At 37.2% G+C, this 142712-nt stretch overlaps 5 protein-coding genes, 1 non-coding gene and 2 pseudogenes across 6 annotated transcripts; 4 read left to right on the top strand and 4 right to left on the bottom strand.

The window, feature by feature from the left end:
• Positions 1-49430: 49430 nt before the first annotated feature.
• LOC143634933 (thiamine phosphate phosphatase-like protein) lies at positions 49431-53476 on the top strand. The gene is made up of 4 exons (XM_077102888.1): positions 49431-49604; positions 50788-50909; positions 52443-52644; positions 53222-53476. Exons 1-4 carry the CDS (start codon positions 49431-49433, stop codon positions 53474-53476), a joined length of 753 nt encoding a protein of 250 aa, XP_076959003.1.
• Positions 53477-57733: 4257 nt separating this feature from the next.
• LOC143634932 (glucosamine 6-phosphate N-acetyltransferase-like) lies at positions 57734-58311 on the top strand. The gene has a single exon (XM_077102887.1). It carries the CDS (start codon positions 57787-57789, stop codon positions 58258-58260), a length of 474 nt encoding a protein of 157 aa, XP_076959002.1. The 5' UTR covers positions 57734-57786; the 3' UTR covers positions 58261-58311.
• A 1059-nt stretch (positions 58312-59370) lies between these two features.
• Positions 59371-78860, bottom strand: LOC143634940 (K(+) efflux antiporter 4-like; annotated as a pseudogene).
• A 6509-nt stretch (positions 78861-85369) lies between these two features.
• On the top strand, positions 85370-87784 carry LOC143634931 (1-aminocyclopropane-1-carboxylate oxidase 1-like). Its single transcript, XM_077102886.1, has 3 exons — positions 85370-85511; positions 86088-86311; positions 87194-87784. Exons 1-3 carry the CDS (start codon positions 85410-85412, stop codon positions 87771-87773), a joined length of 906 nt encoding a protein of 301 aa, XP_076959001.1. The 5' UTR covers positions 85370-85409; the 3' UTR covers positions 87774-87784.
• A 3927-nt stretch (positions 87785-91711) lies between these two features.
• Positions 91712-94305, bottom strand: LOC143634938 (uncharacterized). The gene is made up of 3 exons (XM_077102890.1): positions 94115-94305; positions 93977-94006; positions 91712-93035 (listed from the first exon to the last, which is right to left on the bottom strand). The coding sequence occupies exons 1-3, from the start codon at positions 94303-94305 to the stop codon at positions 91712-91714; spliced, it is 1545 nt and encodes a 514-aa protein (XP_076959005.1).
• Positions 94306-113485: 19180 nt separating this feature from the next.
• Positions 113486-114942, top strand: LOC143634937 (uncharacterized; annotated as a pseudogene).
• Positions 114943-116328: 1386 nt separating this feature from the next.
• TRNAL-AAG (transfer RNA leucine (anticodon AAG)) lies at positions 116329-116409 on the bottom strand. Its single transcript has one exon. It is a non-coding gene; the product is annotated as a tRNA-Leu (tRNA).
• An 11388-nt stretch (positions 116410-127797) lies between these two features.
• On the bottom strand, positions 127798-129325 carry LOC143634930 (uncharacterized). The gene is made up of 3 exons (XM_077102885.1): positions 128955-129325; positions 128326-128715; positions 127798-128196 (listed from the first exon to the last, which is right to left on the bottom strand). Exons 1-3 carry the CDS (start codon positions 129183-129185, stop codon positions 127834-127836), a joined length of 984 nt encoding a protein of 327 aa, XP_076959000.1. The 5' UTR covers positions 129186-129325; the 3' UTR covers positions 127798-127833.
• Between the last annotated feature and the right edge of the window lie 13387 nt (positions 129326-142712).

Raw genomic sequence — 142712 nt, 5'->3', positions numbered from 1 at the left:
AATATTCTCCCTGGTTAATTTACAACTGAAATTTAGGGGATTCTAGCATAGGTAGTTATCTCATCATCATCTGAATTAAGTCCAAATTCTAAGTTTAGGTCGTCGTTAGTTTTATTAATTAGTTTAATTTTAGTTTTTAGTAAACCTCCTTTTAAGAAATAATAATAAATAAATAGTCATGTTTGTAGTTGAGTCTAATTTAACTAGTTAACGTAATTAAAAGGGTCTCGTGGGTTCGATATCCGGACTTACTTAGCTGTACTAGAGTCGACCGGTTCACTTGTCGGTTAGTAGTTTAGTTAAGTTTAACAGTCTAAAATTTATTAATTAGTGTCTAGATTAGCATAATTTTAATTAATAAATATTAAGGCTACTTTTAGCACATCACACATTTTTACTAAATTATTTAGTTTGCATAAAAGGTTTTTTTGTTTCTTTTTTTATAATCCTTTTGGATGTATGAAATTAGGAAAAACAACATAGTGAAGAAATTGTCACTGTCGTAATTTTGAGGATCTTGTTGGGAGTTTTGGGTATAGGTGCGCGAATGAATTTCTTAAATATAAAGGTGGTAAAAGGTTATCCCATATCAGTGTGGGAACAAAATGAGTAGTTGCTTATAAGGAAAAACTTTTAATACTACATTCAAGCTTTATAACATGTTTTACCACAAGTACTACCTGCGCTTTTGAGGGGTGCAAAATTGGGTTTCCTGACTCGAATTTCTTTGAACTCGTGCGATGCAGCTCTGAAAACCCGGGCCCGCGTGAGGCAATTTTTGCACATGTTTTTTAGAATACTAGGTGGCATTTTAAAAAATGTTATTCTTTAGATTACTATCTGATGCATTTTAAAAATTGTTAATCAATGATTATTATTTTTGGTTTAAACTGCTGCACTAATGACCATTATTCAATTTTATTACACACTAGGATAGAGTCCGTGTGATACACGGGTGGTTAAAAAAGCAAAAAAGTTACCTTTAATAATATACATAATAGCATATCTTAAGAATATATACCAATTAAGAAAAAAGATAAGGTTAATATCATTAATTGTAGTTGAGTTGGTAAGCTACAAGGATTTTATAAACAAGGTAGTGAGTTCGATTCCCACCAATAACATATTTTTATTTTATCATTTATGAAGTGAAAATTGTAAAAATGGAAACTTGTGTGTAAATTTTAATTTTGAAAACTTAATTAAAAGCCATGTGGATATGTATTACTTTAATATAGTAGTTAGATTAATTGTCATTATTTAGTAATGGTTTCTATTATGGTTTTATGGCTATAAAATCAGAACCAATGCATCAGTTCAACACACACCAAATACCACATCTCTCTAAGAGCATTCTCATCCAATCCCTTATATTATGTGAGGGGTGTTTTTATAATTTAGAGAGTGATTCAGGGTGTTGAGTGAAAAGTTTTTATATTTTAGAAAAAGTAGTGATTTTTCTGTATATTTGAAAAGTTACTGTTCATCCCCTGTAATTTTTCAATATATTTTGAAAGTGGTTGTGAGTTAATGAAAGAAAAAAGGTAATGATAAAAGGTATGGAAAGTATTATTTAATTGAAATAAAGAGAAAATAAAGTGAGTTTTAGTGTAATTTTTAGTTTGGAGATAGAGGTGGGATGAGAATGCTCTAACTCTCTGCTGCAACAACATTATTCAGTTTTCGATTCAGGCAAGTGATCAAGTCCGACAATACACTGCTGCTGCTTCGAACCAGTGTACCCTGATAACATACCACGAATCTGTTTAAGGGAATTGTGTTTAAGGGAATTATGTCAAACAAAAGTCCGGCTCATTGTTACCGTTTCTTTCTTTATTTGTTTTATGTTTCACATTTTATGCAGGATTTCTAACAAATCTTTTATATGAATATAAGGTAGAACGTATAGCCGATAACTATGGAGATAAAATAAATATAACATATAATTGTTTGGATAAGAACTATCACACCTTGACTTAGGGCCTAGAAGTGTGACCATCAGTTGGTACCTGTTTTGTAAATATATCATAGATGCGAGTTATTTAGCGAAAGGCTTTATTTATAATAAAATATTTATTTATTTGAAAACTTCTCAGATCTTTAAATACCCCGAGTGTTTGCTCTACAACTTCTGCTTAATATGTTTATAATATTAAAATCCGAGCCATATCCAGAAAGCGAACATCTAACTCCATGAGTGATTCTAATTCCTTGTTACATGTCACACCCCGCCTTCGGGCCTACGCGTGGCGACCAATAATTGGTACCATTTGTGTCAATTTATCAAAGTTTGCAGCGAAAAATGTTAATTTAAAATATTTACTTTTATAACATAGGGAATTAAATACCCTTGTTTGTTTTACAAAATTACTTGTTTAAAAACAAGTTTTACATATGCATCGTTACAAAATTAGTTGAGCCACCAGCTGTATTATATGCCTAGGAATCTTCTATCTCCACTGACATATTCACCACTATACATTACTCCTGATTACTTGAAAACAGTTTTAAAATACATCAGCTATATATTGGTGAACACGCTGACTCAATAAAAGGTTTTCACAATTCGTTATGACACAACACCAATAGCATTCAACGACTCAGTGGGTCTCAATCCCATCTCATCGGAACTAAACATACGCATAAACCACATAATCGGACTTCACTCGCTCTAGAGACAGTCACTTGCCTCATGGTTAGTATGTCTGTAGTGTGCCCACTAGTATATGTAAGGATCCAGGCAGGCAGGCACATGTGTATTTTAGTCTAAGTGTTTAGTACTACTTTGTATTAAAACATTTTAGAGGATTTGAACCAATCCTTATGTAAATACTTTCGTAACTCTTTTACATATGGATAACAGTCCATAGTTTAAAGAGTAAATATCTTTAAAAAGATAACACATTTAGATGTATTTACGTCGTAAAACACACTCATAAAAAGGTGGATGTATTCACCTTTTGCTATATTCAATGTATCTCACTTGATATATTCTTGATCTTTATCTCAGACCTATAGTACGAGAATAACATCTTATAAATAACTAGATCTATAATCTAGCTTTAGACCTTTAGTCTATTTGCATAACCTTTACCTTGATATTCATTTCTTTTATAAAACATATATATACTATGTTTCTTCATCATGAAGAAAGGTATGTATCCAATTTCTTCTTTCATAAGAGATATCTTTATATAAAATAAAGAATAATATTTCATCTATAATCTTATCTTATGAAAGCTATATTTTACTTGCTTATCTGATCAAGGTATAGACTATACCTCCGACTAGGGTCTAAGCCATATATAATAAAATAATCGGGCAGAATCCCTACCTAGTATGGCTTGTCTATACGGAATGCTTAAACTTTACATGGGCAGCACTTCTACTTGCACGTACTTCAAGACAACTAATGTGTCAGAAATGACGAAAATATGGCACAAAGTTCGAGGTTAAGTGTGTGTGATGTGATTTGAGACTTCATTCTATAGCTGCCTATTTATAGGCAGAAACAGTGCATCTTCGCGTCGCGCGAAGGTTTCTTTGCGTCGCGCAAAGGACAAACTTAGCCGCCATTATTGTTTTATTCTTTCGCGTCGCGCGAAGTTGACTATTAGGGTTGCTACTAGACCTGCCACATGTTGACACATGTCAACACCGGATACAGTTACTTCACAGCTACTTCACGTCACGCGAAGTTTCCTTACCTGTTTTCTTCGTGTCACACGAAGGAGCTAAATTTTCATTTTCAGTCCCTGGTCTTTGGTTGCTCGTCATGTCTTGATCTCTCTTCCATAGTTCAAAAATCCTAAAGCGGCCCTTATGCAGCCCACGGCGATGCGAGCATGTGAAGTGCGCCATCAAAACGCCACATTACGCCCGAGTCCGAGTCCGTGCGCGTGCGCGTGCGCGTCGGGTGCTTCGCACCCTCCGCTAGGACTAGTGAGAGTGGTTAGTCACACAAGAACATTACAATGAAAAATTCCTTCCTTATAAAGTGCTTTCATTTCTTTCCCACTTTTCATGCGGGATGGAAGTTTTCCTTATTCCCTTAACATAATATGCTCTTTTTTCTTTTATCTAATTTGTTCCCATTTCTTATCCTAAGAATATTTTTGGTCTTTCAACTTTATAAATTTGACAAATTTCGACCGAAATTTTTGTGGACACTTGCCAAAATCAGAATCGTCCCAATCATAAGTAAATTAATTAAAAAACTAAAATATTATTATTATTTTTTTTTTTTGCAACATGCTTTTAAATGATCTTAGGTTAATCGCTTACGATAACGTCAGCATGGAGTTTCGGGGAATTCAATTATTATTTAAATAGAAATATCAAGGTATTAGGTTACAGTTTTGTTGTAGGTGACGGTCTTTACCCGTCCATAATGCATTTTAACGCAAGCTTAATGCCGAAATTCAACTTTAGTTGTTTTTGTTAGCCTTTAATAAATAAAAGTATAACACAAGGTGTAATAAGGCCACCAACCTAAATTCAATTAAATTATTATGTTTATTTCAGTGAATGTGATAAATACTAACTATTAAAAGTTTAAAGTATATTGTTTAGATATTTCTATTGGAGTTATGAATTTTAGATATTTCTATTGTTTAGATATAAGTCAATATTACGCCCGAGTCCGAGTCCGTGCGCGTGCGCGTGCGCGTCGGGTGCTTCGCACCCTCCGCTAGGACTAGTGAGAGTGGTTAGTCACACAAGAACATTACAATGAAAAATTCCTTCCTTATAAAGTGCTTTCATTTCTTTCCCACTTTTCATGCGGGATGGAAGTTTTCCTTATTCCCTTAACATAATATGCTCTTTTTTCTTTTATCTAATTTGTTCCCATTTCTTATCCTAAGAATATTTTTGGTCTTTCAACTTTATAAATTTGACAAATTTCGACCGAAATTTTTGTGGACACTTGCCAAAATCAGAATCGTCCCAATCATAAGTAAATTAATTAAAAAACTAAAATATTATTATTTTTTTTTTTTTTTTGCAACATGCTTTTAAATGATCTTAGGTTAATCGCTTACGATAACGTCAGCATGGAGTTTCGGGGAATTCAATTATTATTTAAATAGAAATATCAAGGTATTAGGTTACAGTTTTGTTGTAGGTGAGGGTCTTTACCCGTCCATAATGCATTTTAACGCAAGCTTAATGCCGAAATTCAACTTTAGTTGTTTTTGTTAGCCTTTAATAAATAAAAGTATAACACAAGGTGTAATAAGGCCACCAACCTAAATTCAATTAAATTATTATGTTTATTTCAGTGAATGTGATAAATACTAACTATTAAAAGTTTAAAGTATATTGTTTAGATATTTCTATTGGAGTTATGAATTTTAGAAATATATTATTTTCTACAAATTTTAACACTGCCTTTAGTTTACTTTCCTCGGTACAATCGATAACATCTTTTGGGTCCATTATAAATACTTAGCCAACTCGCCTAAATCCAATTACATTATAATTTCATCAAGTACATGTATCTTTATCTATTAACCAATTTCTAAAAGCTCTGCTAAGTGTTCCAGTCGGTGAAGCGACTGGAAATTTTCAAAGGTTTTCTCTGAAAATTCACTTTGATTCTCTATCAACCACTAATGTGAGATCATTAACATGGTTAAAGCTAAACTGTTTGTCCAGAAAAGTCTGCGATCGAGTAAATAGCTCTACGAAAGAATGGATTGGATCGAGTTGGAAAATGACGCTTTACGCCCAATCATTGCGGATAACGCTTGCATCCTCTGTATTACCGCGCCCCCTTCGCGTAATTCTTCTGAATTTATAATATTTATGTACTTGCTCATGATCTTGGTTTAAATGGATCAATTTGTTGGAACTTATATAGCGTGTACGTATTATTCGACATGATGTTTTGTAAGGAAGACCGACATGATAAGTTTCTGTTATCTTTTTAACAATATAATTTTTTTATGTTAAGTCCTTAAGTTTTATATCATCGGGTCGTTTGGGATTCCTTATTTTGACCTCCTTATAACTTATGGAAAAGTCATAAGTTACAACCTTGTGACTTATGAAACTTTTTCTCTCACATATTAAGCAAACCCAAACATCTTTTTAACTTTTTAATAAGTTATAAGTCAATATTACAATATTTATTACAATATTTATAAGTCAATCTTTTGATATTAAGCAAACCCAAACATCTTTTTAACTTTTAGTTCTATGTGTTTACTGTATTTATTACAATATTTATTTGTGAAATATATATGTTTTTTTTAGGTTTTTCATGTTTCAATGATTTTACATTACATTTGTGTATTTAATTTACGTACGTAGTAAATATCATGTTGTCGTCCCCAAAAATATACTACAAATTATCTTGTTATTTAAAATTATATATGTTTGTTAGACGATTTCTATATTTCCACACGTTTCGTACACGGATCAATAGCCTAGCATATAATAAAAGTGTGAAATGGCATAAATGCATATAGTCATATACCTTCTAACTGCGGAATGAAGCTTATCATAAAATTAAATGTGTATTGATTCACAAACTCTTACACGAACACAGCATTTTCAACCTAAACTTTATTTTATTTTACGTAACTCTAAAGTTACAATGAAAAACAAATACTAAATGGTATAAATGACGATGTTTAATCTTTGAAATGTGTTCATTAGTCCAATCTTTTTTAATTTGACTTAACATAAGATATTTTATCGGTTGTAGTTGTGTGTTTACAATACATGCCATGTGACTCATGTCATATATACTGGGGGTGTGCATTTACTCCTTCACTTTAAGCAGAATGTGCAACGATAAAGTAGCTATGTCTAGCATAATAATTCCAAATTATAATGATAAAAATAGGTTTTCTATGTATAGTGTTGAAGAGGTAGGTCCCAGCAGAGCCCAGTTGGACCCGCAAGACTCACCTTAAACAGGGACGTCTGCGCAGAAACCAACTGGATCCGCAGGACCAACCATGCTCAGAGACGTGACGTCCTTACGCGCAGTACGCAAGCTGGTCCCGCAGGAAATGCCTCCCAATGGTGAAGGACTCCGCCTGTCCCCGCAGCCTCGGATACAAGCCATTAGGGAAGGCCACCCGCGCAGCAAGGCTACACGCACAAGGCACTTAGCTCTCATTCAGTGACCTGAAGGAATGAGCGAAGCCGGGAACAATCCCGCACAAGGGCGGGAGGGGGAATACTCCCGCCCAAATAAGCCAGTCCGTACGATACGGGAAGATCTTCTGTACTGTACCTGACGAGGTATGGGAAAAAGATCTGACTAAAGATACGACAGCTTATGGACAACAGTATGGCGAGCAGCATGCTCCTACACTGTATGTCACTATTAGCCGCTGCCTACTCACCAACTCTTGTCATACCACGTGCGTAGCCGGCAGTTGGTGGAAAAGGAATAGTATACAGCAGGCCTGGTCGCTATCAGCCACTACCTACCCACCAACTACCAGCAGGGCACGTGCGTAGGCTACTGTTGGTGGAACAGGAACACTGTTGCAGCCGGCCATACCTCCTTGGAAACCTACCTTCGGCTATAAATACCACAAATGGTATGACCATCTGATCTTATCACATTATCATAACATCTTATCTTATATCATCATATTATACCTGATATCTGCTCTTGCAATCTCTTAATATACTTTTATATTTAAAGAGCAATCTAGTCTGATTCTCACGCCGGAGGGTGGTCACAAGGAGGAACCCCCCCCCCCCTTCTCAGTGACGAGCTCACGGTGTCTGTTTTGCAGGTTATCAGAAGAACCATCTTCTCAGGGTCCAACCCCTCGTGGGAAACAGCTATCCAACCCCCAGGTTACCAGTAATCTGCCCGGGGTCCGGTTAGTGTCTGTTTTGCAGGTTATCAGAAGAACCATCTTCTCAGGGTCCAACCCCTCGTGGGAAACAGCTATCCAACCCCCAGGTTACCAGTAATCTGCCCGGGGTCCGGTTAGTGTTTCTTCATTGGCGCCATCCGTGCATAAAGCTAGAACTACATTTTTCTCCAGTTTTTTCAAACTTCTACAAAGATGGTTAGAGAAATTCCGGTAACCACAACCCCAGCTACTGGGGGGAATACCGGTAACACAGTTTTTACAAACACTACCTCGGTTACCCAAGCCGGGGCAAGTGAAGTAAATTTTACGAACACTACCCCAGTTACTCATGCTGGGGCAAGTGCTGTAAATGATCGCCTACTGGGATCCACTGATACCCAGGTTGAGAAACGAAGACTCCCCCGCCAAACTATCGATGAAGTTAAAGCATGGGCGGAGGCACGACAAAAGGAATTCCAGGCTGAGTTGGACGAACGCTTGCGTTCCGTACAACAGGCCGACGAATTCGAATACTGGGAGGATGACTCGGAGGAATCCAACTCCGACGCGAACCCTCGCCATAGGGCAAAAGGGAAGCGTAAGGAAATGGAATCCCAACCGAAAAGGCATTTTGGACAAGCCTTCAAACCAAAAAGCACAGGTGGAAGTCCACGAGACTTCTCCAAAACGTTCAGACCAAACGTTGCAAATGCAGGAACGTCCAAATTTGCAAGGGACATTGCGGAAGCAATCGCCCCAAAGAGTGCCAAACAAATGCCTAACATAGGCACATATGACGGTATATCTGATCCAGACGATCATTTGAACAGGTTCATAGCGGGGGCAACCGTCAGCAATTGGACGGAACCCACGTGGTGTTACATGTTCCAGATGACGCTTGTTGGGGCTGCTAGAGCTTGGTTTGATCGTCTACCGGTCAACCACATCTACGACTGGGCAGACTTCCAGCAGAAGTTTAGCCAACACTTCAGCCAGCAACGGAAGTATACCGAGGAGCAATGGACAATCCTCAAATGCATACGAGAAGAAGATGAATCTCTGCCAAACTTCATCACTCGCTTCAACTCAAAGAAGCTAAGTTTGGGCAATATCAGCGAAGATCTTGTTCGCGCTGCCTTCATCCAGGGCGCGCATGACCCAGAGCTCATCCGCACCCTAACGGGTAAAGATGGCATGCCATCCACATGGGATGCCATCATGACAGCAGCAAAACGCTATGCGGAAACGGAGAAGCAACTGGGTAGAGATCTCCCACAGAGCACAAACCTCTACACTCAGAAGACGAGAGAAGACAACGTCCTCACCGCCCGATTAAATAAAAAGCGGAAGCTAGGCATTTGGCAGTCAAGGGTAAACTTTGACACCTCATCCGGCTTGCAACATCGATTGGGCGGAAGGGATAATGTACAGCCGCACCGGAACTCCAGATGGACGCCACTCACCAAAAGCGTCACTGGGATATTCGCCACTGAGACGCTCCCGTGGCCAAAGCCTCCAATAATCCGACATCGTCACGATGCTGATCGGAGCAAATACTGTGACTTTCACAAGACAAAAGGCCACAACACTGAATAATGCATAGACGTAAAAGACATGGTCGAAGCATTTGTCAGAGATGGGACGCTCGCGCACCTCGTGGCGCAATAAAGGCTGAGCAGGCGGGTGCGTGTAGAACCCCAGCTGGGGAAAACACGAATAAAAATTCCAGCTTCAATGTCGAGACTACATGCTGCGTAAAGAACGAGATCCCGAACCAGGTGCGTATCGGCTCGATGGCACTCCCATCCCAACAACATGGAAGGGAGCTCATTTACACAGTTTGCATGTAAATCAATTCCAATTTGTAAAGAAAAGGCCAAGAGCCACTTCTAATGGAAATGATTCTCTTTAGAACATCGAAGCTGATGATTTTACATTTATACTTTTCTGAACACTAATATGCCGGCTTTCACCGCATAATTACGTGAAGAATCGTGGTATGGGGAAGACGGCAAAAGACCGCATAAACCCAAAAAGGACAAAACCTTCACGCAGGTCAGTTGAAGGGGAAAAGTTCAGCACCCAAAAATGAAAGTGCCGGTCTATCCGCACGAATCATAATGAGGAAACTGAACACTAACCTATTGACAACCGCGCGTCGAACGGTCCAAAACAAAATTCTTAAAAGGATGAGGAAAACCTACACGCAGGTCAGATAAGGGTAAAGTTTTGCCATCCTACTAAGTGCAAGTGATGGTTCTACCCGCACAATCACGAAAGAGGAAGCAAAACTTCACACCTATTATCAACCACGTTCAAAGGTTAACTTATCCTCAAAGGATGAGGAAGACCTACACGCAGGTCAGATAAGGGTGAAGTTTTGCCATCCTACTAAGTGCAAGTGACGGTTCTACCCGCACAATCACGAAAGAGGAAGCAAAACTTCACACCTATTATCAACCACGTTGAAAGGTTAACTTATCCTCAAAAGATGAGGAAAACCTACACGCAGGTCAGATGAAGGTTAAAGTTTAGCCATCCTACTAAGTGCAAGTGACGGTTCTACCCGCACAATCACGAAAGAGGAAGCAAAACTTTAACCCATTATCAACCACGTTCAACAGGTTAACTTATTCTACACTTGGAAAATTGCTAATTTAAACTAAGTATGCAAGTCATAAGTTTATAAAGCAAGAAACCCAAAGAAGGAAATAACAATCTTATACGCAAAAAGATTAATATTTCACAAACGAATTATTACAAGAATGGCCGGGTAACTACCCGCCTACGAAAATAAAATAAATACATCTGTACAAGACTATCCTAGCAATGGGAAGGGATCTTCAGGATCAAGCTTCAGGGCCGCTTCCACTTGGACCCGCTCCATCAGAAGAACGGGGCGGTTCGAGGAAAGCTTTAAGGATAGCTAACCCATCATCAGCAGCAGCTACTTGGTTCACCTTCTCCACCACTGGATGCGGGAAGGCGGCGTATTGATTTACTGCTTGGTCATATATGGCTTCAGTATCAACATTGTACAAAGGGAAGTTGGAAGGCGGGAAGCCTTTCTCAACGAACCCTAGACCAAGCAGGAAGCCGACCCGTTCCCCATCCTCGTGAGAAGCGTTGAGGGCTGCGCTCATAGCATCGTCGTAGGATGTCTCTGAGAAGACCCGATGCACAACCTACAAAAGAAAATATACAAGTGTCAAACACCTTTTCTATGTACAAAGGAAAGCGTGAAGACGTAAAGCTAAACATACCTGAGGCAACGCTTCTCGAAGAAGCCATTCCTTGGCAACCAGAGCTTCTTGGAGGGCGGCTTGAGCTTGGGTGCGGGCGCGTTCGGCTTCGCTTTTGTTAAGGTTGGCAAGTAGCACTTCCTTTGCAGCAGCCTCTTCAACGCCCTTAAGCTTCCGCTCGGTGTGATCAAGCACGCCCCTCTGGTCCAGGATCTCTTGGAGCTTCTTGGCATCTTCCATCGCCAAGGCATCATGAGCACGTTGGAGAGCCTCCAATTTGGCCTTGAGCTCCTCGTTCTCCACGCGTAAAGGCTCAGTAACGGCTTCAGCCTTGGTGGCCCTCTCGGTTGCGTTCCTCGCAGTCTCCTTAGCCAGCCGAAGCTGTTCGTTAACAGCTTGGGCAGCCTTGGAGTGGGCCTCGAGTCGCGCTTGAACCTCAACCTCGAGGGCCTTGAAGGCCTTCTCCTTCTCCGCAGCAGCTGCGGCCAACTTTTGGTTCTCCTCCCGAAGAGCCCGCGCTTGAGATACTTCCTTGGCGCGAGCTGCTTTTAACTTGTCGTTTTCACGACAAAGCAGCTCGACGCGCGGCTGCATCCGGGCCTGGAGAACCCGAAGCTCATTGGTAGCCATGGCTTCCCCCAACGCACCATGGGGAGCAGCGTGGCGAGCCCATTCCACACACTCCACAGGGGTACGAAGGGTTGTTCCTCGGCGTATGTTCCATCGCGGAACATACACTTCATTGGAATCCGACACTGCAAAGAAACAAAAAAGCAGTTAGGAAAAAGATGATAAAAAATAAAAGTGAAAAAGGGCCAAAGGAACCCTACGCACCTGTAGGGTCTACAACAGGCCTATAGCCGCCGAACCCATCACCTGAACCCAAAAGAAACCCATCTAAAAGGTCAGGCAGATGGGAAGGTGGCAAAGATTGGCGAGTACTCCCATGCGTATCTGATGGGCCGGCCGTCGGTGCCGGTGGCGGGGGCATGGTGGCAGCCGCCGCAGTCGCTGCCGCAGAATCCGCAGCAATCGTAACCGCCGGCTCGATGAAGGATGCTGTAAAAATCGCACTCACGGCCGGCGGTGACGTCAACTCGGCTGGAACAGTCGGCTCAGAGTGAGCAACTGAACCAGCGGGAGCAGGCGCAGGCGCCTGGGTCGACGCCTCAGGTAGGCTGACCAAGCCTACCGTCATCGGCGGAGAGGTACTCCTCTGCGCTCCACCCTGGAATGCGTCAACATCCACGCCTGCACAAGAAGATAAGTGTTAACAATAAATTTATGAAGTATGATAAATCTACAAAAACAAGGATGTTTGTACTTACGGGTTTTCTTGAGCCTGAACGTACGGACGGGCGGGGACGAGCCCGATGGAGCCGGTCTCTTGATGCCGGTCACCGTCGTCGTCGTTGGTTCTCCGGAGGTAACAGTCGTAGCCTCCGGAGCAGTGGTCTTCTCACCACCGGGGTTCCCCGCCACCTCTTCACTATCTGACTCGGTGTCAGATAGGAGCACCGGATCAGCTGTGGAGGCCACCTTCTCCTTCCCTTTCCCGCCGGCAGCCTTCTTCTTCCGCACCAGCGGAGGACCATCTGCGGATTCCTCAGAAGAAGATAGGATGTCAGGAATTCCAGCAGCGGGTACAGCATTGAGGGGTTGAGGATAGAGTATCGCCTTACCTGGCCGCCGTTGGCTCAGGATCTCGTGGCCCAGCGGATAGACCTCCACAAACCGATCCGCCGTTTGCTCCAGGATGGGCAACTCGTTCTCGTCTAGAGCACGAGTGCCCACCCGCACGGGACCGTCAGCTTCCCGCGGGTACAGGAGCGACTCCAAATCGTTCCTCTCTGAAAGAAAAGAAACGGTTAGAAGACAAACTCATATCAGCAAGAAAGACAAGACATACCATAAGGAATAGAGTTCAAACCGTATTCGAGAAGGATGGGAAACCGAGACGCATCCTTCCATACCCGGCTCATCCCCAGCATCACCATCCCGGACTCCGCAAACCGGTAAACCGGAGATTGGACCCGGGATATCTTCGCGAACCATTCCGCCTCCTGGTAGCTGGAAGCGTGAAGGCTCGGAAGCGCTTGTCCCTTCTTAAACTTCATGGCAATGGGGATGGCGCGGGCAGAAATGTAGAAGAACTCCCGCTTCCACGATCGGAGACTACGCTCGGTCACGCATATCTTCAAACCCTTAATACGGGTTGTCAGGGTGTACCACCCCTGGATGCACCTCCAAGTATAGAAGGTCATCAGGCGGTCCACATAGGGCTCAATACCCAGAATCCGGCACACCCACTCGAAGTGCCGGATCTTGGCAATCGCAATCGGATGCACCTCGGTCAGGTGCACACCGTGCCTCTCCAAGACACGGTACACAAACTTTGTCAATGGGAACCTAAGGTTCCCATAAACAAAGAATGCAGCATATACCCCGATCTTGCCACTGGGGGCATCGTACACAGTCTGGTGGGGTTCAGGAAACTCAGGCTCAAGAGACTCAAGCATGAATTTCCTGACGACATACTGGTACTGATCGACAGGTAGAGCACACTGGCACTCGCCAGCAGTACTCCTATCGTCGGCTATAGCTTTAGCATCATGGGAAGACATATTGCAGAGGAAGAAGAAAACGATTTCGGGAAAATGCTTGCCTGAAAAGGGGAGTATTTGCCGGAAATCGCTAAGAAGAAGAAGAGAAGGGTGAAAGTGTGGATTACAAAGAACCCTCTCCCCCTTTATATAGTAATCGCAATTAATGCGGTGAATTTAATGCGGAGGAGAGAGAAATCGAAGGTGCAATGAAACTATGACACGTGGCAAAAAGCAAGCTGGAAACAGCTGTTGAAAGGACGTGTGCCAGTAATTTCGCGGCCACGCACCCGAAAAATCGCGCCCACGCGCCTGAAAAAGCGTCTGGAATGACCATATAATGTCACGTCACCATAACTTCCTGCACATCCTGACACAGTCAGAAGAAACCGTCGCACGACGTTTCAGAGGTTTGGACTGTTCCTATCTTTCCACCAACCTTTCGAATTTCAAAATTCAAAATTTAAAAATATTAAAAAGTAAGCGGGAAAATATCCCTTACCTTGGCAAACAAGTAACCGTAAGACGGATGCGGGTACAGTGTAAAGGCAAAACCCTTCACATACCTAGCACCCGCAGGGAATTGAAGCCAAGTAAACCTTGGCGAACAAGTAACCGTAAGACGGATGCGGGTACAGTGTAAAGGCAAAACCCTTCACATACCTAGCACCCGCAGGGAATTGAAGCTAACTAAACCTTGGCGAACAAGTAACCGTAAGACGGATGCGGGTACAGTGTAAAGGCAAAACCCTTCACATACCTAGCACCCGCAGGGAATTGAAGCCAAATATTCCTCGGCAACCAAGTAACTATAAGACGGGTGCGGGTACAGTGTAAAGGCAAAACCCTTCACATACCTAGCACCCGCAGGGAATTGACGCCAGGAATACCTCGGAAGTAAAGTAACCGTAAGACGAGCGCTGGTACAGTGTTAAGGCAAAACCCTTCATATACCTAGCGCTCCGCTGGGAAATGAAACCAAGAAGGATCTTCTGGGCAATGTTTGCGGAAACGGAAATAACATCCCCGCATAGCGGGAACGTCGAGAACTACGTTGTTTGAAGCTCCAGGATGGAATTGGTGGTTTTAACATAATTGATCACTATGTTCAAAACTACCAAAACCTCATGGAGAGTCCACACAAGTGGGACTCAACGCTCCTGACTTGCGAGGAGGTTACAGACCTACCCGCATCATACCCAAAGACCAAGCAGGAAACTCGGGAATTTCTGCAAGTGACAAGGACTTCCGCGGGAAGAATACACATGGAAAACCTTAAAAAACCCTTTTCAAAACCCTTCGCTTAAGTCCAAAAGTTCACCTCACTTTATTAAACACGCATGAGAAGAACATTGGACTGGGGGGACTTGAAGAGGTAGGTCCCAGCAGAGCCCAGTTGGACCCGCAAGACTCACCTTAAACAGGGACGTCTGCGCAGAAACCAACTGGATCCGCAGGACCAACCATGCTCAGAGACGTGACGTCCTTAAGCGCAGTACGCAAGCTGGTCCCGCAGGAAATGCCTCCCAATGGTGAAGGACTCCGCCTGTCCCCGCAGCCTCGGATACAAGCCATTAGGGAAGGCCACCCGCGCAGCAAGGCTACACGCACAAGGCACTTAGCTCTCATTCAGTGACCTGAAGGAATGAGCGAAGCCGGGAACAATCCCGCACAAGGGCGGGAGGGGGAATACTCCCGCCCAAATAAGCCAGTCCGTACGATACGGGAAGATCTTCTGTACTGTACCTGACGAGGTATGGGAAAAAGATCTGACTAAAGATACGACAGCTTATGGACAACAGTATGGCGAGCAGCATGCTCCTACACTGTATGTCACTATTAGCCGCTGCCTACTCACCAACTCTTGTCATACCACGTGCGTAGCCGGCAGTTGGTGGAAAAGGAATAGTATACAGCAGGCCTGGTCGCTATCAGCCACTACCTACCCACCAACTACCAGCAGGGCACGTGGGTAGGCTACTGTTGGTGGAACAGGAACACTGTTGCAGCCGGCCATACCTCCTTGGAAACCTACCTTTGGCTATAAATACCATAAATGGTATGACCATCTGATCTTATCACATTATCATAACATCTTATCTTATATCATCATATTATACCTGATATCTGCTCTTGCAATCTCTTAATATACTTTTATATTTAAAGAGCAATCTAGTCTGATTCTCACGCCGGAGGGTGGTCACAAGGAGGAACCCCCCCCCTTCTCAGTGACGAGCTCACGGTGTCTGTTTTGCAGGTTATCAGAAGAACCATCTTCTCAGGGTCCAACCCCTCGTGGGAAACAGCTATCCAACCCCCAGGTTACCAGTAATCTGCCCGGGGTCCGGTTAGTGTCTGTTTTGCAGGTTATCAGAAGAACCATCTTCTCAGGGTCCAACCCCTCGTGGGAAACAGCTATCCAACCCCCAGGTTACCAGTAATCTGCCCGGGGTCCGGTTAGTGTTTCTTCAAGTGTGTTTTGAAAAGGAAAATCTTCTTTAATTATTATATAATACAAACATTTTGGTGGTGTGCATTTACTCCTTCACGTTAAGCAGAACGTGCGGCGATAAAGTAGCTATGTCTAGCATAATAATTCCAAATTAATAATGATAAACATAGGTTTTCTATTTATAGTGTGTTTTGAAAAGAAAAATCTTCTTTAATTATTATATAATGCAAACAAGAAGTTTGGTGGTGTGCATTTACTCCTTCATTTTAAGCAGAATGTGTGACGATAAAGTAGCTATGTCTAGCATAATAATTTTAAATTAATAATGATAAATGTAGGGGTATGATACTAAACCCGGTTTTACGACCCTAAATTTATTATGTTTGGCTTATTTTCTCATACGGACTAATACAATGTTATTGGGCTGAGGGGGTTTTGTGGAGGTAACCCTAACTGGGCTAGGCCCATTAGGGTACCATGATGGTGGCCATGAGGCTCTCTATATAAGGAGGTCTTCACCTCCTTATTAAGGGGGATGCTCAGTAAGAGCTGCCATCATATATTTTTTGTGTCTGTAAACAAGAGATCCTTGAGATTTCTTAGCAGTCACCTCCACACCCCCAAAAAGCCATTGCAGATCTCAAGCAACCGGAGAAGAAGATAAAGGCGTGGTTCGTTCATCTCGAAATCCGTGGAAACATCGTCATGGATCAGGTCAGATTCATTTCATGCTTCGACAATAAAGATAGGTTTTCTATTTATAGTGTGTTTTGAAAAGGAAAATCTTCTTTAATTATTATATAATGCAAACAAGAAGTTTGGTGATGTGCATTTACACCTTCACTTTAAGCGGAACATGTGACGATAAAGTAGCTATGTCTAGCTTAATAATTTCAAATTAATAATGATAAAGATAGGTTTCTATTTATAGTGTGTTTTGAAAGAAAATTTTCTTTAATTATTATATAATACAAACAAGAAGTTTGGTGTCGCATAGTCCTGATTGGGCAACTTTGTGGTATCGCATTGGTCCTTTTTGGTATGTTTAAGTTTCGGTCTGTAACAAACGGAACGAAAACCGATCGAATGTAAATTTTGTTTTGTTTTAGTTCTGATACCGTAACGAACATGATGAAAACTGACCTGAGTAGACTCAACGCGTTTTGTTTTAGTTCTAGTACCGTAACAAACGTAATGAAAATCGATAGAATGCTGATTTTGTTTTTTTTTTTAGTTCCGGTACCGTCACGAATGTGATATAAACCAACCAAATTTGAGTAGACTCATTACCTCAATGCCTAGGATCAACAATGATCGGGTTTTACCAACGCCCGAGTTTTACCGGCTACCCCATTAGTCCACCTCAAATTTTATTATTATTTTTATTTTGGTATTAGTTCTGGTACAATAACACACATAACCGAAACCAACCGAATAGGCGTCCACTTACCGCCTCAACACTTATGACCGATAACGCTTAGGTTTTACTACTGCCCCGATGCAACGCGTCGGGTAAAACACTAGTTGAAAACATTATCAGTTTATCACATGCCAAGATTCTCTACTAGAGGTGTACAAACCGGTTTAAAACTCAAAACCGGATTGGGTTAAAGCCGGTTCGGTTTGGTCAATAAAAGTCAAAACCGGTTTATGATCGGTTTTGGTTCGGGTTGAAATCGGTTTCTTACAATGTTATGATCGGTTTTGGTTCGGGTTTTGATCGGTTTTGGTTTGGTTTTTGCCCGGTTTTGGCCGGTTTCGGTTCGGTTAACCGGTTTGAAACCGGTTTTGGTGAAGAAAATTACAAACCGGGTCCGAATCTACGGTTTCAATCGATTTCAAACCGGTTTCTACATAATCAGTTTCGGTTCAGTTTTCGGGTCAGTTCGGTTAACCGGTTTATTTGCCCACCTCTATTCTCTACAGTGCCTATCTACATATAAAACATTTTCTTTTCCTTTTCTTTATTCTATTCTTTATTTTCTTTTATAAAAACTATATTTTCATAATATATAATTAAATAAAATAACTTCAAAATTCTAGCATTTAATTACTTGTAAACTTGCTTTAGAATATCTTTCCATATTATCATATATATATATATATATATGGGATGGTTCGGTGGAGAAATGAAATTAGAGCGAGAAATGCGAGAAATTAACTACAACCCTTGATCTTGTTTGATCAATGGCCTACATACAAAATGGCAATATTGTAATATTGAGGTGTTTTATTTTAATGGATTTAAAAGCAAAAGGTTATTTAGGTAATTTTTTTTCTTTAAACTGAAATATGAAATGAGTATCTACTAACTGCATTCCATAATTGTTTTTTAGGTCATAATTCACTTCTAAAAAATTCTAAAAATAGAACACACTCTAGAAATAAAATAGCATAGATGTTATATAAAGAAATAAAAAGCTACAGAAACATGGGTAGGCCTAATCCTACACACATTTTTAAACCACAAATAAATGTTTTTTTTCCTACACAAACCATATATTAGTTCTATGATAACTAGACATGGTCATGTTGTAAATTGTAATACTACATTAATCATACACAAATGGATTAAGCCTACACTCACTTGTCAGTTCCTACACTAATATTGGAAGCCTTCACAAAACCAGTATTATTCCGTAAACCCTAAATATACGTGTCAGCCCTACACAACCATTTTTGTTTAAACCCTACATATATATGCCAGCCCTATGCAGACTGTACGTGAAATATTGTGTAGGGTAATTTTTTGGTTTAGTGTTTATGGTGATCGAACCTCTCTATCCTCACGATAATAACCTTGAAATTGTGAATCATAGAATAATTAACAACTTACAATTACAAGAGTACGTATAAAGAAATTAAAAAAAATTACAATTTAAAACTTCCTCAACAAGTTGAATTTGAATTGGATAATATTGAGTAGAATTTGAAAAAAAGAAGATAAATTATAAAAAATAAAAATATAAAACAAATTATGTGCAGTTTTCTTCAAATTGGAGTTACAAAACACTTTCTTGAATAAAAATGAAGATGAGCGGTTTAATTAAAAGAATATAAAAATAAAAATATGTAATTTGAAACTTACTAAACCATTTATTAGTTACCAAAAAAAACAATTAGAGTTTTGACATAAATACCCTTCTGATTAATTAAATGAAAAATAAAAAAGAAAAAGTTTTGATTGGTTAAAAGGACTTCTCCAACTTCTCACACTAATATGATTTCTCAATTTAACTCAACCCTATATATATATACACACACACACACTAGCAAAGAGCCCGCGCGTTACGGCGGGGATACAAACACAGATTCCATTGGTGGGAATTCAGTTCGTTTGGTTCACATATTTGGGGTTCATTTTGCAAACTGTCCAATTTTATTATTGCGTTTTACCGACCCGATGATGATAAATAATTAGGTTGTTTGCAAAACTTAATTCTAACTTTTGACTCATTATAGAACAGCAAACTTTTTGGTGTTTTAGTTTGGCTTTATTTCTAAACCAACAGAACCCCTTTTGACCCGATAAAGAAAGAAAAATTCGTACACACAAAAGACAGAAACGTTGACTTGTTCTAAACAAGCAGACAGGTTGATTTAGGTTCTCCACTAATCTCATGGAAACTCTGACCTAAAAAGAAGAAAATTAACAAAGTTACAAATATCATCATAATCACTTACAAATTAGCATCTCAAGCACGAACTAAAAAATTGAATAGGAATCAAAACTCTAAAATACAGAATTCATACAAATGTGGTAGTGACAAACGCACAATGAATCGGTTTCTTAATAAAACAATTTAGTAGTGACAAACCAATTTCTTCAAAAACTTCAATGAGTTTTGTAAACACGGAGGAGGTGGTATGTCCTTCAAAATATCTGGCTTCATCTCGTGTAACAATTACCAAAAACGGTTACATTATCCGGGTCATGTTCGCGAATTGACGGGTCAAACCCAAAAATGGCGTGCGTATTCAAGGATTGATATAAACTCGACTGAGGGTGTGCAGAAAAACCGAATAGCCTGAAAAGGCAGAACGTATTTGTAATTGGGGAAAACAAACCGATCTGGCTAACTGTGAGTTTTTACTGCATCCAAAAAAAGTATAGTTTAATTAGTTTGTTATAATTGAATAAAGAAACATGCAAAAGTTGGAAAATGGTCAAAAGTGAATACTTCTAGTTAGCTGCAAGCAATTTGACAATGTCATCTGGAAGCATTCCTTATTTTTACAGTGTTTCACCTTCATTAATCCATCCCACTTATTTATTTATATTTTTGGATCGTTTATCTTCCAAACTCGCATATTTTTCCATCATCGTCGTTAGCTTGCATTATCTTCTTGATCCATGCCTGTAAATAATTAGTTTAAATTAAAAACAGGGATCAGAATTCATAAATTAGATCATCTTAAGCTATACCCAAACTGCAACTCAACCCGAACTTTCAAAAATACCCATACGGAACGTTAATGTTCGTTCATTTAGAGACATTCGTTTACCTTCGTTAGTTAACGCTTCGTGACGGGTATGCCTTTTTAAACTAATTTATAAATAAACTAATGTGCCAACTAACAATAACAACTTGCAATGAAAATTAATTATGTTTTCGTAATCAATCAGTAAATTTGAACATATATAACATGTCGGCTAAGAAGCAAAACGAAATGAAACAGCCGGCGATTCACCATTAGGAATTGACAATCCGGTTATAAAAGATTAAGTTTAATGTTTGGTACTGGCTCGTCTAAAATCAATATTTTGAGCTGCACTGATTTGATATATAACATTTGAATCCAAAAAAAAAAGATACTTGGTACCGTATCTCATCTAAATCAAAATATTTGGATTGTTATTGAGACTTCTCTGTTCTCATTTCCAACTGTAAGAAAATCATTATTCACTATACCCATAACCCAACTGTATATTTCTTTAAATGTGTAGGAGTTACTGTATCAACAGTGCATAACTCTAATTTGATATCCAAATAACACTATTTGAATGAATATTTAAACTTTGAAGTGCACTATATAACCAAAGAAAATAGTACATACACGTTATGCAGGTACATGTGATAGATAATAATCTCATCAAAGTTTATTATGATATTAAACATACTACATACAAAAGCAATACAAAACCAACACCTGAAAATGTAACCAGGTTCAAATCCCATAAGTAACGCAAAAAACGAACACTCACCTGAAGATGCTTGCATAAATGACCTTTAATAGGTGTCACGATGCGTATGAGGCTGTATTAGAAAAAGAGACCAGATACAAAAGATAAATAAATAAAGGATCCAAAGAAACCACTAAATTCTATTAGAATGAAATGCTATGAAAGTGAGTTATCTATAAATGCAAGAGAGCAAAAAATTACTAATCAACAGGTCCAATAAACAAGTCAGGTATGTACCTCATGGGACAAGTTAGTGATATGGTAAATGGCCCTTTAGCTAAAACTTTTAAGGGCGTCAAACAAGAAACTTGAATCACTTAACCGGATAAAAAAATCGGTTATATTTTTTCAATTTCGGTTTATTCGGCATAAACAGTAATTTGATTACTGTTATAATCATGACCCAAATAATCGAATAAAAATCAGAATTTGTTTTCTCGATTTCGATTTACACTGCTTATAACCAAATAACAAACACCCCTCTTCTTAATCAATGATTTAATCTCAACAAACTCATAATAGCGATGTTTTATCATCGGTTTAGTCGATTTATTCGGGTTGGCTTATTCGGTTTTATATTTTAATTCATAATAACCAAATTAATTAAACTGATTAAACATTCAACCCAAACTAATTGTACCAAATTACATATCGTAAAAAGAAAACTCAAATTGAGACCAAATCATATGTCTCAAACAAAAAAATTACAAAACCATAATATGATAACAAACCATAATTCTATAAGAATCTTCAATCAACGAAGTAACAAATCGAAGAAGTCTAATACCTGTAATCGAAGAAGCCATAGCCCAGAATTGATATCAGAAGACCAGAACTCAGTTTAAAACTCTAATTGTATGATTAACAAATCAGCGTCAACGCAATCTAAAATCATATTGAAACCAAGAATTAGAGCATGAGAAATCACAATGGCAAATCGAAAACACTTGTATATTGTATTGATGTTACGCAGACTACGAGGGCCGCTTTACCCCTCCCCGTCTAAATTTGGGGATTTAGGGTTTGCTTTGCCACAGTTTTCATGAAGTGTCCATTAAATCATTCAATAGAGATGAATTAATGTCGCATTCAATTTAACCAGAGACTTGAACGGAGTGAAGTACTTAGAATATACATCGGAGTAGTTGAGTCTTTGGTATATTACATACATACATGTACAAAAAGAAAATTAAAGTTAAATGTAAATCAGGTGTTCACGAAACAAAAGTAGACCCATTAGTCAACCTCATTTTGCCCGATTACCTTAAATTTCAAGTTTTTTTGTTTGAGGACTTATTGGTTTTTATCTCTTTTGTGTTTTGGTTTTGTTTAAAAGACATGCGTGTAATCGGGCTTCATTTGGTTCATTTTTATTTATTGAAGTTTATCTCTTTGGGTTCTCTCCAAAGCATATATACTACCGTCGCCGGTTTCAAGTGGTACCAGAGCATGGTTGTTTCGATGGCAGGTAGTGGGAAAGACACTCGTTTTCATCTCTGAAGAGGTAGGTCCCAGCAGGGCCCAGTTGGACCCGCAAGACTCACCTTGAAGAGGGACGTCTGCGCAAAGACCAACTGGATCCGCAGGACCCACCATGCTCAGAGATATGAATACCTTACGCATAGTACGTCAGCTGTTCCCGCTGGAAAAGCCTCCCAATGGTAAAGTACCCCGCCTGTTCCCGCAGCTGCGGATACAAGCCATGAGGGAAGGCTACCCGCACTAATAGTAAGGCTACACGCACAAGGCACTAACTCTTAATAATTCAGTAATGTCACCTGAAGAAGGAATGAGCAAGGCGGGAATACTCCCGCCCAAATGAGTCAGTCCGTACGCTTCTGGAAGATCTTTTGTACTATACCTGCCAAGGTATGGACAAAATAGACAAGATCTGACCAAAGCAGCCCATGAACCAATCACAGGGTGACAGCTCACCGACAACAGTACGAGGAGGAGCATGCTCCAGTACAAAATGTCACTATCAGCCGCTGCCTACCCAACAACCCTCATCGTGGCACGTACATAGCCTGTAGTTGGTGGAAAAGGAATAGTACACAGCCGGCCATGTCACTATCAGCTGCTGCCTACCCACCAACCACCAGCATGGCACGTACGTAGCCTACAGTTGGTGGAAAAGGAATATTATACAGCTGGCTGTACCTGCTTGGAAACCTACCTTCGGCTATAAATACTCCAACACCTTGGAACGGTATCATTATCTTACATTATATCATATCATCTGATATTATCTTATCTTCTCTAGCTATTTCTCTTAATATACACTTATATTCAGAGCAATCTAGTCTGATTCTCACGCCGGAGGGTGGTCATAAGGAGGAACCCCCCCTTCTCAGTGACGAGCTCACGGTGTCTGTTTTGCAGGTCATCAGAAGAATATCCATCTTTGCCGGACCTAACTCTCGTGGGAAACATCTACTTAACCCTAAGATTATCCGTAATCTGCCGGGGTCACTTAGTGTTTCTTCAATCTCCGTAGAGACACCGACAGAGGCAACGAAGATCGTTTTCGAGATCCACGAGACATCGAAGAAATTGAACGTTTGAAAAGTAGGAAAGATGCTCGTTTTCATCTCCGTAGAGACGCCAACACAAACACCGAAGATCGTTTTCAAGATCCACAAGACGTTGAAGAAATTGAACGTTTGCAACAGCGGGTCCGAGACTTAGAGATGCAACATGAAGATCGTTGGGAAGAAACCGATACTGAGTTGTTCATACAGAACTAGCGGAGTGCCGACTATCGGAACCCTTTTGCTCATCGACCTCACAACAGGGAAGTGCAACAACCCGATCCACTTTGAAACTTAGGAATTAAGGTGAAATCCGGAATTCGAGGGGCAATGCCAACCTGATGAATTTATTGAATGGCTTAGCACTGTAGAGCGGGTGTTTGAACTCCGAGACATCCAAGACAATTTGAAGGTAAAACTCGTTGCTATCAAGTTACGTAAATACGCGTCGTTATGGTGGATCATGTTCGAAAGAAACGAACCCAAGAAGGTAAAGCAAAGGTTGAATCTTGGGCGAAGATGAAGAAACTTTTGCAGGCCAAATTCCTATATGTAACCACCTTCAAGATGCTTATCTGAGTATCATAATCTAAGGCACCAGTCCTCATCAGTGGAAGACGTAATTATCGAGTTCGATCGACTTTGAATGAGGTGCGCGGCTGAGGAGAGCGAAGAACAGGTGATTGCTCGATTTCTAGGGGTGTTACGAACAGAAATTTCAGATGTTCTTCAATTACAACCATATTGGAGTTTTGAGGATGTGTGCAGATTAGCCCACCGGGTAGAAAAACAATTAAAGGCCAAACCGAAATCCAATATGGCCCGGTTTTCACCAATGGGTCGAGGCTCGTCAACTAATGCCACACCTAGTAAAACAACCCCAATCAAAACCGACACCACAAGTGGCTCTAACCCACCGAAGATACCAACACCCGGGATAAATAGGTGTTTCAAATGCCATGGATTGGGCCATTTTAAACGAGAGTGTCCTAATAAACAAGTGGTTGCCCTTGTTGATGACACACAACCTATTTAGGACGTCGAAGACGAGACTGAACATAATGATGACATCTCCGAGATAATACACCTGGATAAGGGTGAAGCGTTAATTTCTCAACGTGTCCTTAACGCGTCAGTTGCAAAAACCGAAGATGACATCGCATGGTTACGCAACAATATTTTTAGGACTAAATGCACTACGAAAGGCATGGTATGTACTGTCATTAAAGATGGTGGGAGTTGTGAAAACATGGTTGCTACAACAATGGTGGAAAAACTAGGATTACGCGTAGAAGATCATCCGAGGCCTACCAGCTCACATGGTTAAAAAAGGGAAATTTGGTTAAGGTAACTCATCGTTGCTTGGTGAAATTTTCGATTGGTAATAAGTATTCTGATGAAGTGTGGTGCGAAGTGGTTCCTATGGACGTGTGTCATATATTATTGGGTCGCCCGTGGCAATACAATCGACAAGCCAAACATGACGGGTTTCGTAACACATACACCTTTAAGAAAAGATGGCATAAACATTACCCTTGCACCCCTAGATCCACACGGGACACATACAGTGTAACACCCCGACCAAAGGCGGATTATACATCGGGGCGCCACATATTGTTTCATTACTCGTGACACTATTGGGTGTCAATATTTAATAAATACATTCATTCGCGCACGCGCAAAGCAAACACAAATAATATAAATCAACATAAATCAATATATTATAAATCATAATATCCGAACAGCAATAACTTGTCTTGATACATTTTAATCTAGGTCAAAAATAAAGAAAACTTCCTACGTGTCCACAAGCTCCAAAACAGCTACTGCAAACCTGAACATGTGTTAAAATAAACGTCAAACACTTGCGTGTTGGTGAGAAATCAAGTTTAATACAATACATAGATAACAATAAATCTGCGCGCAACACGTGTATGTCTGGTGTTTAACAAGGGTGCAATCAGATTGTGATCAAGCCTAAATAGATCATAGCTCATAGTTCATAGTTCAATCCGTGCTCCCAATTGAGCACAAAAACGAGAAAACATCTGTGCAAGTGTAAACAAAGAAAACCGTAAACGATAGGTCTCCCGTGTTCATCTAATGGATCCATGAAAACTTCGGAATAGGCCGAACAAAGCGGTTAATGATACACACATACAAATAAACAGCCAAGTAAACGTCCTCAACACATGGGATACTGCGCGACTAAAGTTCATAAACAAGTTTAAGACTCTAAGTTTGTATGAACACATGAACATCCCAAAACATTTAAAAGCAAAAAGGGATTAGGTACGAGATTACTCACTTGATAAAGATGCGATGATAGATAAAGCAAGAACCAAGCAAGTTAACCTATAAGTAAAGATTATTGTTTTAACGATCGGTTTTAAGTCTTGATTATAAGTTAGCATAATTAATAAGTAAATTATTATATATATATATTACCGGAAAAGCAGGGCAGAACAGGGAGGAAGACGGAGGCAAGAGAGGAGGGAGGCGGTTGAAGAACAACGGCAGAGAGCAAAAAGGGAGGAAGAGAATAAGTGTAGTGTGTGAAGTGTTAAGAAAATAGTACTATATATAGGCAAACCCTAGGGGACACAAACCCTAGAAAAGATCTCCAAAAGTAAAAGAAAAGATATCAACAGTAAAAAGTTCTGAAAAGTAAAGATATCAAAAGATATGGTAGCAGGGAAAAAGAGAAAAAGGCTGACAGGATTCAGAAAAAGGCATGGGAGAGGACAGATAAAGTTACTGGTCAAGCATGGCAAAAGCAGATTCTCAAAAGATTATGTCAGTCACTTTATCTGTCAACCAATGGGGTTGGTGCGCATGCTGCGCCGAAAGTAACTTTTTAGACATAAAGCAGATTAGGTCAACAGCTCAAAAGATAAGACAACTCAAAAGCAACGGCTAGATTAAACAGAAGAAAACTCAAAAGGGGTTTAGCGCGAGAAGGCTAAGGCGCGAAGGCAGACACAGAAGGTCAAGAGAGCGCGAGCGCGAAGGCAGACAGAACTAACCTTAACGTGTCGCGGAAAGAACTACATTTCTAAGCGCGCCGCGGGAAGAATTACATTTCTTAGCGCGCCGCGGGAGGAACTAAAATTCCTAGCGCGCCGCGGGAAGAACTATAATTCTTCGCGCGTCGAGGGATGAACTACGATTCTTAGCGCGCTGCGAGAAGAACTACAAATCCTTAGCGCGTCGCGGGAAGAACTACCGTTCTTAGCGCGCTGCGAGAAGAATTACAATTCTTAGCGCGCTGCGAGAAGAGTTCGTCTCGCGAATCGCTGTACAGGTGGTCTTCACGCAGGATTCCTTGTAAGGGAGTCTGGCGCGTGGAGCTGCGCAGACAACCTTAGGCGGGAAGGAACAAAGGACAAGCAAAGAGTTAGAAGAAAAAGAGGGAATCAAGGCGTAAGGGCGGGACGGCGACAAGAGGGAAAAGAAGGCGGAAAGAGAGAAGGAGAGGGACGGGACGGCGGAAAGAAAGAGAGAGAGAGGCGGGAAGGAAAATATATATATTATTATTAAAAATAAAGTATAAGTATAAATAAATACTAAATCATAAAAGAAAGAGATCGGGTCAGAGAAACGGGTACCTGGGTCGGGTCGGATCGGGCAGATGTCACAGTCTCCCCTACTTTAAGAAATTTCGTCCCGAAATTTATCTCGAAGTAGGTTGCGCAGAGAACAGGTGCGGGTACTTGATCTTCATTTGATCTTCCCTTTCCCATGTAAACTCGGCTCCGCGCTTGGACTCCCAGCGAACTTTCACGATAGGGATGCGACTGCGCTTGGTTTGCTTAACCTCGCGATCCATAATCTCAACAGGCTTCTCAACGAAATGCATAGTTTCATCAACTTGAACTTCATCAAGTGGAATGTGAAGGTTCTCGTCAGCTAAACACTTCTTGAGATTGGATACATGGAACGTTGGATGCACATTACTGAGCGCGGGCGGCAGGTCAAGTCTGTAGGCAACTTTTCCCACACGCGCGAGAATCTTGAATGGACCAACATAACGAGGAGCAAGCTTACCCTTCTTCCCAAAGCGGACAACACCTTTCCAAGGCGACACTTTGAGGAGAACAAGATCACTAACTTGAAATTCGAGAGGCTTTCGCCTACGATCTGCGTAACTCTTCTGTCGGCTTCTGGCAGTCAGCAGATGATCACGGATCTTGGCGATTTTATCGGTTGTCTCTTGAACAAGTTCGGGTCCTGTGATTTGAGTTTCACCCACTTCGCTCCAACAAATCGGGGAGCGGCACTTACGACCGTAAAGTGCTTCAAATGGGGCCATACCAATACTGGAATGATAGCTGTTATTATAAGAGAACTCGATCAAAGGCAGGTGTGAATCCCAATTACCTCCAAAATCAAGAACACAAGATCGGAGCATATCCTCAAGAGTTTGAATAGTTCGCTCAGACTGACCGTCAGTCTGAGGATGATATGCCGTACTCATGTCCAAGCGAGTTCCTAGCGCAGATTGGAGAGATTTCCAAAAGCGAGATATAAAACGGCCATCGCGATCGGATATGATGCTCAAAGGAGTACCATGGCGGCAGACAATTTCCTTGACATAAAGCTGCGCGAGTTGCTCAACACGGTAGTTTTCACGAATGGGCAGAAAGTGAGCAGACTTAGTCAATCGATCCACTATTACCCAAATGCTATCATGTTTGCTTGCTGTCAAAGGTAACTTGGTAATAAAGTCCATTGCTACACATTCCCATTTCCACGTAGGAATTTCTGGTTGTTCGAGCAAACCAGATGGGCGTTGGTGTTCAGCTTTTACTTTAGAACAAGTCAGGCATTTAGCTACGAACACAGCAATATCCTTTTTCATACCGGGCCACCAATAAGTTATGCGCAAATCCTTGTACATCTTATCAGCGCCAGGATGAATAGAATACCGAGATTTGTGCGCTTCACTCAGGATATCAGCGCGAAGATTCTCATCACAGGGAATCCAGATGCGATTGAGATAGCAGAGAATTCCACTCAGATTAGGCACAAAATGCGCTTCCGCGCCACACGCTAACTCGGCGCGAAGGTTACCATTACTGATGGATGCGCGCTGCGCGTCACGAATACGCGATTCAAGGTTGCTTTGAATCGGCGCAAAGTGAAGATGCGTGCGCGGCAAAATACAGTTAAGCTGGCAGGGATTTCGGCTGAGCGCATCGGCTACCACATTAGCCTTACCAGGATGATACCGGATCTCACAATCGTAATCGCTGATGAGTTCGTTCCATCGGCGTTGCCTCATGTTAAGTTCCTTTTGATCAAAGATATGCTGAAGGCTTTGATGGTCAGTGTAGAGGATACACTTAGTACCATAAAGGTAGTGTCTCCAGATCTTCAAGGCAAAAACAACTGCACCAAGTTCGAGATCGTGAGTTGTATAATTCTTTTCATGAACCTTGAGTTGCCTTGATGCGTAAGCGATAACCTTGCCTAGTTGCATAAGAACACAACCGAGACCTTGGTTGGATGCATCGCAATACACGACAAAATCTTCATTACCCTCAGGTAGCGTAAGAACAGGAGCTTCACACAACAATCGCTTGAGCGATAGAAAGGCTTCTTCTTGCTTCGAGCCCCAAATATACGGTTTACCTTTGTGCGTTAGAGCTGTTAAAGGCAAAGCGATCTTCGAGAAGTTCGAAATGAAGCGCCGGTAATAACCAGCTAAGCCCAGAAAGGAACGGATCTCAGAAGGAGAGGATGGCGTAAACCAGTTCTTGATTGCTTCAATCTTGGATGGGTCGACATGAATACCCATCTTGTTTACAACATGACCAAGAAACTGTACTTCATCAGACCAAAATTCACACTTGGAAAGCTTAGCATAGAGTTGTTCAGCTCTAAGCTTTTGCAATACCAATCGGAGATGTTGCTCGTGCTCGGCCTTGGTCTTAGAATACACCAGAACATCATCGATAAACACAATCACAAAACGGTCCAAGAAAGGCCTACACACCCGATTCATTAGATCCATGAAAACGGCGGGTGCATTGGTTAAACCGAAGGACATGACCAAGAATTCAAAATGGCCATAACGAGTTCGAAAAGCAGTCTTCGGAACATCTTCATCGCGGGTGCGCAACTGGTGATAACCAGAGCGGAGATCAATCTTCGAGAAACAAGAGGCACCTTGGAGTTGATCAAAGAGGTCGTCAATGCGCGGTAAGGGATACCGGTTTTTAATGGTGAGTTTGTTCAACTCGCGGTAATCAATACACATGCGAAACGATCCATCTTTCTTTTTAACGAACAACACCGGAGCACCCCAGGGCGAAGAGCTAGGGCGAATGAATCCTTTAGCAGTCAACTCTTGAAGTTGGCTTGCCAATTCTTGCATCTCAGCGGGCGCAAGACGGTAAGGAGATTTAGCTACGGGGGAAGCACCAGGGACAAGATCAATACGGAACTCAACTTCACGAGCGGGAGGGATACCAGGAAGATCATCAGGAAAAACTTCAGGGAAATCACGCACAACAGGGATATCGCGAAGCTTCTTCTCTTCAGCAGGTTTGACCACATGGGCTAAGAATGCAACACACTTCTTCCGCATGAGTCTTCGGGCTTCGGCGCAAGACATAAGCTTAAGACCGCGGGAGGGTTTCTCGCCGTAAATATGAAGATCACCATTTTCTCGAGGTATGCGAATCAACTTCTTGGCGCAAATAACTTCGGCGCGATTCTTCGAGAGCCAGTCCATACCAATGATAACATCAAAGCTTCCAAGAGGCATGGGGATGAGGTCAATCAGAAAATCGTTTTCGTTAAGGTTAAGCGTGCAATCTTTAATCACCGAGTTAATTAAAACAGTTTCACCGTTAGCCAATTCAACTGAAAAATTTTCTTTTAAATCGTTGCGCGGTCGCGCAAGCTTCTGCTCGAAGGCGCGAGAGATAAAACTTCGATCGGCGCCAGTATCAAAAAGTACAGAAGCATAAAATCCGTTAAGCAAAAATGTACCATTAACTACGTCATTATTCGCTTGCGCTTGGTGCGCGGTTATGTTAAAAGCTCGTCCACGCGTCACTTGGTTTGAAATCTGGTTCACCGGATTCGCTTGTGTGATTTGCACTTGTAGTCTCGGGCACGCGTTCCGGAAATGACTGGGATCACCGCAGTTAAAGCACGATCTGGGTCGTGGGTTTTGGTATGTTGGTTGTGGATTCTGCGGGTAGACTGGTGGTGTTGGCGCAATTGGGTTGGCGGGAGGGACTCTACAGTATTCGGTTGAGTGACCAATGCGGCCACATCGGTTACATTGTCGACACGGGGTCTGAGTTGGGTGGTGAAGTCTACAGGTTGGGCAAAGGGGGTGGTTTCCTGTGTAAGGTTTCTTAGTTGGTGGGGCAGGGAGTGCTGGATTGGTTAAGGCATAGTTGTGGACTATAGGGGGAGTTGGGTAGGCTGACAGAGGGTTAGGCGTGTAAACTGGAGGTTGGTAGATGGGTTGCTGGACAATGGGCGGGTTGGTAAGCGCATAGGCCTTGCGCCTGCGCTTGAGGTTGTTACGGTTCGAGGGTTCAGGTTTGGTTTCTGTTGGTTCAGTGACAGTCTTGGTGAGTTTGGTCTTTTCTGTTCCCCGCAGGAACAGGGTTCCTGCTCTGACATGGTTGTCGCTGAGCACAGCGGCCAACTCGATGGCGTCAGAGAGGGTTACTGGGTTTCTGGCCCATACAGAATCTTGAATTTCCATGGGGAGACCCCCAAGGAATTTCTCTATGGCTCGGCGGGAAGGGGTAACAAGGTGAGGGACAAGCAGGCTTAGTTCATGGAAGCGCGTCGCGTACTCGCGCGCTTCACCGCTGTACTGCTTAAGATTCCAAAATTCCTCCTCCAGGCGCTTAACTTCGTTGGGAGGGCAGAATTCTCGCGTAAGAATTTCCTTGAATTCCTCCCATGTCATGCTAGAAGCAGCCTCTGCGCCACGCGCATGAGCTACTCCATTCCACCATGTAAGCGCTCTGGATTCCAGGACACTGGAAGCATATAGGGTTCGTCTGTCTGAGGGGCATTGGGTGTGGAGGAAAGTGTTTTCTATTTTCTCAAGCCACTGGAGCATCACGGTGGCTCCTTCAAGACCTGTGAACTTTGGAGGGTTACCCGCGTTAAAGGATTTAATGTTGTAACCAGAGGTGTTGGTATTGTTTTGGCTCAAAGCTTGGGCTATTGCGGCGGCCATTTCCTGGGAACGTTGCTGCGAGCGTCTGCGCGCGGCTTCTTTCTTCTTGAGATGGCGACGAGATAGCGGAGCATTCTATAAAAGTTTTAATTTTAGTTAATATCTTGGTTTTAGCACAAAGTATAACCTCGAAAAGCTTGGTTTCACGGAGTTAGATACTATCAAAAGTTAAAGTAAAATAAATGACCCTAAATGCAGACTTAATAAAGGTAACAAATTCGAATCAAGAATCGACAATTCATGTATCACCATGACTTTCCGAATTCCCAATTTAAAATATACGAGCAAACGAGTATTGGAGATTGACGATTCATGTATCACCATGACTTTTCAATCTTCAATATAAAACATACAAGAAAATGAGTATTGGAGGTTGACAATTCATGTATCACCATGACTTTTCAAGTCTCCAACCTCAGAACATAATCGTAAATGGAAATTGAAAATCAACTATTCATGTATCACCATGACTTTTCGGATTTTCAAATCCAACAAACGAGTATGTAAGTAAAATCAATAAAAATCAAAATTTAACAAAAATCGAAATATCGCGGAATAAAACATAAAATCATATACTGCGCAAGCGCGAGCATATTCATAAATAACGAGTAATTAACAATAAGCGCGCAAACATGAGATTTCTCTCATGCGCGAGAAGGGACTCTTAGGTATTCTAGGCCGTTACGTCTAACCACCTATCCTAAAGTCAACGAGCTCTGATACCAATCTGTAACACCCCGACCAAAGGCGGATTATACATCGGGGCGCCACATATTGTTTCATTACTCGTGACACTATTGGGTGTCAATATTTAATAAATACATTCATTCGCGCACGCGCAAAGCAAACACAAATAATATAAATCAACATAAATCAATATATTATAAATCATAATATCCGAACAGCAATAACTTGTCTTGATACATTTTAATCTAGGTCAAAAATAAAGAAAACTTCCTACGTGTCCACAAGCTCCAAAACAGCTACTGCAAACCTGAACATGTGTTAAAATAAACGTCAAACACTTGCGTGTTGGTGAGAAATCAAGTTTAATACAATACATAGATAACAATAAATCTGCGCGCAACACGTGTATGTCTGGTGTTTAACAAGGGTGCAATCAGATTGTGATCAAGCCTAAATAGATCATAGCTCATAGTTCATAGTTCAATCCGTGCTCCCAATTGAGCACAAAAACGAGAAAACATCTGTGCAAGTGTAAACAAAGAAAACCGTAAACGATAGGTCTCCCGTGTTCATCTAATGGATCCATGAAAACTTCGGAATAGGCCGAACAAAGCGGTTAATGATACACACATACAAATAAACAGCCAAGTAAACGTCCTCAACACATGGGATACTGCGCGACTAAAGTTCATAAACAAGTTTAAGACTCTAAGTTTGTATGAACACATGAACATCCCAAAACATTTAAAAGCAAAAAGGGATTAGGTACGAGATTACTCACTTGATAAAGATGCGATGATAGATAAAGCAAGAACCAAGCAAGTTAACCTATAAGTAAAGATTATTGTTTTAACGATCGGTTTTAAGTCTTGATTATAAGTTAGCATAATTAATAAGTAAATTATTATATATATATATTACCGGAAAAGCAGGGCAGAACAGGGAGGAAGACGGAGGCAAGAGAGGAGGGAGGCGGTTGAAGAACAACGGCAGAGAGCAAAAAGGGAGGAAGAGAATAAGTGTAGTGTGTGAAGTGTTAAGAAAATAGTACTATATATAGGCAAACCCTAGGGGACACAAACCCTAGAAAAGATCTCCAAAAGTAAAAGAAAAGATATCAACAGTAAAAAGTTCTGAAAAGTAAAGATATCAAAAGATATGGTAGCAGGGAAAAAGAGAAAAAGGCTGACAGGATTCAGAAAAAGGCATGGGAGAGGACAGATAAAGTTACTGGTCAAGCATGGCAAAAGCAGATTCTCAAAAGATTATGTCAGTCACTTTATCTGTCAACCAATGGGGTTGGTGCGCATGCTGCGCCGAAAGTAACTTTTTAGACATAAAGCAGATTAGGTCAACAGCTCAAAAGATAAGACAACTCAAAAGCAACGGCTAGATTAAACAGAAGAAAACTCAAAAGGGGTTTAGCGCGAGAAGGCTAAGGCGCGAAGGCAGACACAGAAGGTCAAGAGAGCGCGAGCGCGAAGGCAGACAGAACTAACCTTAACGTGTCGCGGAAAGAACTACATTTCTAAGCGCGCCGCGGGAAGAATTACATTTCTTAGCGCGCCGCGGGAGGAACTAAAATTCCTAGCGCGCCGCGGGAAGAACTATAATTCTTCGCGCGTCGAGGGATGAACTACGATTCTTAGCGCGCTGCGAGAAGAACTACAAATCCTTAGCGCGTCGCGGGAAGAACTACCGTTCTTAGCGCGCTGCGAGAAGAATTACAATTCTTAGCGCGCTGCGAGAAGAGTTCGTCTCGCGAATCGCTGTACAGGTGGTCTTCACGCAGGATTCCTTGTAAGGGAGTCTGGCGCGTGGAGCTGCGCAGACAACCTTAGGCGGGAAGGAACAAAGGACAAGCAAAGAGTTAGAAGAAAAAGAGGGAATCAAGGCGTAAGGGCGGGACGGCGACAAGAGGGAAAAGAAGGCGGAAAGAGAGAAGGAGAGGGACGGGACGGCGGAAAGAAAGAGAGAGAGAGGCGGGAAGGAAAATATATATATTATTATTAAAAATAAAGTATAAGTATAAATAAATACTAAATCATAAAAGAAAGAGATCGGGTCAGAGAAACGGGTACCTGGGTCGGGTCGGATCGGGCAGATGTCACATACAGAAGCATTAATCCTTATCAAATCAGAGTTTCTAGATTATACATTAGCCAAAAATTTGTCCGTCATGTTCGGTCTTCTCGTAACAGAAGAGAACCCCACCATAGCTGATATTCCACCAGAGATACAAGCTTTAATTGAAGAGTTTAAGGATGTTTTTCCAGACGAAATTCCACCGGGTTTACCTTTAATGCGCGAAATTCAACATTGCATCGATCTCCTCCCCGGTGCTAGTATCCCAAATAAACCCACATACTGAATGAACCCGAAAGAATTTGAAGAATTACATAGGTAGGTGACCGAGCTTTTGGCTAAGGGCCTTATACGGGAAAGCATGAGTCTGTGTGCTGTTCCCGCACTACTCGTTCCTAAACCAGGGGTGCTTATAGAATGTGTGTTGATAGCAGGGCGGCTAACAAGATCACCATAAAATACCGCTTTCCCATCCCTCGCTTCGAGGACTTACTTGATCAACTACACGGGGCTAATGTTTTCTCTAAAGTCGATTTGCGAAGCGGTTATCACCAAATACGTATGCGACCCGTGGACGAATGGAAGACTGCTTTTAAAACTTGTGATGGGTTATACGAGTGGATGGTTATGCCTTTCGGACTATCTAACGCGCCAAGCACGTTCATGCATCTTATGAATCACATTTTCAAACCGTTCATCGGTCGGTGCGTGGTTGTATACTTCGATGACATATTGATTTTTAGCAAGGATGCGCAACAGCATCCTCATCATTTCCGTGACATCTTTTTAGTGTTGCAGGATCAGAAACTATATGCTAACAGTAAGAAGTGTCACTTTCTTACAAAAGAAGTTATTTTCTTGGCTTATTCTCCGGTACCGGCATTAGGATGGACGAAACCAAAGTAATGGCTATAACCTCATGGCCTCCACCAACATCACTGCAAGATATACGAAGCTTTCATGGGCTGGCTTCGTTTTATCACTGTTTTATTCGCAATTTTAGCACCGTTGTGGCTCCGATTATGGAGTGCTTAAAGAACAACACGTTTGTGTGGACAAAAGCAGCTCAGATAGCATTTGAAGAATTAAAGGTATGTGTCACTCAAGCACCTGTTTTGGCCTTACCCAATTTTGATGAAGTTTTTTAGGTAGAGTGTGATGCTTCGGGTGTGGGGATTGGTGGCGTTTTGAGCCAATTAAATCAACCTGTCGCTTTCTTTAGTGAAAAACTCAGCGAGACGAGACGTAAATACAGTACTTATGATAAGGAATTCTATGCTATTATACGTAGCCTCGAGTATTGGCGTCATTATCTTCTACCCGGAGAGTTCATTTTGTATTCGGACCATGAAGCTTTGAAATATGTTCAAGGGCAATCGAAACTTAACGCATGACATGCTAAATGGGTTGAGATGCTACAAGATTATTCTTTTGTGATTCGCCACAAGGCAGGAACTTCGAATACGGTAGCCAACGCCTTGAGTCGTCGCCATGCCCTCTTGTCATCCCTAAGTGTTCAGGTTACGGGCTTTGATTCTTTATGCACTTTATATCAAGATGACCCGGATTTTAAGAAGCAATGGGCCAAATGAACTCTTTCACCATTTCAAGACTACAATCTCAAGGATGGGTTTTTGTTTAAAGGATATCGGTTGTGTGTTCCATGTTCTTCTTATCGGGAAACAATCATCTTAGAATGCCATCAAGGGGTGTTAGCTGGTCATTTTGGGAGAGACAAAACAGTGGATTTAATTCTTGATCGGTTCTTTAGGCCAAACTTAAATAAAGATGTAACTCACGTGATCAAGAGGTGTCGATTTTGTCATATTGCCAAAGCCCATAAGACCAACCAAGGGCTTTACATGCCTCTACCTGTTCCCAATGGCCCTTGGGAAGACGTGAGTCTTGACTTTGTTTTGGGATTACCATGAACACAACGCATGAAGGACTCCATAATGGTGGTTGTTGACCGTTTTTCTAAAATGGCACACTTTTTTCCATGTACCAAAACTTTTGATGCATCTTAAATTGCCCGACTTTATTTTGCTGAAATTGTGAGACTTCATGGAGTTCCAAGAACTATCACATCAGATCGCGACGTCAAATTTGTAAGTCACTTTTGGAGAACACTTTGGAAACTGTTGGGTTCAAAGTTACAGTTTAGTAGTTCCAATCACCCCCAAACCGACGGGCAAACCGAAGTTACGAATCGAAGTCTCGGGAATCTGCGTCGTAGTCTTGTCGGCGATAAACCTCGACAATGGGATCTTGCTTTACCACAGACCGAGTTCGCTTATAACAAGTCTTACCTGTAACATCTGCCCCGATCCGACCCGACCGAGGTACCCGTTTCTCTGACCCGATCTCTTTCTTTTATGATTTAGTATTTATTTATACTTATATTTTACTTTTAATAATAATAATATATTTTCCTTCCCGCCTCTTTCTCTCTCTTTCTTTCCGCCGTCCCGTCCCTCTTCTTCTCTCTTTCCGCCTTCTTTTCCCTCTTGTCGCCGTCCCGCCCTTACGCCTTGTTACCCTCTTTTTCTTCTAACTCTTTGCTTGTCCTTTGTTCCTTCCCGCCTAAGGTTGTCTACGCAGCTCCACGCGCCAGACCCCTTACAAGGAATCCTGCGTGAAGACCACCTGTTTCAGCGATACGCGAGACGAACTCTTCTCGCAGCGCGCTAAGAATTGTAATTCTTCTCGCAGCGCGCTAAGAACGGTAGTTCTTCCCGCGACGCGCTAAGGATTGTAGTTCTTCTCGCAGCGCGCTAAGAATCGTAGTTCATCCCTCGACGCGCGAAGAATTATAGTTCTTCCCGCGGCGCGCTAGGAATTTTAGTTCCTCCCGCGGCGCGCTAAGAAATGTGATTCTTCCCGCGGCGCGCTTAGAAATGTAGTTCTTCCCGCGACGCGTTAAGGTTGGTTCTGTCTGCCTTCGCGCTCGCGCTCTCTTGACCTTCTGTGTCTGCCTTCGCGCTCGAGCCTTCTCGCGCTAAACCCTTTGAGTTTTCTTCTGTTTAATCTAGCCGTTTGCTTTTGTGTTGTCTTATCTTTTGTGCTGTTGACCTAATCTGCTTTATGTCTGAAAAGTTACTTTCGACGCAGCATGCGCACCAACCCCATTGGTTGGCAGAAAAAGTGACTGACATTATCTTTTGAGATCTGCTTTTGCCATGCTTGACCAGTACCTTTAACTGACCTGCCCATGCCTTTTTACTGTTCCCTGTCAGCTTTTTCTCTTTTTCCCTGCTGCCATATCTTTTGATATCTTTTGCTTTTGGAATCTTTTACTTTTTGAGATCTTTTCCCCTTTTTCTAGGGATTGTGTTCCCTAGGGTTTCTCTATAAATAATAGTATTATTTTTTCCTAACACTACACACACAAAACACTTAATCTCTCCTGTTCTCCTTGCTCTCTCTGCCGCCTTCCTCTCTGCCTCCGTCTTCCTCCCTGTTCTGCCCTGCTTTTCCTGTAATATATATATTATATATAATAATTTACTTATTAATTATGCTAACTTATAATCAAGACTTAAAACAGATCGTTAAAACAATAATCTTTAATTATAGGTTAACTTGTGCTTGTTTAAAGTTGGTTCTTGCTTTATCTTACACCGCATCGTTTATCAAGTGAGTAATCTCGTACCTAATCCCTTTTTGCTTTTAATGTTTTGGATGTTCATGTGTTCATACAAACTTAGAGTCTTAAACTTGTTTATGAGCTTTAGTCGCGCAGTATCCCATGTGTTGAGGACGTTTACTTGGCTGTTTATTTGTATGTGTGTATCATTAACCGCTTTGTTCGGCCTATTCCGCAGTTTTCATGGATCCATTAGATGAACACGGGAGACCTATCGTTTACGGTTTTCTTTGTTTACACTTGCACAGATGTTTTCTCGTTTTTGTGCTCAATTGGGAGCACGGATTGAACTATGAACTATGAGCTATGATCTATTTAGGCTTGATCACAATCTGATTGCACCCTTGTTAAACACCAGACATACACGTGTTGCGCGCAGATTTATTGTTATCTATGTATTGTATTAAACTTGATTTCTCACCAACACGCAAGTGTTTGACGTTTATTTTAACACATGTTCAGGTTTGCAGTAGCTGTTTTGGAGCTTGTGGACACGTAGGAAGTTTTCTTTATTTTGGACCTAGATTAAAATGTATCAAGACAAGTTTTTGCTGTTCGAATATTATGATTTATAATATATTGATTTATGATGATTTATGTTATTGTGTTTACTTTGCGCGTGCGCGAATGAATGTATTTATTAAATATTGACACCCAATAGTGTCACGAGTAATGAAACAATATGTGGCGCCCCGATGTATAATCCGCCTTTGGTCGGGGTGTTACAGATTGGTATCAGAGCTCGTTGACTTTAGGATAGGTGGTTAGACGTAACGGCCTAGAATACCTAAGAGTCCCTTCTCGCGCATGAGAGAAATCTCATGTTTGCGCGCTTATTGTTAATTACTCGTTATTTATGAATATGCTCGCGCTTGCGCAGTATATGATTTTATGATTTATTTCGCGATATTTCGACTTTTGCTGAATTTCGATTTTTATTGATTTTTCTTGCATATTCGTTTGTTGGGGTTTGAAAATCCGAAAAGTCATGGTGATGCATGAATAGTTGATTTTCAATTTCCATTTACGATTATGTTCTGAGGTTGGAGACTTGAAAAGTCATGGTGATACATGAATTGTCAACCTCCAATACTCATTTTCTTGTGTATTTTATATTGAAGATTGAAAAGTCATGGTGATACATGAATCGTCAATCTCCAATACTCGTTTACTCGTATATTTTAAATTGGGAATTCGGAAAGTCATGGTGATACATGAATTGTCGATTCTTGATTCGAATTCGTTACCTTTATTAAGTCTGCATTTAGGGTCATTTATTTTACTTGAACTTTTGATAGTATCTAACTCCGCGAAACCAAGCTTTTCGAGGTTATACTTTGCGATAAAACCAAGATATTAACTAAAATTAAAACTTTTATAGAATGCCTCCGCTATCTCGTCGCCATCTCAAGAAGAAAGAAGCCGCGCGCAGACGCTAGCAGCAACGTTCCCAGGAAATGGCCGCCGCGATAGCCCAAGCCTTGAGCCAAAACAATACCTCCAGTTATAACATTAAGTCCTTTAACGCGGGTAACCTTCCAAAGTTCACAGGTCTTGAAGGAGCCACCGTGATGCTCCAGTGGCTTGAGAAAATAGAAAACACTTTCCTCCACACCCAATGCCCCTCAGACAGACGAACCCTATATGCTTCCAGTGTCCTGGAATCTAGAGCGCTTACATGGTGGAATGGAGTAGCTCATGCGCGTGGCGCAGAAGCTGCTTCCAGCATACTCTGGGAGGAATTTAAGGATCTCTTGACGCGAGAATTCTGCCCTCCCAACGAAGTAAAGCGCCTGGAGGAAGAATTTTGGAACCTGAAGCAATACAGTGGAGAAGCGCGCGAGTACGCGACGCGCTTCCACGAGCTAAGCTTACTGGTCCCTCACCTTGTTACCCCTTCACGCCGAGCCATAGAGAAATTCCTTGGGGGTCTCCCCATGGAAATTCAAGATTCTGTATGGGCCAGAAACCCAGTAACCCTCTCTGACGCCATCGAGTTGGCCGCTGTGCTCAGCGACAACCATGTCAGAGCAGGAACCCTGTTCCTGCGGGGAACTGAGAAGACCAAACCCACCAAAACTGCCCTTGAACCAACAGAAACCAAACCAGAACCCTCAAACCGTAACAACCTCAAGCGCAGGCGCAAGGCCTATGCGCTTACCAACCCGCCCATTGTCCAGCAACCCATCTACCAACCTCCAGTTTACGCGCCTAACCCTCTGTCAGCCTACCCAACACCTCCTGTAGCCCACAACTATGCCTTAACCAATCTAGCACTCCCTGCCCCGCCAACTAAGAAACCTTACACAGGAAATCAACCCTTTTGCCCAACCTGTAGACTTCACCACCCAACCCAAACCCCGTGTCGACAATGTAACCGATGTGGCCGCGTTGGTCACTCTGCCGAATACTGTAGAGTCCCTCTCGCCAACCCAATTGCGCCAATACCACCAGTCTACCCGCAGAACCCACAACCAACCTACCAAAACCCACGACCCAGATCGTGCTTTAACTGCGGTGATCCCAGTCATTTCCGGAACGCGTGCCCGAGACTACAAGTGCAAATCACACAAGCGAATCCGGTGAACCAGATTTCAAACCAAGTGACGCGTGGACGAGCTTTTAACATAACCGCGCACCAAGCGCAAGCGAATAATGACGTAGTGAATGGTACATTTTTGCTTAACGGATTTTATGCTTCTGTGCTTTTTGATACTGGCGCCGATCGAAGTTTTATCTCTCGCGCCTTCGAGCAGAAGCTTGCGCGACCGCGCGATAACTTAAAAGAAGATTTTTCAGTTGAATTGGCTAACGGTGAAACTGTTTTAATTAACTCGGTGATTAAAGATTGCACGCTTAACCTTAACGAAAACGATTTTCTAATCGACCTCATCCCCATGCCTCTTGGAAGTTTTGATGTTATCATTGGTATGGATTGGCTTTCGCATAATCGCGCCGAAGTTATTTGCGCCAAGAAGTTGATTCGCATTCCTCGAGAAAATGGTGATCTTCACATCTACGGCGAAAAACCCTCCAGTGGTCTTAAGCTTATGTCTTGCGCCGAAGCCCAAAGACTCATGCGGAAGAAGTGTATTGCATTTTTAGCCCATGTGGTTAAACCTGATGAAGGAAAGAAGAAGCTTCGCGATATCCCTGTTGTGCGTGATTTCCCTGAAGTTTTTCCTGATGATCTTCCTGGTATCCCTCCCGCTCGTGAAGTCGAGTTCCGTATTGATCTTATCCCTGGTGCTTCCCCCGTAGCTAAATCTCCTTACCGTCTTGCGCCCGCTGAGATGCAAGAATTGGCAAGCCAACTTCAAGAGTTGACTGCTAAAGGATTCATCCGCCCTAGCTCTTCGCCCTGGGGTGCTCCGGTGTTGTTCGTTAAAAAGAAAGATGGATCGTTTCGCATGTGTATCGATTACCGCGAGTTGAACAAACTCACCATTAAGAACCGGTATCCCTTACCGCGTATTGACGACCTCTTTGATCAACTCCAAGGTGCCTCTTGTTTCTCCAAGATTGATCTCCGCTCTGGCTATCACCAGTTGCGCATCCGCGATGAAGATGTTCCGAAGACTGCTTTTCGAACTCGTTATGGCCATTTTGAATTCTTGGTCATGTCCTTCGGTTTAACCAACGCACCCGCCGTTTTCATGGATCTAATGAATCGGGTGTGTAGGCCTTTCTTGGATAAATTCGTGATCGTGTTTATCGATGATGTTCTGGTGTATTCTAAGACCAAGGCCGAGCATGAGCAACATCTCCGGTTGGTGTTGCAGAAGCTTCGAACCGAGCAGCTCTATGCTAAGCTTTCCAAGTGTGAATTCTGGTCTGATGAAGTACAGTTTCTTGGTCATGTGGTTAACAAGATGGGTATTCATGTCGACCCATCCAAAATTGAAGCAATCAAGAACTGGATTACGCCATCCTCTCCTTCTGAGATCCGTTCCTTTCTGGGCTTAGCTGGTTATTACCGGTGCTTCATTTCGAACTTCTCGAAGATCGCTTTGCCTTTAACAGCTTTAACGCACAAAGGTAAACCGTATATTTGGGGCTCGAAGCAAGAAGAAGCCTTTCTATCGCTCAAGCGTTTGTTGTGTGAAGCTCCTGTCCTTGCGCTACCTGAGGGTAATGAAGATTTTGTCGTGTATTGCGATGCATCCAACCAAGGTCTCGGTTGTGTTCTTATGCAACGAGGCAAGGTTATCGCTTACGCATCAAGGCAACTCAAGGTTCATGAAAAGAATTATACAACTCACGACCTCGAACTAGGCGCAGTTGTTTCTGCCTTGAAGATCTGGAGACACTACCTTTATGGTACTAAGTGCATCCTCTACACTGACCATAAAAGCCTTCAGCATATCTTTGATCAGAAGGAACTTAACATGAGGCAACGCCGATGGAACGAACTCATCAGCGATTACGATTGTGAGATCCGGTATCATCCTGGTAAGGCTAATGTGGTAGCCGATGCGCTCAGCCGAAAACCCTGCCAGCTTAACTGTATCTTGCCGCGCACGCATCTTCACTTTGCGCCGATTCAAAGCAACCTTGAATCGCGTATTCGTGACGCGCAGCGCGCATCCATCAGTAATGGTAACCTTCGCGCCGAGTTAGCGTGTGGCGCGGAAGCGCATTTTGTGCCTAATCTGAGTGGAATTCTCTGCTATCTTAATCGCATCTGGATTCCCTTTGATGAGAATCTTCGCGCTGATATCCTGAGTGAAGCGCACAAATCTCGATATTCCGTTCATCCTGGCGCTGATAAGATGTACAAGGATTTGCGCATTACTTATTGGTGGCCCGGTATGAAAAAGGATATTGCTGTGTTCGTAGCTAAATGTCTGACTTGTTCTAAAGTGAAAGCTGAACACCAACGCCCATCTGGTTTGCTCGAACAACCAGAAATTCCTACGTGGAAATGGGAATGTGTAGCGATGGACTTTATTACCAAGTTACCTTTGACAGCAAGCAAACATGATAGCATTTGGGTAATAGTGGATCGTTTGACTAAGTCTGCTCACTTTCTGCCCATTCGTGAAAACTACCGTGTTGAGCATCTCGCGCAGCTTTATGTCAAGGAAATTGTCTGCCGCCATGGTACTCCTTTGAGCATCATATCCGATCGCGATGGCCGTTTTATATCTCGCTTTTGGAAATCTCTCCAATCTGCGCTAGGAACTCGCTTGGACATGAGTACGGCATATCATCCTCAGACTGACGGTCAGTCTGAGCGAACTATTCAAACTCTTGAGGATATGCTCCGATCTTGTGTTCTTGATTTTGGAGGTAATTGGGATTCGCACCTGCCTTTGATCGAGTTCTCTTATAATAACAGCTATCATTCCAGTATTGGTATGGCCCCATTTGAAGCACTTTACGGTCGTAAGTGCCGCTCCCCGATTTGTTGGAGCGAAGTGGGAGAAACTCAAATCACAGGACCCGAACTTGTTCAAGAGACAACCGATAAAATCGCCAAGATCCGTGATCATCTGCTGACTGCCAGAAGCCGACAGAAGAGTTACGCAGATCGTAGGCGGAAGCCTCTCGAATTTCAAGTTGGTGATCTTGTTCTCCTCAAAGTGTCGCCCTGGAAGGGTGTTGTCCGCTTTGGGAAGAAAGATAAGCTTGCTCCTCGATATGTTGGACCATTTAAGATTCTCGCGCGTGTGGGAAAAGTTGCCTACAGACTTGACCTGCCGCCCGCGCTCAGTAATGTGCATCCAACGTTCCATGTATCCAATCTCAAGAAGTGTTTAGCTGACGAGAACCTTCACATTCCACTTGATGAAGTTCAAGTTGATGAAACTATGCATTTCGTTGAGAAGCCTGTTGAGATTTTGGATCGCGAGGTTAAGCAAACCAAGCGCAGTCGCATCCCTATCGTGAAAGTTCGCTGGGAGTCCAAGCGCGGAGCCGAGTTTACATGGGAAAGGGAAGATCAAATGAAGATCAAGTACCCGCACCTGTTCTCTGCGCCACCTACTTCGAGATAAATTTCGGGACGAAATTTCTTAAAGTAGGGGAGACTGTAACATCTGCCCCGATCCGACCCGACCCAGGTACCCGTTTCTCTGACCCGATCTCTTTCTTTTATGATTTAGTATTTATTTATACTTATATTTTACTTTTAATAATAATAATATATTTTCCTTCCCGCCTCTTTCTCTCTCTTTCTTTCCGCCGTCCCGTCCCTCTTCTTCTCTCTTTCCGCCTTCTTTTCCCTCTTGTCGCCGTCCCGCCCTTACGCCTTGTTTCCCTCTTTTTCTTCTAACTCTTTGCTTGTCCTTTGTTCCTTCCCGCCTAAGGTTGTCTGCGCAGCTCCACGCGCCAGACCCCTTACAAGGAATCCTGCGTGAAGACCACCTGTTTCAGCGATACGCGAGACGAACTCTTCTCGCAGCGCGCTAAGAATTGTAATTCTTCTCGCAGCGCGCTAAGAACGGTAGTTCTTCCCGCGACGCGCTAAGGATTGTAGTTCTTCTCGCAGCGCGCTAAGAATCGTAGTTCATCCCTCGACGCGCGAAGAATTATAGTTCTTCCCGCGGCGCGCTAGGAATTTTAGTTCCTCCCGCGGCGCGCTAAGAAATGTGATTCTTCCCGCGGCGCGCTTAGAAATGTAGTTCTTCCCGCGACGCGTTAAGGTTGGTTCTGTCTGCCTTCGCGCTCGCGCTCTCTTGACCTTCTGTGTCTGCCTTCGCGCTCGAGCCTTCTCGCGCTAAACCCTTTGAGTTTTCTTCTGTTTAATCTAGCCGTTTGCTTTTGTGTTGTCTTATCTTTTGTGCTGTTGACCTAATCTGCTTTATGTCTGAAAAGTTACTTTCGGCGCAGCATGCGCACCAACCCCATTGGTTGGCAGAAAAAGTGACTGACATTATCTTTTGAGATCTGCTTTTGCCATGCTTGACCAGTACCTTTAACTGACCTGCCCATGCCTTTTTACTGTTCCCTGTCAGCTTTTTCTCTTTTTCCCTGCTGCCATATCTTTTGATATCTTTTGCTTTTGGAATCTTTTACTTTTTGAGATCTTTTCCCCTTTTTCTAGGGATTGTGTTCCCTAGGGTTTCTCTATAAATAATAGTATTATTTTTTCCTAACACTACACACACAAAACACTTAATCTCTCCTGTTCTCCTTGCTCTCTCTGCCGCCTTCCTCTCTGCCTCCGTCTTCCTCCCTGTTCTGCCCTGCTTTTCCGGTAATATATATATTATATATAATAATTTACTTATTAATTATGCTAACTTATAATCAAGACTTAAAACAGATCGTTAAAACAATAATCTTTAATTATAGGTTAACTTGTGCTTGTTTAAAGTTGGTTCTTGCTTTATCTTACACCGCATCGTTTATCAAGTGAGTAATCTCGTACCTAATCCCTTTTTGCTTTTAATGTTTTGGATGTTCATGTGTTCATACAAACTTAGAGTCTTAAACTTGTTTATGAGCTTTAGTCGCGCAGTATCCCATGTGTTGAGGACGTTTACTTGGCTGTTTATTTGTATGTGTGTATCATTAACCGCTTTGTTCGGCCTATTCCGCAGTTTTCATGGATCCATTAGATGAACACGGGAGACCTATCGTTTACGGTTTTTTTTGTTTACACTTGCACAGATGTTTTCTCGTTTTTGTGCTCAATTGGGAGCACGGATTGAACTATGAACTATGAGCTATGATCTATTTAGGCTTGATCACAATCTGATTGCACCCTTGTTAAACACCAGACATACACGTGTTGCGCGCAGATTTATTGTTATCTATGTATTGTATTAAACTTGATTTCTCACCAACACGCAAGTGTTTGACGTTTATTTTAACACATGTTCAGGTTTGCAGTAGCTGTTTTGGAGCTTGTGGACACGTAGGAAGTTTTCTTTATTTTGGACCTAGATTAAAATGTATCAAGACAAGTTTTTGCTGTTCGAATATTATGATTTATAATATATTGATTTATGATGATTTATGTTATTGTGTTTACTTTGCGCGTGCGCGAATGAATGTATTTATTAAATATTGACACCCAATAGTGTCACGAGTAATGAAACAATATGTGGCGCCCCGATGTATAATCCGCCTTTGGTCGGGGTGTTACATTACCATGGGTCTACGGGTCGTAATCCGTTTTTCATTGTGTATGGTCGAAACCCATTCACTCCTTTAGATCTTGCACCAGTGCAAGACCCACAACAATTCAGTACTGATGGGGAAGAACGAGCAATTCAGATTCAAGAGCTACATAAGCAAGTGAAGGAGCAAATCGTTAAACATAATTTGCAATACCAAACAAGGGCTATCGACATCAACGCCAGGTAGTGTTCAAAGAAGGAGACCTTGTGTGGATTCACTTACGACGCGAACGTTTTCCACAGGGTCGTTTTGGTAAACTCCAGCCCCGGGCAGATGGTCCGTTTCGTGTTCTCAAACGAATTAATGATAATGCATACAATTTGCTAATCAAAAACCGAAGCCAAACTGTTGAAAATAAAAACCAAAACCGAACCGAACCGTTACTAACGGTTTGGCTCCGGCCGGTTTCACGGTTTAGGCTTTAATATGCCGTTGTCAAAAACTTAAACTCTAATTCACAAGTTCAGATTTCAAGCTGTCCAAAAATAAAATAACCAAAATGCAAGTTCCCAATAATTAATCATATTGTCCAGAATTTAAGCCTAGAACATGACGGGATACTGGACTTTTAGTAAAACTAGGCTAAATTACACACTAGCATCTTATAGTGGGCTAAGACAAGAAGCCCAATTTTTAAAACATATGATATAGTATAAATAATAATATATAAATCTAATATAAAAAAATAAAATTTATATATAAATAAATCCTACGGTCCTGTCTGGTTTTTTACGGCCGGTTTTCAATAAAAACCACAAGCCAAACCGTTCATTACGGCTTGAAAATTTTGAAGCCGACCGACTGAATGTCAAAAAAAAAAAAAAACCGACCGCGAAACCAAACCGATAACCAGCTTGGGCGGTTTCGCGATTTTAAACCGATCGGTGAACACCGCTAATATACGCACTTTATATACAATAGTCAACTAGCTACGAAATCCGTATACATTGCATTACGTGAAAGATACATTATATCATCTAAATTTAATTCAAGGTTTAAGGCACACATATTGGTTTAAATAACATGCTAGATCTAGTGGACATTTCCTGAGGTGTAGGTAACACATTATTAGTCTAAGTGTTGTGGTTTTACGTTTTTAAAAAAATGAGGGCATTGGGGCGCCAAGGATTGTTATGGGTGTGTTAACGACCACAAAAACTAGGTGTATGCATATGCGTGTGGATTTAATTTTCGAGCAATAAAAAAAACAAATGTTAGAGGGCCAGCAAGGCAGCAACTCATAACACATAGTCCTAATTTGATATGTAATCATCTAAAGGTAGATGGAACGATCGAACAAATTATAGTTGTAGGTAGAGGTGCACAAAAAACCCGAATCCATAAAAAAACCTGAAAACAGGTTTTTTGATGCCCAGGTTTTTGCTACTCAAACCCGTACCCCTTCCAGTAGGGTACGGATAGGGTATGTATTTTAGTACCAAAACCCATACCCGGAACTGGAACCGATTTGCACTTGGTAATATCCAAAAACTGGAACTGGGTTTTTCCAATACCCAAAATCGGGTTTTGCAAATGCCCGATCTATACCAGAAATTACCCGAAAAAACCGGAAAAATACATGAAAAATACTCCAAAAAGTGCAGCCTCTTAAAAAAACCTAATGTATGCCCGAAAAATACCCCCAAAAAACCAAAAAAAAAACCTCGAAAATAAGGTTTTTTCAATACCCGGTTTTAGAATGCTCGATTTTATACCCGACCCCAACCTGGTGCATAGGGTATGGTTTTTAAAGGCAATACCCTTACCCGAACCCAAATGTTACCAGGTATCAGAAAAAACCCGATTTGTGCACCTCTGGTCGTAGGTCTTCATGAGATAAAATGAAAAGATGGGATCTTCTAAGGTCTGCAGAGGGTTAAACACTACCACCTTCCAACACCCACTGTCCGCCACCACCACCCACCGTCCACCATCACCACCACCACAACCCACCATCCACCACCACCGTCCAGCAGCACCACCACCACTACCATAGTCGTACACCACCAACAGTTTATTTTAGCAGTCTATAGACGTTAAAAAACAGTCTTCTCCTTACAGACTGCAGAGGTTTGGTCCATCTCTTCTTCTATAGATGTATACAGATGTGGTCTGCAGACTGCAAAAATTTTACATTAAAAAAAACAAACAGCATCTTAGTTAGACACATGTTAGCTTTGAAATTTGACTTGAGTGTTCCCGTAGAAAACCATACCACCAACTGTCATAATAGCAAAACTATTGACGTAACTCAATTTCATATAGCGTAAGTTTAATAATATTTGTTGGACATAAAGTAAAGAAAGAAATGATAATCACTTTAACATGATTCATGTATCTATCTAACTATCTAAGTTAAAGACACATCACATATATCATAACAACTAGCTTTTGAATCTGTGTATTATACGGGTTTCGTCAAATGATAAAGATAAATAAGGTCTGCTATTTCAGTTTTGATTCTTAAAATACTTGTGAATTAATTTAATGTAGACTTAATGGAGAAAACAAACAGGGTTAACGAAAAGTACTAAAATAGCATGATTTTGGAAACATCACGTGTTGATTTGCAAGAAATTTAAAAAAAGGTACTAAAGTTGTGTAGTTGGTCAAACCTTAGATATGAAAATGACACTTGATTAAAAAATGAATATAACCCGCACTATGTTATAACCCATTTGACAAAATGGTTTTGACCCATAACCCATATATAGCCAGAATATGGTGAAATACGTGCTTAGAAAACCTAACCTTTTTCTTTTTTTATTAGTATTGTAAGTATCACTCCCGTTAATAATAATAACCCATATTAGCGATCTTTAATGGCACCGGCGAATCAGCTGTCTGAAGCCGCCGGAGAGCCGTCAATAATAATAATATGGGATTTTGATCGGACGGTGATGGAGGACGACAGTGACCGGTGGGTTATAGTGGAAATGGGTTTGACTCCATTATTTAATCACCTTCGTCAAACACTCCCTTGGAACACTTTAATGGTTTCTTTCTTATCTTCTTTAACTTATTATTATTATTATTTTGTATGTTTTGTATCAAAAATTGATTTCATTAAATTTCCAGTTTTTAAAGATTATTATTATTATTATTATTATTTATGTTTTGTATTAAATTGATTTCATTAAAGTTCCAGTTTTTAAAGATTAGGGGTCATAAAATTCCAATTTTGACTTACCGGAGTCAGCTCGGATCATTTCGAGCTTTGTTTCTAGAGCTCTTGGTTATTTTCTAAGCTCGGGCTCGTCTAGTTTATTATTTATTTATTAATTTATTTTTATATATTTTTTATTATTTTTATATATATTGAGAAAACCTTAATGAGCCTAACCACCTTAGAGCTCGTGTGCAGTAGCTTTAAACGGGCCAAAGGTTGGCTCGTGATCAAATGTGTTGATATAGGGGTGCAAACGAGCCGATCTGGAGTCCGACTAGACTCGAGCTTGGCTTGTTTTGAGTTTTGACTTATGAGAGTTGAGCTCGAGCTTAGCTCTTTTTCTAAGCTCAAGCTCAGCTCATGAGTCGTTTTTTAAGCTTTAGCTCGGCTCATTTATTATTTAGTAAATAATTTATATGCACTTTTTAGTATTTACATATTTTGATTATAATTTTATATATATATATAAGTTTTTTACATTTTTTATATATAACATAGTATATACTATTTAGTTATTTATATCATAATTTTATATATAATGAGTATTATAATATGAATCTATATGTATTTAATACATTAAAATGAAATTATAAGCAAAAGGCTCGTTTAGGCTCACGAGCCAGCTCAAGCTCGGTAAGTGAAGCTGGGCTCGTTTATGAAACAAGCTTATTTTAAGGCTCAGGCTCGAGCTTGTTTATCCGCTTGCTCGAGCTTTTAACGAGCCAATCTTGAGTAGCTCACGAGCTGGCTCGGCTAGTTTGCAGTGTGAAATAGTACATAGAAGCCCGAAAGCTTTAAACTTACAAATACACTAGGTTTGTTAAGGCTCGACGAGCCTAAACAATAACTAAACGGGCTTTATTTTCGGCTCAGGCTCGATAAGGCTCGGCTCATTTCGAGCTTTTTATCTATCCAATCTCGAGTAGCTCGTGAGCAGCTCGAATCGTTTGCGTCCGATTCTTCAAATCCATATTTGTGATCACATTGATAAACTGTGTTATTGAATTTAGGATAGAATGATGGAGGAACTGCATTCTCAGGGGAAAACAGTCGAAGACATCGCTAACTGTTTGAATCGTGTAACGCTTAATCCACAAATCGTTTCCGCCATTAAAGCTGCTCATGCTCATGGGTATGTACTTATTTCATTCAGTTTACAATCTTGTTTCATAGTGGGAAAAGCTAAATGAACACCACTTATATGAGAGTTGAACTCGAGCCCGTCTTGTAAAAAGCTTGAGCCAACTCATGGTTCGTCGAATCAGCTCGTTATACTTACAAAAAAACAATTTTATTAGTTTACACATTGATAATGTATGAAGGAAAAAAAAAAGATATTTTTAACATACACATAATGCATAGTTAGCAAACTTTAAAATTATATATATATATATATATATATATATATATATATATATATATTAAAAGTTAGGCTTTGATTTAAACAAGCCAACGAGCCTAATGAGTGTACAGACGAGCTAGCTCACCTTGGCTCGGGCTCGGCTTGTTTACAAACGAGCTGATTTAGAACGAGCCGTGAGCTTTTTGTACAGCCTCATATATTAAATAAGATGTTTGATTGAGAAAGAAAACGACTCATGTGACCACTGACAAAGTCATACTGCCTATGTGATCATTTGTCATCTTATTATTTAGAGTGAACTGCGGTTTTCGTCCTTGTGGTTTGTCCAAATCTGCGGGTTTATTCCAATAGTTTCAAATTTGCAATTTTCGTCCCTGTGGTTTCATTTCACTTGCAATTAAACGTGAATTCACGAACCCCGTTAAGTCGGATCGTTAAACCCATCAGCGTGCACTTCACGTGAGGGGTAGTTTTGTTCTTTTTTTCCCCAAATACACCCCAGCCCCTCACGTGAAGGGGCTTGAGAATTATGACTGGGGTTTATTTGGGGAGAAAAAGGACAAAACTGCCCCTCACGTGAGGGGCACGCTGATGGGTTTAACGACTAGACTTAACGGGGTTAATGAATTCGGGTTTAATTGCAAATGAAATGAAACCACAGGGACGAAAATCGCAAATTTGAAACTATTGGACTAAAACCACAGATTTAGACAACCCACAGGGATGAAAACCGTAGTTTACTCTATTATTTAACCCGTATAATGTGACAAGCACACTGGTGTACACTAGTATTTGAGTGGTGTTTGTATAGAAGGACTCATCATCGTACTCAGTATATCCCGCCAATAGCAAAGCTATGGTAGGGTCTGAGGAGGGCAAGATGTAGACAGCCTTACCTCTACCCCATAGGGATAGAGAGGCTGCTTCCGGTGAGACCCCCAGCTCGATAGTAGTTTTGCATCAAGCCTTGGATATAAGGCACATAACACTCAATCATCGGGACACCGGCTGATTGGTGCATGTACCCTTGTCTTTCGGCTATCAACGCCACCACATGATGCCTGATTAACCTTCCGTCACTTTTAACGTTATTTTCATGAGATTAGTAAAATAACGTCAAAATTCGTGCAATTTCACTTTTGCCCACCCGTGGGTTCACACATATATACATTATATGCGCGCACCGCAAGCAGGGCGTATTTTGCATAAGTTTAGTATTTTGCATATATGTGATGAAATGATTGTATGTTTAGTAACTAGTAAGTTATGATAATTAATGATAAAACTTTGAATATATTTTAGATGTGATTTGAAGGTACTTAGTGATGCTAATCAGTTCTACATTGAAACAATTTTAAAAAACCATGGGATTTATGATTGTTTTTCCGATATTATTACAAACCCGACTTTTGTTGATGAAGGCGGTAGACTTAGGATCTTTCCTTATCATGGGTCGACCGAGCCACCTCACGGGTGCGATCTTTGCCCGCCCAATTTGTGCAAGGTATCCGGATTAATCTAGTTGTATATAATATTTTGATTTTACATGTTTTATTTATATATAGTGTGAAGAATCATCTAATCAGGGGTGTCCATGAAACTGAAAAAACCGAACCAAAATAAAAGTGACGGTTTGGTTATATATTTTTGTAAAAACCAAAGTTATGGTTCGGTTTTCGTTTTGCATGTAACAAAAACCGAAAAAACCCAAGCGAACCGAATTTATAGATTTTCATATTTTATTTTATTTTTTAAGTAGTTATAAGAATTTAATAAATATGTAACTCAAATATCTAGGCCAAAATGATTTAGGCCCAAGTTCATTATTTTGGGCTGAATTTTGTTTTTCGATCTAAAATTTTCAAGCTCAAATGGCAAAACCCAAACTGAAAAATCTAGAGGTTTTCAAAAGTTAAGGACCAAAGTTTTGTTTTGGTTTGGTTTTATCCCAAAAACCGACCCAGATCGAACTATGCACACCCCTATCTGGCATGATTACGAGTATTGGCAGCATAATAAGTCATTTTTTAATAAACTAATTTCAAGGTTGTAAAAGTTTGAATTTTTTACATTTTAAACAGGGTTTTGTGTTGAATAAACTTCAAGAATCAATTTCTCAAGATACGAAGAAACGCGTCATAATTTACATTGGAGACGGGGGAGGCGATTTCTGCCCGACGCTGAAACTTAAAAAACACGACCATGTCATGCCAAGAAAAGACTTCCCTTTACATAATTTAATATTAAAATCTTCAACGCCTATTAAACCGAAAGTTCACGAATGGAGCGATGGAGAAGGGCTAAACAAGATTTTGATACAGCTCATTGATTTGTAAAATAAAGAAAATATTGTTTTGTATGATTTTTGTGCTGCATTTGCGCATACTGCACTCGTATGTGCAGGTGCAACACTATTATTATAATTCTATATTGCTAGTGATTTTTTATGAGAAACCGAGTTAAGTTTTATGAGAAACCGAGTTAAGTTTTATTATGTTTTATCATTAACAGTCGAATTTGTGTACTTTATAAAGGTTATTTTAAAATAAAAGTTGCATGTTTCAAGTGGTTACAGCCTTCTGAATTGAATTTGTGGCTACAAGAACTGCATAATAGATTATATTGTGTCTACAGGATGATATTTTTACTTTGTTCCTTTTCAATTTTTGCATGTTTCTTTTAAGTTAGATAGTTTTGTATGCTTCTGTCTTGATTTAAATTTAAAAAAAAATAACAAAAAAAACATACTAGCTTATAATGACTTATTTGATACTGTCAAATTAGTTTGGGTTGAAAAAAAATTGAGTTTGGGTTGAAATTAATCATTTTAGGAAAAAGATATTAAAATGGTTGTGGAGAAAAAAAGAAAATCAAAATGGTTGTGCCTACAATATGTGTTTTCTAAGACAGCCAATGACGAAAAGCGGTGGCGGTGATGGTGGTAGTGACTATTGTTCGAGCGATGGTGGTAGTGACCATGAAGGGCCGAAATGATGGTGTGTAGTGACTATTGTTCGAGCGACTAAACACGTTATTTTTCGAGCGATTAAACACGTTATTTGAGTTTTTAACAAAGTAATATCTAGAGTGAGTATGGGTGGGGTCGGTTTGGGTTCTAAGAGAACCAAAACTAAAAATCTGATTTTTAAAAATGGTTAGATTTTTGTTTCACATCTAATATTTAAAAGAAGTTTAAAAATAATGATATTGGGTTCAAAACTTTTGTAAATTAATTTAAACCTAACACTTTTAGCAAAAATAACGAGTCTAGCCCACAAATCCAATAAAAAATGTTATAAACGGTTCGATGTTGTTCGGTTCTGTTTAGAGGTGTACAAATCAGGTCTTTTCAGGAACTAGAACTAACAAAAGCCAAAACCGGGTTGGGCAGGAACCAACTCGGGATATGGTTAGTTTTTTCACCGAATTCGCTGGCTTTTTATCGGGTTTTAGCCAATTCGGGTTTGGGTTTTAACCGGGTAGAGGTGGAACCGGGTCCAACGGGTCCGGATACGATTTTTTTAGGAACCGAAACCTAGTTCGTATCCACAAGTCAGGTAGGACCGAGTCCGGTTCCGGGTTGGTCAAGAACCGGGTTTTTTCCCATTTGAATCACTGACGGATCACTAACCCACGTGATCATCTTCATTCCATACTCATGAAGAACCACAAACAATAGTTTGGTAATTTCGAGTTTGGTTCGGTAGATTTATTATTATTATTATTATTACTAGTTTTAGAGCCCGTGTTGCACACGGGATAATTCAAATTATAAAATGATAAGTAAAGCAAATAATTACATAGCGTATATGAAAAAAAATATATTACATCTATGCTTGTATCTATACAATGTGTATATAAATTGATTTTATTTATATCACAAAATGTTTTTTTTAAATGAACTTAACAAAAAAATGTCCGTGCAAAATCGTACCCGGGAATGCTTCTTTCTATTGAAAAATTCATTCTTGGTGTCATATATCACCAATTTTGAAAATAAGACTTCTCATACGATAGTAGTTTTAACCACTCAGCTTAAATACAAAAGAGGCGTTACCTTTATTGATATATTTATCATTTTACCACCCATCAAAGGAAAGTAGGATATTAAATTGTAACAATGGATGTTCTTCAAGAAGTATGTTTTTTTGATCTACACCATAAAAAAGATGTTGATAAGTTTCAGAGGGCTTCTCGACTTTGTCATAATGACAACATAAAAAATAACATGTTAACCAATTCATTTTTGTGAATATTTTGTTTCATTTGAGCATAATTTTGCATGACATGCTTCTCATACAACGTTCTGATCACCATTGAAGGAAAAATTAATGTTGACATATATAAATATTTGAAATTTGATAAAAGTTAGAAGCATTGATAGGCATGGGGGTGGCATGTCGAAAGTGTCGCATCTTTTCTTCAATTTTAATAGTTGAGGGAAAAATAGTCAATTTGTCAAATCCCGAACCTTTTGATTATTTCAAAAAATGCCCTTAAAAATAAACTTGAAACCCGAATCATGTTTAAAATTCTAACTTTTATAATTTTGACATTTTAAAGTTAACACTTTGAACCAATAACAAATTTGACAATAAATCTATTTTGAATCCTCAAACTTTTAAAATACTCAAACCTGTAACAAATTTTGCCCTAAATGTAGTTAACTTGTACCAAACAATTTATTACCAACTTTTGACCCATAAAATCAAATTTGACTTCCACAAAAAATCCAAAACAATTTTCATTTGAGAAACATGATTTGTTGTTAATTTTTGGAATTCATCAAATATTTTGAAATATATAGTAAAATAATATGTTAATATTTATATTTATAAAAATATATAGATATTATATAAATATAGTGTAAAAAAAGTAAATAATTATTGATTTATTATATATAGGATATATTAATTTTGAAGGAAAAAATTATAAGATTTAACCAAAACATGTTTATAAAAATATATAGATATTATATAAATATAGTGTAAAAAAAGTAAATAATTATTGATTTATTATTGTATAGTATACTTGGATTAGAAGTACAAGTATCTAGTAGTATGGTATACAACAAACAACTTCATCTATATTCAAATCATCTTTGATTCTCTAACATCTATCATCAGTTCAAATCCACAAATTTTAACATCAAGGTTCATTCAGCCGTTTTCCTTTTCTGATTATTATTATTATTATTATTATTATAAGTATGCATAATGTATCTGAAATTAGGGTTTCTGATTTCTATATATATAATTGATTTACATTAATTAAATTAGGGTTTATACCTTCAATCTGACTGTAAGATCTCATATTCAGAATCAGTATCAACTATTCTAAAATCAATATCATGATCATAGATTTCGGGCTCGGCTCGTGGCTAGTTTTTTCAAGCTTCATTATATCTATTATCTATTAATTAATTAATTTATATACATTTATAATTAAAGTTGTTTTTTATATACATTTTAGTTACAAGTTTGTAGATATAAAACACGGAATATCTCATAGAATAGTGAGTTTTAAAAGTGTTATAATATGTATTTAACTACTTTTATCATAGTTTTTATGTAATAATAATTATTATTATATATTAATAAGAGTTAACCTGTTTAGCCTCGCGAGCCAGCTCGAGCTAGATAAGTGAAGCTAGGGCTTGCATTTTAAACAAGCTTATTTTTATACTCAAGCTCGAGTTTGGATCATTTATTATCTATTAATTAGTTCATATACGTTTATACTTATTTATATGTTTTAAATTGTAATTTTATATAACATAATATATAATATTTAGTTATTTTTATTGCAGTTTTAAATATAAAAATTTATTTTATAAATATATATTAAATAAAAATTATATAAGTTATAGGCCCATTTAGACACTGCTCGTTTGAGCTTTTAGCAACCCAATCTTGAGAAATGCACGAGCGGCTTGGCTCATTTACTCCCATTTTAGTTTAAAAATCTACATGCTTGCTGCAATATATTTTTTTGTGCAGAGTTTGTAATCTACAATAGTTTATTATTTATTAATTAATTTATATACATTTATATATATTTTATGTATTTTTTTAGTTATAATTTTTATATATGTCATAATTTTTTATGTAATAGTAACTTATATATAAATATGTATATATAACATATTAAACTAATCCCAGCTTGATACGAGCTTTAACGAGCCAATTTGTAGTAGGTCACATGCGGCTTGGATCGTTTTGAGCAATTGTAGTGCTAATGGGCAAGCTTTCTTCTTTCTTTTTTTAATTATAATGTTTATATATAACATAATATACAGTGTTAGCTGTTTTTATCGTAGTTTTATATATAAAATAATTATTTTATAATATGTATTAAATAAAAAATTATATAATTTATACTCTCATTTAGGTTAACTAACCAGCTTGTGCTCAGACTCGTATAAATGCTGCTCGTTCAAGCTTTTAGCAAGCCAATCTTGAGTAATTCACGAGCAGCTTGGCTTGTTTACTCCCATTTTAGTTTATAAATCTGCAAACTTGCTGCAATATTTTATTATTATTATTATTATTATTATTATTATTATTATTATTATTATTATTATTTATTTATTATTATTTTTTTTTTTTGCAGAGTTTGTAATCTGTAACAACCATAATCAAGAAAAATGGAAAGCAACACTGCTTCTACTGATGACCAAAGATACCAAGTTCGAAAACTGGAAATAACCGACAAGAACAAGGGATTCATGGAACTACTGCAGCAGCTCACCGTCTGCAATTCCATAACAGACGACGAGTTCCAAACCCGCTTTGAAGAACTTAAATCGTACGGTGACGATCACGTCATATGCGTGATTGAAGACGTGAAGTTATGCAAAATAGTTGCAACAGGAAGCGTGTTTATCGAGAAGAAGTTCATAAGGAGTTGTGGGAAAGTTGGGCATATTGAAGATGTGGTGGTGGATTCGGGTGCGAGAGGGATGCAGTTAGGGAAAAAAGTCGCGGGTTTTCTTGTGGATCATGCGCGGTTGACGGGCTGTTATAAGGTGATTCTTGATTGCAGTGAGGATAATAGAGCTTTTTATGAGAAGTGTGGGTTTAAACAGAAGGAGATTCAGATGGTTAAGTATTTTATTTAAATAGCATCATTTTGACTTACTTTTGACTTTTTTTATGACAATATTGTTGACTTTCGTTGACGTATACAAGTTACAACTACTTAAGTTTGTTTGCAAAAGTTAGACATTATATACATGTTTGGTGTTTTCATTGTTAAAATTGTAGTTTCATGAATTTCTGTCTGACTGGTTTTAAAAACACAAGTCGTATTCATGTTTGATACTGCGTTAAGCGCGTCGTTTCTAACCTGTTTAACTCGTTAAGACATGAATTGCCAGCTGCGTGTTAGGATCTTTTGAGGCGATGTCAGTCAAAATTAGTCCATTGCTCGAGGAATTTATACAACAGCGATGTTTGAGAGGTTGATACGTAAAATCAACCAAAAAGATGGAAGAGAACATATGCAGCTTTTGGTTGTAGTCAAAACTTAGCTGGTCGAATACAGAAATATGTTGTGTGCATGAAGTTATTGTCTCGGCTGCAGGATATGAACGTCTCGAAGTGGCTAACTTCTATAGAAACCAAGTACCGATTTAATTGTGAACGAATTATTGTCAAACCGTAACGTTTATATCATAATGGTGCTATCGTTGTCATAGATAACTTACTAAAATCCGTTCCAACTCGAACGTATTTTGACCCTTCAAACTACCTTTCAAGCTTGTCCAGCTTGACGCTTGAGTCGATTGCATAAAACAAAAAACAATCCAGTTTTTTCAAATGATTCGAACTAGGAAGTTATTAATGACATCGTGAATAGTAGACAAGTTGATATATACATGAATAATTTAAATTCTACTTAACTAAGTTAAGACTTGTTACAATGTCGTTCATCGCATAGGAAACTCGTGAACTGAAAACAAAACACATGCAAGCTACATTACAAAATCGACACTTTCTACATAAGTAACCAAACTTAAATCAGAACCATCTGATATATCTACATATGTACATAGTGATGCAGGCTCGGTTATGCCAACGTATATGGCTATATTTTCACTCTGGTAGATAAAAGGGTTGGGAGAGGGGTAGCCTCGGGTTTGACTTTAAGGTCGGATCAACTCTATCTGCATTTAACCTCTTTCCGTTTGAGTAACATCCTTCTTTTGTAATTCACATTTAACGAGATGTTATAAATCATGAGAGGTGTCTATGATTAAACTAATACGTTTCGTGGTGTCTGAACGCATCAGTTCCCCTTTAGCGAGTTTCTGGAATGAAAAAAATTAAAAAGTCATACTTTAGCAAACAATACGAGAATATATACACATAACTTCTGTAAATGAAGTAATGAACAATGTTACAATATGCAGGTGTCTAAATGGGCGGGTCGGGTGGACTGTGTAACAAACGTGGCAGAAACGGGTCATGTCAGGATGACCCAAGAAACTTTACACAAATTTTAAATATTTTAATATAGGGGCAATTTCATATATATCCCTGCAAAATTAAGAAATATCATATATACCCCCCCCCCCAGATTTTTCAAAAACCTAACCTAAAAACTAAACCGAAGGCTAAACCGATGGCTTTATTATTATTATTTTTTTTATTTTTTTTTAACGAGGGATGGTAGATAAACATTTTGGTTTTTTTGCTTTTTTTTTTTGGTTTTATAATTTTTTTATTATTACTTTTCTTACTTTTTTAGAGGGGTTTAATACTTTTAAAGGCAATATTGAAAAGGGTAATTATATATATGTGTGTGTGTGTGTGTGTGTGTGTGATATTTATCAACTTTTCAGGGATTTACATGAAATTAATCCTATACAATTTTCCTGGAAAAATTTCTTTGAGAAAGAACCATTACCTCTGTGGGGACGTCAGGTGTGAACCAACGCAATAATACTCCAAGATGTACAACAGCTGGAATCAGTTTAAAAAGAAATGGCGTCGTCACCTGCACAAAATAACTTACAATATCATGCCACTGATTTTGTTTTCGTTTTTGTTTTAATGTAAAAACTGAAAGATTGACTTCAAAAGTCAACCTGCGGTATGTTTAAGAAATGTATAATGATTTACATACCAGGCTGAGGGCTGTTGTGCCGAGAAGCAGTAGATACAACTTTCCCTGTTAAACAGACAGTTGACTCGTTGAGTCACATTAGCAACACAATGTTACATTCAAATTTTGAAACTGTAAGGTTAAAACGGGTCATTATAGCGTGGGTGAAATAGAGCGGTCCAGGTTGACCCATAAACTGTCTTTCCCTTTTTTTATTACAAAAACAGTAATATTAAATTATTATTAATAATAAATGAATACAATTTAGGAGGTTATTTTGAAATCTGCCTTATTTTGACCCGTTTGAGATGAAACACAGAAGCAAATGGTTTAAAAATACATCCTTTTACGTGTCAAGCGAAAAGTGGTACATAATATGCTGAACTCAGATATTACCTCAATTAGATGAAGATTGGAGGCGCGGCTTAAAAGAACAAAAGCAAATTCCCCGATTTGGGCAAGGGACATTCCAACCTACATCAAGATATTATTAACGGACACTCATTTTTAAATAACGATAAATACTATATATATAGTTATACACACATGGAAAACAGAAACCATATGAAGTAGAGTTGAAATTTTGATCAATTTCAATTTGGGTTGTGTTTTATCTCTTATGGCTCAAATCAGAGTTAAGCTAGATAGTAAACGAAATGATCGGGTCAAAAGTCTCCAAAGAGTAATTTTTAAAAATACAACAAACCTAAATTGTTTCTATTCTAAAAATATAAGTGGTAGGCCTATAAACGAACCGAGCATCCGGTGAACTGTTCGCCAGAAAATTCTTTATTTAATAAGCAAACAAATACGAAGATATCTCTTGTTCATTCATTTATGTTCGTGAACGTTCGTTTACATTCGTTAATTTTCTTCTTTTATATTCATTCTTTACATTCATTTATTTCCGCTAATTTACAGTCTTTAACATATTCATTAGACTTTTTAAGCTCATTACAAATTAGTTTCGTTTTATACCTTTCAGGCCCAACACATTGTTGTTCACATGATCACATTTATTTTTAATTGGTTTTAGCATAGTAATGTTTGTTCATCTATGTTCAGTTATGTGCATGCGTTTACGTTCGTGAACCATTCGTTTAAATCATTAATGAACAAACATAAACGAACACATACATTTTCATTTTCTTAATAAATGAACACGAACACGAACAAGAACAAGAAAACCCTGTTCGTTTAATTGCTCATGTTCGAATTTTTGTTTGCTTAAAGTTAAATAAACGAACACGAACATGCTCATGCTCCGTTCATGTTCATTCGGTTCATTTACAAGTCTAGGATCAACCCAACCCGTTTCGATTTGTAAAGAAAACTATTCGTTTTACCACTTTCCTGCCCTGACCCATTTGGCCACCTCTTAAGGGAAAAATATGAGAAAAGTAGCAGACGCACTTACAAGAAGAGCCGTCTTGGTATTGTATCTAAATCCTTTGACTACGGTGGCAACTACAAAGGTCTTGATTACAACCACCAAAATAATTGATGCTAGTAAAATATCAATGTGGATCAATAGGAATTGAACATGAATCAGCATCCCAATGCTCGCAAGGAAAAGTGCAGCAAAGAAATTGCGAATCGGTTCCACCTAAAACAAAATGATCTCCAAATATGTAAATTATTTATTTGCATAACATAAACAATGAAACTATTCATTTTGGACCGTTAGTCCGTTATCCAACCCGCCATTTTGTCATCTTTATCAAACAATGATTTTTACAAGGTTGCCTAAATTTTCAGCTACTTGCCACATAATTTTTTTTACAAATTTAGTTCTTGATAAGGATACCAGACATTTACAAATTTAATTCTAACTTATTAGTTCTTAATAAGTTAGACCCAATTGATGAGTTAATATTACCTAAGCAGTTCATGCGGAAAAATATCGGATATTGGTCAAGGACTGATATTTGAGATATCAGTAATTTTAATATCATGCAGAATTTATATATACAGCACTTTAACACTACCAATTCGGTATACTCTCCTACTATTAACAAATTATCCTTTTGCAACTTGCAAAACACTAACAATTGTAGCAAGTAGGAACTGATTAAGACTCAAAACACTAACATTAAACACCAAAAGTTGGAAATTAAGACTTAAAACACTGATATCGAGAATATCAGTGAAATATCAGTCAATATCGCTGATATTATCGGTACCGATATTTTGACCAATATTTCACACAAGGACCGATAACCGAGATACCACCGATATTGACTGCATAGAATATTACTTGTTCAAGAGTATGGTGAGCAAGATCAGTTGTTGATATCATCACCCTCCAGCAGCAAAGCTACCCAGTTCAAGGCTTAGACCCAACTTGTCACTACACTGAAATCATAAAATGAGGTTTTTTTTATGGATATTATCAATATAGCGTATCGCCAGACAGTATGTATAAGAAATTATGCCAAATAAGATGCAAAAGCATTTATAGTTGCAAGGCGGACACGGGTAGGCCAGGTAACGGGTCAAGACATGAACATATGTCTTGTTTGTTCATCTATGTTTGTTTACTTTCGTTCATTTAAATTCGTATATGTTCATTCGTTTCCGTTCGTTTATGTTCGTTTGTTTACATTTGTTAAAGTTTGTTCACATCTATTTTTAATTAGCTCAGTTATGCCCGTTCATCTATCTTCAGACAGTTTAGTTATGCTCATTCGTTTACGTTTGCGAACTGTTCATTTATACTATTAACAAATGAACATAAACGAACTCGAACATGTCAATTTTCTTAACAAACTAACACGAACATGATCATTTTCGTCGAACGAAGAAGAAGTTGAACGAACGAACACGAAGATACTCCGTTCGTATTTGTTCAGTTCGTTTACAATTAGTGGCTTTGAGCCGGTATGACCCATTCCCCTTTTAGCTAAAAACACTTCCGACCCATTTGACCATTTGAAATAAAACACAACACAAAATAAACTGGTCATGATTGCCACCTTTAAAAAACATTATTCCAAAGTGTAAATAGAGCAGTGGAGCTAACCGATGCAACTATCAAGCAGAAAGCGACAGAAGCCAACTGATAAAGTACATTGGTCTGCAAATTGTCAACGAACTAAAAAACATATGAAACATAAGGAAAACAATATTAATCATTTTCGGTGTCGGAACATAGATTAAATACCTGAGATGAGAGGCGTATCATAAGATTGAAAAACCAAGGTATACAAGTGCGGGAGAATACCGATAAAACAGCCAAAAATAAAACTTAAGTCACCAACCTGATAACAGAAGTCATTAGGGAATGTACATTGGAAGAGAGACTTCATAAAATACTTATATACATATAACTAGTTAAAAGGGGACACGTTTGACACTTTTTTATATAAAAAGAAAAAGGCCAATACAGGATATGTTGATTTCTAATGTGTCAAACAGGTAGAATTGAAAGAATAACTCGCTCGAAAGGGTTATTTTAAAAGCATTCCCAAATTGTTATTAAAAAAGATAGATCTTCGTTGACATAATATAACTTTCTGTAATCCTATATGACAAATAATGTATTACAAAATTTTAAAAATCAAGAACAAAAGATATTTCACGTAGACCCGACCAATCCATTTTGTTTTGTATCTGGTACAAAAGTTAACTGGCAAAACATTAGAAAACAGGTCCAATTAATATTCATATGTGCTTCACCAAGACTGACTTAAACATAGTGCACCACATTATATCTGTTTACTTTAGCAAATGTGTTTGAAAACTAAGAATGCAATATTTTATTTGAAGTTATGCTTGTATTTAATTCGGAGAGATTCAGGTTAATTTACTTACATCTTTGTCATAGATAACATGCCTTCAAAAATTTCAGAAGTACCACCAAGGATTGAAAATAATGCAAATAATAAGCCCACCGCACAATCCTGTCACATTAAGATTCATCAATAATAAGTTGTACACAAATTCAAAGGTTAGAATCTTCACTAATTGCTTTAAAATAGAGGTCATCGACAGTTGTAGATGTGGCAAAATGGGTGGGTTGGGCGGTTTGGGTAACGGGTCACAATGTGTTTGCATCAAATGGGTAATTCTTTATTCATGTTGAAATTGGTCAGGCCAGGTTGACCCAAAACACTTTATTTGTCTATAAACAAATTATAAATTTATATATTTTCAATTGATGCAACCTATTTTACATTTTTACCCTTAATGAATTTAAGATAGGAAAATATCAGTAAATTGCAATATGTTAAAAAAAAAGGTAAATGAGAAAACTACTAATAATAACTATCCATATTTTAAAAGCTGGAAAATAATTTTGCAAAAAAACTAAATAGTAATTTGGACAATAAGGTATGAAGCCACTTACAAGCTAAACCAAACACCACCTAAGTTTGTAAAGTAATATTACCAAGAATATATTATTTCATTATTAATCAAATTTTGTTAAATAAAGCCATTTAGGAGGTTGCACGCATTAGAGTATTAAACATAAACGTTAACTTACAGCCTGCTTGACCCAGTTCAACCCATTTGGCATGTTTCACTTTTAGGCTATAAAGCATGTTTGACCCATTAAAGATAAAGCATAACCCGAATTAACCAATTATAAGTTGATCAAGATAAGAAAGAAAGAAAAAACATACTTGCAAAATTAGGGTACCAACAGTGACTTGTTCATACAGAGTACTAATACTATTCTTTTCCATCAGAAACTTCAAAACCTGCGGTATACCAAAACTAAGTTGAGATTATTAATTCGTGCCGATGACTGATTGATAAAAGATTAACAAAAATAAAGTTTGAAAAAAGAAAATGATATGGAAGAAAGATTTTTATTAAGAAACTTGTGCATCATAATGCTACTAAATAAAATCATAAATGACTTGAATATTCAATTGTGACATACATACCTACCACTGCTGTTGATGACATGGAAAGAAAGGCCCCAACAAATACACCTTCAGAAGCTTCACCACCACATAACTGCAAAAGAAATTGCATGCTCATACAAAATAAGGTGAAGGTAATATCAAGGGTCTTTTGATAAAAAAATTCATCAAAAAAGGGCATTTTCGTCATTCAGATTGTTTTAGCTGAGACCGGTGTCAAATGAACCAAGATGCATACTTGGGTGGCCTGTAAACTAGTTTCAATACAAAATGTGGCCTTAATGAAAAAGTATAATATTTTGTAATTTAATTTCCATTTCTTGTGTTGTTTGATGAATAAAAAAAGGATGTGAAAATTATCCATGTCTATTATAAAAAATGTAACACGGTTATAAGCATTGACCTAACGTGAGAGAAATTTCCGTTTAACGTCATCAAAAAATCTTGCAAAAAGAACAGAGAAATTTATAAAAGAGATACATACCACAGCAATTACTCCAGCCAAACACATAAAAAGAAGAATCTGGAGCAAACCTCTTAAGATAGCAACTGTTCTGACAACACGAAGCTGCAATTACAAAAAGTGAAAACTTGATTATGAGAGGGTGTCACACATGCACACAAAGAAATTGTGGATATACAGTTTTAAACATTTCTTTTTCTTTATGCAAGTTATGTGATTCCTAATCTCTGGGTGTGCGCGCACAAACACACAAGTAGGAAGTTGAGAAATCTTTGCTGCTGAGAACTCCAATCCCAACGCAAAAAGAAGAAAAATGACACCAAACTGAGCAAACGTTTCCACCTGCATAATTATATATATTCACAAGAGATTAAGATCAACATGAAGTACATGTCAAGACTCCCATGGGAACATAATGAGATGCTTATATAAATATATAAATAAAATAAATTGCAATTTTTCAGACACTTGGTTTCACAAAGTTTATGAACATTGTCCCCGATGTGACATGATTGCACTGCATGTCCTTCATTTTACTGTTTCATTCCATATTGGTCCATGGTCAGGGTAAAATAACCAAAACCATAATGAAACAGTAAAAGCCAGAACATGCTCAGTAATTATATCATGTCATGTCAGGGATGGATTTTGTATATTTTGACAAATTCAAGAGACAAAAATGTAATTTAATCTGATAAGTTATAACAATCCTGAAGACATTACCTGAACCAGCTCATTAACAAAGCTAAATCCACCTGGTCCAATCAAAGATCCTGCTAGCAAATAGCCTGTATGATTTTGAAAAGAAATGCATTCTAGCTTAATATGTCTTAAAAATAGGATGATCCCGTTAACAAATTAACAGATAATGTAATAATGAACAGACCGGCTGCCCGGCACAAGCAAATGCAATCCCACCACATGTTGCAGAAACAATGACACAACCAAATCAGATATCAATCTGTTAAAAATAAAATAAGAATTAGATAAATTTTGTAACTAATTAGATTTTGGTTGGACGGGAGTGAAAGAAATACCTAATGTCTAACTGTAGCACAGGATACTTAGATTTGGGATTTGACATGATAAAGACATTGCTCTGAGTAAAGATTGCAATATGAGATTCTATTCACATGCACAAGCAAACATATAACTGAAAAGAGCATTTTATTATAAATCACTGTGCTTGAATGTATAAAAGATTACCTTGCTATCTATCAGTCTTGGTGTATCTTCAGGACGGTTCTCATTTTCCAAATTGAAAACATCATGAAGCTGAAATGATGACCTAAAATACAAGTAAATTTAAGCAGTATGTATATTAGACTTTTGAAACATCCTAATATAAGAGCTGCATGTATCACATTTGTGCAAAGTGTAAATTTGTTTGTATACAATAAAGAAAGTCAATACAATGAGCAGAACATACTTCTCCTCTTTGGTTTCATTTCTCTTTGACTTAACTCTAGCAACAGTTTCCAGAACTGCCTGTATGCAAAACATGTCAGAGGATTATGATAAAACACTACTGACCCTGTTCCTAGAAAATAAAATATATAGATATTATGCAACCCAAGGGTGTTCCATTAGAAGATATATATAGATTTTGTTAATACTTTATAGTTGCATCAACCTTAGATGAAGTTCGGGTCCAATTCCTTTTTGTTTCTTTAACATTTTCAGAATATGATTGTCAGTACATTTATTTGGTACAAAGTGAAAAACTTATGTAGATGAATAAAACTTTGGGATCCACATAAATCCATTTTTGCATAATGAATAAGCAGCAGCCAATTAGATGCCCACAGGAACAATGAATCATAAAGGATAACGAAATGTTTGAAATAACTTTAAATCTCAGCTTAGGTCAAACTTTAACATATATAATACACGTTAATGTCAGTGAGATTCAACAATAATTAAACATTTGAGGGTCTCTAAAATTCTAAAACACGTAAGAGCTAACTGACAAGTTAGTACACGTCACCTCCTAACCCTATGGTTGGTGTTGTGCAAAAGATATGTCACAACAAAAGTACAGCATAAGACCTAACTGAACCATGCTATCTTTATCTAAAAATATAATGATGATACTTGACGATAATCAATGGCATTTTTATGTGCCCGGGCTTTTTTAGCCAACAAGTTTGAAACTTACTACAAAACCCCCTAATCTAAAGATCACATAACATACCTGTTGTCCTGCCACACTGTTATTGAAGCTCCCAGGATCAGTAGCTGAGTAAGACAGATTATAATGCAAAGTTACATTTTATTAATGCATATTGCACGGCACCAATTTTCAATTAAGATTTTACAAGTCAAACGATTTACACATGTGCTTCCTAGTATGAGTAAATTAATAAAATGATTTCCGAATGCACCTAATTGCCTGTCCTAATTAGCTCAAAATTTAGGAATATTTGATCATCTAGTCTACAATGTCAAACTAAATTAGAAATCACAATCAACTAAACCTAGCAGCAACAGCATGATTAATTTGAGCAAACAAACACTAAATTTCTAAATGTACTTAACTGCATGCCCTAATGAACACAATGTGCATATAAACATCTGATTCTCATGTTAACAGTTTCAAACTAAATCAGAAATCACAATCAACTAAACCTAGCAGCAATAACATGATCAATTTGAGTGAACAAGGACGCAATTTCTAAATGTACATTAGGAATGCATGATCATCTAGTCTACAATGTCAAACAAACCTAGCAGCAATAGCATGAATAATTTAAGTAAAGACCTTATTTCTATATGTACCTAATTGAACACAATCTGCACATCAATGTCTGATTTTCAGATCTAACCAACTGTTCATCGTTCCCGGTTAACTCCTTTTCAAAAGCGCGATCAATTATGTCAACAACACTATCTTCCTTGGATCCATTTGATCACAGTCAACTAAACCTAGTAGCATTAGCATGATTAATTTGAGTAAATAAACACTTAATTTTTAAGCATACCTAATTGCATGCCCTAATTGAACACAGTAACGTCTGATTCTCAGATTAACAGTTTCAACTCAACCTAGCAGCAATAGCATGATTAATTTGAGTAAATAAAGACCTAAATGTACCTAACTGCATGCCCTAAATCAACACAATCTGCATATCAAACGTCTGATTCTCAGGTTAACAGTTTCAAACTATATCAGGAATCACAATCAACTAAACCTAGCAGCAAAAGCATGATTAAATAGACTATAACACTCAATTTCTGTATGTACCTGGTTAGGTAAGAAATTAGAAATGCATGATCATGTAGCCTACAATTTCAAACTAAATCAAAAAATCACAATCAACTAAACGTAGCAGTAATACCATACTTAATTTAAGTAAATAAAGACCTAATTTCTAAATGTACCGTATTGCATGCCTAAACAAACACAATCTGCATATCAACGTATGATTCTCGAATAAGCAATTTCAAACTACATCAGAGATCACAATCAATAAAACCTAGCAGCAATATCATGAATTAGTTTGAGCAAATATAGCCTGTCCTAATCAGCTCAAAAGTTAGTAACATCTAATCATCTAGCCTACAATGTCTAACTAAACTAGAAATCACAATCAACTAAACCTATCAGCAATAGCATGATTAATTTAAGTACACATACACTTAATTTCCAAATGTACCGAATTCATGCCTTAACTGAACACAATCTGCATATCAAACTGAATCAGAAATCACAATCAACTAAAGCATGATTAATTTAAGTACATAAACACTTAATTTCAAAATGTACCTAACTGCAAGCCCTAAATCAACACAATTTCAACGTCTAATTCTCAAACTAACTCATAAATCAAATTCACCTAAACCTAAACAAAAACCAGATCTAACTAACCGTCAGACTGTTCATCATTCTCGGTAAACTCCTAACTGCATAAATGTACCTACCGTCCTAACTGCAAGCCCTAAATCAACACAATCACCACATAATCATCATCTAATTCTCAAATAAACAGTTTCAAACTAAATCAAAAATCAAAGCCAGATCTAACTAACTAACTAACCGTCAGACTGTTCATCATTCTCGGTAAACTCCTAACTGCATAAATGTACCTAACGTCCTTACTGCAAGCCCTAAATGACCACAATATGCATATCAATGTCTAATTCTCGAATAAACAGTTTCAAACTAAATCAGAAACCTAGCAAGCAGCAATAGCATATTAATCTGAGTAAATAAGGACATACTTTCTAAATGTACTGTCCTAATTAGTTAAAAATCTGGAATATCAGATCATCTAGTCTACATTGTCAAACTAAATTAGCAATCACAATCAACTAAACCTAGCAGCAATAGCATGACTAATTTAAGCAAATAAACACCTAACTTCAAAATGCACCTAACTGCAAGCCCTAAATCAACACAATAATCATCTAATTCTCGAATAAACAGTTTCAAACTAACTAACTAACCGTCAGACTGTTGATCATCATCTTCATTCTCGTTAAACTCCTTCTGACTAACTAACCGTCAGTCTGTTCATCGGCCTCAGTAATTAGCAGCAATAGCACAACTAATTTCGCAATGTACCTAACTACAAGCCCTAACTGAACACAATAAGCATCATATCAAAACTTTGAAGCTAATTCATAAATCGAAATCAACTAAACCTAAACAAATTTCTCTCCTACATGAAATACCAGTATCGTACCGGTACCGAACCGAACATTTCAGTAACGGTACCAAATATTTCCGGATTAAAGGATCGAGATTTTCAGGATCGCTGCTGGTATCATCCCGCAGATCACTTTGCGTAAAGGGTTGGGGTAGGTAAAGGTATGTTGTTGGGTTTATGTGAAACATAATTAAAGTGTTTGATAATTTGGTTTAATGGTAGGAAGTTTTTTTTCTTTATTTTTTTTATTTAGATGTTGGTTTGATTCCTACTTAGACTAGTTTGTCGAATATATGGGTGAAGGGACTAATTAGGGTTTTAATCCTAGGTTCGAACTCGACATGGGGCAAGAGTTTATGAGTTCAATCCAGTTTCCCCGCATTATGGGGTACGGTCTAAGAATCGGCCTTAAGCATAACCCCGAACTAAGTAGATTTACAAGTGAGATGCAAAGGAAAAAACAACAATTAAATGAGACATAGTGTTTTAGAAAACTTATAAGGTCACTTTCATTGGATTTATATCCTAATTTATGAGAAATACATCATAAATTTATTATATTGTAACTTTCATAGATATGCTCTTCTGAGTGTTTTATAGGTTTGTTTTTCAGGCTTTTTGGGTTGGATTCTTGGACTTTTAAAGTTTGAATTTTATACCTGAAATCCAACCTAAATCTTTCACGGTTTTTTCAGGTTCGGGTTTTTCGAGTTGGGTTAATCCGGTTTCGGGTATCTAGGAAACAAAAGGTAAAGAAAAGTTACAACGCGGAAACCAAAGCAACATATTATTCTTTACTCTTTACGTAAATAATCAAATTATAAATAGGCATAGCCCATCAAAGCAACATTTTCTTCTATTATGGTTTTTATTTAAAAAGATATATTAACAATAAATAGTCGATCAACCATAATAGGTGGAATATGAACAAATGAAAGGTGTTGAGTGTTCTGTATACGGAATGCATACCTAATAATAATATCATGTTTTTAAACAAATAGTTTATTCGGGTTTTTCTGGTTGACCTGAAACCTAGAAATCAGACCCAAGAATCAACCCGAAGTACTTCGATTCTGGTACGGGTTTTTAGGGCCGGGTTAGTTAAGATTCGGGTTCGGGTTTTCTCAGGTTGGGTGTCGAGTTTCGGTAAGAGGGACAGAACCTTTATAAAAAATTGAAGTGATGAAAACTAAAGTAATCACAACATGATTTTTTAGGTCTTAAACAATTGGTCATCACTAATAAAAGAGCAATTTGTGTTATACACGAGTTTCTTAAATAAATTTTGTGTATCTAACAAGAGAACATGTCTATTTTCCGTGTTGCAATATTCATGGCTTTTACTGTCGAAGATAAGCACACGAGTCTGAGACCACAGCTAAAACTTGTATGTCGTGTTTTTTTTTCTTGGTAAAATAGTAAAAATGTGAGTTTTTGCACTATGTGTTAAAAGTGTATTTTTATCAACTTTGGACACGAATATTTATATTATATTTATGTTTATATAAGTATTTTAAACTGAGTTTGTGCTTTATGATGTGAGCGTTTCACAAGGTACCTAATCTCGTTCAAACAGAGCTAAGATAAATAAGATATTGATGTTTAAAGTTAAGTGTTTGAAGCTGTAAAAGCTGCGAAAATTAGAAGAGAATGAGTGAAAACTTGAAATTGGTGAGGAGAAAACCCTGGAGTGGTTTATATGTGGAAACACTTGGAAGGATATTGTTTCCTCTTTTAGGCTTATACTAGTAGGACCCTAAAGGGTGCTTTGATTCACACATGGGTGCAATGTGACGCTTTAATAGTACAATTTGTATTTCACGTCACCATAGGCCACCTATGTAGTTTTAAAGGTTGTTACGAGCTTGCTAACCGTCACTCAAAACTGAAGCAACTAAAACATAAACACTTTATTGTTTTCTATAAGGGGGTGTTTGGGATTGCTTATTTTAATAACTTATAACTTATTAACTTTTTTACAGGACGCCTCCGTATTTTTAAAGGCTGGTGTGAGGTTGCCAACCATCATTCAAAACTGAGGTAATTAAACATAATAAATAGTTGATATTGTTTGCTATAATGCTAACACTAACGGGACCCAAAAGGGTGCTTTAACTCACATATGGGCGCAATATGGCGCTTTGATGGTGCACTTCGTATTGTCATGGGCCGCCTATGTATAGTTAAAGTCTGGTGCAAGATTGCTAACCATCATTCAAAACTAAAGCAATTGATAATAAACATGATTGCTTGCTGTTGTGAACGCTCTAACTTCTCTGCTTATATACATGGTCAAGAGTACTAGTGGGCTTATATTAACTATTAAGTCTAAAATGGTGTCATAGTTAAGCCCGCATAATTAAATGGGTGCTTAGTTCAATTGCAAGATTGTTTTCTCCAGCAAAACTAGCACAAGCATATAATGGCTTGTTTTAAGTTAATAGCATAAATGGCCTATGCTTTTTTAAAATATTATAAGCACTAGGTTATATCCCGTGTTACACACGGAGTCACAGACGGAAACTATATAAAACTTCATATATGTGTGTGTGTGAGCGCGTATGCAAGCGCGCACGCGCGTGTGTGTTACATATATTTTAATGAATTGTAAACGTCAGGTAATCTAGCATTATTATTATTATAAGGTATCGCATTATTATTTTAATTAAAAGAGCCCAACATACAAAGACAAATAGAGAAAAATAATAATTTAAAGCATAATTCTAAGTTATGTCACATATTTCTAACTTACACCATGAAAGAAACAAAACATATTAGTTAAAACTTCATCGTCTATTAAAGTCATATGTTGTAAACTATGAAACGTAAACATGTAGATGTTGTAACATAAGTTATGTGTTATAAAAACTATTTTTATTGGAATTATAAAACATTTAAGTACACAACATAAAAAATACTAAAAATATGAATATAACAATGAGATATAACTATAATTTTTATTAAACCGCGCGTTTAATAAAGCAACAATATAATCCAAATCTCGTTACTTAAACCACCATTTCAATCCAAACATCGAGTCCGGATGTTCATAAATAATTTCCCAAAATAAAATAAAATAAAATAATAAAGTTAAAATTTTAAAAAATAACAATGAAAACAATTAATTGTCTTTATTACTCAATAATTTATTTTGAAATTTTCTTCAACTTAGAAGCTAATGCTCAAAATTAGTGTTTAAATTAACATGTGGAAATTATATAAATGAAAAATTGATGAGCTGGAAGCCTATGTGGACATACTAGTTGATAGTCATGTGAAAAACTTGTATTGTTTTAATAATATAAAATAAGATATATAACATGAGTTGTCCCCTCTCATACCAGTATTATCAAATATGAGCCTCTTTTGAGTTTTGATTCTCATCGTTTAAGTCTATTTATGTTGTGAGTTGTGTGCTACCAGCTCTATTTCTTTTGTGTGGAGTGCCCCCTCCCCATAGCCATTGTAAGTTTAAGGGCATATGGTACGGGTGTCGTGTGGGATGGGAAGTGGGATCAATCGGTACATGTGGGAGCACTGGAGAGTCATGTTGATACAGTCAAAATGTCAAATACAAAAAAATACTATGATATGTGACTACTACCCGATCTCTTCTTAAATCGAAAATGTTATTGTTACTAGGAAAATTGGATTTTAATAATCCAAACTATCAACTATTGCCCTGTAATAATCCTAAGGCTGTATGCTATGGTGAGGGGCATCGAAGCCCCTCCACGGTGCCACGTTGGCACCAGGGGCTTCAAAGCCCTTCTTCATAACGCCTCGCTTTGGTTAAAGCCCCCTTGGGCGCGCGGTGTTCCTCCTCCTTCGGCGTCCATTATTCCCCTCCACCGCGCCCATAACGTGGAGTCTAACTAACAATCTGATGACCTGTGGTAATCCCAACTTTTAGTTCTGTTACCAATAACAATCCTAGTCAAAAAAATATTAACTACGCTAGTTTTGATCATTAACTTAATGTTAAATGACCAAAATACCCCCACTAACAAATAAAAATAACTTTTATGCTTCCTCACAACACATACCCCTCCCGTCAGCCATTGTTACCTTCACCGTCTCCAACCACTGTTACTTTCACCATATCCGGCCACCTTCAACAACCATCTCCATCATCATCCCCACCCCCATCCACATTGTTTGTTATTGAAATTGAAATCCTAACCTTCTCAGGTCTCACGAAAGGTTACAGAGACAATGGCAGCAGTTTTAATGATCTAAGGCTTTTGGAGGATTTAATGGTTTGGATTTTTGATATTCGTATGAGGAATTGTTTTAAATCTTGAAAGTTGTGGAGTATGATTCGTCGGATGACGCTTGACACGTAAAGGAAAAACTTGTAATCGATACCTTTAGGGGTTTGTAGTTTCTTTGATTTGGCAAGTTGACAAAGATGATGGTGATCATGGTGGCGGCCGGTGGCCGAAAATGGTGTGACGGCGGCCGGAGATGATGACGGGAAGAGTGTGTTTGTGAGGAAACAAGATAAAAGTTTAGAAATTATATAAAAAAATATTATTTAAAATTCTTTATTTGTTAGTAGGGGTATTTCGGTCATTTAACGCTAACTTAATGATCAAAATTAACGGAGTTAATGATTTTCTTGACTGAGATTGTTATTGATAACAAAACTAAAATTTGAGATTACTACCGGTCAGATTATTAGTTAGGATTATTACTGACTAATGATTGATAGTTTGGATTATTAAAATCCAATTTTTCTTTTTACTATTAGTATTAATAGGTTATTTACAGTCATGTAGCCTACAATTGTTATTTATTAATGTTAAATTTTTATTACATATATTATTTAATTATATTTATGTTATAATTATTATTATTATTACTATTTTATTATTGTTATTGTTGTTTAATATAACAAACACTATTATTAATAACCTTTATACCTTTTAAATGAATTATAGAATCATTTAATATACTTTTTATTTTATTTTTTGACGACTAAACTTTTATTTTATAAGGTTTGAACCTTTAACTTCACTTTTAATCCTTAAAACACTTTACCATTCCACCAAAGTGAGAGTGGCAATATGTTTTTTATCTACTTCTATACTAGTTTGTTATATATTTTACTAACTTTTATTTCCCGTATTACGGGGACTGTTTTAAAATTTTTGTTTATAATATTTATATATTTTTTGGATTTTAATTTATTTTATTGTAAGAAAGTTACTAATATACTTAGGTAACTTAGGGTTTGATGATAAAAGGGTTTCACAAATAAATAAGATGTTATAACCCGTTTAAAAACTATCTGGGTTTTGTGAGACCATGACCCGCTTATGTTTTTTTAACATAAAATTGTTTATTAATTATAAATAATTTCTTTAAAAAATGAATTAATTTTTATCCATATCCCTGTTTTATAAGATTTCCATGTCAAATATTTGATAAGATATATTAATCTTTAATTTAATTAGATGTTATAACCCATTTAAGGGCTACCTGGGTTGGTGAGACTCATACCAGTGAATTCGGGTCAAATGTATAAGAAGCCGTTATTTACAAATAAAGCAATTTGGTGGCTTTGATAAATCACGTTAGCGCATGTTATGATACAAGTACTTTCTCGGTAAAAGTCTGTAACATAGCTACTCACAATCAATTATATTCATAGTCAAAGTTATGAATCGTTTGAGAACTTTCTTATGACGTTTTTAACTCGCTTTTATTCGTCATCTCTAATTGTTTCTTAAAATTGCTAGAAAAGTTTATAGTTTATATGTTTTTTTACCACCGTATTATTTAAAAAATTGTATGCGTTAATAATTATAGTTTGTAACCATTGGAAATCCTAAAAGTTGCCACCAAATTTTAGTGTTCTTTTATATGGTAAAGTTAAAATACAACTATAGACAAAGATAAGTAGTGTGAGAAGTATTTATGGACACACAAAAAACATTTTAAAAAAAATTCAAAAAGAATAATTAAAAAATAATAACTCATGATATAAATAAAAAACCAAAATGTTTCCCCCGTCACTCCCATGTAAAGAAAACGACGAAAAAACACAATGCCGAGAAAAAAAACACAACGGCGAAAGTGAACAAACAACACAATGATAAACAAAAAAAATGACATAATAGATTATAAAATATAACACGATGCCGAACAAAATATAACACAATATTGTTGAGTAATATAACACAATGTCAAGAAAAAAAGACGCAATCAATGACGAAAATAAGCACGAAACACAATGATAAATAAAAAGACACAATGATCTTTTCACTCAACATTGTGTCCTTTTCGGTTTTTTTTTTTTTTTTTTTTGAGAACGAAGAAGATGGCGGAAACATTTTTGTGTTTTTTTATTTTTCGTTTTTGTATTAAAATTTGAATTATGATTTTTTAAATTAATTTTTCATTATTTTTTTTGTTTTTTTTTACAAATTCTTCTCATATTTGTCCCCGCTCTATAGAATAACTTGAAAATTCTTTTATAATTTATTTATTTATTTGCTAAATTATTTTGTTCATCACCCAATAGGTGCCAATAATGCTTAAGTGTCTCAAACCATGGGCATACATACAACAGGATTAATGGAGTCAAGTGACTTAATCATGATTTTATATAGAAAAATTATTTCAATTATTTTTAGGTATATTTACATGATAGTGCTCATATCTAATTATCTATCATAAATTAGTTTTATGTTTATAGCCATAAGATACATCAATAGATTTGTGTGATCCTTTTTGATGCTTTGGAATATATTGTAGATTGCTAATAATAATTTTGATGTGTTAAAAAAATAAAAAATAAAAATTGGCAAAAGGCGTGGGAGTATGGAGCCGGATCGCGAAAAAGTTTACACTGCTAATTAAATGATAAAGATTTAATTCCTTTATGCCGTTGAAGAAGAAAGGGGGGATGAAAGATTCTACTCATTTCCGGTTGGATCATTAAATTAGTAAAGATACGTTGAGGTCAATTTATCCAAGATTATATGCCCTAAAAAAGAATAAAATTGTCTTACCAAGGATAGGAAAAATAATAATATGTAGGTTTGGGATTAGCAGGTGAATATTAGAGGGGGGAGGGTGTGGAAGAGGAATGATTTGTGTCATTTCTAAATGTGCTTGAACAACACGAGTGGACAAAAATAACGATTTGTGGGCTTGGGAGCTTGAAAATCAGACGTGATTAAAGAAAAATATAAGGGAGTCCATAGAAAAGAATATGCTTCTTGAAAGACCGATGCGAACTATATGGAATAGGAGCAGTCTCAAAAAAAGTTAATGTTTTTGTATGGAGACTTCGATTGAATAAATTACCAACAATGACTAGCCTTTCTGACAAAAGGTTGGATATTTCATTTATAATGTGTCGGTTTTGTTCTATACACATATACGGAGACAACTCAACATATTTTTATCTCATGTGTTGCGAAAAATACTTGGATGTCGATTCAGAAGATTTCAATTACCTCCCCAGTGCAACCAGATTTGATACAAAATTGGCTCGATCAGTGTAATTTATCGGGAAAGAAGAAAAAAAGGTGGTGGAATGAATTATTTGTATTACATGGCGATGATTTGGAAACATGGACATGAAGTTCACCATTAAAATTGTTTTTGATCTATGCCTTCACATAGTTTTCTTTATTTCTGAGATAAAGAAAAATATATATATTACAAGATTTTATTTTATTTTATTTTATATATTTTATTTTATTTTATATAGTACATGAATGAACCACATGTCTGCATCTCTTCTCAGTCCAAAAAGGGGTAACAAAATAAAAATTTTTTACGTCAAGAAAAAAGATAATCACACATAGGGAAGAGCGTGGGATGGTACCGGTACCGGTACCGAAAATACCAATCCCGAAATTCGGAAATTTTTGGTACCAGTACCGGTACTGAAAATAATAGTTCGGTACCGGTACCGGTTCGGTACCGGTTTTTCGGTAGTACCGATTTGGTACCGAATTTGAGAAAACAAATATGGTGATTTATATAAACCCGGTATCGAGTTCGTTTTTGGGGTACTGTTTTGGGACCCAACTAAACTTGGTTCCATATTAAAAATAACAGATTCAAAATTTGGCCCGTTTGACAATTTCAAACTTTGGCCCGTTTGACATACTAGCACATGCAACCGACTCAATGACTCCCCTAACGATTTTTGCGGTTTTGGCTTTTGGGATCAGTGAGAAAAACGATCTTAATGCGGTCAACAGACCACGAAGATGCACTGCAAATGCACATTAAACTTTAATGCGGTCAGCAGACCATGACGGGATGCACTGCACATGCACATTCTATATAAAAATGGCATGATGACTAGAAAAAAAGCTTAACACATACCTACATATGCTGCATGCATACCTGCTTGGCTCCTTAATTTCTATAACATTATTGTCTCCTGTTTATATATATATATATACAAACAAATAATATTTGGCTAAGTTAACAATAAGTACATAGTCAATTTCTATAACATACCTGCACATGCTGCATAATTGAATAATTTCTATATACATAATTGGCACACACACACACACACACACACACATATATATATATCTACACATGCTGCATGCATACCTGCTTGGCTGCTTCTTGATAATGACAGGATGAGCATTTGGTACTTGGTAGTTGGTACCGGTGCCGAAAGTACCGAACCGATTACATTCGGTATCTGTTTATAGCATTATTGTCTATGTTAACAATAAGTACATAGTTCAGAATCCATATTCATATAATTCTTTAATGCAACTGGCCCGTTTGACTTTCTATAAATGCAACTGGCTTGAAGGGCTGTTTGGATTTTGGAGTTTAAACCACATCAGCTAATGATAATACTAGTAATAAAACTTCCAAACATTTCAAGAATCAAGTATCAAAAGAACATGAGCACCTATCATTGAACATATTTTTCTACCAAAACACAAAAACCCGACACTACATCAGGATAGTTAAAAGTTAAAAGACACTAAGATCATTGAACATATTTTTCTACCTAAACACAAAAACCCGACACTACATCAGGATAATTAAAAGTTAAAAGACACTAAGATCATTGAACATATTTTTCTACCAAAACATGAGCACCTTTTCATGTGCTATCCCTTTCCTTTGAGTTTGCTTAAGCCTTGTCACGCGCCGTCCCTTTCCCCTTTTCATTTTGCTTTCGTATCGCATCTTCAATCTCTATAGAATTAGCAAGAACCGAATAAAGTTAACGCCCCATTATAAAACCAATATATTATGATATGACAAAATCAATCAAGAACTTGTACTCTAGTTTTACCTATGGCAACATCGTCATCCTTTAATATATCGTCCACATCATCCACAATCGGTTTTTTTGACTTTCTCACCCAATCTTGGGTGCAAATCAAAGCTTCAACAATGTTAGTTGACAATCTTGTTCTGTAAGCGTCTAGTACACGACCGCCGGTGCTAAATGCCGATTCGGATGTAACCGTGGAAATTTGAATTGCTAAAATGTCTAAGAATTATACAAACTTAATAAACAACTATAATATAACAAGTAATGATAAATAAATGATAAAAGGTAAATCAATTTACCTCGAGCCATCCAGGATACAATTGGGAATCTAATTGCATTTTGTTTCCATCACTTAAGTATGTCAAATCCCATACTAAAATCCACAATTTGCTCGTTCAAATACCTTTGTAACTCAGTGTCCTTACTAGCTGATTGACTTCCACCCTTATTTAGGAACTTCATAAAGAACACATTGTCATCATCACATACAACGACATCGTCATTACGTGCTTCTTGGGATGACGAATTGTGATCAACCTTTTCAAGTCTTTCTTTGTATGTTTGAAATAGCTCATTTAACCTACTTACAAGCTCTATCTTCTTCACCGACACCATCTTTTTAATGTCATCCACACTGCAAAAATCATCCTTTGATTTGTTAGAGATAATCATATCTTCATAACAATGTTCAATAAAATGTAATTTCATGGTGGGATCCAAGATGATAGCAAAATACATGTAGTCATTAAGTTTGTCAAACTTCCCCCAATACTTGTCATATTTCTTACGCATTGAACTAACCATTATGGAAAAACTTGGATCGCAATCCCACACCCGTAGATGTTCGTCTACATCTAGGATTTCTCTAACAAATATGTGGGCCAAGGGCTTTGATGTGGCCGATGCAATTTCTATTTTAGTCTTGAACTTTTTTAGAAATTCTACCAACTTTTCGCAAGCACCAAAGTCTGAATGTTTAGGTAGTCTTTCTAAATCATGAGTATAGCTGCTATCTTGAACTTCATAAGAGAAAAATACTTCCCTTAAATCCACCGCCCTTTTCAACATCTCATAGGTGGAGTTCCACCTAGTAGGCATATCTCCACACAAAAACCTACTTGATTCGACATTCGACTCTTCTATGCACTCTTTGAACTTGGTTATTCTTTGTGTTGAGTTTCGAATATGCCTAACTGCTTTTCGTATACACTTAACATGATAAATGTTTTCTGATAAACCATCTTTGACAATTAGGTTTATTATGTGTGCCATACACCTAATATGAAAATGTCTCCCCTCACCATACAAATTAGGCAATTTTCTCAACAAATAAGCGATTGCCTTATCATTACCAGACGCGTTGTCAACCGTCATAGTCATAACATTTTTAATACCCCAACCATGAATACACTGTAATAAATCTTGACCAATATCCTCCCCTTTATGACTATGAATGGGTCTAAAGTTAATAATTCGTTTATGCCCAATCATCATCAATGAAGTGTGCCGTCAGAACCATGAAGTTAACCCGTTGACATGAGGAAGTCCATGTGTCGGTGGTCAAGTGAACGGTGTTGATAGGTTTACTTACGTATAATAATAAATTGTTCCTTTCCTCAATATAATACTTTGCAATATCTCTAGACAATTTATGTCTTGATGGCAAAACAAACTTTCCATTCAAAGCATTGGTGTATTCAATAAAAGCCGGATGTTCCACAAGCTTAAACGGTAATTCGGCAACAATAAACAAATCTAGTAAAGCTTTCATGATTCTAGAATCGTCATGTTTCCAAATTGTCACGCTACCTTCCCCGTTAGGTTCCTTATGAAACTCTAAATTAGTTTGGTTATTGACTAACGCGGGATTTTTGACACAAGCCGGAGTGTGTTTTTTAAGACCCGACGTACCATTTCGGTGTGGATCGGCTCTAATATGCTCTTTACACCACTTGCATTTTCCATACTTCCGGTGCACTCCATCATCCTCTTCTAAATAAACAACATCATAAGGCTTCCAATACACGGATCTCTCGCCTCCTTTTTTAGGTTTCTTTTTAGAAGCATTTTTCTTTGTTGGTTGTTTTCTTTTACGACTTGATTTTGGTTTCGCCGCATTACTCGATTTTGAATCATCACTAAGTTCAACATGGTCATTTTGAAGGGTATCATCAGCATATGTTTCATCATCATCATCATCATCATCATCCTACAAAACCACATAAAACAATAAGCTTTATACAAAAATACAAAGGTAACTTTAAAAGCCAATAAACAAACTTACTTGAGAATGACGGGGTTCATTCAACATGGTCATTTTAAACTTACTGATCGGTTTGTAAATGGACCTACAAAACTCAAAATTTTCTAGTGTAAATAACATACAAACTGATAAACTATATTTTGATGTGTAACCTGCTGTTAGGGTTTGTATATTATAACAATAGAAGCTACTTTGTTAATAAAAATCAAATGTAAAGAATTAAATGCAACTTACACGTGAAAAATAGGGCACTGATTGGTTCAAAATTCCGACAATGAGGAGGACAGATGGCGGTGGAAGGGGCCGATTAGTTCAAAATTCTGACGATCCGAAGAGGACAGACGGTGGTGGAAGAGGAATCTGATGGTGGGAAGAGGAATCAATGGTGGGGAGAAGATGGGGAGAGGAATCGAAGGCGGAGACGGTGGTGAACAAGGGTTTTGGGTTTGGGTTATGTAATATGTATGTATCTGTAGACTTTAGTGATATATAGTAATTAATATTTAGTTCAAAGATCGGTACTACATCGGTATTCCCGAAAAAAACCGGTACCGATACCGATTTTTCCGATACTGAAATTTGAAAATACTTGGTACCGGTACTGAATGTAATCGGTTCAGTACTTTCGGTACCGATACGGTACCGGTACCAAGTACCAAATGCTCATCCCTAATCACACACAATTTGAAAAATACTTGGAATGTTCATTAGATTTCAATGTTGCAAACTAATCTTAGTTTATGCGTGATGGGCGACAAATTTGATGGTTTTTGTGCGACAACCCCCCCCCCCCCCGGCGCATAGATTTGTCGCCAGGTTGTGGGTTTAAAATAATAAAAAAAATAAGTGTGGGGGGGGGGGGATTTGGACTGCAAACCACTACACCCCTAAAATGAAAATAGTCACTCTGCTGGCGTGACATTACGTGTCGAAATACCCCCCATTTTGTAGTCCTCCACTGCACATAGCCTTAGGACCATGTGTTGTGTACACTCCGAGGGGCGTTATCACCATGCCAAGTCATCCTATAACTTGATGAACACCATTACATGCAAGCCAAAGGGGTACGTAGGGTGCCAACTGTCAGGGCATGGGCGGGCGCTAGAGATAATGGAGGCGAGACCACCTGCAAACCAACCAATCACATATTTTCTTTTCCATTTCCTCTTCTTTTTTTTTATTTTTTTCTTTTAATTAAGGTTTTGTTAACGATTACACCAATTTGAGAGCTTAGTTAATTAATCTCCTTCCGCATACGTGGCATTGACGTGACGGGAGTAGTGAAAGCCCTACCACGACACATAATCTAATGACAACTATTGGCCATAAATAGGGATATATATACGCATCTTGAACCCTACTTGTTTAACTTTATAAGTTTAAAATCGAGCACCACTCATGTCAAACGTTATATAAAGTTCGGGCTCGGATTATGACTAATTTCAAACTCAACATCGTCTCGCTTATTATATATTTTCATATAAAAGTATCATTGTATATATTTATTTACAATTATTTATAACATAATACTTAAGTGTAATTAGATGTTACATAAATACTATTGTATTTATACATAAACAATACACATTTTAATCAAACTGATGTGTGCTCTTGCTAGATCTAAATTATTAAATAAGCTTTTAACAAGCTGATTTTTAAGTATTCAACTTAAGGGTGTGTAAGAAACCAAAAAAACCGATCTAAAAACGAAAAAAACGAACCAAAATCAAAAAACCGATCCAATACCCAAAAAACCCAAACCGAAAAAAACCGAACTGAAACAAAAACCGACGGTTTGGTTTTATGTTTTTGTAAAAACCGAATTGGCGGCTCGGTTTTGGTTTTGCATGTAATAAAAATCGGAAAAACCGAACCGAATTTCTAGATTTTTATTTTTTATTTTAAGTCATTTATAAGAATTTAATAAATATGTAACTCAAATACTTTTGGCCAAATGTATAACATATAACAAAATTGTTTATAGTTTATACCTAAATTCATTTTTTTCGATCAACTTTCTTTTGTCCTAAAATTTTCAAGCTAAAATGGCAAAAACTAAAAAGATTGAAACCGAACCGAAACCAAAATGAAAACTGAAACCGAACGGTTTCAAGAATCCAAACCGAAGTTTTGATTTTTGGTTTAGTTTTAGCCCATAACTGCATCGAACCGCACCCTTAATTCAACTTAACTTTTTACAATGACTATATTTAAAAACCAAGATCAGTACATTAAATCAAGACAAGAACTACTTTTTTAATAAGTTAAAATCTAAGCAAGATTTGCATAAAAACACCGTGATTGAAAGTGATAACTAGAATATAATATGTGACATCACAACATCTAAAACAGCCCATTGGAAAATGAAACCTCTATTATATATAGTTAAAAATTAAAAATAAAATAAAAAAATAAAAATAAATTTGGTTGAATCTTAGGTCAAAACAGCACACAGTTTTCTGCAAAACTGATGAAATTGGACTATCAATTATGAGTAAAAGTTCAATTTCCCACATAAGCAAACACCCATAATATTATAATTTATAACCATAGTTGATGTACAATATTACTATTTAAAGGAAAGAATAATCAACTGGTCACATGCATAGCACCTAGACCAAAGGAACAATTAAAGTAAATAAAGTCATGTACTCAAATTTAACCGTTCGTTTCAGAACTAGTAATATGTTAACATTCATAAAAACCGTATAACACAGTTGTATATCATAATGCACAAAATATAATAAGCACTAGGCAATGTTGTAAAAATCAGGTCTAGGTAGGGGTTAGTCGGGGATTAATCGTTAGACGCTCCTCCTAGGCGATGAATTTTAGCTAATCGGTCTCATTAGTCGGTAGGCAGACCTATTCAGCCCAAATTGGACAATTAAAAAAAATTATAATTTTTGTATATTATTTATTTATAATTTTTAGAAGGAATTCGGACCTTGGATTTAACCTATTAACACCGGTTACTGGTTTTTCTCATTGATTTGTTATATTTATGTTTAACTGTTTATGTTTGATCTATACTATGTGAACTTTAAACTATTTATGTGAACTTTTATATGTAATTTTTCGAAAACTCAATATAAAATTCCAATATGATTAATCCCTTAATCTCGATCAATCACGAGTTCGACAACCATAGTACTAGGAGAGAAATAAAGGCTGTTGCATAACCGCCATGCATGTCACATTTAAAGCAATATGTACAAATATATTATATAGTTCTCAGCATATTATTTTCGCAGAGTGCATATTACACCATCCATAATAATAAGTCAACTCGAAAGATCTTTGAATTTAAAAGCTAGATTTTTAACTTCAAATCTAATCTTGTTTTCGTCGAACTTAAGCGAGTTGACCAAAAAGTCAAATGTATCCGGATCCGAATAGCGAAGACTATGAACCGAAATCGCATTAAATACTCCCTAACATTCAGGTCATTGTAAATCTGCAAATACCTTTCCTTGCAGTTGCAGTTTTTACTTCTAATGATTAAACTATTGATTAAAAAAACACTTTGTACCTACCATGGGTGCCTATAAATACTTAACTAAACTAACCATAAACTCACCACCAAAACAAACATCAAAAAAAAAAATAAAAATTTGAGAAAATTAAGAAAGACAATGGAGATTCCCATGATAGATTTTAGCAAGTTGGATGGTGAAGATAGGAGCAAAACAATGGCACTTCTTCATGATGCTTGTGAGAAATGGGGCTTCTTTCAGGTAATATTTGTTTTCAGCGTTTATCTGTTTATCGCGTCTTAAAAAAAAATAAGTCGTTGTGAGAGAATAATATAAAAACAAAATCAGTAGTTTTGAATCTGTAAACAAGTCGACTCGAGCCTAGCCAGATTAGGCTGGGCCAACTGGTTCCGTCCTGTCGTGGACTCATCAGGCAAGTCACGTGACATTTGACTTGGCTCGTTTACAAACCGAGCGTAACTGGCTTAAATCGTTGATCATAACGAGCTGAAATGCTTAGGTCTAGCTAAACTCGTAAAAAGCTCAAGCCAGCTCATTTGGCTAAAAAAATAATTTTATATTTTACACCTATGGAAGCATATAAAAAACAAAAAGTAATTTTTTTTAGCATACAAATAACGCAGAATTTATAAAAATAAAATTTATATTATATTAAAATGCGGGCTTTGAAGAGCCAATGAGACAGCTAATGGGCCTAACAAGCCGCTAACCTTGGCTCGGGCTCAGCTCGTTTACAAACGAGCCAATTTCGAGTGAGCCACGAGTTTTTTTTAAGAGCTCTAGTTTTGTATTTTGATTATATTTTATGATATGCAGATTGAAAACCATGGAGTTGATAAGGAACTGATGGACAAGGTTAAGAACTTAGTCAACAAGCATTATGAAGATAACATGAAGCCAAAGTTTTACAGCTCGGAGATAGTAAAAACCGTTGAAGATAAAAATAAATTAACTATTACCGACTGGGAAACCACTTTTTTTATCTGGCATCGACCGGATAATAAGATCAACGAGTGTGTTGATCTTTCTGAGGAGCTTCGGTGAGTCTGCAATATCATTTCTCGTACTTGACCCGTTTGTTTTAAACGGGTTGATTCAGAATTTGTTTAATCTATAACGGGTGAAATAAAAGAAATACTTTGAACAAAAAGTGGTTTTTAATGCATAAAACCTCTACTAAAAACATTTATTTTCCAAAAACCAAGATTATTATTCGTGTAATATACTATTAACATTCATATTTGACGCACAAACCATTTTAACAAAAAAAATCAAAACTTTCGGATGAAAAAAGATGATTTGGGTCAATCTGCCCAGACCCGTTTCAAACTAAACAAAGTTTTACATTTTTTGACCCGTTACCTAACTTTCGACAAAATGATGTGGTGGTAACACACACCTGCTTTGAATTCCTGGATCCACCATTGTTTTCTTGATAAACAAAAGGAAATTTGGTTTTAAATAATCCCATCTATGTCCTACTGGCAAATAACAGTCCCAACTTCACACTTGGCTGGTGGCGGTCACAACTAAAGGTGTATTTTTTTCTAACAGTCCGAGGCGTTAGACTGTTGCTTACGTGGCACGCCTAGCGGACCGTTGGAAAAAAAATGTGCCTTTAGTTGGGACTGTTATTTGTCAACAGGACATAGTTGAGATTATTTAAAACCAATTTTCTTGAAAATGAACAGATAATTATTTCTACGTAATGTTGCCACATAGATGTTATTTAACAACTAGGCGTGCCACGTAAGCATGGACTAACGGATGGTTAACTCCGTTAGTCGTGGACCGTTGGTAAAAAAATACAGCTTTAGTATACTGTTATTTGCCAATAGGACATAACTGGTATTATTTAAAACCAATATTCCTAAAAAAAACACAATTTCAACTAAAATAATTTATTTATTTATTTTATGCAGCAAAACAGTGGATGAGTATATTGATCAACTAATTAAGGTAGCCGAAAAGCTTTCCGAACTCATGTGCGAAAATCTTGGTCTAGAAAAAGAACACATCAAAGAAGCATTTACAGGAAGCAAAGGTCCTGCAGTCGGAACAAAAGTGGCAAAATACCCAAAATGCCCTCACCCAGAACTCGTTAGAGGTCTGCGTGAACACACGGATGCGGGTGGCATCATCCTGTTGCTCCAAGACGATAAAGTCCCGGGTCTTGAGTTTTTCAAAGACGGTCAATGGGTCAACATTCCACCTTCTAAGAATAATACTATATTTATTAACACAGGTGATCAAGTGGAGGTTTTGAGTAATGGAATTTACAAAAGTGCCCTTCACCGAGTTATGACTGATAAAGATGGAAGTAGGCTTTCGATTGCTACATTTTATAATCCAGCTGGCGATGCTGTAATTTCGCCAGCTAAGAAACTGTCGTACCCGAGTCAATATACGTTTCAAGATTATCTGAAACTTTATTCGTCTACTAAGTTTGACGATAAAGGGCCGAGATTCGAGTCCATGAAGACGATGGCCAACGGTCACTGATAACCGATAACAAATAAAAGTCAACGGTCTCCTACCATCTGTGTTTTACTTGATGCAAACTTTTACTTATACTACTCGTGCGTTTTTTTTTCTTGTTTTTTAACATGTTTCCTTTACTTCTGTTTCTGTTTGTTGTTTGAGAATATAATACATAGAAAGTTGCAGCATATTCCAATATACACTGACTCGCTTTATAACTTATATATGTCACGGGTGTTTGAGGTTGCTTGTTTAAACAGCCTATGGTTATGTTTGAGAATAATCAGTTTGAAATAACTAATCGCAAACTATTATTGAATAACTTATTTCATCGTAAACTAATCTTACAAAAAAAAAAAAAACATTGTTATTGAGGGGTGTTATACTTCTAGTTATTTGACTTGGTTAAAGGTCAGTTTGACTAGTCAATGGTTATGGTGTCTGCATAGTGGGTCAAACTAGCTAATAACTAATGTGTGACATGAATAAGTTAGTGAATGATTTAAATGTGATCTAGTGTGTGTGATGGGCTAGCTTATGTTATGTTTTAATTTAACCTAAAGTAATTTAAAGCTTACTAAAGTTTATAGTTGTAAAATGTTTATGAAATGATTTAAAAGTCTTCCGTTGTGTTAAGTGAATGTGTAAATCCAACCAAAGTCACACGCCCTGGTTTTGGGGTGTTTCATTATTATATTTTATTCTTTAGATAGTACGTGGCGGTAAATACCTGGGTAGAAATCTTATATGCTCCGATGCATGTGAACTAAACAAAACTGTACCAAATTTGCAGCAGCACTGCGTTTCCGTTCGTTTTTCATTGCCCAACATGTTTTAAATTCAATAACTTTCAACAAGTTAGTATAAGAATATAGAAATTTATATAAATCCTTCTAAAGTTCTTAATATCATTTTCAACCTTTCAAAACAAAAAAAAAAACGAAGTATGCCGTTCTATCGTCTATGTTATATGAAATTGATTGCCTGGCGTCAAGAAGATTCAAGCACGTAAGATAGAGGTAGCAGAGAGCCAGAGATGAGGATGTTGAGGTGGATATGTGGGCACAAAAGGATGGACCGAATAAAAATGAGGTTTTCCAAGAGAAATTGGGAGTGACATGTATCTCAAATAAGTTTTTTTTTTTTTTGGGGGGGGGGGGTTGAGATGGTTTAGGCATGTGAAGAGGAGACGAATGACGACTCTAGTTAGACCCGTGGAAGCCCTCACAATGGAGGGGATGAGGAGCATAGGAAGACCCATAATGACGTGGCACGAGCGGATTAAACAAGATCTGCTAGACCCAGAACATGATCCAGGAGTGTATAGAAGCTAGTAGGGCTGTAAACGAAACGAACGAACACAAACAAGGTCTTGTTCATATTCGTTCGTTAAGAAAATAATGTGTTCACGAACACTTACCGAACGAGATTTTATGTTCGTGTTCGTTCATTAAGGAAATTAATGTGTTCACGAATGGTTCACCGAACGTTCGGTTCGTTTACAGGCCTAGAAGCTAGTGTAGGGGTCAGTGATTCCTTTTCTTGTTCGGTTGTTTGTTCTATCCGTAGATAATATAGTTTACTAATAATCGTTTATGATACGAACCCAGACCCAGATCTGATATGGGTGGGTCAAGAGTTTTGATAAGGCAGTTAATGAGGAAGAAGGGCAGTGGGAAAATGATGAGCTAAGGTTTTAGAAATAATAGCAGCCATTATTAATATAGTTAGGTCAATTTATGATGCAGGAGTATCGGTCCATTAAGTCGGCCCGACCCAAATGTTTATTTTCATTTATAAATTGAATGTTAGGGTTTATTGTTTAATTAGTTTTTGATTAAGTTTTATATTAAAAGAACATTGTTCTTGAACCATTGGTTCGATTTTATCGTCTTTGTTAATCATGAGTCTCTCGAGCCATTGATCGCTTCCGAAACTGCATCAGTTGATATCAGAGCTTTTGGTTCTCAAATGGCTCGACGTGGTGGTGAATACTTGCTTGATCGTAGATTCGCCGACCGACGCAACGACAGAAGTGTTTTCTATTCACGTGCTCGTGGAGAAGATCGATTTCCTACTCGCAGAGTCGCCGACCGAGGCAGCGGTGGAGTCTGTTCCGACCCACGGGATCTTATGAAGATCCAACGACTTCGACAACGAGTCCGGGATCTTGAAGAGATCAAACGACTCCGAAAACGAGTTCGCGATCTCGAGTTACAACGGGAGATGCGCAAGACGGAAACCGAGTCAAGCACCGTCGTCCGGGACGAAGGTGACGGTGGAGAGGAGCATCCGTTTTACGGTCACTCACCTCAGTTCTACGAGCCGATCTATAAAGTTGAATCTTGTCATGAGTGTTTTTTGGAAGATAAGCCTACATTCGATGAAGATGGAAGTAATTTCTGTGAAGAAGAATATTCATTTGTGCAAAAGCTGAGGATAGTGTTTATACGGTGGCCTTAGATGGCACAGCGACTGGCATCGGGTCTCAAACTCCGTCGGTGGTAATCTCTATGGTGGGGAATGGCATTCCGATGACCTTTATTGGCGGTCCATCGTTCACACATAAACATCCTGTGAGTTCGCATATTGATCCTGGATTGTCGGGATTTAAAAATGGAGATGATTTTAAAATTGATGGAAAGTTAAATATTGAGGAGGATTCTTTGGGGATTCAAAATCAATTGTCAAATAATATTATTTTGCAAAAGATGCATCCTTGTATTGAGAAAGTTGACTTTCCAAATATTGTAGATGGCGTGGATATTATTCAAGAAGAAGAAAACCCATGGAATGGTTTTTGGCAACACGCTAATTTTAATACGGTTAATAATGTCATTTTTGAAGATTTGCATACAGTTTTCACATACAACACTCAAAGGTTAGAAGTCAATCAATTATAACTTAAAAATGCACAAGATATTATGAGGTCAATTATTAACTATGCAAGCAAAGAAAAATTATCAAGATCACATGAATTTTTAGAAAATAGAAATTGTATCGATGCTCCCTTTGACCCAGGTGGTACAAGCCTAGAGTCGGACGAGATGATTAGTAAAGTTGAACTATTTGAGTAGGTCATCATAACTATAAATCAGAATCGGATTGATGTTCCTTTTGACCCAGGCGGCTTCGGTCCAAAAACAAAACTCGAGGACGAGTTTTTCGAAGAGGGAGAGTATGATGCAGGAGCATCGGTCCATTAAGTCGGCCCGGCCCAAATGTTTATTTTCATTTATAAATTGAATGTTAGGGTTTATTGTTTGATTAGTTCTTGATTAAGTTTTATATTAAAAGAACATTGTTCTTGAACCATTGGTTCGATTTTATCGTCTTTGTTAATCATGAGTCTCTCGAGCCATTGATCGCTTCCGAAACTGCATCAATTTATATGCTGGTATTTTAGTTTATTGATCATCCATGATTATGAAATAAAAATATTAAGGTCTATTAACCTTGTGTTTGGAGAATTGCCATTTCGAATTGGCTAACCGGAGACTAACCCATCTCGAACCGGGTCAAATATCCTTTAATTTATTGTTTAAGTTTAGGGGTTCTATCAGTTTACTTTTTATTTGCATGCTAATTGTCGCTTACAACTTTCGTTATTAGTACTTTAGTATGGTTGTTCGAAACCTGTAAACATAAAAGAAGAAAAGAAATTTACAAAAACGTTCTTGGGTCCAAGGGTCTCAGCGGGATCTCTTGTGATAGAGGTAAGTTTACCCCTATCACATCACCCTACCTACAGCTTACCGCTTTGAGCGGTATATATGATATGTCTAGTGTTTCGAAAGCGTAAATATGGTGTTAGAAAATTAATAAAGATGCATGTGAAATTGCACCCTCCCCCCCCCCCCCCCAAAAAAAAAGAAAAAAAAAACGTGAGACTCGCAAAATATTGCAATAACTTCCAGAACCTAGCTTTCGCCATTAACATTACAAAATTGTAATAAAAATCAATCAATACTAGTGAGTTTCGATAATATAGATTTTGTCAAAAAACTAGAAGTGTTCCCAACAGCTTCAGATAATACAACCTTATGAATCCCTAACAAAGGACCACACTTACTAACAAAACACAACAAGAAATTTGCAAACTTTAACGACTTTGAGAACCGTAAAGCCAATTCTCGAACATGAACCACGAGCCGGTTGACCGAGTCTTGGGTCAACCGAACATCATGGTTCAAGATAATCTGAAACAGATTAAATAAAGATTCGGTCCATACCAGCGATTTAGAAACCAAATGTTGATAGCGCGGTAGACATATGTATTCGTTCCCGTTTGTAGTTTCTTCACAAAGCAGCTTCTGACAGATGGCGGAAACATGAGCAGGGTGTAAACATTCTTTAACGATCCGTGTAAGCACGTCGCATATCGAGTTGTTGATCCCGTTTTTGTGAAGGATTAACGGGATTAAAAGTGCATACACGGCCGGCTTATGATGCGCCTTGCAGTAGTCGATTGTCGCTGATAATAACACACGCGGAGCTGGTTTGTCGAGTTCCAAGAACTTTGGAAGCAAAACCGAGCATAAGATGCTGGTTGTAATTACGAAATCACCCTCGTTTCCTTCGGAAAGACGAGATAATAATATTGGAATGATTTCATCATCTGCATTCCACGGTTCGATCAAACTCAAAACCGTTAAAGAATCCGCTTTCTTTTCGAAAACAAGAAACCGAATCTCATCCGCCAATTCTGCAACTTTTAGACTCGATTCCATGTTAAGTATTCTCGTCTTCAAACGCAAAGCCGACTCTTTTACTTCATGGTCGACTAAACCGACTAAACCACTTTCAAGATTAACTAACTCGTGTCGAGTGCCACTCGTTTCAAGGTTTACAACTTTGCCATATTTATCATCTTTAATATCCTCAACGTCCACCATTAAATCTTCATCGTCTTCACGCGTGACGTCTGGCAACCCCGTGTTCATATCATCTACTGAAACCGGAAGCCATGGAAGAACAGGAACCGAGCCATTAATGTTAACAGACTCGTTAAGCCACGCGGGCATGCTTCCGAACTTCTCTTCAAACTTTTCTTCTTCGGAATCAAGATTTAAAGAAGTAACCCATTTGAAGTTTGAGTCCGACACAATATCAAGAAGTTGGTTTGCAGCTCTTTTAACCCAAAAATCGACCTCGGTAGCATTAACCAGTAGTTCCCGTGCAAGTTTAGATAAGTCGTGCTTGTTAAACTTTGCATGCTCGTAAGTAAGAAACGATAGAATCCGAGCCTGAACTGTATTTGGTAATGTCTGCAGCCACATAAACCTGAAATTCAAGGTGTTTGAATGTGAGTTTTTATGTTCATGTTTGTTCATTTAACTTTTACTGAACACGAACATATAATCGAACAATATTTTGTGTTCATGTTCGTGTTTATGTTCCTTCATTATAACCTAAACAAACAGTTCATGAACATAAACAAACAAACTTAAATGAGCACACATGAGCATACCTACATAAGTGACAAAAGATAAACGACCATAAAGTTAGCATTAATGAACACAAACGAACAAGTCTAATACATCACAATTCATCCAAAAGCACTTCTAAATTAGTGTTTTAAATTTACATGATTTGTTCAAAATATCCATCATGATACTACCAAACAAGCCCCTTTTATGTTTATATTTATAAAAATATAACAACTTACGTATTTATTAAAATTTAAACGAACATAAACCAACAAACATAAGCGAACGGAAATAAACCAACCCAAATGAACAAACATAAATAGACGTTCATGAACATAAAAGGACGCTCACGAACATAACCTAAGTTTGTGTTCGTTCGTTTAATTAAATGAAAAAAAAATTGTTCATGCCCATTCGTTTATTAATTAAACGAACTTACAAATTTTCATTATTAATTTTTTATTCTAGGTAAATTATAAGAATTTAATAAATATTTAAGTCAGATATTTTAGCCCAAATGTATAATAATCAATTAGTTATTAAATAACAAAATGACTTTGGGCCAATTCTTTTAAATAAAATTTTCAAGCTCAAATGACGAAACTAAAACCGAACACTTTTAAAAATTTTAAAAAGCCCAAGATTCGGTTTTTTGGTTTGGTTATAGTCCAAAACCGACCCAAAGTACTCATTTTTTCATGTTTTCAGTTTCGATATTCGGTTTTTTCAATTTTGCAATTTGAGCATGAAAATTTTGGTTTGAAAAAAAAATAGCCCAAAATAATGAATTAGTACCGATCGGTTTCGAACCCGAGTATCTCATCCCTACATTAAAAACCCAGTTTAATCAAATATTCAAACATCCCAGAATTACATTTTAAGTATTATCTCAAAAAAAAAAAAAAACAAACAAACTGGAATTGGGGGTTTAACCTTTGTTTAGTGGGTATTGAAGATGAAGTGTTAATAAGATTGGGTTCAATGGGTTGCATTAGAAGAGACAAGAAGGAAGCAAATGATGAATGTGAAGAAGAATTAAATGAAGATTGAAGCCACAAAGAGGCTTCAGTTTCAGGTGTCACAGAGTTGATGAATATCTTCATCAATGGAACCCATGATTCCATTCTCTCTGTTTCTTCAAGGGTTTTGTTTTGTTTTGTCCATGGATTTTTAATTTATGTACCCAACCCAGACGTAGGGATGGTAAAGAGTCAGGTTTGGGTAAACCCATACTTGATTATTAAAGTCCATCTTAAACTCGTCTGGTTTTAATCAGGTAATTACCCGTCGGGTTTTGGGTTTTCTGTCGGGTTTTGATGAAATACCCGTCGAGTATTCTCGGCTCAAAACCCGTCAGGTTTCTGTTTTAACAAAATATAATTAGTCTATTGCAAAAAATGATTACCATAAAGATAAAATGTTTCATATAATTGTCATAAACAAGTTTCGACAAATAATATATTTAGAATATACTGTATCGAGTGCATCGGGTATATAACCAGGTAAATGTATAACATTCGTCAATTTTCGGACCCGAAAACCGAACCCGTTTAAAATTTTTGTTCAGATCTTCGTTATTAAATAAAAACGACTAATTATTAATATATTTTTTTTGTTCTCGTTTGTCTTTATTCGTTTATTTCTTTACGCATTGCTCGAATTTAATTTTTTACAAACAGACCATCGGGGTTTCCACTTCTTGCCAATTACATCCAAATCGTAAACTCTATTAGTTACTTAACGTTAGGTTAGGGGCATTTTCATCTGCTTAGTTTTTTTTATAGTGTTGCTTTTTTAAAATCTCCTTTATCACTAAATCCTTTTAATAATAATAATAATTATTATTATTATTATATTATTATTATTATTATAATAGCCTAAAACTATTTATTCCCCAAACTTCTAGTCAACCACCATTTCTCATAGTGGTGGTGGCTGTTGCTAGAAGTGGGGGTAGTTGAATGAAGAAGATGAGTTGTGATGGGACCTGGGACCATTGTATTAATGTATTTAATATAAAAAATTAGAGCAAGACTACAGTTATTTTAAGAAATAAATAGGTAAAAGTCTATATTATTTTTGACTTAACGATGAAATTTAACGGAATTAATGATTTGGATATAATTAGCAAAACGAGGAAAAACCTCAATGTCCAGTTGCACAAAATAAACTATTTAATCAAAAATACCAAAAGTTACCAAACCTCATAGACGATTTTAACACTCACTCGACTTAGAGCATCCACAATAAGGACTTCGAAAAACACCAAAAAACATGCATAGTCATCTGCCACGTCATAAAAACACTCAAAACTCATCCAATAAAAAATCTTAAAAACACCAAAAAAACATTGTCATGTCATCACCACATGATTATCATAAAGATAAAATGTCTCATATAATTATCATAAACAAGTTTCAACAAATAATATATTTAGAATATACTATATCGGGTACATCGTGTAACGTCCTCGTTTCGGTAAGTAAATAAATAAGTGAATAAAGTATTTCGAGTAGTTTAGTTACTGTGTCGTGAGACGTCAATTAAATTAAATAAATATGTTAGGAGAATGGATAAGTTATTAATAGAGTGTTATTGGACTTAAGCATGTTTACGGGCCTAAAAGCCTTTGGGCTTTTGCCTATTTAAACCCCTAAAACCCTAAATAATCCTTATCCTCGTCATTCCATCATCATCACCCGATCATTAACACACACCCATACACACACAAAAGTTCCTGTACCAAATATTCCATCTATATCCAAGATCTAATTCATCCAATCTTCCAGGTATGTTTAAATAATTAAAGGATTTATCTTCCTTCTTATCTTGTCTCGTTCTTTATAATAAACGAGCAAACAAAGTACGAAAATGGAACCTAAACGAACCGAGCCCTAACGACTCTCATGTACTGTAACTGGACCATTCATAAACTAATCAAACCTGAATCAAGCTGTGTTAAACAAGCGACGATTGAACCGATTAAAACGGGATCTTTATTAAACGAACGTGATATGGAACTATATATATATATATACACATACATACTGATATGAACAAACAGATACATGAATTGGTAATAAATATAAACTGAAGTGAAAACCCGACTTAAAACGGGATCTGAACTCCGGCTTGGGTGAGTCTCCGTTGATCCGGAGAACGCGCACGAGACCCGAGGCGCGAACAAGCTAAACCCCAATCCAAACCCCGCTGGACCCTAGTTGCGGACTCGGTTAGGACCAGAAGCGAACGCAAACTTCTATGCGAAATTGTGAGTTTCGCATCTCATGCGAAATTCTTTATGCGAAGCGAAATCCTCTATGCGAAGCGAAATTTCCGGCCAAGCGAAACTGTAACATCTGCCCCGATCCGACCCGACCCAGGTACCCGTTTCTCTTATCCGATCTCTTTCTTTTATGATTTAATATTTATTTATACTTATATTTTACTTTTAATAATAATAATATACTTTTCCTTCCCGCCTCTCTCTCTCTCTCTCTCTCTTTCTTTCCGCCGTCCCGTCCCTCTCCTTCTCTCTTTCCGCCTTGTTTCCCTCTTTCTTCTAACTCTTTGCTTGTCCTTTGTTCCTTCCCGCCTAAGGTTGTCTGCGCAGCTCCACGCGCCAGACTCCTTACATGGAAGCCTGCGTGAAGACATCTTGTTCCTGCGATGCGTGAAGAGAACTCTTCTCGCAGCGCGCTAAGAATGCATGTTCTTCCCGCAATGCGCTAAGAATGTATGTTCTTCCCGCGATGCGCTTAGAATTCCAGGTTCTTCACGCAGCGCGCTAAGGATGTGATTATTCCCGCAGTGCGCTAAGGATTGTTGTGCCAGCCTTCGCGCTCGCGCACTCAGCCTTCCCGCGCTTAACCCTTGATGATTATTCTAGCCGTTTGCTTTTGTAAATGTCTTTTCCTCTGAGCTGTTGACCTAACCTATCTAATGTCTGAATAGTTACTTTCGGCGCAGCATGCGTACCAACCCCATTGGTTGGTAGAAAAAGTGACTGACATTATCTTTTGAGATCTGCTTTTGCCATGCTTGACCAGTACCTTTATCTGAACCGCCCATGCTTTTTTTACTGTTCCCTGTCAGCTTTATCTTGCCCCCTGCAGCTGCCATATCTTTTGATATCTTTTGTTATCTTTTGTTTTGTCTTGTTCTGTTTGTCTTGGAATCTTTTCCCTTTTTTTCTGGATTTATGTCTCCTAGGGTTTCTCTATAAATAATAGTATTATTTTTCCTAACACTACACACACAAAACACTTACTCTCTCCTGACCTCCTCCTTGCTCTCTCTGCCGCCTCCCTCTCTGCCTCCGTTTTCTCCTCTCCTCTGCCCTGTTTTCCGGTAATATATATAATAACTTATTAATTATGCTAACTTGTAATCAAGACTTAAAACCGATCGTTAAAACAATAATCTTATTTATAGGTTAACTTGTGCTTGTTTAAAGTTGGTTCTTGCTTTATCTTACACCGCATCGTTTATCAAGTGAGTAATCTCGTATCTAATCCCTTTTTGCTTTTAATGTTTTGGGATGTTCATGTGTTCATACAAACTTAGAGTCTTAAACTGTTTATGAACTTTAGTCGCGCAGTATCCCATGTGTTGAGGACGTAGACTTGGCTGTTTATTTGTATGTGTGGATCATTAACCGTCTTGTCGGTCTATTCCGCAGTTTTCATGGTACCATTAGATGAACACGGGAGAACATTCGTTTATGATTTTCTCTTTTGTTACACTTGCACAGTTAGTCTTGTTTGTGAGCTCAATTGTGAGCACTGGCAGTCTTGTCTCTTAGAGTTGGTCCCGATCAGATTACACCCTTGTTGAAAACCAGACATACACATGTTGCGCGCAGATTTATTGTTATCTATGTATTGTATTAAACTTGATTTCTCACCAACACGCAAGTGTTTGACGTTTATTTTAACACATGTTCAGGTTTGCAGTAGCTGTTTTGGAGCTTGTGGACACGTAGGAAGTTTTTACTTTTGGACCTAGAATTAAAATGTATCAAGACAAGTTAATGTTGCTCGAATGTCATAATTTATAATATATTGATTTATGTTTGATTTATGTTCTTTATTTTCCCCGCTGCGCGTGCGCGATAAAATGTGTATTAATAAATATTGACACCAATAGTGTCGCGAGTAATGAAGCAATATGTGGCGCCCCGATGTATAATCCGCCTTTGGTCGGGGTGTTACAGATTTGTATCAGAGCTCGTTGACTTTAGGATAGGTGGTTAGACGTAACGGCCTAGAATACCTAAGAGTCCCCTCTCGCGCATGAGAGAAATCTCATGTTTGCGCGCTTATTGTTAATTACTCGTTATTTATGAATATGCTCGCGCTTGCGCAGTATATGATTTTATGTTTTATTCCGCGATATTTCGATTTTTGTGAATTTCGATTTTTATTGATTTTACTTACATATTCGTTTGTTGGGATTGAAAATCCGAAAAGTCATGGTGATACATGAATAGTTGATTTTCAATTTCCATTTACGATTATGTTCTGAGGTTGGAGACTTGAAAAGTCATGGTGATACATGAATTGTCAACCTCCAATACTCATTTTCTTGTATGTTTTATATTGAGGATTGAAAAGTCATGGTGATACATGAATCGTCAATCTCCAATACTCGTTTGCTCGTATATTTTAAATTGGGAATTCGGAAAGTCATGGTGATACATGAATTGTCGATTCTTGATTCGAATTTGTTACCTTTATTAAGTCTGCATTTAGGATCATTTATTTTACTTTAACTGTTGACTGTAACTGACTCCGTGAAACCAAGCTTTATAAGATTAAAACTTTGCGCTAAAACCAAGATATTAACTAAAATTAAAATTTTTATAGAATGCCTCCGCTATCTCGCCGATTTCAGAGAAGAGAAGCCTCGCGCATGCGTAGACAGCAACGTTCCCAGGAAATGGCCGCCGCAATAGCCCAAGCTTTGAGCCAAAACAATACCAATACCTCGAGTTATAACATTAAGTCCTTTAACGCGGGTAACCCTCCAAAGTTCACAGGTCTTGAAGGAGCCACCGTGATGCTCCAATGGCTCGAAAAGATTGAAAACACTTTCCTCCATACCCAATGCCCCTCAGACAGACGAACCCTATATGCTTCCAGCGTCCTGGAATCCAGAGCGCTTACATGGTGGAATGGAGTAGCTCATGCGCGTGGCGCAGAGGCTGCTTCTAGCATGACATGGGAGGAATTCAAGGAAATTCTTACGCGAGAATTCTGCCCTCCCAACGAAGTTAAGCGCCTGGAGGAAGAATTCTGGAACTTGAAGCAATACAGTGGCGAAGCGCGCGAGTACGCGACGCGCTTCCATGAACTAAGCCTGCTTGTCCCTCACCTTGTTACCCCTTCCCGCCGAGCAATCGAGAAATTCCTTGGGGGTCTCCCCATGGAAATTCAAGATTCTGTATGGGCCAGAAACCCAGTAACCCTCTCTGACGCCATCGAGTTGGCCGCTGTGCTCAGCGACAACCATGTCAGAGCAGGAACCCTGTTCCTGCGGGGAACTGAGAAGACCAAAACTGCCCCTGAACCAACAGAAACCAAACCTGAACACTCAAACCGTAACAACCTCAAGCGCAGGCGCAAGGCCTATGCGCTTACCAACCCGCCCATTGTCCAGCAACCCGCATACCAACCCCCAGTTTACGCGCCTAACCCTCTGTCAGCTTACCCAACTCCCCCTGTAGTTCACAACTATGCCCTAACCAATCCAGCACTCCCTGCCCCGCCTCCTAAGAAACCTTACACAGGAAACCATCCCTTTTGCCCAACCTGTAGATTTCACCACCCAACCCAAACCCCGTGTCGACTTTGTACCCGATGTGGCCGTACTGGTCACACTGCTGAGAACTGTAGAGTCCTTCCCGCCAATCCAATTGCGCCAACACCACCAGTCTACCCGCAGAACCCACAATCAATCTACCAAAACCCACGACCCAGATCGTGCTATAACTGCGGTGATCCCAGTCATTTCCGGAACGCGTGCCCGAGACTACAAGTTCAGATTACGCAAGCGAATCCGGTGAACCAGATTTCAAACCAAGTAACGCGTGGACGAGCTTTTAACATAACCGCGCACCAAGCGCAAGCGAATAATGACGTAGTTAATGGTACATTTTTGCTTAACGGATTTTATGCTTCTGTACTTTTTGATACTGGCGCCGATCGAAGTTTTATCTCTCGCGCGTTTGAGCAGAAGCTTGCGCGACCGCGCGATGACTTAAAAGAAGATTTTTCAGTTGAATTGGCTAACGGTGAAACTGTTTTAATAAACTCAGTGATTAAAGATTGTACGCTTAACCTTAACGAAAACGATTTTCTAATCGACCTCATCCCCATGCCTCTTGGAAGCTTTGATGTTATCATTGGTATGGACTGGCTCTCGAAGAATCGCGCCGAAGTTATTTGCGCCAAGAAATTGATTCGCATACCTCGAGAAAATGGTGATCTTCATATTTACGGCGAAAAACCCTCCAGTGGTCTTAAACTTATGTCTTGCGCCGAAGCCCAAAGACTCATGCGGAAGAAGTGTGTTGCATTCTTAGCCCATGTGGTTAAACCTGCTGAAGAGAAGAAGCTTCGCGATATCCCTGTTGTGCGTGATTTCCCTGAAGTTTTTCCTGATGATCTTCCTGGTATCCCTCCCGCTCGTGAAGTCGAGTTCCGTATTGATCTTGTCCCTGGTGCTTCCCCCGTGGCTAAATCTCCTTATCGTCTTGCACCCGCTGAGATGCAAGAATTGGCAAGCCAACTTCAAGAGTTGACTGCTAAAGGATTCATCCGCCCTAGCTCTTCGCCCTGGGGTGCTCCGGTGTTGTTCGTTAAAAAGAAAGATGGATCGTTTCGCATGTGTATTGATTACCGCGAGTTGAACAAACTCACCATTAAAAACCGGTATCCCTTACCGCGTATTGACGACCTCTTTGATCAACTCCAAGGTGCCTCTTGTTTCTCGAAGATCGATCTCCGCTCTGGCTATCACCAGTTGCGCATCCGCGATGAAGATGTTCCGAAGACTGCTTTTCGAACTCGTTATGGCCATTTTGAATTCTTGGTCATGTCCTTCGGTTTAACCAACGCACCCGCCGTTTTCATGGATCTAATGAATCGGGTGTGTAGGCCTTTCTTGGATAAATTCGTGATTGTGTTTATCGATGATGTTCTGGTGTATTCTAAGACCAAGGCCGAGCATGAGCAACATCTCCGATTGGTGTTGCAAAAGCTTCGAACCGAGCAACTCTATGCTAAGCTTTCCAAGTGTGAATTTTGGTCTGATGAAGTACAGTTTCTTGGCCATGTTGTGAACAAGATGGGTATTCATGTCGACCCATCCAAAATTGAAGCAATCAAGAACTGGATTACGCCATCCTCTCCTTCTGAGATCCGTTCCTTTCTGGGCTTAGCTGGTTACTACCGGCGATTCATTTCGAACTTCTCGAAGATCGCTTTGCCTTTAACAGCTCTAACGCACAAAGGTAAACCGTATATTTGGGGCTCGAAGCAAGAAGAAGCCTTTCTAACGCTCAAGCGTTTGTTGTGTGAAGCTCCTGTTCTTGCGCTACCTGAGGGTAATGATGATTTTATCGTGTATTGCGATGCATCCAACCAAGGTCTTGGTTGTGTTCTTATGCAACGAGGCAAGGTTATCGCTTACGCATCAAGGCAACTCAAGGTTCATGAAAAGAATTATACAACTCACGACCTCGAACTTGGTGCAGTTGTTTTTGCCTTGAAGATCTGGAGACACTACCTTTATGGTACTAAGTGTATCCTCTACACTGACCATAAAAGCCTTCAGCATATCTTTGATCAGAAGGAACTTAACATGAGACAACGCCGATGGAACGAACTCATCAGCGATTACGATTGTGAGATCCGGTATCATCCTGGTAAGGCTAATGTGGTAGCCGATGCGCTCAGCCGAAAACCCTGCCAGCTTAACTGTATTTTGCCGCGCACGCAGCTTCACTTTGCGCCGATCCAAAGCAACCTTGAATCGCGTATTCGTGACGCGCAGCGCGCATCCATCAGTAATGGTAACCTTCGCGCCGAGTTAGCGTGTGGCGCGGAAGCGCACTTTGTCCCTAATCTGAGTGGAATTCTCTGCTATCTCAATCGCATCTGGATTCCCTTTGATGAGAATCTTCGCGCTGATATCCTGAGTGAAGCGCACAAATCTCGGTATTCTATTCATCCCGGCGCTGATAAGATGTACAAGGATTTGCGCATTACTTATTGGTGGCCCGGTATGAAGAAGGATATTGCTGTGTTCGTAGCTAAATGCCTGACTTGTTCTAAAGTAAAAGCTGAACACCAACGCCCATCTGGTTTGCTCGAACAACCAGAAATTCCTACGTGGAAATGGGAATGTGTAGCGATGGACTTCATTACCAAGTTACCTTTGACAGCAAGCAAACATGATAGCATTTGGGTAATAGTGGATCGATTGACTAAGTCTGCTCACTTCCTGCCCATTCGTGAAAACTACCGTGTTGAGCAACTCGCGCAGCTGTATGTCAAGGAAATTGTCTGCCGCCATGGTACTCCTTTGAGCATCATATCCGATCGCGATGGCCGTTTTATATCTCGCTTTTGGAAATCTCTCCAATTTGCGCTAGGAACTCGCTTGGACATGAGTACGGCATATCATCCTCAGACTGACGGTCAGTCTGAGCGAACTATTCAAACTCTGGAGGATATGCTCCGATCTTGTGTTCTTGATTTTGGAGGTAATTGGGATTCACACCTGCCTTTGATCGAGTTCTCTTATAATAACAGCTATCATTCCAGTATCGGTATGGCCCCATTTGAAGCACTTTACGGTCGTAAGTGCCGCTCCCCGATTTGTTGGAGCGAAGTGGGTGAAACTCAAATCACAGGACCCGAACTTGTTCAAGAGACAACAGATAAAATCGCCAAGATCCGTGATCATCTGCTGACTGCCAGAAGCCGACAGAAGAGTTACGCAGATCGCAGGCGAAAGCCTCTCGAATTTCAAGTTGGTGATCTTGTTCTCCTCAAAGTGTCGCCCTGGAAAGGTGTTGTCCGCTTTGGGAAGAAAGGTAAGCTTGCTCCTCGTTATGTTGGTCCATTCAAGATTCTCGCGCGTGTGGGAAAAGTTGCCTACAGACTTGACCTGCCGCCCGCGCTCAGTAATGTGCATCCAACGTTCCATGTATCCAATCTCAAGAAGTGTTTAGCTGACGAGAACCTTCACATTCCACTTGATGAAGTCCAAGTTGATGAAACTATGCATTTCATTGAGAAGCCTGTTGAGATTATGGATCGCGAGGTAAAGCAAACCAAGCGCAGTCGCATCCCTATCGTGAAAGTTCGCTGGGAGTCCAAGCGCGGAGCCGAGTTTACATGGGAAAGGGAAGATCAAATGAAGATCAAGTACCCGCACCTGTTCTCTGCGCAACCTACTTCGAGATAAATTTCGGGACGAAATTTCTTAAAGTAGGGGAGACTGTAACATCTGCCCCGATCCGACCCGACCCAGGTACCCGTTTCTCTTATCCGATCTCTTTCTTTTATGATTTAATATTTATTTATACTTATATTTTACTTTTAATAATAATAATATACTTTTCCTTCCCGCCTCTCTCTCTCTCTCTCTCTCTCTTTCTTTCCGCCGTCCCGTCCCTCTCCTTCTCTCTTTCCGCCTTGTTTCCCTCTTTCTTCTAACTCTTTGCTTGTCCTTTGTTCCTTCCCGCCTAAGGTTGTCTGCGCAGCTCCACGCGCCAGACTCCTTACATGGAAGCCTGCGTGAAGACATCTTGTTCCTGCGATGCGTGAAGAGAACTCTTCTCGCAGCGCGCTAAGAATGCATGTTCTTCCCGCAATGCGCTAAGAATGTATGTTCTTCCCGCGATGCGCTTAGAATTCCAGGTTCTTCACGCAGCGCGCTAAGGATGTGATTATTCCCGCAGTGCGCTAAGGATTGTTGTGCCAGCCTTCGCGCTCGCGCACTCAGCCTTCCCGCGCTTAACCCTTGATGATTATTCTAGCCGTTTGCTTTTGTAAATGTCTTTTCCTCTGAGCTGTTGACCTAACCTATCTAATGTCTGAATAGTTACTTTCGGCGCAGCATGCGTACCAACCCCATTGGTTGGTAGAAAAAGTGACTGACATTATCTTTTGAGATCTGCTTTTGCCATGCTTGACCAGTACCTTTATCTGAACCGCCCATGCTTTTTTTACTGTTCCCTGTCAGCTTTATCTTGCCCCCTGCAGCTGCCATATCTTTTGATATCTTTTGTTTTGTCTTGTTCTGTTTGTCTTGGAATCTTTTCCCTTTTTTTCTGGATTTATGTCTCCTAGGGTTTCTCTATAAATAATAGTATTATTTTTCCTAACACTACACACACAAAACACTTACTCTCTCCTGACCTCCTCCTTGCTCTCTCTGCCGCCTCCCTCTCTGCCTCCGTTTTCTCCTCTCCTCTGCCCTGTTTTCCGGTAATATATATAATAACTTATTAATTATGCTAACTTGTAATCAAGACTTAAAACCGATCGTTAAAACAATAATCTTATTTATAGGTTAACTTGTGCTTGTTTAAAGTTGGTTCTTGCTTTATCTTACACCGCATCGTTTATCAAGTGAGTAATCTCGTATCTAATCCCTTTTTGCTTTTAATGTTTTGGGATGTTCATGTGTTCATACAAACTTAGAGTCTTAAACTGTTTATGAACTTTAGTCGCGCAGTATCCCATGTGTTGAGGACGTAGACTTGGCTGTTTATTTGTATGTGTGGATCATTAACCGTCTTGTCGGTCTATTCCGCAGTTTTCATGGTACCATTAGATGAACACGGGAGAACATTCGTTTATGATTTTCTCTTTTGTTACACTTGCACAGTTAGTCTTGTTTGTGAGCTCAATTGTGAGCACTGGCAGTCTTGTCTCTTAGAGTTGGTCCCGATCAGATTACACCCTTGTTGAAAACCAGACATACACATGTTGCGCGCAGATTTATTGTTATCTATGTATTGTATTAAACTTGATTTCTCACCAACACGCAAGTGTTTGACGTTTATTTTAACACATGTTCAGGTTTGCAGTAGCTGTTTTGGAGCTTGTGGACACGTAGGAAGTTTTTACTTTTGGACCTAGAATTAAAATGTATCAAGACAAGTTAATGTTGCTCGAATGTCATAATTTATAATATATTGATTTATGTTTGATTTATGTTCTTTATTTTCCCCGCTGCGCGTGCGCGATAAAATGTGTATTAATAAATATTGACACCAATAGTGTCGCGAGTAATGAAGCAATATGTGGCGCCCCGATGTATAATCCGCCTTTGGTCGGGGTGTTACAGAAACCCTTTGCGAAATTCTTGGATTTCGCACGCCATGCGAAGTTGCTTGGGTGCGAAACGTTGAGACTTCTGAGCATGGAGGAATGGCCGGAAAGACGCAATGTAAAGGAATGATGAGAAAATAAACGAAACCCGAACCCGAGACTCGACTCGTCTAACGTCCCGTGAACCATCTCACGTAAAGGAATGAGATCATAAATGAAAGTTAGCTTAAAGCAAATGAGAACCTAACCGAGCATGAGTCAAATATGAACCCGACACGAACTCGAGCTCGCTTAAGGAAACATTAACTTGTAAATGCGTGAGAACGTGAATTAATAATAATGAAGTGAATGTAATATATATATATATATATATATATATATATATGTATTTATATATAATAATAATAAATAAGGGTTGTATTATAATAATATTAATACTTAAATAATAAATATATAATAATAATAGTAGTAAGTTGTTAATAATAATGACAATAATAATGTTAAACATGAAAGGTAAAAGTAAAGGATACAAGGTAAAGTGAAACCCAAACCTGTAACCCACCTTATGATAAACCAATGAATTATGGGACCCGTTCAGAAATGCTTAAGCAAGTTGAGAACATGAGCTAGTAATAAAATAATATAATAATGAATATACATGAAATATTAATAAATATAGATGAGAATGTAAATTAATGAGGTCGGCTCGTTAATAAATTAAAGTTAACTAATACGAACAATTTAAGGAGATTGCATGTCGGTTCCGTTAACTTAAAAGTTAACCCCGCTAACTTAAGAAATGAATAACAAGAGATTAGAGGATTAATATGTGTACATTATTAACAGTTAGTCGAGCTCAGTTGAAGAAAGGAATTACTATTAATGGTGAACGCAACAGGATCCAGGTGAGTTCTAGCCCCTTTTCTGTGTCACGTTTTTTGGGGCTGTGTGGATACTACGATGTGTTAGATTAATACACTTACCTTAAATGGTAAGTGTATAGTAGATATAAGTGTGTATGTATGTGAACACTATTGAATGATTAATTTAGTATGCCCGTAGTCATAATTAAGTATATTATAATTGAAGGATAAAGGTATGAAACGAACGAATGTATGATTGTATGGTTGAACGGTTAATATGGGTTGCAGACTCTACTAATATCTGCGAAGAATATAGGTTGCAGACTCTACTAACATCTGCGAAGAATATAGGGTTGCGGACCCTATTAATATCTGCAAGTTTATAGGATGAAAGGCTCGTTAAATGTAGAAGGGACGCGTAGGTATTAATTAAAGAAAGTTAGATAAAGTATAGAAGATTCTATGAAGGTAGATATGTATGTATGTATGTATGTAGAAGAACAGGTAACTAATTAATACGTATTTTCGGAAGCGTATTAATAAGTAAGTGAATGCAATGTATGTTAATTAACTATAATTCACTTAGCGTGGCTGACTTTTAGTATGCACGCAGGTGAGAGAATGAGGTAGATTGCTTGGAGTGGGACACGTGGCAAATAAAAGAAGACTGGCATCGAAGAAAAGAAGAATCACGCGTTATTTATATCTATGCTAAGACTTATGTTATTTCAGTTTAAATACAAAGTATTTAAGTTATGAAGAATGATTGACTTTATATTCCGCGAAATATTTTAATTAACTCTGATTTACGAATTATGTGAATGAGTAAGTCCAACCAGCGAAAAAGTAGGGTACCCGGGCTCGTGGGGCCTTACACATTGGGTATATGGCTGGGTAAATGTATAACATTCGTCAATTTTCGGACCCGAAAACCTAACCCGTTTAAAATTTTTGTTCGGATCTTCGTTATTAAATAAAAATGACGGTAATTATTTTATTTGTTTTGCCCTCGCTTGTCTTTATTCGTTTATTTCTTTACGCGTTGCTTGATTTAATTTTGTACAGACAGACCATCGGGTTTCCCACTTCTTGCAAATTACATCCAAATCGATAACTCTATTAGTTTTTTAACGTTAAATTAGGGGCATTTTCGTCTGCTTAGTTTTTTTATAGTGTTGCTTTTTTAAAATCTCTTTTATCACTAAATCCTTTTAATAATAATAATAACCTAAAACCATTTATTCCCCAAATTTCCGGTCAACCACCATTCCTTACAGTGGTGGTGGCTGCTGCCGGAAGTGGGAGGTGGTTGAATGAAGAAGATGAGTTGAGATGGGACCACTGTATTAATGTATTAGGTTAGAACCCGTGTGACACATGGTTTAGTCAAAAATATAATAAAACAAAAATAAAATAAACATATATGTATAAATATACACATAATAAGATAGATAATGGGTTCATATTATATAAGCAATTATACTATTTTAAGTAAGCATATAAATTACAATTCTCTAAATATTTTCTTAACTTTGGTTTACAGTCATCGCAACATATGTATCGGAAAATTTTAATTTATATCAATTAAATTTCAATAAAACTATTTACAATTATTTTGAACTAAACATGAACCCAAGCCGGTCATTTAAAATTACTTACAATTAATTGTATGATAAGGGTGATATAAAGTTGTATTATGATGTGAAGACTGACAAGATATTTTGGAGGGGTTCTTCTTTTTGTTATCACAAACCATTTTTCTTATTATTCGGTTTTCCTTTAATGTCACACCCCGACCAAAGGCGGCGGAACATGCCGAGGTGTAACGATTGTCCATAAACACATGACACTAATTAAAGTGACAGTATTTAATAAACTCATTTCATTCCACTACATCGAAAATGTCACATAACAATTATCCATAAAATAACCATAAACAAGATAGCACAAAATATGGCAAATTGATATTGTTCATTTTTACTAATATCCTAAGGTCTTTGATGTCGTTTTCTTCACAATCATAAATCAACCAAGATGCAAACCTGCAACATTTCATAAAATAAAGTTTGTCAACACAAAGGTCGGTGAGCAATTCATAAGTTTAATCATATTAGTATATAATAAAGATAGCCACAAAACTTGCATACGAAACGATAAATAAAAGTGGTAATTTGGATAAATAGATATCGCTAAACACATTAGCGACACCTAGCTATAAGGGGATGCCAAATAGTCTAGGATTTTATAGTTATCGTTAATTGCATTACGTTAACGACACCTTGCTATAAGGGGATGCCAAATAGTCTAGGATTTTATAGTTCCACCAACCAAAAGGGATAAACACATAGGCATATAAGCATAGAACACCAAATCGAGCAATTATTTAGGTAAAGTATACAACTACGTTTGTGGTTTAAGATTCAAATATAAAGCATTTTGTTGAATAAGTATGAAATGTCACCCCCAAAATAAAAGATGGAAAATGGGGTATGAAGTACTCACCTTCAAGTAGTAAACTTGAAAGATAATAATTTGGAGATTTGTCGGAACGACGAGTTTAACGCACAATGCCTAAAAAGAAAAGAAGTCTTGAATTTAGAAAGGTTGTCTTGAAGGTCTTTAAACAAAATAAATGTTGAGAAATGTAAATAATTAAAGTTCAAGGTTTAAAATATGACTATTTAAGAATTTATAATAATAACCCTTTAAAAATGTAAGTTTGCTCGAAACCGGGTTAAAGTATCTAACCTTAATATTTACTCAACCTATGTTAAGTAATAAGGTGGGTAAAATGCAAGAATGCAAATCCCTTTGGAATAAAGATACTAAAACGGGTTTTTTTTATCGAGTGTTCGGGTTGTCGGTTCGGGTCTTGATAATTGGTCAAACCCAAAGTCAACTTTCCAAAATATTGAATGTTATGAGATAACTCAATAAAATTTAATAAGACTTAACCAAGTATGTAGTTCCATTGTTCTAGAACTAACAACGCACGTTAAGCGAGTGTTCGGTTTTGTCGGTCCAAACTTTGTTATGAGATCAAGTTGGATCTAACATTTCCAAGTACTTAAGAAAATATTTAAAAATCAATTTGTAACTATTTTTAAAGAAATATACAAGTCTTGATGGCTAAAAAAAACACACTTGTGTGTCTTAAGCGAGCAAGAATCAATTTGGTTCGGTTTCAATCTCACAACAAGTTCATAGATGGTTTCCACATGTCCAAACACTAAAGAACTTGTATAATAATGTACAAATAAAAAATACCAAAAGTTAACAATAAAGTCTTTAAACAAAAGTTCGGTTTTCGGTTCGGATCGTGTTTCGGGTTAAGACCGAGGTAAGATTCTACAAACCCATAACCATAGAATTTGTAAAAATGATTTTAGAAACTTAGATCTAACACTAAGTATGTTTAAATAAACAAAACTAGTAACAAAGTTCGGTTTACGGTTTAGAGCTATTTACGGTTAAACCGAAGCATAGACTTTTAAAAACCCATAACCATGGAACTTGTAAACATGACCAACAAACTAAAATAAGCAAGATTAATATGTATGAACAAGTTATATAGATGTATATATATCAAGGACACGAAGTCCTCCATGAAGCCTTGCCTTATGGGGTCCGAAACCTCACCGACCGGAATCGGAGAAGTAACTACCAAAGGTAAACAAGGGGTGTATATTATATATATGCTGCACAACCATAAACAAATATTAATAAGGCTAAATAAACTAATTAAAATGAAAGACCAAAATCCTTCAAGAACACTTAAGAAGAAAACCTTTAATCTTTGATGTTTGAGAGAGTTTTTTTTTTTTTTTTTTTTTTTTTTTTTTTTGGAGTTGTAGCAATGGAAAATGAAGAGGAAAGGTGGTGTATATATAGGGTAATGTTGGTGGTCAAATATGGGTGTGAGACACAAGAGTTTTCATGCAAAATGGATCAAGACAAAAACACAAAACAACAAAAAAATAAATAAATAATAAATAAATAAAAATAAAAATAAAAATAGGATGTTTTCAAGACCCAACAAGTGTGAAACAATATTGTAACATAAATCCATCATTTTGATTATAACATAAGCTTCGGTTTACAAATCGGGTCGGTTTACATAATAAACAAATATAAAAACGAATACAAACAAGACCCGAAATTGACGATTGTCACATTTAAGATAGCTAAACTTTAAAATTATATATATATAATATGATATAATATTGATAGTAACATGTATAGTTAAAAAAATGAAACTTATAATTTGTGGTCAATCTTTGTTGTGTAGAGATTAAAAATTCTCATTGGTGATACCTGTAAAAAAATAAAAAAAATTAAAGATAGTAATTTTACTGAATAAATAAATAACTATTGTGTAATCAATAATAAGAATAAGAGTTTAGAGATATATACCATCAGTAATATTAGATAGAGATATTCGCAAGGTAGTATTGCTAAATGTAGAACGCATCATCTCCTTAAAAACAATAAAAAGCCCATAGTTCTTCGAAAACAATCAACTAAGAATAAAAGTAATTCAAACATTGCATATTCGAAGACATTTACTTGTTAATCTATTAAACATTAAATCTTGTACTATATCAACTTGCTTTTTGGATAGTTTAATGTGTGTTTTTAAAGATAATATGTCTTTATTTAAATAATACTTATCGATAACTGATGACATACTTTATTTTGTTTGTAATATATCTCTAAGTAAAAAATCGATGTTATATAATGATCATAGAATTAGGGTTTCAATTGAAAGACAAAGGATTACATATAAATCAACTACGTGAATCAGATTATATGACTCGGATTAAATAAATTGCATTAAGTAGATTGATCGAATGAACCTGTGAATCGATTGAATCCAATTGAATATGTGTAGGTGAATCGATTGACTCCGATTGAGGATGTTAACCCGATTGAATATGTGAAGGTGAAACAATTGAATACGTGAATCTGATTACAAATGTCTGATAGCTAACTTGAATACTGATGAATTTCAATGTAATAGGTAGATAGTGATTGCAAGGGTTAGAACATGTGAATTGAGATGAAAAAAATTCTGAATATGATAGGCATCGCAAGTTTGATTTTGAAATTGAATTAAAGTAATTAAAATAATTAAGAAATGTCATGTGACACTTTGAGGAAATTTGATGTAAAATAGAAGGAGAATTTGGTGGAAAATCCACTTGCCATGTACCACTTTGAAAACTTCTTGTTAATTTAAAATAAAAGGAAAAATATTGAATTTTGAATTTAAAATAATTAAAAAATAATAGGAATTAACATGTGGCATTTCAAAGACTCCTTGTTAAATATAAAAAAAGGAAGGTTTTTTTAAAAATCCACTCTTTTATTATATAGGTAGATTTAATATAAAAAATTAGAGTGAGACCATAGTTATTTTAAGAAATAAATAGGTAAAAGTCCATATTATCCTTGACTTAACGATAAATTTAACGGAATTAACGATTTGGACGCAATTGACAAAACGTGGGAAACCTCAATGGTTCAGTTGCACAAATAAACTATTTGGTCAAAAATAGCAAAAGTCACCAAACCTCATAGACGATTTTAGCATTTACTCGACTTAGAGCATCCACAATAAGGACTTCGAAAAACACTAAAAAAACGTGCATAGTCACCTGTCACGTCATAAAAACAGCCAAAACCCACCCAATAAAAATCTTGAAAATACCAAAAAACATTGTCATGTCATCAACACATTTTACACCAAAAACCCCCACCCGCCCCCACCACCTGTAAAAGGGCTCATCTCCATCTCATTCTAGTTTTACCCAAGAACTTCTTCTAAAAACGAGTTTGAAAAATCTTCTCCACAATAAGGGGGTGTTTGGGATTCCTTATTTTACGTCCTTATAACTTATATAAGTCATAAGTTATAAAGTTGTAACTTATGACTTATACACTCACAAAACCTAACTTTCTCAAACACCTTATAACTTTATATCCTATAAATTATAAATAAGAAATTAAAATAAGAAATCCTAAACACTCCTAAGTAAAAAATGATAACACGTAAAAACGTTAAAAAAAATCTCTATATATGGTATAGACAGAATAATATTTTTGTAATTAAATAATAAATACTAAAAAAGTAACTTTTTTATGTAAAATACCACACGATTGTGAAATCAAAATAAAAAAACCCAAACAAGTATGTCACGCAATTTAAACTTTTTCCGTAAACATACACCATCATAAATCCTCAATACCAAGAATAGATCATGTTTCCAAACTTAGCATAGCAACAAAAAATAATAACAAAAATATAAATGTCCAATTCCAAGTGTCACCCATTCTACCCATCCGATGGATACATTTTAACCACAAAAAGACCAATCAGCCACATTTATTGGATCTCAAATCTCCCGAATATTCCGATCATCATTCTTCAAACCAAATTCATCTTCTTCCTAAAAATTCAACAATCATTTGCAGGTTTAATCGAATTTCCTCACAAACCCACCTCACAAATTCACCAATCTCAAATACCCATATCTCAAAATCTTCACTTTCCTCCTTTTTTTTAAATTTTTTTTAGTTTTTTTTTTAAATTTTCAGTCAAAACCAATTCACCTTCTTCCCCAAAATTAAACAATCATTTGCAGGTTTAATCCAATTTCCTCACCAACCCACCTCAGAAAACCCCTATTCTCAAATACCCATATCTCAAAATCTTCAATTTCTCATTATTTTAATTTTTTGTATAATTTTTCACTCAAACCCAAATCATCTTCTTCCCCAAAATTAAACAATGATTTGCAGGTTTAATCCAATTTCCTCACAAACCCACTTCAAAAATTCACCAATCTCAAATACCCAGATCTCAAAATCTTCAATTTCTCATTTTTTTTATTATTATTTTTTTATTTTTCAGTCAAACCCAATTCATCTTCTTCCCCAAAATTCAATAATCATTTGCAGGTTTAATCCAATTTCCTTACAAACCCACTTCACAAATCACCTAATCTCAAATACCCAGATCTCAAGATCTTCAATTTCCTCATTTTTTTAATTTTTTTTAATTTTTTATAGTTTTTTTTATAGTTTTTTTAATGGGTTTGGATTCAGTCAAACCCTCGCCGGCGCCAGCGCCGGCGACCTACGAACCTCAACCGGACCAGTCCACTTTACTCCTCCCATTCGACACCGAAACCACCACCAACCCCACCGGACCAAAACCCTCCGCCGCCTCTGCCGTCTTCCTCTTCACCACCATCCTCTCCGCCGCCTCCGCCGTCTCATTCGCCGTCTTATTCTTCTCCGCCGTCAAAACCACCGGCCGCCACCGCCTCTCCACCTCCCTCGAACTCTCCCGCCCACTCGCCAAACTCGCCCGCCCAGCCGTGATCTTAATATCCTCCGACGGGTTTCGGTTTGGGTATCAATTCAAAACCCTAACCCCCAATATTAACAAATTGATTAACAACGGAACCAAAGCCCGAACCGGGCTGATCCCGGTTTATCCCACATTAACTTTCCCGAATCATTACTCGATCGCCACCGGATTATACCCCGCGTATCATGGAATCGTTAATAATAAGTTTCTTGATCCACACAAAAATGAAACATTCACAATGAGTAGCCACGAACCCAAGTGGTGGTTAGGTGAACCCATTTGGGAGACGGTATCGAACCACGGGTTAAAAGCCGCCACCTATTTCTGGCCCGGATCGGAGGTAAAAAAGGGTTCGTGGGATTGCCCGGTTAAGTATTGTGTACCGTATAACGAGTCCGTCCCGTTTGAAGAACGGGTCGATACGGTTTTGAAATATTTCGATTTACCGGAGAGTGAGATCCCGGTTTTTATGACATTGTATTTTGAGGACCCGGATCATCAGGGCCACATGGTGGGCCCTGATGATCCGCAAGTGACTGAAGCGGTTGGGAGGATCGACGGGTTGGTTGGGCGGTTAATAACCGGTTTGGAGAACCGCGGCGTGTTTGATGATGTTAGTTTATTATGGTTGGTGATCATGGTATGGTGGGCACTTGTGATCAAAAGTTAATATTTTTAGATGATTTAGCTTCTTGGATCAAGATTCCTAAGGAATGGGTACAATATTACACACCCGTGTTATCGATTCGCCCGCCTTCGGACCAGTCGGTTTCCGACATCGTAGCGAAGATGAACGAGGGTTTGGCGTCCGGGAAGGTCAAAAACGGGGATAAGTTAAAGGTTTATAAAAAAGAAGACCTTCCCGAACGTTTGCATTACTTGGATAGTGATAGGATCACGCCGATTATAGGGTTAGTCGATGAAGGGTTTAAGGTGGAACAAAAGGACTCCAGGGGTAAGGAATGTGGGGGTGCACACGGGTATGATAACGAGTTTTTCTCGATGAGGACGATATTTATCGGGCATGGCCTGAGGTTCTGTAGAGGTCGAAAGGTGCCGTCTTTCGAGAATGTTGAAATATATAACTTGATTACATCAATTCTTGGCATAAATGGAGCTGCTAATAATGGATCATCAGATTTTGCAAAGAGTGTGTTTTTGCCTCATCATTGATCATTGTTTTGATGTAATGTTTTGTTTTTGGTTTAGGTTGATAAATAATAATGTTTGTTTCCTAGATGTGTTGTGTTGAATATGAGTGGTTTAAACATATATACTTTGACAACACTTTGTACCATATTAATTATCTTTCTTTTTTGTGTATGAGTAGCAAGAAATTCAATGTTGTAAAAGTAGGTTTACACGGTCGAGTACTCGCTACAAGGTATGTCGCCGAGGGGAGTTTCTTTAACTCTGTTTAGTTACTAAGAATCGATCAAAGATGGTTGACTCCAGCTAGAATCACATCTTGTCGGTGAACTTGTGCCGATTTTGACTTAAAAAATAAAACATAATTCATATTTCTATATTATTAAAGAACAAATATCATTTTTTTAATTAATGATTCACTTTTTAAAATAATTTATCATTTAAAAATGTATTTCTCTTATTTATATTGATATTCACATATTTTATTATGTGGTAAACTAACGATATTCTGCATATATATAATACCCAAAAATTAATTTTCATTATATTTACCATGTCTAAGTACTCTCTGAGTACTCCCCGAGTACTTCGAATATACCCAACTCTCCAGTCGACCGCCTAGGATCCGCCTAGCGACTTTTACAACCATAGCTACAAGGTATACTAAAAATATGTGTTTCAGACATGTGTTTTTGTGCTTTACACCAAACTCTAAAAGTTGTAAAAAGAAATTAACACGTTGTCTTAAATTTTAGGCATAGTGTCAGTTGAGATGTTTTAACCCTGTTTTAGTCCCCGTTGTGTAGCTCAGTTGGTTAAAGAGGCGTAAGACTTGGAACAAGAACAATAGAACGAAAATATCTGACACCATGACTAAAAGTTTAAGACACCATGTGTTACATTCCACTTTCAACTTTTCATCAATTTCTTTTTAGTATAACCCAACCGGTCTTATTCATTTTCGTTATTTTATCTAATGCTATTGAACTTGTACCAAAATGTGGTATTCGGTTGCAACAAGTTTCTCTCTCTCTCTCTCTCTTTTTTTTTTTTTTTTGTATTTTTTATAAACTAACTAGTAAGAAAAGTTGAAATAGTAAGTAATGTATTTGGGAAGCCGAACGAGTATTTTATATTGAACTGACGGCTATAAGCTTTACCCAACTGGTTTTTAGCCTGATATAATACATAGTTCTAAAAATGGGTATTTGATTGAGATTACCAATACTTATTCCGAACTCGTCCATTGTCATCACCACTAATATGTCCATCACTACAAAGTACAAACATATGCTTATTGTGAATTATTATCATCACATATTTCTCTTTAAACTTGATATATAAGATAAAAAAATATAGTTTGAACAGGTGACTACCATAAATCTCAAACTTTGATACATAAAAATAAATTGTTGAGAGTGGGATTTGAACCCACGCCCTTTCGGACCAGAACCTTAATCTGGCGCCTTAGACCAACTCGGCCATCTCAACTTTTGTTAACATTGTTGCAAATTCTGATTAACATCATTTATTGTATATCTCCTGATAAATATATTAAAAAGTGAAATAACATCTGAATAAAGAAATTATTAAGATTGTATATTCCTGAATCTTGTTTCTAGCAATATCATCAATTGTCCTTTGAGGTGTTCTTGACATAACATGTGATTTTGAAACATAAAAGGTGAAACGTAATTGTTTTATTGAATACTTACATATGATTCTGCATGATCAAGAACCTGTCTTTTAGTTTTCTTTCTAATCTACAAGAAAATATACAGTAATGTACAACAAACGACGAATAAACAGATAAGATTCTTGTAAAATCATGAACATTGCTAAAGTATTTAACTTTATGTTTGCTTGAGGTTGCTAAGGCATTCTTTAGTGACGCCTTTAATCCAAAGGTTAAAAGCATTGACCTCTTTGTCCTCCTCACCTGACTCTAAGAAGCAATCGTTACACGTTTCAATGTCGGTAGCGACACCGCTAATATCCACATTAGCCTTAGGCAAGTCTTGGTTGTTGATGCTTTCAATGCCCTTTTTGACACCATCAATGGCGTCATCGAGATGACCTTGGCATTGCGAGAGGCATTTTTTTGATTCTCCGGTTGGAGGGTTCGACTCTCTTTTTGCTAGGGTCGCTTTGAACTCCGTGATTTTACGTTCGATTCCTTCTAACTGCTTGTTTGCAACTTTAGCCCCCTCGGTTAGTGGTGCGGTTGAGGCCTTTTGTACACCAATTTCGGGCAATGAGAGTTCAAAAAGTTCGGAAATAGAGAGTGGGCTTTCGGCGGTGGGTCCATTAGAATCTGCTGACGATTGGACGGTGGGGGTAGCTTTAGGGCTAGGGGCTGACTCATCGTCGTCGTCGTCTTCGTTCGGTTCACCGTAGTCAGGAGAACTAGGGGACCACGACGGCTGTTCCTCATCATCATCTGCAGGAGGAGAAGGGGAAGGCGTTTTTTTGTCGTTTGACGCTGCCTTTGAACATTGCGTTAACAACAAGAGAAACGCGAGTAACAAAATGATAGTCAATGTATGCTTGGCAAAGGCCATTGTCTTTAATCTTTTCTTCTTGTTTGTATTTAAGTTTGAAATTCTAAGTTTCTAATAAAGATAACAACTTGAGGAAGGGTTCCTTTAATACACTCAAGGATTGGCAATTCTTATTTGTAGATAAACTTTCTAAAAATAGAAATTTCATGGTTAAGGATACAAGGTTGAGGATCTTCTTATTCCATACCATAAATAGAAACAAAAATAAGGGCTAATTCATTTTCTTAATCAAATTCATGTTTGAATCTCATTCTCTGATTTTGTTGGGTCATTCATTCCATGGAATATAGGAATGTTTTTCTCTAACATTTGACCACTTTAAGTCCACTAATTCATACAACCTTGAACCGAAGTTATGGATTTATTTCTCTAAACTGAAGCGACTTTATTGTCACGTTTATGTATAAACACGAATAACTTCTGTCGTTTATGTCTCATCAATCTCAGAACCCCGGACCTATCTCACATCAATAGCCGACCCCTCTCGACTATAGATAGTGTAGACAACTTGGTGTAGGCGCCTCACGAGGAGTTATTGCATTGGGAGTACTTGAATTTAAATTCTAAAATTTATTTATTTACCCTTTTGTTAAACAATATTTATTAGTTTTTGGCACCTTGAAAACATGGATGTTGTTAAGAAACTATTTAAACAAGTCATGTTTTAATGCACCTTGTTATAGCCCTAACCTCGTCATTGTTTTAAGTTATTTATCGAGGTCGTAGGAAGGTGCTGGTAAGGATCTATTTATTACCCGATATATCAATGAGTTAATATAGACCATTTAGACTTTAAACTATACAATGATAAAAATGAGCAAACCACACGGTTAAGTAACATGTCTAGAGTCCAAAGTTAGCTTTAATTATAAACATAAACTTGCAAATTGTTAGGACTCTCATAGTCTGGTAGTCATATAAACTTTCTTGTATTTAACTTGAATAATTACTTATGAAATCGGGAAATATTTTAATTAAGAAAATAGAGATCACACTTATAAAACGAAACCTCGTTCCATAAAATCATAAAAGAACGCTTTCTAATCGTTAATCTTCTTATTCATGTTTTCAACAAATATGCGACAACATTGGGTGCTATCGTGGGTCGAGAGCCATCTACAACACTACATATATTGTTTCAGCTGTTGTACTTTTGGATTCTTGAATACAGACAAACTCGTCTTAGAAGAGGCACGGAATATGTTTTAAGATACCTATGGTGAACATGGAGACTCTACCATCGCTAAAAACATCAATGAAGATGCTGGTTTGCATCAATTTCAGTTATATAAAGCGTACTTATGTTTATGCTTGTTCTTTTTGTTTACTACGAATCTTCCATAAGAATAAAGATGGCATCTTTATTAATTTTATACTAATATTATAAAGAAGTTACTGAGTTTTCATACAATATATAGGATGCGAGATCAGCAAACCCCACGCTCTTTTACTTTTTATATGTAATATAGATTTCGATTATCCTACTTAACTCAAAATATTTGAGCGCTCACCTCTAGAATTTTAAAATTACTTAGAAAAGATCAATCAGTACAATATATAGGATGCGAGATCATCAAAACCCCACGCTCTTTTTCCTTTTATACGTAATATAGATTTCGATTATCCTACTGAACCTAAAATATTTGAGCGCTCACCCCTAGAATTTTAAAATTACTTAGAAAAGATCAATCAGTACATGTTGCACATGTTAAACCAAGTGAAAATAAAAAATGAATATCAAATTCGATTAAGTACTTAGGATGTTCTTCTCTAAATAGTTATTGAATGACACATTACCTTTTTATGTTATAATTACCTAAAAAAATAAAAAATTGTAGCTCTTAATTTACTAATTGCAATAGAAGTTATCATTATTTAACTAACTAGCCTGACCCGAACCTAAAATTTACACCCCAAGTTATGAGATATCCGAGCACCGAAAACAACATTAATTGTTGATTTAACCACGGCTTTACTATAGATTCAAGATATTACTATTACTTATATATACAAATTAGAACTTTGGTGCCGCAAGTGCCCTAATTGGGTTACTTGGCGGCACCTTAGTGGTTGAATGCATGTTGTTTTTTTTAATAGTTTCAGTACCGTTACGAATATAACATAAACTGATGGAATGCTATTTTTTTAGTTTCGGTAACGTAACAAACATGACGAAAACCTACCGAATTCGTGTAGACTTACTGCATTTTGTTTTAGTCACGGTAACATAACAACGCCACGAAAACCGACCAAATGACAAATTTGCTTTTGCTTTTTTTTTTTTTTAGTTTTGGTACCGTAACAAACTTAACGGAGACCGACCGAATTTACCTAGACTAACTGCCTCAACGCCCTGACTCGACAATGCTCGGGTGGGTTTTACCAACGCACGAGTTTTACCGACCGACGCCATCCCATTGGTCCACCTCAATTTTTATTTTTTCCGTTTTATTTTTGTTTTAGTTCCGATACCATAACGCACGTAACTGAAAAAACCCAATTCATGTTTAATTATGCCCTAAACAACCGGGACCGACAACATTTGATATTTACTACCACCCGAGTTTTAGCAATCTGTCCCGTCGCAACGCGCCGGATGAAAAACTAGTTATCATACATATATTAACTCTCTTACGTTCTTTTATCATAAGTTATCTTAAAATATCCAAATAATCCATTAACAATGACTTTTTTGAGTCACAAATTCATACAAAATACAATGAACAACTCTAAACTAGTCATATCCTAATGTCACAGCTATAATACCATCATCCCATATACTCTATGCTTTCTTAAGATTAGCAAGACATTCTCCAGTGACCCCTTGAATCCACTCATCAAAGGCTTTAACCTCGCGATCTTCGGTTTTCAAATCCGCAAAGCACGTGTTACACGTATCAACATTGGTTGCTATAGCACTAACATCCACATTAGCCTTTGCAAGATCGTTGTTACGTATGCTTTCGATGCTTGTCTTGACACCCTCAATCGCGCCATCTAAGTTTTCCTGACACTGAGTTAAACATGTTTGTGCCGGTTTGGATGTCGTGGGGTCCGCTAGTCGTTTTTGAACTGTGGCCTTGAACTCATTGATCTTACGTTCGACCCCTTCAAGTTGTTTGCTCGCAACTTTAGACCCCTCGGACGACGCCACTTTTTTTTGTACGCCTATTTCGGGCAATGCAAGTTCAAAATGTTCGGAAAAAGATATTGGGGTTTCGGCTGCGGGCCCGCTTTTGAAATTTGGGGATGGAGATGGAGATGAGGCCAGGGATGAGGAAGAGGTGACATCGTGACACGACGTAAAGACGAAAAGGGCAAAAATGGAAAGGGAAATTAATGTTTTCCTTGTAAGGGCCATTGTCTCTAATTGGGATTGGGATTGTGATTGTGATTTTGAGCCAATGGTATGAATGTCAAGGGGTTCCTTAAAATGTTTTTAAGGATTGGAGATTCTTATTTATAGATGTTGTTTTCATAAATGGAAATGTTATGGTTAAGATCGTAAGGTGGAGGTTCTTTTTATTTTACACCATTAATAAAAAAATTAAAAAAAGGGTTCAAGTATTTTTATGTGCATCCAATTTCTCTTATGGGCTTAAAGCTAAATGGCTTATCATTTGAGGTGTATAAAACCGGTTTTTTTCTCAAACTGAACCGGTTTGGTCAAAGCCTGGTCAAAACCGGTTTGACCAAAATGGGTTCGGTTTAGAAACTGGTTTAGGAGCAAAAGAGGTCGCCTTGGTCCAGCTCGGCTCGGTTAGAACCAGTTAAAAACCGGTTAGGAGAACCGGTACCGAAACCGCGGTTTGGGTCAGTTTATGAACCGGTTTGGGTGAAACCGGTTTTTTTTGTCAAACTGGTTCGGGTTGATTTGCTATGAACCGGTCTCAAACCGGTTTTTTTGTTACACCTAGCTTTAAAGGGCCTTGATAAAAAGATACACAAATTCTTAATTTCGCTCTCGGGTTTATGGATTGGATTCAGCCAGCCTCGCTTCTTCCTTTTCATGTCGTCGTGAATTTGTGATCGTTACCTGTGAAATTATGGCTGATATTGTCAAAGGGCGTATTACTTGTAACGGTATTCGTGTCATGGTTTGGTTTAAACCCGTGAAACCGCATTCAGGCAGGGCCCATAAAAACAGAATAATGATACACAACATGCAAGCAATGAGGCATTTCAAAACTAAAATATAAATCAAACGCAAAAATAATAAAACAAACAGAATGCAACCATAACCAGAACCACTGATTTCCGCCTAAAATATAAACTGATGGTCGTTCTCGTCTCTTTGTTCCTCAACACGACTTGTATACCTGAACAAGAACCACTAAACAGAAAGAAAAAACGTACAAAAGGTTGCTCTAAGCGAATCTATTTTTCTTATTATCGACATTTGTCTGTGTGACGATAAAGTTTCAGGATTTTCGGTCGTTTCTTAACTACCACTTGAACGGTTTTGACCATTGACCTTCGGGAGCTGGCTCCGGCTCTGGCTCTTGACTAGGGCTAATGGCAGGTTTTTCAAGATCGGGAATATCGACAGGAGCAGATGGCAGTTCGGTTACTTCAGGATGTTTCTTATCTTTTCTTGCTGCATCTTTCCTTCCTGGTCTGGTAAATATGTATGCTGCAACCCAAAAAAAAAAAAAGTTTAGGCTACCCGGGCATGATCAATTTTTAAAATAAGCATAGTTGTCTAATGCACTAGGCGCATAGGCCACGCTTGGGGCCTAGGAGCAAAGCGCAAAAAAAGCGAGGGCCTGAAGAAAAAGAAGCGCAATACAATAAAAAATAAAAAAATATTTTATGTATATGAAATATGATGTTATTATTAAAAACAAAGTTATCATATAACATTTAATATCATCTAATTAGTACCAAAAGTTTTAAAATAGTCAAGATTCAAATGCAAGTCAAAACTTGAATAACAAAACGTATCAATATAATACCTTTGACCTCTCCTAGATCTAAGTTTCAATAGCACTCGTTGCGTTTCTTTTGCTCGGCTTTTATCTTCACATGTTCTTGTCGTAGGCTTTGCCAAAGCGCTCACCTACGAACTAGAAGAGCATTTATTGAGCCTCGCCTGAAAAATGGGCCTAGGCGCAAGAAGCGATGGCTTGCCTTTTAATAACTATGAAAATAAGTGAAATTCTAATTCAGTATCAATTTGGTCCTATCTAGAGATGGAAAATGGTTGGGTCAGGTAACGGGACAAAGGGGTTCTGGTTGATACAGATTAATTTTGAACCGCCTTTTCCCATTATTGATAGCAAACATGAAAGCCGGACGGTTATGCAGATACATGGTTACATAACCACCTTATGTATCCTAGTTCAAACAATAGGCACATGTGTTTATGCGGTTCTCATTTTAAGACTGGTCCTGCAATGAACGACCCTATACATAAAGAACGAGTATTGATGTACACAAAGAATGATACTGGTAATCTAGGTTCAATATTGAAAGTGAACATATGGAATTTTGAATATGCATAGGATCGACGAGACATCGACAAAATTAAAACATCTTCTGATTACAAAATAGTTTCTAACTATAGCATATATGTTCAAACATGAGTATTAATATATACTAATTATATAAGCGAAAACTTTGTATATAATATATCAGGTACAATGCCAGATTAAAGTTTATAAATCTCTAAAAATGCTTGTAATTAGCTAACTATCACCAGCTAACTTAAACTCGGTGATTACAATATCTCAAACACGCCGAGCCGCTCGCGAGCTACTTGAGCTCGAAACGAGCTGAGCCTTGTACTGGAAGCTCGTGTAGGCCCATTGAGCCTTAACCAGCCTCGTGCATTTTTTAAGCTTTACGTCTTTTGGACTTCTATGCCTTAATTTCACACTGCATAGCAGAGTTCGAGCCGAGCTTTTGCAGTTTAAGGTCCTACACGAGCTCAAGCCAAGCTAAGGTTTGTTTAAGTATTTTCTCAAAATATATAAAAAAAAAAACGTTTATAAATTAACTAATAATAAACAAACAAGCTGAGCCTAAGCTTGAAGAAACAACTCACGAGCCGAGCTCCAGCTTTAGAAAAAGAACTCGAAACAAGTTGGGCTCGAGCTCGAGCCTAGTCAAGCTCAGGCTTGGCTTGTTTACACCCCTGCTTTAGACAGTTGGATCAATTTCACTCACTTAGGCCTTGTGTTGTGGGGCGCCATTCCGGGCGACAAAGGCCGACATATACATGGAACACCGCCCCCCTCAGCGATAAGAGGGGCGACGGGTTTTTGTCGCCTGGTTGTGTTTGTTGGTTTATTATTATTATTATTATGTGTGTAATATGTGACGGGGCTACAATACTACCACACCCCTAAAATGAAAACCGCCCCTCTGCTGACGTGGTGCCGCATGTCGTAAATCACCCCTATTTTGTAGCCCTTCACTACAAATAGGCTTAAGGCTGTTTAAAAAGCTCGTGGCTCGCTCAAATAAAACTAGTTAAAAAAATTTGTTTTGAAACAACCTGACAGCTGGTTTGGCTCATTTTGGTAACCGAACCAAAATCGACCCAGATCTTAGGCTCGTTTAACTTTAAAATCAAGCTTCCTTGTTTAATTTCGACTCGTGAACAGCCCCACACTCACTTAACTACCAATTTGAGTACATTGTTATTTCTTCATAATCTTGAATTAACTACACAAATTATAAACTTTACCAAACTCTAAACATTAAGTAGAAATCAACTTCTACCTAAAACTTACTCAAATCACATTAAACAATATCAAATTATATTATATTATATACACACGGTAACTAAATAGATGCATACAGCGAGTGTGTGTGAAATACCTCCGAGGGCAAGATTGGAAATAAGAAGAATACGCCACACGAATTTAAAGCCTCGAACGTATGATTCCTTTGGCGGTTGCGGCGGGACTCCTTCCATTACGGCGAGGCTGCCTTTCGTCGGCGCCCACGACGGCTTTCATAGTAATATTATTATTATTATTATTATTATTATTATAGACGATGGGCTTAATCCGGCCCAAATTGGGCCCATTTTATTCGTCAATGATAAGTTCTTTTTTATACCGTTCGCACTAGAGGTGCATAAATCCGGCTTTTCAAATACCCGGGTTCGGGTATGACCGGATATTGAAAAATCAGGTATTGGTAATACCCGGTATTCTCTCTAAAAACCATACCCTATGCATCGGGTTCGGGTAAGGTATTGAATCGGGTATTGTAATACCGGGTATTTGAATACCCTATTTTCGGGTATTGAAAAAACCTTATTTTTGTGTTTTTTTTGGGGGTTTTTTCCAGATATAGATTGGATTTTTTAAGGGGTTAAAATTTTTAGGGGTATTTTCGGGTATTTTTCAGATATTTTTCGGGTATTTGAAAAACCCAATTTCGGGTATTGGAAAAAACCCGGTTCCGGGTATGAACCAGTTCCGGTTTTCGGGTATTACCGGGTATAAATCGGGCCCGGTTTCGGGTATGGGTTTTGGAACTGAAATGCATACCCTATCCGTACCCTACTGGTAGGGTCGGGTATTAAAAACCCGAGTATATAAAAAACCGATTCCGGGTATTTTTTCAGGTCCGGTTCCGGGTTTTTTGTGCACCTCTAGTTCGCATTAAGTTGCACAAATCGGGTTTTGTAATACCCAGTTCAGTTCTGGTTATGGAACCGGGTTTGGGTATGACTGGGTAATGGGTATTGTCTCTAAAAACCAAACCTTATGCATCATGGTCGAGTCAGGTATAGAACCAAGTATTCTAAAACCGAGCAATCGAATACCATATTTCTTGGTTTTTTCGAGCTTTTTCCCGGGTATAGATTGGGACTTTTAAGGGCTGCACTTTTTTAGAGGTTTTTTTTTTGTTTGTATTTTCATGTCTTTTTCGGGTATAAATCGAAAAAACCTAGTTCCGGTTTTCAGGTAATACCGGGTACAAATCGGGTCCGGTTCTGGATACGGGTTTTGGTACTAAAATGCAAACCATATCCGTACCCTAAGAGTAGAGCCGTGTACGGGTTTTGGTATTAAAATCCCGGATTCGGATTCGGCTCCGGTTCCGTGTTTAGGTTTTTTGTGCACCTCTTGTTCGCATTGACACTTTTAGTATCCTCGTACCTGAAGCTGTGAGGCTATTTAGGCGAGTCCAATGGGTTATGCATAGTAATGTTATGACTTCAAGATCTATCGATGTAGTGTTTTAAAAGATTGAGTTTTGCTATTAAAAAAAGACTTGCGGCGCAACTTGTTGCCCGTTTACCTTCTGTCTTGATGTAAATACTGTATTTTCAAATAATTATTATAATCAAGTTTCTTTATTTTACCATCGAATAAAGCATGTCTACAATAAAGCCTTTTTATTGGGGTAACCCAATGGCAAAAAGGCCACCTTACTGGTAGTGTCAGGTAGCCCAAGCCAACTATCTCCTGTACAGAGGAAAAACCGTCATCGAAGGTCCACTACGGTAAACCTGATTAGGATCAGATTCGAATTTGATACCTTACGGGCTTACGACCTGCAATCCAAATCTTCGTTTCTCATTCAATTTAATATCACTTGAGGCAAAGCTCATTAACAATAATAAGTTTTCTAGCTGTTATGCTTGTGCTAATCAAAGAGTTGTTTTTTTTAGGACTATGAGTTTTGTATTTTATAAGTATTTATTTAGTTTTTAAAGAAACAGTTTTACATATATAAACATATTTTATTTCTTAGGGCATCTCTAATGGTGAGGTTTTGGGTGTTTTGAATCATAGGTTTCTCCTAGGTGGAAGAGAGAGAGAGGAGGAGGAGAGAGTGAAAAGAGTTTAAAATTTCAATATGGTTTGTAAGGTATGTGTGAGAGGGTAAAGGAGTGAGAATGGAAGGAGAGAGAATGTGAGTGGATGATTAGGATGGTTGAATTTCGAACCATGCTTGAAGCATTGGAGATGCTCTTAGTTACTATTGAGTATGAGACAAATTAATAAGTATGAGACAAGTCTGCAAGCTGCGTTTTGGTATGAGTATGAGTCAAGTTAATAAGCCTTTTATGTAACTTTTCATGAACAAAATAACAATCCAATGCAATATGCTTAGTGTGTTCGTGAAAAACAGAATTCTTAGCAATGTGAATGGCAGCATGGTTATCACATTTGAAGAAATTGGTGTGCCACTAGGAACATTGAGTTAGAGTGAAGGTCATGTGTTAGCCGTCATTACACGACAAAAAGATCTATACTCAGGTTCGACAAATCTAAGAGAGACCACATGTTGCTTCTCAGAAAGAGGCCTACCCCCTACTCAAACAAAATACCAACTAAATGAACAACGAGTATTAGGACAGACAACCCAATATGAATCATAATATGCAATCAATATAAAATCAGAATAATTAATAAAATATTCTTCGGAAGAAGCCTCATTGCACATAACAAAGAGTATGCAAGGCGGTTGTATCCTAATGTGGCAATCTTGGGTCTTGCATAAGCTGGCTAAGAACCGCACTACATTGATTGAGCTTACACACAAGACGTAAAGGATCGTTCAAATTTAGACAATATATCGTTAGCTCGAAATTGAAGATGAGCACAAAGAGTACATTGATACTGAAATCCTTCAAAAGACAAGTCAAACTTTGTTTCCAACGCATAGTAAAATCGTTAGCTCTATTTGATTTTTATAATTAACATGTTAATTTCATTTGTATTTGATCCAAACCATATATATATATGTGTGTGTGTGTGTTATAGTATTGTATGTTTTTAACATGAAATTACTCGTTCATATACACGATCTTTGTTTCCTACGTATAGTAAATATCGTGAAACAAATTATAAACAAAATAAAAAGTGACCATTATCTTCAAATTAGCTTTCTACAAACAATACATAAAATACTTGGTCTATTATTTGGTAAACTCTATCGTAAAAAAATCCAAATCTCTATAGATGAAAAGAGAGCATAGAGGTTTGTTTCATGCTTTTGACATGTCTGAATCAATCCAAATTTTGTAGTAAAATCTTTTCTTTTACAAGTTTAAAAGTATCAAACTCTTGTCATGACCCAAACCTCTACAAGAAATATAACCAAATGTAGCAAATTTACACATGACATTAAATTGAATAAACAAATAAATAAATTCACCCATTAACTAATAGTTTTATTTTCATAATCTTACAAGATATACGGTTTACACACTATTTAATTTATTATTCCACCTTTGGAATTATCTTAAAATCACTCAAAGTCTAACAAAATCCTATCTTATCTAAACCGAATAAACTTATTAAAATTCTCAATAGCTATATGTCACTTGCAATAAGAAATTAAACAAAAAATACTAATAGAAAAATAATAATAATAAATGAGGCTATTGATGAACATAGCCACAAGAGAGTGCCATGAGTAGGATTGCAGCTTCCTTCTCATCTTGTGGAAACACACAATGAAATGCCAAGTTTTTGCTTAAGCTCACTAAGAATTCTTCAACACAATTCTTTCTTGGCATTGGAGTAATTGTGTTTCTTTGCTTCAAGCATTGTTTTTTCTTGAACTTTGTCAAATTCCCATGGTTTAGTTTCTTATAATCTTTATTATGCAAAATCTTTGTAGCTTTTAATGAGGTTGGTTTATCAATGAAACCATTTTCACCGCTTTCCGCTGCAGCCGCCGCTGCCATTGCCATCGCCTTCCTGGCTTTCCGCTGGCGGATTCCACACGCATTGCATAGTGACTGTAAAAGTATATAATGAAAAAATAGGTTATGATTTAATTAACAATAAAGGTGACGATGATCTCTCTAATCATTCACTATTATCATTTTCTGTTGATACTCATTTGTTTAGTAGTGCAATATACGCACCTTAGGACCTTGAGGTCCGCTTCTCCATAAAGGAGTCTTGGTAGTATTACAATCCGAGCAAACCCTAACTGGGATGTTGTTTGAAGTGTTTGAGTAGACGATCTCATCCATTGGAGATGATGTTGGTTCTTGATGATCATGATGATCATCAAGCTTTAGCTCTTTCGCGGGTGATCGTAAAGTATTACTTTTTGATGGATTGGTTTTCTTCATCTTAAGCATTACTCTCATCTTGGAAGACATCCATTTCAGTTGGTTTTCGTCATTCACATGATCATAAGTTTCCCTCTTCCATAAAGAAAATTTAAGTCCATCGTTCGTGCTTGAGCCTCTCTTGTCTTGCTTTTCGACACAATGTTCATCATATGCTCGTGATCCGAAACTATCATCCTACATAGAAAAAAAAAACAAATGATGATCAAAAGATAAATGCAAACAAACAATATTGAACTAAAAAGATTGATCTTTATCTAGTTACCGCATAAAAAGCCAAGACAAACTTTCTTGATTTGAAGAAAGAAACGATCAAAATAGATTGAATAAAACGATTCTTGATTTGGGAATTATACAAAAATCCAAGAAAACCCTTTTTTTATTTCATCAAATATTATACAACCCGTTTCTATTACCTCATGTTGTGATGGAAGTGGTTGGTCTTTATTAAAAACCTCATCTTGATCATGGGTAGTAATAGGGTTAAAGAAAAGATGGCAAGTGAGAGAGTTCGAAGATGATGAATCTTGTGAATTAGGGTTCAAAAACTGGTGATTAACACGATCAACGTGTTGATCACCGGTGCTAAAGAATTGGTGTTCATGGTACCGATCATTGGATGATGAATCTAAGTAAATCGAAGTCATGATCTATGTTGATTGAAATACTCAAAAGAGAAATGAGTTCAAGAAAAATGGACACATAGATATAAGTTATATATATGTATATAGATGTGTGTGTGTTTTTTAAGGTGTTTTCTGTGTGTGTTTCATATCAACCAATGATGAAGTTTAAAGGCAAAAAAGATGCCACACAACCCTAATATATATTGACAAACCCTATCTGCAAAATGCTAATTCTGTGCCAGATGAAACATCAAGACAAAACATTATATGTTGACAAGATAAAGTTGGAGCCACACATGCAGGTACCATTGTGATAAAACATCACATGATACACCATTTCATGAGTTTTCGGCAAGGGACATTTATTTACCTTTTTTATGTTTTTTTCTGTGTACTGTCTGAGCTTTTATCTTTCAAAGGCTGTATATATTTTTTTAATAACAAATAACCCAATTGTATCCTGGTATGTTAGAAGTTGCTCTCTCTGTTAAAGGTTGATGGTAGTCAATAATAAAAACCGCTACCTATAGCTCTAACAAAAAATCACTGAAGTGACTACGGTGTTAGTACGGTGAGTCCGCTCATTGGTGTAGCATAATAGGAGTAGATTACATTGTTGTTTAAAAGCATTAATAATTAATATTGATCTTAAACTCGAAAATCAATGTATGCGTAAATGAATTATAGTAACGGCTTAAGGCCATTTATGCTCAAGCCAGGTTTGTTTAACTTAGGAGAGCTTGAGCCTGCAATCGGCTTATGCCGTGCTTTACTTTTAAAGCTCGAACTCGGCTTGTTTATTATTTATTAGTTATTTTATTAACTAATTTATGTACATTTATAACTATATTAATACACGATCATAGTTATAGTTTTAATACACATGCAATCATATGTATATATGTATTGTTGGAACTCTTCAAGAATTTGTGAAAATAATAAAGTAGTTGATTTGGATATTTTTTAAATTTTGATTTTATTTTGTATAAAATCTTTCAATTGTGAATTCAATCTAGATGTTACAACTTGTATGTTTCATCTTTGAATTCAATCTTTTGTGTAAAAGTCTATATATGTTTCAACTTGTATTTATTCCTTGAGTCATGACTTGAAGGATGTTTCATTTTTATTCACTATAAATAATAAAGGTATGCCTTTGTTTCTAGATAAAAAAAAATATACCATTAACATCCTACTTGAACCCCCTCACCATTCTCCAAAAATTCTAGCAATCATTCTCTCTACTATAAGGTAAAACTTTGAGTTTAGAGTCCTTCCCGGATGTACACACAGCTTCGGCCGTTGTACCCTATGAAACATTCGAGTTCTCTTGGGGGACTTGGAATTTGTTTTAAGGGACCCGTGTAAAACACGAAGCCTCGGTCACAAATTTAGTATTCGTCTTTGTTCTTGTACTTTTCTTTTATTTATTTTGTAAAAGTATTGTAATTTATAGCTTTCTTTTGTTATTGTATTGTAGTTGGAATTTATACAAGTGTTAGTTTTTATTTTTTGGTGAACGGTTCCTACATGTATCTATGCATGTATATAGATAGATACATATAGAAAAAGTTTAAGTGAAAATCACGTGAAAGGTAATAACAAGGAGAATCATAATTGCATATGTTAATTTATATGTGATTATGCCAATTCATAATTTTTGAACTGAGATCACATTTAGAAGACAAACACCATATCATTACACCACTATATCATAGATCATAGATAATTGACTTTTATCTAGTGATATAAACACATCTCACGCTCAATATTATCTTGATCACGATTTCTTTTTAATTAAAGTCGCGCAACATTGCATTATATATATTCCAATAATCGTTACAACTTACAACCTTGATATCAATATTTCATGAACAATCATACTGTATATTTAGTAACTTTCATAAAAAAGCAGAATCTATAAATGGTTTGTATGGTAATGATGGGTGATACAGAAACAAGCAGTACAAGTGATAAGATCATATCTAATTGTGGCTTCTTGTTTTAGGTGCCGATATATGTTTTAAGGACCACCTGATCACCTTCATTATCATGATAATTAATTTTTTATTGAACATACTATACCGGTGTGGTATTTTTCAATGATTATACTAATCTACAAATGAATATATACGCAAGAAACACAAATTAAAAAAAAAAACTACTAAAATATTAATACACATATAAGGATTTAAATTTGTTTTTTCATTCTCCATATTTGATATTTCTATAATAATTTAGTGTCATGTAATAATCGTCATTGCATGTCATTGATGTTAGAACGTTTAAACTCTAAAGTCTAAGCTAAACAGATAATTAGTCTAGCACATACTTTGTAATTTGTCCATATTTCATGTATTGTTTTTTAAATTTCAACATGTACAATATAACTAGCTACTTAAACATGTGCGCTGCGGCAGGACACGGGCCAATTCAACTGGTATATATTAGTTCCGATTCGTTCGTTATGGTAACGGTTGTTTCAGTGAATATAAACAAACAGTCAACAGAAAATACATAATTATGAACTTAAACACCATGAACAACACTAACCACACGGTCAACAAGAAACACGTGCCTATGAATTAAAACACCATAAATATGATCTATGAACCAGGAACTAATGTCTAAAGCACAATATGCACTAAGACATCATCATGATCAACAACATTCATAAACAAAATAGCCAACAGAAAATACGCAATTATGAACTAAAACACTATAATCTATATGAACTATAATACAGGACTCGTATAAACAACATCATCAATATCTTCCTTATCCTGTCGCGTCTTGTTTGATATTGATATCGTCATCGTCTTTTTTTCGATCACAAGGTTTTCCATGAATTTTAGGCCGGAAAAAGTCAACCAATTGATTTTTGCCATCCTTTCGATCATCAAGTTTTCCCATCAGCTGATTCACCGTCATCGTCTTCCTTGCATATGATCGATGCATTCAATATGTAATTTATTCTATTCTCTTCCTTAAAACAAGGGAAATAGTAACTACTTGATAATTACCAAACTAAAACGTTAACCAGACCATCTTACCATTTTGTGTTATATTTTAAGCATGACATAACTTGGTGAAGTTAAGCACCTTGCTAGATGTTCTAATGATGGCTGAAACAAATACCAACGTCAAATGTGTGTCAAATACTGGGATTTTCTTCAGGGCTGTCTTTAACGATATTGGAGGCCTATATCGAAATAAGAATTTGTGGCTCTTTTATGAAACTTGTGTTAAGGACCCCAAAAAAAAGTTGTTAATAACCAGTCTTGAACTTGTGACCTACAAGCTATAGCTAAACAACACACAAGCTTACCACTAAACCAACAATATATCTATATATAATGTTATTTTTATTAGGAGACCTTAATTAAGTGTAGGTCATATTTCGCTGGCCCACGGGCCAACCCTGATTTTCTTCTTCAAGTACATGTGCCAATGCTCATGGGATAGGTTGTGAAGGGAAGAAGGTTGTTAATCAATTGGCAAATGCATACCTTCCAAAAATATCTCTCTTAACTAGTTTGCAAGTAAAAGATATCCTTGCATTATGAGCTTAAACAAGCAACTTAGCTTTTTTATGCTAGTATTCAGTACTAATTCATTTTGAAAATGTTTTAAACATATAGACGTTAACTATCTCACACGTTCGAACTGATAACGATCGATGTTATTCCTCGCCCTTAAGAGAACTTCAAACATATAGAAGTTAACAATCTCATACGTTTGAACTGAAAATTAATAAATGATCCTGTTCGTAATAAAAAAATCCATGTATTATATTTCGGTAATCATAATTTATAGTTAAAAATTAAGATGATATCATGATAACCACAATAACGTAACCAAATTATATGTTAGTACTAAAATAAATATAATAAATTTTATTTACATATATAATAAATTTAAAGGCATATTTTATTTACTAATATTATAAGCCGGCCATAAAAAACTGATACAACTATAAATACAAGACCTTAAGTTTGTAGATCTACTAAACTATCATCCTTTATCCAATTAATGAATTTTATAACTCACTTATGTATAATAATACACATATAAGCAATGTCGTAGAAATCCGTAGGCGCTAGTCAAACGATGGCATAGGGACTAACGATTAGCAGTGATTTAATCGAATTAGAATTTATATGTAAATTTTCAAATCTACACATAACTAATGGGGAGAGTTCATGTACAAATTGATCTTAACATGAGAACGTATGAAACAATATCAATCTACCAAAAATGAGAACGTAGGAAACAATACCAACTACAATACTAATCTACATAAGCAATGTTTTGTAATTAATAACAAAGAAAAAACCCTAATAATAACAACAAAAGAATCAAAATTATCAACAAAATAATAACAGCAAGTACTTATAACAGCATAAGAAAAAAAAACCTAATAATAACAAAAAATTGTAAATCAACAAATACTTATAACGTCTCATAATAAAAAATCAGCAAATACGAACAAAAAATAACAACAAACACTTATAAAAACAATTTTAATAATAACAGCAAACTGGTTCTTAATGTTTTCATGTTAAATGATTTGCATTTGATCCTGAAACTATAATTAATATACCCAAATTTATATATATAATTTTCAAGTTTGACCAATTTTAACTAAATAATTGATTAATCAACAACTAGTCGGTGAGGCACCTCCTAACGATTAATTACAAATTAACTGGCAGCTAGTCAGGAGTTTTACAACCATGCATGTAAAAATTAAAAATTCAAACATCATGTCACACCTCCTGTTTTTTTTTTTTTAATTGATTTGAAAGTACATATGTTTTTGATAAAAATAATAATTGATATGAAACGAATATAATAAATAAATAAAAACTGCTGATAAAGAGGATGGCTACGTATGATACCTGGGAATCACTCCCTCCACGTCGTAGACAAAGACATGGATTGAGGCATAATTCTTTAGTCGTAGAATGTAGATACACAAATATTGTAGGATTTGCTTTTCGTATTTTTCTACCAACATTTTGTTATAAAGTGATGTGTAATTTGTTATTAAAGATAAGTTGATAGTGACTACAAATTATATATATACACACACACATGTACATTATACATATATAAACATATAAGCATATAAGCATATAAGCAGCTTGTGTGTATGGACGGACCCAAATAAGAAGCGTGTCACCTATCACCCATGAAAATAATTATGTGCTATATAAATAGTCGTAACCCGAGCTACACCTAAGATTTTTTGGCATTGACATCCTTAAAAAATTTATTAATTTTTTTTGAAAGAAATCTGTCGTGATGGCAACGGTGTCTCTCCCCAAATGATTATAACACTTGTCATCCTTATTAGCCGAGTTTGAATCCTCAAATTACATTGGTGCTGCTTATATTTAAAAGTACGCATATGAGCCGGGAATCGAAACTTGGTCCCCTCGGAAGAAAACCTTCTGACCACCCCCATCAAAGTGGTGATGCTGTGAAAATTTTATGACAACCAACCCAAATTTTTTTTTATTACTAAGCATTAACAAGTATGAACAAATAAGTTAATTATAAAAAAAATTAATAAATATAAATCTATTATGAACACATTAGTACATTGGAATATCATTACTCATGTTAGAGAAAGAATTTGGAAGATGAAATCGGTCATTTAAGAATCAATAACGAGTGGTATGAATCAAGAAATTTCTCTTACGACCAACTGACGTTGAGCATACACCTTGGAATTCACAAAAGACTTATTTAATTTATACGTATATATTTGTTATTGAAGTGCTTGAATATATTCATGAACGGGTAGCAATATTGTAGTAAAAAACAAGCAGATTTTTATTATGTGTTTGATAATGATTAGGTGTTTTCTTTTTATTATGTAATCCGACTCTACACGAATATGAATGGAAACTTTAAAATCAAGTGACACACAATTGAGCTCTGAAAGTTTTTAATCTCCATCAAAATTTCTAAATCCGCTACTTCTTGTATGATGTGGGGATACATAAAGCTGCGAATGAAGGTTGTGATCATGTGCTGGGAAAATTGTATAGGGCCAGCTCCATCTTGGTGCAAAATGCCATTCTTGCTCATCATTTTCAAAAGGCAAGCATGTATAAATATTGTATACCATTCTTTTATATTAGTTGTATTTTTATCTCATTGAAAAATATTCAAATGAGACCAAGCATGCATATATATGTTCAAACTATGTATATAAAAAGCATATATCTTGATCGTTCATTTATGTTCGTTGCAAACACAAACATATATCTTGATCATTCATCTACGCTTGTGAACGTTCATTTTATGTTTATTAATTTATATACATTTTAACTTTATTTGTTAGGTATTACTAATGCCTTATTGAATCATCTCTTGGTATTTCACTTTAGTTTGGATATTGTTTACTTTTTTGGATATTCTGGTTTACTTCTAGTTGGTGTCTGTTGTGTTCGTTTTAGAATATTAACGAATGCGCATAAACACATTTATTTTTAACGTATGAATACGGCCAACAAAATTCGTTCGTTCAAGCATTTGGCTGTTCATTTACTCGAATAAATTACTGAACGAACATGAATAAGCCATTTTTGACTGTTTATATTTTTTCAATTTGTTTACATTTGCAATATGAATATATGATTCTCTAAAAACATGTTGGTATACATTATTACATTGTATTTAGTTGCCATGTCATTTAGCTTATTCCAAACCATATGATCAAATTAATCACATTACGGTCATTTGAATATAGATTGAAATGGCTGTTTGTTCATTCCGCCAGCTAAGACGTAAACCCTACAACCAAACATTCGTTCCACGACACTCGAACAACTATCAGATTATCAAAAAAAATATTGTTAAGACCTGAATTCTACAAGTATGACATCAGTCCTTATGTTGAAAAAATCGTGTTAAGTTTACACCAACCAACCTTACAGCTAAAATGTTATTTGGTATTCCCCGCACGACCTTCTAAAATTACCTATTCCGGAGTGGAACGCTAGGATTTGCTTCAGAGTAAAACGGGAAAGAAGATGAAACCAGAAACGTGAAATTCTTTTAAGTTTGCACATTTTGAAAAAAATACCCCAATCAAAAGTTTTATCTAAACAATACACAATAAGTCTGACCCAAAATCCAAATCATGTACAATACTCGATTATGAGTTATTGAATTCATAATTTACTTAAGGCCCAAATTTATACTCGCATTCGGCCCAAAATTATTCAGCGATTCTCGAAGATGGCCCTGTGCCTATGTAAATTCTGTATTACGAGTACTTTAATAAATAATTGTAATGAGTGACACCGTTACCTTGTTACAAGCCAGTTCGTTGAGTTATGGATGTGGTTGTCGCTATGGTTAGTGGATGCCAGGGATCAAAGAGGATATACTCAAGCATCTTTTTCAGATTTAGAGGAAGACTTCCAACTACAAATATTGACCTCAATGGCATTGACATTTATTGGAAAACACTAGGATTTGTTTCAAAGTAAAATGGGAGGGAAAATGAAAGCAGAAATGTGAGATTCTGGCTATTCCGATTTTGGTGGGATGGTAAGGTGATTAAGGTGTTGAAGAGGTAGGTCCCAGCAGAGACCAGTTGGTCCCGCAAGACTCACCTTGAAAAGGGACGTCTGCGCAAAGGCCATCTACTCCCGCAGGACCCACCATGCTCATAGAATCTTACGCGCAGTACGAAAGCTGTACACGCAGGGAAAGCCTCCCAATGGTGAAGTACCCCGCCTGTTCCCGCAGTTGCGGATACAAGCCATCAGGGAAGGCTACCCGCAGACAGCAGGGCTACACGCACAAGGCAATAGCTACTTCAGTAGTCACATGAAGGAATGAGCAAGGCGGGAACAATCCCGCCAAAATGAGCCAGTCCGTATGATTCTGAAAGACCTTTTGTACTATACCTACCAAGGTATGGATAGGACAGACGATCTGACCAGAACAACCCATGAGCCAATCACAGGGTGACAGCTCACCGACAACAGTACGAGGAGGAGCACCCTCTAGTACTGTTTGTCACTATTAGCCGCTGCCTACTCACCAACTCCTACTGACGGGCGTGCGTAGCCTACAGTTGGTAGAATAGTATTACTGTTGGCCGTAACCTATTCACCAACCAGCATGGCCTGCGTATAATCCACAGTAGGTGGGACGTGCATAAGCTACAGTTGGTGGAATAGTGCAGCCGACTTTATTACTGTTGGCCGTAACTTATCCACCAACCAGTATGGCCTGTGCATAATCCACTGTTGGTAGAACAGGAATACTATTCAGCCTGCTGTACCTGCTTGGAAACCTACCTTCGGCTATAAATACTCCAACATCTTGGAATGGTAAGATCATCTGCTATCCAGTTATCTAGCAATCTCTTAATATACACTTATATTCAGAGCAATCTAGTCTGATTCTCACGCCGGAGGGTGGTCACAAGGAGGAACCCCCCCTTTCTCAGTGACGAGCTTACGGTGTTTGTTTTGCAGGTCTCCTGAAGAACAGCCTTCTCAGCTAGATCTCATCCGTGGGAAACATTACTTAAACCCCCAGATTATCTATAATCTATCCAGGGTTCACTTAGTGTTTCTTCAGGTGTGAAATTGTTAGGGTTCAAACCCTATAGAGTGTAAAACTTTAAACGTTCAAAAAGAAAGTTCAAAAAGAAAACTGTGAGATTCTGCAAGTTTGTACATTTTGAGAAAATACGAATGTGGATCAAATTAAAGAATGGGCAACACCGTCGATTTATGGGTTTGGTTGTCCTTACAATTAGTCGCAACCATTTATTAGAGGTGGCAACCTTATGCATATTTGTCAATTTTTGAGGAAGACTTCCAATATGCATATATTCACCACAATGGTGTTGTTATTTTTAATTGATAGTTGATACAATGGATAATAGAGAAATTTAGCTAATGTTGTAGAACTAAACCACTTTAATAAATAATTGCGCGGGTAGGAACTTCACTTACGAATCAAAAGAAGTCATGTATGTGTAAATTTGTTATTACGAGTACTTCTTGATAATAACATCACAAAGTTCACAAAATCTCGTGTAACTATTCAAATGTGAATAATCATATCACCCGTTTCTTGTTTCACCTTCTCTCCAGGAGGTGATTTGAACAAATCCGAGTATTTTCCATACTTTGACTCAAACTCAAATAAACAATTACAATAAACTAAACTTTTCACTTAACCCTTCTACTTTACTTTAAGCTCATTTCAAATTAACTTTCATTAATCTAGCCTTTGAAGGAAACAGACGTTTGACACCTGTTAATTGATGACAATAGCCCTATTTATCCTAATAACTGTTATAGGTGTTTTCAAACTACCATTTGAAAGAGATGTGGGATTAGATTACGTGTTGCATGAGAACATATTGAAGCAGTCTAATTCCACATCTCTTTCAAATGTTTTCTATAACAAAAATTAGTTTATATAATTCGTTAGGGCTTTAAGGCCTTTTTTTGGCTCGTATAGGGCACTTGAATCCTCAGGACCAACTCTAGTAGCCTGTCCTAAATTAGAGTATTCAAAATCATATTATTGTTTCATGATACAATTTCGTACCATTATAAGGACATGTTTTAAAGTTGAACAAATTATTGTATAAACAAAATAACCTTAAAGTTGGCATCTTAAAGAGTCAATGTTGTCCGAATCTATGTCCCCATGCTACAATTATTTTGTTGGTCAACTCATTTTTCAATATTGTTGTTCTTTTGGCATGGTGGAAGTAATACTTAGAAATATTTGAACTTATTCATCTAAACAACCATCTTCTTGTCTTCTAAAAGTAAATTCATGCTTCAATGGGGCCAATGCTAGTTATGGCCCGGGTGCCCCTTCGTTTTTTTCTCAGCAATGTAAATTTACGTTTCTTCGTACAAAAATTTTTATACGTGGGGTAAATTTACCCGTTTTCGTCCGAAAATTTTGAGGCCTCCGCATTTTCGTTTAAGCTTCGCCAATCAAATTCTATATGTAAGCACAATGTTAGAATTAGAGTATTTCAACCATAGAAGGTTTTTATTTTTTTTAATATAAGTCTACTACTCTATCAACGACAGTTTACGGTTCATTTTTTTTTAATGATAAGAGCATTCTCATCCCTTCCCTATCTTCAAATCCAAAATTACACTAAAAACACTACATTTTTCTCTCTCATTTTTAATTAAAGAATATCTTTTTCATACTTTTATCATTACATATTCTCTCTCATTCACTCACAACCACTTTCAACAAAGATTAAAAAATTATAGAGGGTGAACCATAACTTTTCAAATTTAAAGAAAAATCACTGTATTTCTTCCTCCTCCACTCACAACACCATATTATAATTTATAAAAAGACCACTCAATAAATATGATGGATAGGATGCGAATGCTGTAACTCTTAATATCCCAATTACTATTTATTTAAAAAAAATGGTTGATCTTTGATCTTTCCACCTAACTAGTTAATTTATGTACAACTATGATAACACCACAATAATATCATGGTATTAAGAAACACTTTTCATTGAAAATAAAATACTATAAAGAAATGGGTAACAATTATTGATGGTGGTAGGGTTGAGATGTTCTTAAACTTGTGAGGTGCAATTATTTGTAAGTTGTGGGGGCAAATGGTCCAAGTAGAAAACAGAAGGTTATGCCAGCAAATTTTGGAAGCTATAGTTGCATAGTGACAAGTTGAATCAGAGAGCAGGGCAGGACCATTGTTTTCTTGATTACTTACTCTTTTTAGGACAAATGTATTCCATACTTCATTTTAGGTCCTTGTTCATTTTCTTTTGTAAAATATGTAAAATAGTTGTTAGATTAACAGAGGCAGGGCTGTCTGGGTGACCTTAAGAGCCTTGTGGGAATAAAAAAAGTGGGCCACTGAATATAGTTTAAAAAAAACAAAAAATAGTCCCCTAATCAATCTATTTAGGCTAAAATAAAAATACATGTTTAAAGCTTTAAAAAACAGAATACATGTTTAAATTTAAAATTATCCGAAGTTAAATAGGCTTTTATTTATAATTTTGGTAAAGTTTTAAATTTAGTTATGCCTTTAAAAAAGTATATATAAAAAAAATCGTAATATAACAAAGTAGTTAGCGTGAATGTACATATAATATGGTCCGGCCACCAAAGAAATTAGTTTGGTTTTATCAAAAACAAAAAAACAAAGAAATAGAAAACGTAATATGGGCAATAAAAGCAACAATTAATTAAATCAAAGGAAAATGAAGAACCTGGGTTTTGAACTTGAGCCATTATTAATGCAAAGAAAATCAATTAGCTGAGCCATATCACAGTTTTCTTATTTTATATGATATATATTTCAAATTTACCTTTTTAATATGGGCCGCTAAAACTTTTGGGCCCTGTACGGTGGCCTAGCTAGCACAGCCCATGGGCAGACCCTGAATAGAGGTGCATAAACCGGTTTCAAACCCTAAACCGGTTCGGTTTTGTCAATAAAAGTCAAAATCGGTTTTAGTTCGGATTGAAATCGATTTCTTGACTGGTTTACGACTGCTTTCGGCTCGGGTTACGATAAGTTTTTGTCCAGTTTTGGTCGGTCACAGTTTGGTTAACTGTTTGAAACCAGTTTTGGTAGTGAAAAATACAAACCGGTATCAAACATACGGTCTCAATCGGTTCCAAACCGATTTTTATACAATCGGTTCCAAACCGATTTTTATATAATCGGTTTCAACCCGGTTTGATTTTCGGGTCAGTTCAGTTAACCGGTTTATTTGTCCACCTTTAATTAGATACATATATCATCTATAATGGAACAGGTAACATAATAATTTTCTTGGTCTCAAATTGTAATTACTATTGTTGTTATGTAAGATAGTTGCTAGATACATATATATCATCTATAAAGATTATCATTATAAAATAAATAATCTTACTAAACGAATTCTTTTAATTCTTTTTAGTCCCGATTGTGATCAGGTGCAAACAGCTGGAGTCACTCATGAGCTATTAAATATCGGGTTTCTAAAATTAGATTCAAATTGAGCATGAATAATCTCGAGAGCTTAAACTTCACAATTTGATCTTGACTAGGCTCGCAAGTTTAAATGAGACAAAACCAACCTATAATTAAACTTCACATCTTGACCTTGACTAGGCTCGCAACTTAAACTTCGCAAGTCGTGCTCAAGAGCTTTAAAAACAAAACTCTAAAAGAGGCAAGATGCATAAAACCAGATAGGTTTTAAACAAGTTCGGGTAAAAACGGATCGGGTTAGAAACCGGTTTATAAGTGCATTCATAACAACTTCTCTATTTTCATCTCAATAATTTAACTAAATATCACATTTATCTAAATTTATCTCTAAATTTTATTTAATCTACCACTTCAAGTTTTCTATTCTATTTTTATCTCACTTACAAACAATTATTTTATTATTTTTTATCTTTCTTATGCACATACATATATTTTTGGAGGTGATGAATAATATATCTATATATTTAGAGTATTACTATTTATTAAGTTATAGATTATAGACATTGAGATGAAGATCGAGAGCCTGGTGTATCGACAAAATATAGAAAATAGAAAATCTTTATATTTAAGAGAGATATATGCATATAGAGAAGCTGATGTGAATGTTCTAATTAGGAAGCAAGATATCAGTTCAATTTCAACCAATGTGTTCTCAAACTATATATAAATTGATGGATCCAATCGGATTGAAACCAGTTTCACCCAAACAGATTTATAGTCAGATCCTTCGGATCGAATTGGATACTTGTTTCGCATCCAAAATCGGTTTAAATACGCACCTCTACCATAAATAGGTCAAACTAATGCCTAATATTTTGGGCCATTATTAGCCCGAAGTTGTTTTGGATTTACGTTTCCATCTTGTAAACATCAATCAATCCAACTTGAATTAAATGGGTGAATGAAGATCAACGTTTTAAAAACTGGTTCATGAGGTCGGTTGAACCGGTCAGCGCGCAGGTATATTTAGCCCGGTATTATGGGCGATTAGGTAGAACATTGTACTTGCGGTTCTTTTTTAAACACCGGTTTAAACCGGCAAACCAGTTTTAAGCCCAAAAGATTTTTGATATTTTGTGACCCATATTTTTTAAAATTACTTTTAACCTGGCGACTAAAACTAAATCCAATAAACTATGAATTTCGATCATGAATTCGATGCATACAACACTCCGTTACCATAAACCTATTGCACACTTTTAATTTAAAAAAAAAATATCTGAAAATCAAGCGCTTTTGTGTTATTGTTTAATAATGGATTAAAATTTAGATTATTTTTATTATGAATTCATGTACCTTTGGGTTATTTTTTAAATTAAAGTTTGCATTCATATGAAAATTACAAGGTAAACTATTCAACCCTGATTGAACCTCCCAGTGCAACCCGATTAGCATAATCCGGTACGAGTAAAAAACTAGTTAAAACATTGATGAAGATACGTTCATATTTGGGATTAATGAGCTCATATCTCTATTCTATTTGAATAATAGTCATTTATGAAAATT

The sequence above is a fragment of the Bidens hawaiensis genome, unplaced genomic scaffold (genome assembly GCF_021521415.1).
Source record: "Bidens hawaiensis isolate Kalapana, Puna unplaced genomic scaffold, B.hawaiensis_p1.1 tig00007279_1, whole genome shotgun sequence".
Taxonomy (NCBI): domain Eukaryota; kingdom Viridiplantae; phylum Streptophyta; class Magnoliopsida; order Asterales; family Asteraceae; genus Bidens; species Bidens hawaiensis.
The sequence above is the reverse complement of the archived record's forward strand: the minus strand, read 5'-3'. Positions and strand labels throughout refer to the sequence as shown.

Bases quoted from the DNA above. Each gene is read 5' to 3' on its own strand.
- LOC143634932 (XM_077102887.1), top strand. From the start codon at position 57,787: ATGGAAAGCAACACTGCTTCTACTGATGACCAAAGATACCAAGTTCGA.
- LOC143634930 (XM_077102885.1), bottom strand. From the start codon at position 129,185: ATGACTTCGATTTACTTAGATTCATCATCCAATGATCGGTACCATGAA. The intron at 128,716-128,954 runs GTAATAGAAACG...TTTTCTATGTAG, and splicing joins CACTTCCATCACAACATGAG to GATGATAGTTTCGGATCACG. The intron at 128,197-128,325 runs GTGCGTATATTG...ATACTTTTACAG, and splicing joins GCGGACCTCAAGGTCCTAAG to TCACTATGCAATGCGTGTGG.
- LOC143634933 (XM_077102888.1), top strand. From the start codon at position 49,431: ATGGCACCGGCGAATCAGCTGTCTGAAGCCGCCGGAGAGCCGTCAATA. The intron at 49,605-50,787 runs GTTTCTTTCTTA...TATTGAATTTAG, and splicing joins TCCCTTGGAACACTTTAATG to GATAGAATGATGGAGGAACT. The intron at 50,910-52,442 runs GTATGTACTTAT...AATATATTTTAG, and splicing joins AAAGCTGCTCATGCTCATGG to ATGTGATTTGAAGGTACTTA.
- LOC143634938 (XM_077102890.1), bottom strand. From the start codon at position 94,305: ATGGAATCATGGGTTCCATTGATGAAGATATTCATCAACTCTGTGACA. The intron at 94,007-94,114 runs GTTAAACCCCCA...TTTTTAATGTAG, and splicing joins TCAATACCCACTAAACAAAG to GGATGAGATACTCGGGTTCG. The intron at 93,036-93,976 runs GTACTAATTCAT...CTTGAATTTCAG, and splicing joins CTCGGGTTCGAAACCGATCG to GTTTATGTGGCTGCAGACAT.
- LOC143634931 (XM_077102886.1), top strand. From the start codon at position 85,410: ATGGAGATTCCCATGATAGATTTTAGCAAGTTGGATGGTGAAGATAGG. The intron at 85,512-86,087 runs GTAATATTTGTT...TATGATATGCAG, and splicing joins AGAAATGGGGCTTCTTTCAG to ATTGAAAACCATGGAGTTGA. The intron at 86,312-87,193 runs GTGAGTCTGCAA...TATTTTATGCAG, and splicing joins GATCTTTCTGAGGAGCTTCG to CAAAACAGTGGATGAGTATA.